Here is a 144,179-nt window from a genome sequence, read left to right on the forward strand (position 1 = left end):
TGATGTGATCAATGGGATCCATTTTGTATCATTTAACCCCTCCCACATGAGCTATAATTACACTTTGTTTAATTCCTTGGCTACTTTGTTAGGCGGATTTATGCATGACATCATATAGAGGGAGATGACTATTATAACAACTTTAAGCATGGTTATTTTTCCTACCAATGTGAGTCATATTTTTTTCCAACAATTTCATATGCTTTGCTAATATTCAATTTCAAGCTCATATGCTATACTATTATTTTTCCCACTCTATCATATGATTTGCTAATATTCAATTTCAAGATCAGTCCTTGGAGGTTAATTTTTTAATCAAATTAATCACCTCATGGGTGATGATGATGCCATCAACAATATTCCTCCTTGGAACAAAGTGACTTTGCTCTTGGGAAATCAATTTAAGTGAAATGTTATTTAGTGTATTCTCCATCACCTTAAAAATTATTTTGTAGATGGTATTGCACAAGGATGTGGGTCTATAATATGTGAATGTAGCACTGTCTTTTTTTTGTATCGAAAAAATATTAGTATTGTTGAGATCTCTAAATATTTTATTGTTTTTCCTTGATTTTTTCATAATTTTCTAGATTTTTTTGCTCATGAATTCCCACAACTTTGGAATACAAGCATCAGGAAACCATTTAGGCTTAGAGCCTTCTCTATGTAGATTTGGAATATGGTTACCTTCACTTCATCAAATTTGACCTAGGCCCCTAGACAAATGTTATCTTTTGCTCTCAATTGTGAAATCATGTACATAAACATATTTCTAAGGTACTATTGGGAAACATTTCCTATTAGAAGGTTGACGAATTATTATATCCCATCTTTTTGTATTTTGTATATATTTGTTAGTAACCATCCACTACTAGTTTGTATCTATGCAATTTTATTTTGACCCCATCTGGTTTTTTACATATTGTGGAATTTTTTTTGTTGAGGTCTCACTTTGCCAATCTTGTCTCACAAGATCTTGCATGTTAATAACATTCTTCTGTGGATAACATACCATTATACTCTTCTAACGATTATTTGTCCTTGTGATACTCATCATGTGTCATTCTAGCTTTGATAATTGTTTTGTTTCTAGTTTCCATTTTGGTTTTGATTCTTTCTTTCTCATGGAATATGTTTTTGAAAGTTTCTTTGTTCTATTTTTTTAGGTTCTCTTTCAAATACTGCTTTCTTTTTGTAGAAATTAAACATTCTAGTTTCACTTAGTAGTAATAGGTCTATCCACCATTTAAAAGTAATTCTTTTAGGTCAAAACACTTGAACCACATTTTTCAAACCAAATTTGACACCTTTTTCAAGTGTTCTCTTCCAATAGATTTAGATCTATTGAAAAATAATTTGAATATGGGATTGTTCTATTTTGGGATATTGGTAGCATTAGCAATTTTAGCAAGATGAGAAAAGTAGGAATTGATCCAATATTTTTGCTACATTTTTTAACCCAATTCTCCTATTATTTCATATGAACTCCCCTTTGTTAATTCCAATGTTAATTAAAACATTGTTGGATACAAAGTCCTTAAAATCTTTCTATGATTGTGTAATTCTTCCCACTCGACCTAAAATTTCCTTTAAATCCAAGATTGTATTGAAAATATCCCTCTAGTATGAATTTTTTATTTATTATTTAGAATTTTGTGCTAAGGTTCCACTATACTTCTTTCTTTTCATCTATATTGTTGGTCCCATACACTAAAAAAATTAAGGCTTGTGTTTAAACTTTGTACCTTTAAAGTCACTCCGCTAAAATTTTACTTGGTTTCAATAATACCTCGATACCTCTTGATGATACATTCACCTTGACAAAGAGTCTAGAGAAGCCTTTATAAAGTTGGATAGAAGCCTCAACTTTCTTTTGGTTTAATTTGGTCTCCTACATAAAAACCATATCAATCAATTAACAATCTAACTAACACTTGATCATGCACCTCTTATTAGGGGTGTTTGAGCCTCTAATGTTCCATGTGAGGATCTTTATTGTCTTGGGGCACCTCCCTTAGATCTCAAGATGTAGGATTTGATTAAAGTATGGTCATGGCTTAAGGATTTTTCTTCCCTGTTCTATTTGTTAGATTTGTACTCTTTTTTGAAGTTGATCAAGCCATTGTTTAATAGCTTTGTCAATAATTGAACCTTTGAAATGAATTTTTAAGCCTTGATTTTCCTTCTAATGCAATAGTAGTCAATTCACTTGTTGGTTTTTTGGTAAATATTTTTCTTGAAAATCTTCTAATATGAGCTACGTTCTCCAATTCTCTAGGATCATTAGCCACGATAGCAAAATCATCAACACGTAGTTCCTCATTGGATTCCGTATCCTTGTTTATATTTCTACAATTTCCCTTTGTTGCTAACTTTACTTTCATTATTTGTGTTGTTATTATTTTTCCACTTTTCTTTACCCTTCATGTGGTGCTACTATTTTTGTCATCTGCTTTGCCCATCATCTCAAGAGAATTAAGAATATTGATTGCTAATTTTAGTTTCATTATTTGGTTTGTTATTATTTTTTCTAATTTTTTTTACCTTTCACATTTTCACTACTATTTTTGTCCTTTGCTCTACGCATCATTTCAAGAGAATTAAGAATATTGATTAATGTGTTGCTATTTAGTAGATATTTTTAGCATACTTTTTCTAATTTATATAGGCTTATCAAGTCATTTCTAATATGTTATTATAGTTTGAGTTGTCCCAACCGTAGTTCCAAGCTCAAATTCTCTTCTTCTTTTGTATTTTATTTGAAGAGATTTGGGTTTTAATTTTATATTTTATGGATGTTTGTCATGTCAATATTTCCTTCTTCTTTGCATGGTTTTCACTATTCATTGTGTGATTTAATGATACACATCCAAGTCATTGAGCCTCGAGAGACTATTTTAAGACAACCTTTATCTCCTATTTGATTCTTGACTATAATCCATAAATTAGTTACAATGCACTCCATTGGTATTTTTCTATTGGTTGTACATGAACCCAACAGTCACCTTGTAAGATATCTAGTGTTCCCATTGAATTGGAAGTAAGCAATTTTTCTATACAATAATTTTAAACCAATAAAAATTATGGATTAGAGAGATCAAAACCCTATATAGGCCTTAGCTTAACAGTTTTCCCATGGGTATTATAGATTGCTAAAATATATATTTACATAAATTCACATTATTCTAGTGTTTTTATTAATTCAAACATATTTTTTAAGAATATGAATTTCATTGGATCAAAGATCTCACCTCTAAAAACTATCCAAATATTTGTGAAATCCCTATTAAATAGCTTCAATAACTAATTATTATGATTAGGCTCTCCAAAATTACTTGCAAAACATGAGATTCATTGTAATTATATTCTTTGTTAGAATTTTCATCTATTTTAAAAGAAGGCGTGATGAAAAGAGAAGCTAGAAGGCCTAAATTTTTGGAGTCATTTAGGCAACAACATAAAAGAAGGTAGACTTATTTCTTATTCTTAGAAGGAAAAATCTGGTGAGTGCTTTGCCTTTGGAGAAAAATTGTGGGAACATGGACACACAAGGACTCAAAGAACTCAGTACATGAATGGTTAGATCTTCATTACTGCTTCAAGGTTGATGCCCATTACATAAATTAAAGACCTTCCTAGGTTTGCTATAATGATCTACATATATGTTGAAACAAATGAAAATGAGACACATCACCTCAACACAAAATCAAATCACATTTACACAAATTTGTCACATCACTTAACTAACTCATATTTAATGAAATGCACCTAAAATATATGGATCAACATTTAGTGTCCACATAAGCATGTGATAAATATTTACACTCCACATATAAAGTAACCATGTGTCATGCCATACCATTATGGAATATCTAAAGATTGACTATCACCACCCAAATTGGTCCACATAAGTTTAAAATTCGTTCAACTAGTCAAAATTCACAACACACTAAATTTTCTCATAAAACTTAACCAACACACCTCATTAAAATGGTAAGAAGGAAACTTATGTACACAAATAAGAAAGTAATCATTTACATTTTGCACAATGAACTGCAAGTATTTAAGAGGAGAAACACAATGAACAAAATATCTTATAAATGACCTCTCTCTCTATATATATACATTATTTATTTTTGTTTGATATATTATTATTAACTAATTCATCATCCTAATCAGTAAGAAATTAATGTTGAATAAAATAAGCATTAACATACAAAAAATTAATGTGTAAAAAGTACCCAAGTTATGTTGCTTTTAATATCAACAACATACAAAAAATTGTAAAGGAATAAATTTTTGTGATAATTTCTAGAAAATAAAGACTTATATAAATAAAGCATATGTAATGTAAAATTTATAAAAACAAGAACAATATATTTTGACATAGATCTTATATATCAACTTTATTTTTTATTTTTTTTGGGTAGTCAAGGGTATCCCCATGACAACCCAGCGACACAAGTTTCCCATTGTGGGGCAAGTTGAGGCAAGACTAGTCTCTATAGATGTACCAAGCCGCTTGTAAGCTAGATCCATCGGTTGATTCTAGGCTTCAGAGTCGAACCTGAGACCAATGGGGAGCAAACCCACGGTCCAAGCCAACTCTGCTACCTGTTCAGGCTAAAGGGTTTGTGGTAATCCTAGTGAAAATTGAACTGGAGTTGATGCGTAGCACCAGAATCATTAGCCTAACACTACGCCTCACAACTCGACTTCACACTAGCTCGACTACACACGCACCCTTAAAAGGGTTTGTGGTAATCCTAGTGAGAACCAAACCAGAGTTGATGCGTAGCACCGGGATCATTAGCTTAACACTACACCTCACAACTCGCCTTCACACCAACTTGGGTACACATGCACCCTTATCAACTTTAAAATTATTGCTCATATAAATTGCTACTTTTTTTGCTTGAAATTTTGTAGTTGATTGTAATATAAATATATTGTATTTTTATGATAATTAAATTATTTCTTTTAAGATGTGATTTATTCTAAATTTTTGATGAATTAAATGTTGTTTTCTATTATTGAAATGTATTAGAGATTTTTTTTAATATTATTTTTTATTATTTATCTTAAATCAAATCAAATGCGATTATTTACAATATTTTTGTAGACACAATATTTGAATACAACAATGTCGATTTCTTACACATATTTTATATTTACTCTAATACTATTAGATTCCAAATTAATAATTATAAAAAATATATTTAAATTAAAAAATATTTATTAAAAAATCTAATTTCCATCTTTAAATTTTAGTTCATGTGACTCGAGAAATATTTGTGAAGCATATGTAATATCCCAACTTTAAATACATGATGAGGAAAAAGGATACACAGACAATTTTGGTGATCATGCAAAATAGAAAATTTAAAGAAACCTCAAACGCGACAAAAAGATTCGTTTGCGCGATTTCAGCCTGCAGTCGTCGCAAGTCTAATTTGCAACTTGACAAAAAAACTAAAAAATGTAAAATGATGTTAGAAAATGGGACTAAGGTCCCACCAAGTGTGCAAAAATATATACAGTAAAAATATAATGTTAAACTATTGTAAAACCAATAAAGATCCAACCACATAAAAACCCTAGTTCTACAATTAAGAATCCACCATACTCCAATGAAGACCCTAAACATGCAAAATATAAAAAATATGAAAGATTATACCATTCACATGCTTAGTAGGGTTTGATCTCCATGATTTCCTATCCCCGTTGATCTTGTTTGATATGATTGCTCTTAGATTTTGTATGGTGCACAAGAGTTCAACAAAGAACAGATTGTGGTTGTGTAGATGTTTGATTGCTTGATCGCTATGAAAGTTGATTGCATAAGATTATTAGGGTCATGAAAGGATGAAAGAATCCTCTTATATAGAAGACACCTTAAAATAGAAGGATATGATTAAGAGGTGAAAGGATAAATGGTCGGCTAGGATTAAAGGGTAGGTAGGGAAATAATAAAATGTTAGAGAGGTAGTTAAAAACAAATTAAGAGATTAATGACAAATGTCATGAAGGGAAAAAGCTAATGAATTAATTAAATAAATAAAGATCTATTTAATTAATAGAAGAAGTGGGACCAATTAAATAAATAAAATATTTATTTAATTTAGGGAAAAGATTTATTTAAATGGGTAAAGGCTAGAAGAGGATAAATGAATCAATTAAATAAATAAAAATCTTTTTAATTTATAAAAGGTTTGGGATAAAATAATTAATTAAATATTTATTTTTATTTAATTAGACTAGGACAATTTTAGATGTTTACAAGGAGAAATACAATTAACAAAATATTATATAGATGGATTCTCTCTCTCTCTCTCTCTACATACATACATACATACATTATTTTTATTTGGTATATTATTATTAATTAATTCATCATCATCATCAATAAGAATTAATGTATTAATGCCGAATAAAACAAGCATTAACATACAAAAAAATTCAAGTTTTCAAAAATCAAACCCATCGTTCATGGTGGACTCTACTAGTGGGGATCTTCCCCCACTGCCTACAGACCCCGTTTTGGACTCTGCGATGCTAACACTGTCTATCACATCCTCTCCTAGTCCCACAATGGATCCTCCCTCTGGTCCAACTGTGATTCAGCTTGACGGTTCTTCTTTGGAGAGCTCTTTGGCCACACCCGTGGTTTCTGATCCTATACCCGACGTGTCGGTTGTTCATGATAAAAAAATATCACAGAACCTCCTATTGTTAACACAAATCTCAAAGGCTGGGAAAACATGTTGGTCAGAAACACTGAGACTGTGGACCCCAACATCATCCCTGTCTACTCGCAAACTGAGGAGGGAACGTCTTTAGAGCTCCCTAACGTTGTTTTGGACCACATTTTGTAGAACATGGCTAGTACTTTGGTGGGGAAATTCCCCCATGGTCGAGATGGTCAGAAAATAGGTCAAGGACAAATGGAAACTGAAAGGGAGTTTTTATGTTAATGTCATGCCTGGAGCCCTCTTCCTCTTCAAATTCACTACGGAGGAGGATGTCGCTCTTGTCCTCTCTGCTGAGGAGGATGTCGTTGGAAGGGTGGCTTTGACCCAGCGACTTACTTACAAAAAACTGCTTCGGTATGGGTTCGGCTCCCAGGGCTCCCCCTTGAATACTGGGATGAGTCCATCTTTAAATGGATTGGGAATTCTTTTGGTCATTTTGTTGGTGCTGATGAAATCACTAGAACCAAATCATGCCTGGTCTATGCTCATTTCTGTGTTCAAGCTACTGCGAGCGTGAATCTCCCCAACTTTATAACCCTCAAATCTAGGCTTGGTAGCTAGACTCAAGCCCTGGTTTATGAAAATGCCACCCTCTTCTGCCAAAAATGTCGCAAATCTGGGCATATTATTTCCCAATGTAAAGCCCCGATTCCCTTTCCTCTTAAGCTTAAGGGTCTGGCCCTGATTGAAGACCTTGTGCCAAATGCTCCTCTTATTCATCAAGACCCAGCTGCGGGGATTGTTGTGACTCCTACTCCTGGCTCGGACCTGCCTCCCCCTACAGTCGAGGACCCGGTTATGGAAGAATACACCTTTTCTGAGAGTATTATCAACCTTCTCATATCTCCTACAAAGCATGTGGGTGAAGCCTCTAAATCGACCCTGAAGGAATAGTGCATCCCCCCAACGTCTAGCTCGGTTTCACTAGTTGATCAACTGGAAGATGGCAAGTTTGCGAGGGGCCCCACTCTCACCCCGGAGACAACTCGCTCCCCGATTGTGTTTCCCACTCCGAACCAAGGTATCCTCTCCCCTGGTGCTCCCGATGAGTCATTGAGTGGTTGCATGACTCTTGTTGATGAGGGCTTGATTACTCAAAGATGCAAGACCAGGATCACCAAGACTATTGAGACAAAAGGAAGCAACAAGGGATATTGCCAATGTCAGGCAGCAGACCTTGGAGACGTCCATAAAAGGTAATAAATGAAGGACCTCTCATGGAACATGAGGGGCCTCAATAACCCCCAAAAGCAATATGCTCTTAAGAAGTGTATTTTTGAAAATAAAATTATGATCCTTCTTCTCCAAGAAGTTAAGATGTCTATGTCTTCCTTTTCCCTTGTTGCTGGGAAAATTTGGCCTAGTGCTAAGTTTGTTATTAGTGATGCTATTGGAGCCTTCGGTGGCTTGTTTACCATGTGGGACCCAACCCATTTTTCTAGCAGTCTTCTCTCCTCCTCGACCAACCTTTTGGTTTTTGAACTCTCTTCCCCGATGAACTCATGCCTTCTCGTTAATGTTTATGCCCCCAATGTCAGATTAGGTAGACTAAATCTCTGGAATGACATATATGCTCTGATACAAAATAATGCCAATGCCCAATAGTTGACTGTGGGTGATTTCAACTCTCCTTTGATCCCCTCTGAGAAGTTGGGAGGCTTTCCAGAGTACTCTGATAACATGACTGATCTTGCCGACTTCATTGGTAGGAATGGGTTGATGGATGTGGAACTAATAGGGCAAAAATTCACTTGGTCCAATCTTAGGAAGGGAAAGGATCTTATTCAGGTCAGACTTGATAGATTTCTCATCTCGGGCAATTGGGGAATTGGTCCCTCCTTGAAGTTCACTGCCCTCCCCAGAACAGTTTCTGACCACAACCCCCTACTCCTCTAGAATACCACAAATGTTGCAAGGAAAAATCATCCTTTTCAGTATGAAATTATGTGGAACTCTCATCCAGAGTTCAAGGATTGCATTAAAAGATGGTGGAGCACCTACATCCCTAGCACACATATGTTCCGGATTGCCCAGAAGCTTGACTTGGTCAAAAGAAACGTCTAGGGTTGGAATAAGTACACCTTCGGGGATATCTTCAGACAAAAATAGGAGCTCAATAGTAAACTGATTGTTATCCAAGAGTGCATTGATCAAGGTGACTCCCTTGAAGCTACCCATATGGAGGAGGCTACTCTCTGTAGAAAATGGAAGAAAAACTCCCACAAAGAAGAACTCTACTGGAGACATAAATCCAGGGTTCAATGGCTCAAAGAGGGTGACAAGAATACAAATTTCTTTCATAGATCTGCTATTATCCACATGAGTAAAAACCACATCTCCTCCCTCTCAGATGATAACAATCAAGAGGTCAAGGATGCAGATAGTTTGAGAAGACTGACTACCAACTATTTTGCCACTTTATTTAGGGAAGATGGTGACTTGGGGGCCCCTGCTGGGGAGGATCTTCTCAACTACGTCTCACCACCCCTCTTGGTGGAAGATAACAACCTCATTTTGGTCCCTATTTTTGAGGAGGAAGTCAAGTCTGTTGTTTTTGCTACGGATTCCTTCAAAGCCCCAGGTCCTGATGGTTTCCCCTTGCCTTTTTTCCAAGATTTTTGGGATGTGGTGGGCCCTGATTTTGTTCTAGCCACTAGTGATTTTTTCACATCTGGAAGGCTCCTCAACAAGCTCAATTACACCTTCATTTCCCTTGTCCCTAAAACTCAGGAGGCGTCTAGTCTCAAGGACTTCCGCCCTATCAGTCTCTGCAACACTATTTATAAAAGCTTCAGCAAAGTTCTTGTTAATAGGCTCAAACCGTTCTTGGATCCTCTAGTTAGCCCTTCCCAGAAGGGTTTTGTCCTAGGTAGACAGATTCTTGATGTGGTCATCTCTACTCATGAGATTATTCACTCCATGGATAAGTGTCATCAATCAAGGATGGTGTTCAAGCTTGACATCTCTAGGGCTTATGATAGAGTCAACTGGAACTTCCTTTTCAAAGTTCTCAAAGCTATTGGTTTTGGAGATAAACTCATAAAACTTATTAGCGAATGCATATCTAGGGTCACCTACGTTGTGCTTCTCAACAGGAGCCCCCTAGAGAAGTTCAGGGCCTCTAGAGGTCTACAACAAGGGGATCCTCTCTCCCCTTACCTTTTCATCATCCTTGCTAAAGTGTTGGCTTCTAACTTGAACTCAATGATTTGCAAGGGAGCTCTGTTGGGCATCAAACCTGCCTCTACGACGCCTCCTTATGTTCTGCAACAGTTTGTCGATGATACTATTCTTTTTGGTATCTCCTCTATGTGGGAAGCTAAGGCTTGGAAATCCTGTCTCAACTGCTATGCTCTGGCCTCTGGCCAACACATTAACTATGAGAAGAGCAACATTTACTTCTTTCACACTCATGTCCAACTCCAAGATAAAGTCTGTAGAATCCTTGGTTGTCAAAGGGCCTCCCTCCCTGACACCTACCTAGGCCTCTCCTTGACTGTTTAAGATGTCTATAATTCCTTCTGGATCTCTATCCTTGAAAGAATGCAGAAGAAGCTGGCTGGTTGGAAAGGTAGATTCCTCAGTAGTGCTGGGAAATTGCAACCGCTCTCCTCCTCCCTCCAGGAGATCCCTGTGTACTTCCTCTCCCTTTTTAAGATTTTCTGGCTATGGATGCTAAGTTGGAGAGTATCCAAAAGACTTTCCTCTAGATGAGAATGTAAGAAAAGAAGAGGTTCACCTTGGTGGGCTGGGACAAAGTTTGTCTTCCGAAGGCCACGGACGGGTTGGGAACCCACAAGATCTCAAGGTTCAATAAGGCCCTTATGACCAAAATTGCCTTGAAGCTTTTGAATAAGGATACGGATTGGAGCAGGATCATCAGGGCCAAGTACCTAGGTAATGGGGACTTTTCCTCTGTTCTAAAAGAGGAGGGCCTTCCCAAGGGTTCCAAAATTTGGAATAACATCTTAAGCTGCAGGGACCCTTTATCTCATGGCTTGAGGTGGCTTATTGGAAATGGTAGGAATATTCTCTTTTGGGAGGATTGTTGGTTGGGAGAGAGACCCCTTGCTTCTTCCCCCTCCCTTAGAAGGCTCCAGGATGCTACCAAAAGCTTATTTGGAGAAAGGATCAGTGATTATTTCAACAACCGCACTTGGAGGGCCTCAGAGGATTGCTACATTGATCATCCCTTCCTCCTCTCTGCTGCTAGAGAGCTCTAGAAGCTTTTGGATGGTATGTTCCTCCCCCTTTTTCCTAGGGAGGATAGATTCATTTGGAAGTGGGACCCCTTTGGTGACTTCTCTGTCAAAACTTCCTACACCAGCTTGCTAAGAGAACCTATTTACACCTCTATCTAGAAAGAGGTCTGGAATCCCCAACTCATCCCCAAGGTTAATTTCTTTTGTTGGACTGCTCTCCTCAACAAAATTTTGACCCAAGACAATTTGGTCTAGCAGGGATTCTGATTCCCTAATAGATGCATCCTCTGCAAAAATGATGAGGAAAGTCCTTCTCATCTCTTCCTCCATTGTGCCTTTACTCGGGAGCTCTAGGGGATGGTCTACAACAAGCTCAATATCTATTGGATTATGAATGATAGTTTGTTAAAATTGTCCCAGGAGTTTTGGGGGCCCTCTTCCAACCCCCTTATCCAACAAATGCAGAAGCAGACCCCCCCTCATGTGAGCTGGAGTATCTGGAAGGAAAGGAATGATAGAATATTCAAAGACAAAGAGACCTCTGTGGAAACTGTGTTTGTTTGATTCCTTAAGTTGATTCTTGAGAATATCTCTATTTCTAAAATCCGGATGGCGTCCAAGGCCCCCTCTACCTGGGTCTAGAAAATTGCTAGATGTTGGAACATTACCCCCTCGTTCTCTTTTGTTGATTGCTCTGAGAGACTCCTAAGGCAAATAACGGTATGGTCCCCTCCAACTACACATTTCAAAATCAATTTTGATGGGGCTGCCAAGGGGGCTTGGCTGGTGGTGGAGGGGTTATCAAATCCCATTTGGGGGCCCTTGTTGTTGCTTATGTGGGTAACCTGAATGGGCATTCCTCTAATCAGGTTGAAGCTATGGCCTTAGCCTAGGGAATTCATCTCGCCCTCACCATGGGAATCAAGATTATGGACATTAAGGGTGACTCCAAGCTCATCATTGATGTTTTCAAAGGGCGGAATAAGCTTAATTGAACCATTGAGGGAACCATTAGGGATACCCTGAGGCTCATCTTTGGGCTTGACTTGTTTAAAATTATGCATGTCTTCAGGGAAGGCAATAGAGTGGTGGATGCCTTGGCGGCCATTGGACTAAATCTCTCAGGCTTGAAATGTTGGAGGAGTCACAATTTCCTCCCTGACCATATTAACTTCCTTCTTGAGGAAGAGAAATCCAAAAATTTTACTAGTGATTGAGTTGTTGCCAAGTGTTTTCCTTACTCTCTTCTCTCCCCTTAGGGTAGTTTGGACGTGTTGGTTTCATAATTCAAATTTTGGGAAATATCCCTTCAATCTTTTATGATGTGGTGGTGACTCGTTCGACCAGGCTGACAGTGATGGACGTGTTGCTATGTTGGCAATTACTTTGGGCTTACAACATCATGATGATGTACGATTGGATTGGTAATGTGTTGGTTGCCGCTAGTATTTGCTGGCTCTTCATGCCTCGTAACCAGGAAAACATTTCTAAAAGTGATTTCAATTTTTCCCACGCGCCCAACTTCATGTCTCATTTATTGACGTCGGGCTTGCATACTTCCCATTATCTTTTCTCGTCTTGCTTCTAGAAGGGTCTCTGCAACTTTCTCTGTGAATTTTTTTTCATGACTAAAGAACCTCTGTTGATGGAGGATATGGGGGGTGACAGAGTTAGATACGAATTAGATAATCTGGTTGATTTCAAAAATGACCCCCTGGTCTAGAATTTCTATGTTGAAGGAGGGGTTGCCAATTTTTGGAATGTCTGGAGGGCCACGATGAGAAGCTCTCGACTGATTTTGCCTCCTCCTGGTTTGGAAGGCATATCTCGGTGGGTGAAATTGCCTTTGATGCCTCTAAGGAGACTATTGCCCAGGCTACGAAGCTGACCCTTGATGATCGACGCTGGAAGCGTACCATCCATGTTGCCAATAGCGAAGGTCTGAAATGATTTTTCTGCAACCGCGAAGAACCTGTCAAGCTCCAGGGTGGGTTTGTTTGGGAGGAGCTCAAACACCCATGGAACATGATCTTCCTTATGATCATGAAGTACTTCACTCTTGAGGGCAGGCACAAGGTATTCTACTACTATTATTTGCTCCTTCTTAATCATTTCCGCAATAATGATTTGCTCTATCTACCCTTTTATTTACTGCACTCTATTGAAAGCTCTGTTAAAGACACCATGGATCCCAAGAATGGGGATAAGCCGCCCTACCTCCTTCACCAGGGACTCATTTATAGGCTGTATAAATTCCATGAGGCCCTTTGCCCCCCTGGAACCTCTCGCTCTCTTAGCCCCCTGCCTACTCCTTAGCAGCTTGCTGCCCTGTCTATGGCCTTCCCCAAATTTTTCTAGTATCCTCATGAAGGCTTTGCTACGACCACCATGTCTCTACCTGCTTATGCCTCTATTGTTTCCTTATTTGTGGTCTCCCCTAGTTTGACTCTGTGAGCCTCTCCCAGTGCTTCCCGCTCCCTGTCCAAGGGCAAAAGAAAAACCCTTGTTAAACGCAAACGTATTGTCTCTGATGATAATTCCTCCTTTGAGGATGCTGAGAATGACAATCCTTCCCCTGATTCTGAGGTTAAAAGGAGATCCTCCAGACTGGCTTCCAAAAGCTGCAAGAAGAAGACCCCAGTGATCGAAAATATTGACTCGAAGAGTTGTAATGCCTGCCAAAATACCCTAGAGAAACTAAACAATAATATACAAATAGAGATAAATTTTTTTTAAAAAAAATTATCATCTAATAACAACTAATGCAACACATAACATCTCCATCTATTTACATACGTTCATCAATTAACCAATATGAACATATATCATTACTCATTTCATGAATTAATGCAAGCAGAAATAACACAACATCATTAATCTTTCCCTAGGGTACTTAGCATCATTACTTAAATTCATTTCCAACATAGCATACTAAGCACGTGATAGGTATATTTTGCCTTCATTAATGCATCATAATCTAATTATCTACTCATGAGATATGCAACCTACAACATTTCTTACTTCCCATGACATGCATAATTTTCTATCTACCAATGCATCTATATGAAACATTCATGTTTACTAAGTCCATTCAACATCCTATAACATATTCATTTATTACTCCATGAGCATTCATCTTTCAAGATTATTAACATTCTAACCAGCCTCTAATCATTCCATAAGATAATACAACTGATCCATAATGCAATTCCATTCTATTCCAACTTCAATTCATCTACGAATATAAGTACATTAAATACATCATGAGCATAGATCTTCCTACTACAAGATTCCATCTATGATATACAAAAGTATTACATTACATACATTTTATCTTATCCATTACATAAATCTGCTACAAGGTACATCCATAGTACACCATGAAGAAGAATCCACATCCACGCAAGAAGAATCCAAAAGAACATCCCAATGGCTAAAAAGCACCAACCTCCCAACCATGTGGAACCAAAGGAACCACCCCCCGTGCTAGGACTAGGAGATGACACAAGGTCCCAACACATACTCTAAACCTAAGTTGGCACCTATAACCAAGGAGACTAACCACATAAGGACTCTCAAGCAAGAACTTACACAATACAATAAGAATGAACTCCCAGAGGCATAAAACTCATCAAAATATAAATGCATCCAATAAGCATAATCATAAATCACAAAGGGGAAACACATGTAGGAGTGGAGTGTCATCACATGCCATCCTCATAACACAATAACATAATATCACAAGGCACTAGCTTGATGGACATGTGGAGCCATCTCAGCCTATGAGAGACTAAGAGAGATTAGCTTACCGTCTTCACGACCTTCTCATGCTTATCTTAAAACATCCTCCCTAGGACTAAGTCATGAGGCACAAATCAATTTATCATCTTATTAATTAATCTAACTACCCAACCCATCAATTATTAGGTTATCACTTATTTACAAATCACGGAAAACTCCAATGTGCCCTGGTGGTCTAAACTTCATGCATCCTTATAAGGAACCTCATGCAAGCCTATCTCTCATGACCTTGGTCATCACAAGGAAGCCCACACCCCCCCTAACATGGTCTCAAACATGACAACACAAGAGGCTCTAGAATCATAATTAGATCTAAGAACATACATAAATCTGAAACCATAAATAATCCATATGCAAACAACAATCTCATCTCATAATCATGAAACATGTGAAAGTTAACATCACGAGAACCAAAATAAATGAGCCTCTTGGCCAAATAAACATATCAAGGCCATAAGAAATGTCATCAGATCTGAAATGAATCATCAAATAATCTCAGCAAGGCCTATCCACTTGCTGGCGCATAATCACAAGAATCTCAATCTCTCTCTTGGCTCATCAACAAGAGAGGAATCACAAACAACTCAAATGGAGTAAAATTCATACAAAACTCAAAAATAAATCATATGAAGACATTACCAATCATAAATCAACATTAGACAACATCATAAATGCCCTCAAAAAGCCTCTGGTATGGCCCCAAATCCAACTGACATCAAATAGACTTCAAATTAGGATAAACCCTAAAAATACACATAATGACGCATACGACTGAAAGCTTAGCACATCTGGGTGATCTCTTAGCGCGTAGGGTGATTATCTTAGCGCATCTAGTCATTCCTTTAGCGCATAGAAAAAAAAAGTGTAAATTTCGGCAGAAAACTACTTAAGTGCGGAATCAAAACTGCTCGAAATATAATCAGCCAAGTATGGCGTATTTATACTTGTTGGAATCGACACAAAATGAACTATAAGAATATGTGAACAAAACAAAATAATAAAATTCACCCAAGGAACTCCAACTGAAAACATAATGCAGACTTTTGGAGGAAGAACATCTCCAGAACTGTCAAACTGAGGCAATACTCAACAACCTTGAATCTAAAACATAGAAAGCATAGTATATAACTCAAATACATTTAAAAGAGACATTCCACATAACAAATAACATCCATACACAAGAGGATGAGTGAAATAGAAATCTATTAAAATAATTCATACAAAACATATACAAAATCTACAAGATATGCCTCATGTCGAACATTCACGACAATGCACAGAAAGCATTATTTATAGAACTATAAACCAAGCAAGAATCTAAAATCCCATGGCTACACATTCCAAATCTAGGAAGACTAAAGAGAATGCATAAACCAATCCTTTTTTTTTTAAAGCAAATCAAACACGAAGCATACAAGTTTTCAAAACTTTGAAAGAAAAACAAGAACCCAATGGAGAGGCCTCCAACCTGCAACCTATGTGATGGTTTGTAGTTGAAGAAGAGTTCCCACAAGCCAAACCTGAAATCCAACCAAACTTCAGCCAAAAACCAAGTATGAAGAAATCCCCCCAAAACCAAGGAAGAAAATGCTAGAGAAATTCTAGAGAATAACCAACCCAACCGAAAAACCTCACGGGAATGAAAAAAATAAAAAGCAATAATAAAGCTTATCAAATATTAAAATAATCACAAAATCAATAAATGTTAATTATCAAATAAATATAAATATCAAATAATTAAATAAATTAACCATTAAATAATTTATTACTTTCAATATTAAATATTAATTAATATTTAGACTATAATCAATAACCAATAATTAATTAAATAATCTTTACAAGATTATTAATTAATTAAATACTATAATTATAAAAATCATAGATCAAATAATCAAAAGCTTAAATAGCTTAAATCAAATAATACTAGTTATCAAATCTCTCAACAAATAGACAAATAATCCAACGCCACATAAATAACCACGAGACAATAAAATCAACCACAACATAAATAATCCTCATACCAAAAGAGTCAATCAATACTAACATACTCCAAAAACTAAAAGAGTCAAGCTAACAACTGACACGACCAATTGTGCCTAGAGACAACTTAAACCTAGAGTATGTGAAGGGAAACTCATGCCATCTCCGAACCACATAAGCCATTGGAACTAAAGACACGCTCAAACCTGTGAAGGTAGGTGGAGTCGATGTCTAGTACTTGCAAAATCCTACAACCACAAAACGACAATACAACGTATACATATACATATATAGAACAAGCAAGTGATAGAGAATCACGACGACACATTCCGCTCGCAATGAGTGATGTGGAATCCTCTCTAGCACGAAGACAATCAAACAATAGTCAGACACATCTCATAAAAATCTCATCATATGTAAACATAAAGTAGGGTTAGCGTAATCGTAATCATCATCAAAACCATGATAAATCTAATTTATAAATAATCCATCACATAGTGAGCATATAAAATCCATCGAGTACATATATCATCAAATCACATGATCAATCATGATAGTACCGACATCCATATAGATAAATCAAAATAACATATGTCCAATATTGTCTAACATCATCCAAATCATCAAAATATAGTCTAGATAAGTCTATCAAGCATAATATAAAAGTCAACTCTAGTCAAAATAAGTCAAATCAAGGGTGGACACTACAGAGGACCCCATTGGGGACAACGAGGGAGAGGACCCTAATACCACTATGGGGGCCCTTAATGGGGATGTTGTGGATGTGTATATGACTAGAGACCCCATGGTTCTGACCACAGTTGGTACTGCTGACACGGGTAATTCTGAGATGCAAACCTATGACCCTATTGATGTTAAGGATACAACCCCTATGAACATGGGCACTGAGGGTGTCATGGGCGAGGAAATTTTTGATAACAAAGCCCTATACTCTGGTAACTTGAACCCAGATTTAAAGATGATAGATCAGGTGATGCAATCTCTCTTTTTGATGGGCCTAGGTAATGACATTGACAACTCTCCTGCTGGAGATGTGCCCACGGAGATGGAAAAGACTACATATGGCATGATTTCTGTGAACCCCCAGGGTGTCCCTACTCTGCAGCAAATGGAAAAGCTGCGCACAGATGTGTTGGACATCACACATAGGATTGAGAACTTGGACCTCGTGCTTGAATTGCAGGCTATCATGGACAATGTCAACTGGCTCAAGAGCAAGATGGAGGCCTGGGATGCTCAAATGGCGGGCCTTAACAAATTTTATTTGCAGGTGTTATACAACTCGACGCTCACCCTCTCTCTACTGAGGGAACGTACCGCAGACACAGAGGAGGATAAGTAGGAGGCTAGGGACCTTTACAAGTTCCTGTCCAATGAATGGAATTGTGCCATGGATGCCACTAAGGTGTGCAAGGCACCCCTGTAGTTTGTTTTTATGTTTTCTATTGTTGTTTTTGATTTCTAAAGACTTGGTCTCTTTTTGCTGTTAGTTGCTGTTAATGATGTTATAGTGCTGTTTCTGCACTATGGTTTTTAATAGTTATGCTATGTAAAGGGTCAGTGCCCTTGTTCTCACTGTTTTATTAATAAAAATCATACAAAAAATTAACATGTAAAAAGCACCCTAGTAATGCTGCTTTTAATATCAACAACATACAAAAAATTGTAAGGGAATAAAATTTTGTGAAAATAAAGATTTGTGTAACTAAAGCATATGTAATATAAAATTTATAGAAACAAGAACAATATATTTTGACATAGATGTTATATATCAACTTTAAAATTATTGTGATTAAGATGATGTTTTACAAAGTTTTCATACTTTTAAGACATGATTAATTCTAACGATGTGTTAAATGTTGTTTTCTATTAGTTAAATGTATTAAATAATTTCTTTATTTTATTTTTTATGATTTAATTTCAATCAAATCAAATGTAATTTTACTATATTTTTGTAGACACAATATTTGAATACAACAATATCTATTTCTTACACAAATTTTATATTTACTCTAATACTATTAGATTTCACATTAATAATTATAAAAAAATATATTTAAATTAAACAAATATTTATTAAAAAATCTAACTTCCATCTTTAAATTTTAGTTTATATTAATTAAAAGCATGTGGCCTGAGATAAAATCTCTATAACAGACTTATTAAAAAAAATTAATTGCATCGTATATGTAGCACTTGAAATTTGTGCGAAGCATAAGTAATTGTCTTAACTTTAAATACACATAAAAACATGTGGCCCTATCAAGGAAGCTGCAACAAATATTTTTTACCTAGAAGCAAGGTAAAAATTTAAGGCCCACTATTCTCCCCCATTCACCCGAGCCATAAACCTCTTAATTTGCACGGTTAATTTAGTTCTACTTCTTTATGTGCTTCAAATAATTAATATATTAGGGTTAATTATGATTGTACTTTTATGTGTTTATGTTCAAATAATTAATAATAAAGAAGAAATTTGATATATTTATTTTTATAAAAAATATTTTTTATGTAATCAATAAGAATTTTTTTTATTTAAAATAAAAATTATACTTTTAACATTAATTAATTAAATGAATTAAAAAATTGAATTAAATAAATACAATAATATCTTACTTGACAGAAACTAATAAATTTTTTTTCACAATTAATTTTTAAATCTTACTACTAAAAACAAAATAAAAAATACTATAAAATTTACTGGTTTTGGTTTGACTTTTAAAAGCCTCTCGGACCACAAAATTTGAAAAAGAAGAAGAAAAAGGATCCATAGACAATTACCTATCAAGAATAGAAGATATAAAACTAAGATAGGATGTCACGAACTTTCCGCGCAAGTGAATATTTCATTTAATTTCTTCATAAACGACGGCATCTCTGGCATCTTCCTGGACCAAACGGAGGCATAAGCTAGTCAGATTCTCCTTCGTAGAGCGGCACCGCAGGAGTTCGGAAGAAAGAAATTCGCCCAGAAATTAAAGTAAAAGGAAAAAATAGTCAGTGGCAGCAGAGAAAAACATTCCAAACTTAGTTAAAAAGTGGTCTTTTGATTATGGAGTCTGAGGTATTTGGTCATTGTGATAATCCTACAGGCATTCTAAATCGTAATACTGGTAAGTATCATTTTGAGCAATTAGAAACGTTTGTTTCAAATTGAATTTATCTATGTTAGTGCTTAGGGGTTTTCGGGCATCTGCGAACCCTAGAAGTCAACAGAAGAAATTCAATTTAAGCCTCCTAACGCAAACTAATAGTTTCTGTTGATACTTTCTAATTTTATTTTTCATGACATGCCAAAAATTCTGAGGAATTGGATCTCTATGCACAGAGTGAGGAATTGGGAATAGCTTCAAACTGTGAATAATGATTCAGAAAGGAATTATGATTGTCTCAGCTGGCCTTGCTGTGGTGTTTCTCATCGCCATTTTGGGAAGGGCGCATTCCACAATTGTTCTCGTCACTCCTTCAAATGAGTCCATTCCTTTTCGTGACGTTGAAGCAAGCTTTGGTAAGCAATTTCAGTCTTGTTTTTTTTTTCGGAAATAATTTTTAGTTTTGTATGTTACCCTTGATTTTTAAGGTTTTGTTGCATATCTGGGGAATGCAGAATGCTCTTTTTATCTCTCAATTTATGGTTTTTATATTTTATTCATTGAATGAATAATGTTAGAAGAAAACGAGCTTATCCACGTTCAGAGATCTAACTATGGTGGTTGATTGAATGATGTAACAGAAAATTTGTACATAATCTATTGCCTGGAAAGTATACTGAAACCGACTGAAATGTATCAGTACTAAATTTTTTTTTGATCGGTAATAGTGTAATTGTATTAATTAAAACTTAAAACAGTACATCTTCAAACAGGATACTAAAACCACTTCCCCAAAACCACCCACCAAGTTCTTCCAAACCACCCCTTAAAAACCAGAAATATTAGAAACAGTAGCCTGCTCAACCACTAAACCCACACCCCAGTACCACAAGTACAGAAATTCACATATTACACCTTGCCATTCAAAATTTTGGCAAAAACTGTTCAAACAGTTCTAACGAAAACAGAAAGATTAAGTTTTTCAAAAATAAATTTAACTAAACAGAAAAATGGGCACCTAACAGTACCCTGGCCCGCTGTTTCAACTTCTTCATCCTTCCTTTGAAGCTCCTGCACCTGCGGCACTCGTTTCACCATCAGCCCTATCTCCACCTTCATTTGGTCTAATTGCCAGCGATAAATTCTGCTTGGCCAATATTGCAGATAAGTCTAGTTATCGGCCTCCTCCCTCGTCCTGCCTCCATCTCCCTTGCTTCCGCACGCACTTGTCTGATGGTCTCCTCCAATTCCATGATTTGTACATACATTTTTAGACCTTCTCACCCCCTCCTTGCATCCTCCCAAAATCTGGCTTTCACTTCCTCTTGGCGTCTCAAAAAGGGAATCCGCATATGTTTGCCTCTTAGTTCTGCATTAAAGCCCCATCCCGGGACTGCCCACTCTAACAGAGACTCCATGTTGATCAGGTACTCTTTCGGCACTATTGCCCTCATCACTCGTCTAATCTCTGCGCAGGAATAACCAAACTCAAGCCCCCACACCATGATTAAAGAGTAGATATCTACCCTTGTTCTGTATCTGTGGCCAATAACCGCCACCTCCTCACCTAAAACCAGTTGAACAACCTTCAGGAAAAGAGGGTCCTTCGCCAAAAACATATTTAGCAGCCGTTTTCTTAGAACTGGACCCCAGAAGTCAGGCATAAGTTTTGTAGTTTTGAGTGTGAAATTGGCTTCCATTTCGAACTACCACCACAAAACCGTCTGTCTCTGTTAAGAAACCGCTTTCTCCAGCACCAAAAATCCCTCATCAAATGCAATGAATGAGCGTACATTCTCATTCTTTCAATTAAAACAACTCTCCCAACTCCCGCCGCCGTTGCATAAGAAATCGACATCAATTGCCAATGTTAATCGAGCCAGCCTAGGCACACGGTTTGAGAATAAGGCATTTCACACATTTCTAAATTAAACTCGGTTGTTTAGTCCTTAATGTAAGGTTGGTAAAACTCACAGATAACACAGTGTTCTCCACACGTACCAATTATTCATGTACCAGTACATTCGTATGTCACAACATAAGTAATAATGATAAACAACTAGACTAGAAGAGTTATATCTTTATTGATTGATCCAGGATATATCCATACATAATCTCCCTTGCTGAGGTTCCATCCAAACAATATATAGACCCGATGGTTGGCCAAGTTGCCAACCGTCACCAACTCCCAACTACCCAACGGGAACCTCTCGACGACGCAACACAACATAAACACAATTATAATTATTATTCTTACTAACATAAGTTATTTACCCCTAACATCGGTTCTGCACTTGCAGGCCATCTTAATTGCTCCATTGAATGGTGACATCGTTACCATCCCACCACCTCACTTCTCCCTTAGCCAGGTCACATGCCACATTTGATAACCTGTCAGCAATGGCATTCCCACTTCTCCTTGCATGGGATATGCAAAAATCCTGAAAGGTGTTTAATTTTGAGCAGATTAAACTGATATACTTATTTAATTTCCAGCACGGAGTTTCTCCTTTTATGATTGCGTTTACCACAACTTGAGAATCCCCTTCCAAATGAACTTTCAAAACTTTCATATTGGCTGCCAATTCGGTTGCTAAAAGAGCAGCTTGCACCTCTGCATCGTTATTAGTTCCATCTTGCAGCCTCTTTGCATCAATCTTCCCTCCTTCATCGCGAGCCACACACCCCACCCCAGAAATATCCAGATTGCCCCTAGAGGCCCCATCAAAGTTAATCTTAACCCAACCCTACTTGGCTTTGACCAAACTTCCTCCTTTTGTTAGTGGCTCTTGCACAAAGGATGAACCCTAGGAAACCCATGAACGGGTCTATCAGTACTCACTTTAACATGACCCTGGAATTTACAATTACAAAACAGTCAGAGAAATTCAACAAGTGTGCATTTCCTATGTGATTATTGTTAGGACCATAGTTGAAAAATTGGACTTGGCAATAACTCAGCTTACCCAAAAATTTACATTCATGACTTGGTAAAAACTTAGGGAAAAACTTGGCAATAACTTGGGAAATTTTCTTGTCATGCCCCTAAACCATAGTTGCTCGACCTATAAATGACCTATCCAAACTATGGGGTGCTTTGCAAAAGAGGGCTCGATCCCTTTCGGTGATTGCATGTAGTGAGCCCCTTTCGGGCGAACGAACTAACTCTCCACTAATAGTAAAAACCAGGGGGCAAGTTGGTCATGAGTCGTTTAGTTAGGTTGCACGACAAAACAGATAACAATGCTCATTCATTATATCATAGATATGGAAGCAAGCTCATGTTTATCACACCTAATGGACTCCATTTTCATCACGAAAATGTATTACGTCAAGATCTGTTGCCAAAATTGAATCACGCCAACATCATGGGACTCTTTACTTTCCACCCACCTGGAACTAGAATTCCCTACCCACCCATATGCAACTATATTAGAGAGGGGGTTCTGGGCATCGATCGGTCAGAGCAGATACAAGTCGAGGTAAGACACGGATGAACTCAAGGAAGTAACAAAAATGATGAAACATGGCTCAATAGTACCCACCATATAGCCCAGGCACTGCCCCACACCCTGATCACTGCACATCGGAGCCCACCTTGGGGTTTACTGGGCCCAACACACTTTTGTACGCTACTGATGGTCGCAAACGATATGTTACCATCGACATGATAGAATAGGGTGGGGCAGTGGGACAAATAGTGCAAAGCAACGGGTAGAGTGGCAAGAGAAGCGAGAATGAAAGCACTCCACCTAGCATCGGGTGTGAGGGAACTATAGGGCCCCGGGTTCCCAAATATAGGCTCGGGTCCCCCCTACTATCAACGGGCAGTTGATTATGTAGCAGCAGCCAATAGATAGTAGGGGCTAGGCTCAACTCGAGATTGATTTCCAAGCCCCGAGTAAAGGAATAATAGGCCTGTTGAAGCACTTGTTGAATAAACGGGTTATCTATTAGTAGAAGCACCACCCGCAGCTGATGACCCTTAACCATTAAGAGAAAGACCAACCGCTGATAGTAGGGGCATGTTACGTATAGAATTGAGTGCTTACTCTAGTAGGCTAATCCCTTAAAATAGTAGGGGGGCGGGTTGGGCCACCTAAATGTTACTCTAGCTTATTCTAGCCCCCTACTATTCTAAAGGCCACCCTACAATTCTATGGGGGTTTATCCATAGAATAGTAAGGTACTGAGTAATAAGTGGGGCTTGCCAATCAATCAATAAAGAAAGGAAGGTTTAGCCCCGGTACGCCAGATTTGATTTGTAACATACCTCCTCCTTCTCTATCCACTCTATCTCCACAACTATAGTTGGGTTAGGTTTCCCTATCCTCTCTCCCAGAGGCAGCAACCTGCCCCCACCCCGCCCTACCAGAACTATTAATTTATGAAGGGTTGCCCTTCCTCTTTTGTAGATGCTTCAACTTAGCTCATATTTTTGCAGATTACTCTATGCAGCAAATCTAAATTAGTTGGTCAAGGCTCATGGTGGAAGGATGTTTAGACCTGCCACTTTTCTATCAATGTTCCCAAAGTTGCCCCAAGCCCTTCATCAAATACATTGAAGGATTTGAAAGTTGAATCATCATGTTACTAGGAGTGTCTCATCATCCAATTGGCTTTTCCAAGTAGAATGAGGATCATGAAAGATTGACACTTTATGTCATTGATTCTTCTCTCAAATCTCCCAAGTAGAACAAGGGTCATGAAAGATTGGCATATGAGTTCTCGGATGCTCCTCAACCATTAACTAGATAATGGAAATTAAAATGATATTTGGACACTTTTGCAAAAGAAAAAGAGAGCTCTAGTTAATTTCGATCCACATCAAATGCTCCTCTTTTCTCATGTCAACATGGGGTGATGAATTAGGCTTGATATAGTTTGTTGACATCTCTTGTCAAAATTTCATTTGTATTAATTGCTTAGTTTTTTTGTTAGTATCTTAGAGAGAGTCATGTTTGAAGTTTGTAACTTGCCCCTTTAGGGCTTGAATCTATTGTAAAGTCTTTATCTTTCAATAAAAGGGAGAGGGCCCTTAACCCTCACATTACCTATCAATTTTTTTTTGTCATAATAGTTTGGACCTCATAGAATGAGTGCCATTCTTGGAGGAATTTATGTGATTCTTTGGATGACACACCATGCCCCTTTTAAGTTATATTATGATGGTTTTAAGAGTGCATAGACAAAATGTCACATAGTGAACTAAGAAGGACATCTTTGAATAACTAAAAATAGTCATACAATAGGTATGCAAATGTAATTAGTGCTTGTAAATGGAGTGCCTGGGAGCTAAATTGGACTCCTTGGTCATAGGGGTTAAAGATCCTTATTAGGAGTTACATTTTTTTGGAAGGTGCATGGGTGCAATGTGAAGTAGTTGAACCAAGACTTGGCTCATAGTTTTGAGTCCATGTCTTTGGGAAAGAATTTGTGGTTTCTAGGTTCTCTTTGGCCTATAAATTGAGGGTTTGTGGTGAAAATTGTGTATGAATTTTATTTTAGGGTTATGCTACCAAATTGACTTCTAATAATGGTCTCCACTAAAGCATTAAGACTTTGAGAATGTTTTGTAATCATCTTGTTGAAGATTAATAAATTTAGTATGCTCTTTTGGTGTTGAGATTTTCCAATTTGAGGGTTCCCTAGTGTATATTTTATGTCACTTGTTAGTTTCCTGAAATTTATTTAGATTTGTTTCAATTGGCATAGCTTCTCTTATAGGTTTTTATGAATCTAGTCTAGGTTCTTTTCATTTGGTATTTGAGCTAGAGAAACTTGTTAGATCTATGAGAGAAAAGGGCTTGTTATTAATCATTGTGTAAATGGGATCTCTCTGTAGGTGATCTTGTTTTTCAAGTACATAGATTGACAAATACATCCAAAATGGAGGTTGAAAAGTTCAATGGCATTGACTTTAAGCTTTGGAAACTTAAGATGGAGGATGTGGTTAGTAACCAGTTGGCACAAGTATCGAAGATTGGGTAGTTGTAGATAGAAAGGCTAGGAGTTTGGTTTGCCACCACCAAGAACCCTAGGGAACTTGTATCAGAAAATGTCCCTTGTCAACAAACATCTACTTTGGAATAAATTATATCATTGAGGATGAGTTATGCTTATTTCCTAATGAAACACCTAAATACCTTTGTTGGAAATGTTGTTATTGATGTCAAAGTGTGTTTTGTTCAAGCAAGGAGATTGCTGGAAATATGGTCATTGATGTTAGAGTGAGATTTTTGGAAATATTGTCATTGATGACAAAGGTTGTTGATGTCAAAGTTTGTGAGATTGTTTATTATATTGGCTTTAATTGGAGACCGACTTATGGAATTTTATTATTTTAAAAGAGGTGTAATTGGAGGCCGACTCATGGAATTTTATTGTTATGATTTGATTTTATAGGGCTGGCCTATGTGTATTATGTAACTTAATTTTGGCACCCAAAGTGGTATAAAAAGGTGAAGCATGTTTGTAAGTATGGTGTGTGAGAAATTTTTTATCATTTGAATACAAAGTAGCGTAGATTTTGTGAAGTGTGAAGGTGCAAAAAAATATGTTCATCATCCATTGAAGAAGCAACATCTAGAATGTGAAATTTTGTAGAAGAGGTTGGTGCCTCCTAAAAGAAGAGATTGGTGTCTCTTGCTGAGTTGGTGCTCAATTGAGGGGATTGGTGTCTCCAGTAGGTTGGTACGTGCAAATTTTGTAAGTGGGGATTGGTGTCTCTAGTGGGTTGGTGCCTGCAAATATTGTAAGATCATTTTTTTTTTGTTGTGGCTGGATTCAGACAATACATCCAACCAGTCCTTGTCGGTCGTTTTTCCCTGAGAGGGTTTTCATGTAAATCTTGTGTGCTTAATTGTGTAGATCTTGTGTGTTTTCTATTATTGTGGTTGTTAAATTTTAAATTAGTATAAGTTTGTCTTATACTGATTCACACCCCCTGCTCGTGGTACAAGTTTGTGGTCATCAATTGGTATTAAAGAGGGTTCCTTCAGAAATAGTCTAACTGCTAGAAGGTAGATCTTGGTAGCACTTATGGCTAGTTAAGAAGCTCTCTCCTCAAATAGAGCTCCATTGTTTGATGGATCAAACTATGCATTTTGGAGTATAAGGATGCAAACTTATTTGATGGCTCTAGGGTTTGATATTTGACAATTTTTTATGAATGGTTATCAAGCTCCAACATCCCCACCAACAGATTAGGCTAGAAAGGAGGCTAGTGAAAACAATGAAAAAGCCATGAATGCTATTTTGTGTGGTCTAGCAAAATCGGAATTTGTCAAAGTGATGCATTGTAGATCAGAAAAAGAGATTTGGGACAAACTTCACCACATCTATGTAGGCGATGACAAAGTCAAGAAGACTAAGCTCCAAACTCATAGAAGACAATTTGAGAACCTGAAAATGAAAGACAAAGAAAATGTTGCAGCCTACCTCCTTTGTGTGGATGAAGTTGTCAACACCATTAGAGGACTTGGCGAAAAGATTGAAGAGCCTGTGATTGTGCAAAAGGTGCTAAGGTCTCTCCCCTTAAGATTTGATGCCAAAGATTCTGCCATTGAAGAAATGAAGGTTTTGAATTCATTAACAATGGATGAATTGCATGGAATCCTGACTGTGTATGAAATGAGGACTAAAAATGAGAAGCCATCAAAGAGAGAAGTAGCCTTCAGAACTTCAAAGAAGGTGAAGAATGGTGAGCCTAAATCAAGCAATGAGTCAGATGTAGAGGAAAATTTATTTTGTGAGAAAGCTGAAGAAAGGATTTGGCAAATACAAAGGTAAGCTAAATGTTTTAACTTTTAAGTATGGAAAAATATGACATTTTTCTGCTAAGTGTCCATAGGCAGAAAAGGATGATACTAATGATGAAGGAGATCATAACAAGAAGAAAGGGAGTAGACATCATTAATACAAAAAGAACTTCCATAAAACACAAGAAAAGCCAATACTCCTAAAGTGACATTATCTCATCTAAAGAGAGTGATGAAAGTGTCTTAGACAATTACAGAAAATAAACTCTGTTTGTAGCAGTAGAAACAAGGGTTAATGTCATGGAAAGTGAAGACAACTGTGAAAGAAAAGATGGATTCAAAAGAGGAAGAAGCTGAAATTGAAGAAGTGGATCTTGAAGAGGAACTCATTTGTGCCCTAAGTGAGATCAAGAAACTTAAGAAAACGAATTTGAAACAAAAATTGTAGCTGCAGAAATATGAAGAAGGCTGTGATTCAAAAGCAAAAATGTCATAAAGCTTTGAGGAATCAAAAGAGATCATCAACCTGAAGACTCAACTAGAAGAGGCAAAGAGGATAGAAGAGGTGGTGAGAACTCAGCTGAAGGCAAAGGAAGAAAACAATTACTCAACTATACAAAAGCTTGAAGACATTATCAATTGCCAAAGGTCACCATTCATTAAGACTAGTTTTGGCTATGAAGAAAATCAGAAGAAGACTAATCGAAATCCAAAGGCTATTGAACCCACCAAAGAAGACAAATGCAAAAAAGCCTAAAAGCTATACAGATGCACTCAAGGGGACTGTCTAGAATGAAAGCAGCAGGAAGGAAGAAGTTGATGGTCCTCAAAAAGACAGCAAGGGTTTCAAAAGAACGTTTCGTCCAAGATAGCCTCACATGGCCATGTTCCAAAATTCTTTCTTTGGTTATTGCTTTTTTTGTAATCATTTTGGTTTATAAAGCAATGGATTGTAGGGCTCATGCAAGAAATAATTTTGTATGGAACACAAACTAAAGTTCTTTTCGGTTCCTAAATAGAAACTACAATTCATTTACTCCCTTATTGGATTACAGTATTATGTTCTATAAGTGCAACAACCATGATCATAAAACATGTTTTTGTAGAAGTGGTTCTATGGAACCTTTGAGATAGAGCAAGAATGTGGGTGCTCTTACCAAACAAAAGGAAGAACCTACAAAAGTTTGGAAGAAGTAGGAACACGAAAAACAGAAGGAGAAATGTATGGTTGTGCAAACAACTTTTCATGCTCAAAATGAAGGAAACCAATGGTACATTGATAGTGGATGCTCAATCTACATCAACTATTCAAGTATAAAGTATTGAACTTCATTCAAACATTAACTTGTCAACCCATCAAGAAATATCAATCAGCATTAATCAAGCAAATTTATCAAACCATCAGTTTGAATTGGAGGAAGTGTCTTGTAGGAGTTAGAAGGACGCGATCCTTTTGTGCTTTGGGGGTAGGATTTGGAAGGACGTAATCCTTTCATGTTCTAGGGCTAGGAGTTGGAAGGTACAGGGACCCTTTCATGCTCTAGGGCTAGGAGTTGGAAGGTATGGGGACCCTTCCATGCTCCAGGCAAGTCAATTCCTAAAGAATTCTCAATTTGATTGATTTTGAGGATTGTGCTTTGATTTGTTGATCTGATTATTATCTTGAATTTCTGATTTTTGATAAAGTCATTATCATTTTGAAGTAAGAATTATTGTTGTAGGGCGAAAATCAGGAATAACCCAAAAAGGGACATTACAGCTTTTTGACTACCCTCACCAAATCCTGAAAACAGGCTTCTAATTTTTGAAAGAAGCCATTGACACCAGCCCAGGGAACTCAACACACCCTATTGCCAGCAGCTTAGTAGGAAAATCTTTAGACACCTCTAACACTTACTCAAGGCTGCCTCTAAACTCTTCACTCACATATTCCCTTATCTTTAACAAAATCCAAAAGATTTGAAACAAAAACAGAGGTATTATTTGAATTTATCTTGTTGCAGATATTAAGTTCAATGAATTCGGAACTAATTACCTCCTTCATTGCACTCTTAGTTTATCCTGTCTACACCATGAAGATGATACCCAATGTTTTGTTCGAGACAAGACTCTTGAAATTCATCTTGTGCTTCTTAGCAAAGAGGTGAACTTTCAGTTCCATTGGTGAAGGTACTAAAAAATGTTGAAACAACAAAAAATGCCTTTTTCTACAAGCAACTCCCTTTTAAAAGGGAGATGACACTCCGACTTTGCTGTCTCCAACATACTTTAGCATGCACTGAGTGTGACAATGACACTCATTAAGTTTGGAGGCATCTCTTTTAAGTACTCTAAATCATGTGTGTGGATAAATCAAATGAAAAAAATCAGTTTTGACATTAAGGGAAATATCATTCCATCTATCAACTAAGCCCTCCAATCTAATCATGGTATTATTGATAGTGAAATCTTTCTTAGGTTTTATGTCAAAACTGGCCAATAAATCTACCACCCCATTTGCCTCTTGAAAATAATGACTCAAAGAAAAAAATTCCAGAATCTAGAAAGGGCCATGCATCATGAAGAACATTTATTAATATCCAATTCATTAAGCCATGATTACGAATAGCATCATAAATAACCATTGAATTCCCTTCAATATGTCAAGAGGAGTTGTCACATTGAGCAACAAAAAGAAGACCCAAAACCAAAGCTTGAGCATTTGCTTCATTGTTCATTCCATCTTTTAGTTTCTTGGAAGTAAACCTAGATAAGATCATAAGAGAGCCATAGGAATCTTTGATCACACAACCAGCTCCTAATGCCCCATGATTACCTCACAAAGCACCATCAAAATTTAGCTTGAAAGAGCCAAAAGGAGTCATCATTACTTTAGCTTTTTTCCTTCTAGAGAGCTTTAGATTGAACTTTGTTAGTCCCATAAATGGGATATTATATATTTAATTTAATATAGTTAATATATAATAGATATATTTATATTTAATATTACTAGCATATTTATCTCAAATACATTTACTTGATAGATGTTGAGTGATATAAGTGTCATGGCACCTATATTGGATCTGTGACATAGATTAGATAACCTTGAGATTGATATCTTTTAGCTATGCGTATTTAAGATATTAAAGCGACCCAAAACCAAACTTTCACCAAACAATGAGAAGCAATTATAGGAAGCTATTTCACTAGACAATGACCAAATGCATTGATGTGTATGAGATATCTTACATTGTGCAACCCTGGTGCTTATAAAACAGAAAGCGGGAGGAAAGAATACAAGTGACGAGGACAAATGCCCCAATTAGGAAGAAGAGTAGGTATAACCACTTAGGCACAAAAAATGATATACCTAACCTGATTAGCTAATATCTAAGTTGCCGGCTTGGGTTTGGAAACGCGAACCCGGTTCGTGGGTTTGGGCAAAAAAGCCTTTTGGGTTTGTGGGTCGGGTTTGTCCGTACATGTATATATATATGTCAAATGAAAATCATTACAATTACAAAATTGGCAATCAAAAATAATAACTGTCTTCTATCTTCATCAATCATCAAAAGGATCTAGATCAAGATCATCATCATTTGCTCCAAGTTCAAATTCAAAATCATTTGAACCCAAACCAGTGTCACTCCCACTCCCACCATGTGCATCAGCTATAGGCATCTCATCATCATCATCCATAGTTACTCTAGCCAGATCATTAATAGTTCCATCCAAGTTGGTACACTTAGGGGTTACATCCCAATGCTTCATTGACCCTTGTATTTTTGTTACTTGTGTTAGATCACGCAAATTGGAATGAATATAAACCAAGTCTTCTGCTCTTTTTGAATCCAATCGGTTATGCTTCTTTGAGTGGATAAAGGAGTATGTACTCCAATTCCATTCAGTAGCGGAAGAACTTGCAACCTATTGAAATTGGAGAGAAAACCAACAAAACTTAAAATAAAAAAAATAAAAAATAAATTCATGAATGTTAAATGCTAAAGTTTACAATACAAATGTTAAAATTTAAAAGTAAAAAAAGTTACTTGTGATCTATCTTGATTGCAGGAGGTTGGAGGAACATATAATCTTGACCATGGAGGTACCACCATGTAGTACCATCCATTTTGGATTGGTCATTAATGGCTTAAGGACTATGATTTCTTCCTGAGATAAACAAACCAAACTCTTTCCTAACACTTTCCACCACTTCAGGATTTGTGAAGAGTCTAGCAAATGCCCGCTTGTACGTAGTACCAACTTCAGAATCTCTATATGGTTTATTTCTCCCTGGCAAAGAAAGTACTTGATTGCTATAGTACATGGGAAATAAAGCATGTGCAAGGATGTAATGTCCCCATTCAGGATTTACCATAATTTAGCCTTGGGACATCAATTTTAAATTGAAATGAGAACTGTAATATATTAATAAACATAACTTTATCCGAACTGAATATATTTCATTATAATGTCAAATTTAAAATTTAAGAATAATTTAGAGAGTAGAACTTATCTTGGTAATTCTCTCTGATTTAACAGCTATATTACATTGACAAATCTTCTCCTTCATTTATATTCATAAGGATGAATAGCTCTCAAACCGAAAGGATGGCATCTTTTGGGAAATCGATGAGACACGAGTCCTCATAATTGGACTTCTCAAAATGAAGCGACTCCTTAGAAGAGTCAGCATAGTTCCATCGCTGTCCTTTAGTTATAATTGTTGTTCATATTAATATTAACTTCTTCTATTAAAGTACAATGCTGTATTTTACGAGATCTCCGCTCTGCTAAAAGGTTCTCCATTGTATTTCTGTTTTTTATACTTGCTCAGATTGGTATGATATTTCTTTTAGGAATCTCCTCCTTTCTTATATTATAGTGATAATGCTATAAGGCTGTGTCTGATTTGATAATGTAACTATGCCAATGAAGATGCTCAATCACTAACAGTGATGAGAGATGATTGCAGTTTCTGAGTTTTACTTGAAATTCGTACAATAATGGTGGTGCTTTCTCTGATCTGAAATGTGTTCTATATGCAACCAGTTTAATGACTCAAGGTTAATTCACTCAGACTGAACAATCCGAATAGGATATAAACCAGATAACTAAACTCTTCTCCCTTTTCCTGAATGATTGATGTTCCTCAAATACTTTATAACAGTGATCAGTTGTGTCCTTTTGATTCGGAATAGTCACGTCTCTTCCTTGAATCACATCTCTACATGATTATTTGTTAATTGCAGTCATGGATTGTTTGTGCTTAATCACACGGTTCCCACAAGTTACTAATCAATGATTATTTGTTAATGATTAATTAATCATTGTTTGATCGGAGTTGCTAACCAAGTTTCCTTAATTGATATCTGTTTGAATATTGGAGACCCAATTTGAATATGAAGGGAGGTTGGTCCAATAACCTATGTAGACTATTATCGATTTGATAGATTCAACAATAGTTATCTCATTGCTACTGTTGCTCTTTAGAATAACTTCTAATCCCTTCTCAAATTAGATTACTAGCTTTGAAGTGCAATCGCTGTCCAAGCATTTCCCTTGTAAATTGATCACTCCCTTTCTTGATCACACTTGGTCAATACTTATCAAGGTGCTTCAATCAATGTCATTATTGTCTTTCATTGCGTATGCCTTAGTCTAATCGATATGCATTGCTATTCACTAATCCAAATAACATATCATAATTGATATAGATTAATAGCGTCTAATCACTGCCAGTAGTATGTATGGTTGGTTTAATATTTTTTTTGGACTTCTCTTAACAGATCATAGTGCGCTTGTCACAGATCTGATTGCCATTTGTTTAATTATAATTAAGCAAATTGTTGTTATTTTAATATTATAAAGTTGATCTTGGTGATTCTTTCTCTAGCTATGGAAATCACTGCTCTTCATTTACCACTGCCTTCTTTGTATTGATCGCTATCTTTGTCTCCTATAATCATAGCCTCTTATTAATATATTCGTTTTTGCCTTCTATTTAACACAGTCGATGTGCTATGTCTCCTCGTCAACTCTTGTTTGCTTTTTCCTATTGAATAATAATTCTAAATCTTTAATTAAAACTTATTCAATCGTATATTGACTCTTATTGCTCAAGTCTTGAATAATGCTTTCATGTTTCTTTAGGTTTAGTCTTTGCATCATCATATCTTTAACCAACCATTAGTGATAAGCCATAGTGACAAACAATTCCAACAATCCTTTAAGATAATACAAGGAGCTTTCTTAATATTAACAATATTGGACGGGGTCTTGTTTGGGGACATCACAAAGAAGGTGCAATGGCATGGTCATCTTGTTCTACCAATGAAGAATGATTTGTTCCACCCTTTCGAAAATCACTTCTTCGGGGTCATTCTCTTTTTTTGCTATCATGACTTTGTTTTTTTCAATCATGGTGTCCATGCCATCATAGACTTCCCCCAAACATGCTGCATCTGTATTAGTATACTTGATCATACTCATGATAGTCTTGGTGAAATTCAGTGCATATTCCACACGATCCCACCAAGGGAGGTCTCACATCAATGGCCTAACCTTTTGGGCCCTCACTAAATTTGATTGCTTCCAAACACCCCATTGGTTACTAATAACCATGGCACTCAATGCCTCTTTCACCTTCAAAAGTCGTCTCATCACTATTGTATGTAATGCAAATCGGGTCTCAACAACCTAGGTTCATGTAAAAATATGTCAATAACACATTTAAAAAAATACAAAATAAAATTAAACATGGCATAATTAAAATTAAATTTACCTTCAGCGATTCCAACCTCAAGAAACTCTTGAAAATGGCTTGTGACATATGGTGGTTTGTCACAAACAGTTGGATCTCCTCACCCTCTTGGTAGATATCCTTCACCCACTCTATTTGAGTGCCAATTGCTTACATCACCAAGTTGAGGGAGTGTACGATGCATGGTGTCCGAAAAATGTGTGAATATCTTTGCTCAACCAAAGCACCTGCAGCCCTACAAACCTTTGCATTGTCTATAATGACTTGGACAACATTTTCATGTCACACCATATCTATGGAATCAAAGAGGATTATGGAAATGAACTCTGCATCTTTGAGCTGACCCTCACAATCAACTACCCTAAAAAACATTGGCCCTTTGGGGGACACTACATTAACATTTATAAATGGACGGTTTTTGCAATCCATCGATCCATCAGAAACAATAGAAACAACCGATTCAACCCAAGAATCTCTAAATGGTTAAAATGATGTCTCTAGAAAATTCTTCTCTTGCCAATAAGGTGGTGCACACCTTTTCATGCCCAGGACTTGTGAAACGAGAAGGTGCATTATTGATTGTCATCACCATCTCCCGCCAATATGGCGATCTTACTAAGTTGAAAGAAAGACCTTTGGCATAGAGGCAACATGCAATTTTTTTCTTTGCAATATCTCTTGCTTCCATTTTAATTGCTTTGTCCAATGGGCCTCTTTTGTGGGAAAGAAAGGGATTTTCTACTTGAACTTCATCTTGCATAGCGAGTATCTCCAATAAAGGATGATGGAGGGCCTTTTCTGGTAGTTAATGATCTCTAGGTAAAGTCATTGGTGTTTTGCTTGCAGATGGATTAACTCTTAGTTATTCTTTTTCTATAGCTTGATCAACATCATCTTGTTCTCTAATGAATCTTGCTATTTGTGTTGCAAACGACCCTTGCTAATCTAGCCCTACACTCATTTTAATCACTTTCCCAACAGGGCCACAAAAGTGACGTCTCACTCAATAATACAAGCACCTATAATTGGTTTTACAAAAATTACAATTCCATTCATATCCCCCACCTCCTGGAAGTTGTTGAAGCATTGTAGTATAATTCCATATAGGAGATACTTTATCAACTTTAAATTTTTGGTTTTGAGCCTTGTAACCCCCACCCATTGAACTTGAACTTGTTGCCATTTTGTTTTTATGCTATAATAAGAAATTAAACTTTTTTTAATTAGAATTTTTTTTTAAAAATGCATGATTACACAATGTAAAAGCTAATGGAAGTATGAAAAAACATTATAAAAAATAGTAGAACTTGTTTATCTTTTTCTAAAAAAAAAAAAAAAAAAAACTTGAAAAAATTCGTTAAAAGATCAAAGAACAGGGATAAATGCTTACCTTAGATGCTTGAATCTCCTTTGTGCAATCTCTCCTCCTTCGTCAAGCACTACACGAACGATCTCCTTCGAAAATAATTACCTACCCTTCAAAATGCAAAAAAGAAAGAATGAGAGAATGGACGAGCAAATGAATTTTTTTTAGGTTTCAAATGTATTAAAGGGGGCCGGATTAGGGTTTTTTAGTTAACAAAGTAAAAAAAGAAGTTTTTATTGTTTTAAAGTCACTTTTAAGTGACTTGGGTTCGCACCTAGGTGCGCCCTAGGGGCCTTGGTTTCACTGTGGGTTTGCGAACACAGACCTACAGAGAACCCGAGACCTCTGGGACACACTCGGGTTGCATGAACTACGAACCCAGACCCAGAGGGACCTAGCCCTAGCTCGAGCACCCAGAGCAACGAACTTGGTATCTCAGGCTAATATACAGCCATATGCATGTAGAAGAACGTTGATTCCTAAGTAAATTTAAGAAAACGTGTACAACATAGCACGTACACCAACACCCCCCCTTAAGTGCAACTTAGGGAGAAAAATGCAATATGAAATGATGATGATGATGGGTCCCAACAACTAGGCCATGTTGGGTACCCATGTACAATGCAAATGCAACTAAATTCTTACAAATAGAGAAAAGGAGAAAGCCTCATGGGACAAAACTCCTCTCCAAAAAAAACATAAGTGATAGGATGAGTGATGTATGGAGGTCTCAACACTAATACCTCCCAAGAACTACATTCATCATGAGAATACAAATGATTTCCCCCCTATAAGAGGGAAAATGAGAGACTATGTAGCCCCCCCCATTATGAATAATCACTTGGAAGAATGATAAGTGGTTGAAGACAAACAAGATCCGATGCATACAAACAACTTGTCTCCCCTTAGGAAGAAACAAAACCATGTAGAGGTGTAGGAATGCTTCCCATTTAGGATATGCTGGATAAGATGGAAGCATGAAGAAAGATGATGATGCCTCTGAAAACTGCTCATATGTCTCCATGTCCATGAAAGATGATGATGCCGCACTCCAATCAAACAAACAAGAAGGTGACAAATTGGAACTATGTGGAAATTGATATGGAGCAAAATCCAAAGACAAAGATGATGTGACAACAAGGATACAATAATTGTCATCAAAGAGGAGAGATAACCCCTCAAATGTGTCCTCCAATTCTAAAATGTGAGACTCCACAAACAATGAACCAATGTCTGGCAGATGGGAATCCCAAGTAGGAAGACAAATAGATACCTTGTGCAGCGAAGCACTGGCAATGTGTCCTTTAGCCAAGTTCAAAAGACAATGATGTTCCTGCTGATCAGGAATGATGGAAGTCTCAAGTGAAGGCAGATCAACTACCTTTGATGAAGAATTAGGAATCTCGGAAGCAACCCAATCCTCATTTGAAGTCTCAAAATGTGCCAAGGTATGAAATTCGATAATAGTATTACAATCATAGGTTATATCTTTGAGGGATGAAGAGGCACACTACAATCTGAAAGAGGATCATCAAGGAATGCCTGGGTATCAGGATCGCCATATAACTCCCAAATGTAGGTCCAAAGAGCATGAGGACACTTAAAATTAACAATAGACTCCAAGAGGCACACTACAATCTAAAAGAGGATCATCAAGTAATGCCTAGGTATCAGGATTGCCATATAACTCCCAAATGTAGGTCCAAAGAGCATTAGGACGCGTAAAATCAACAATAGACTCCAAGATGTCATCATCTACATGCATACCAATAACTCTTAGGACATGATCTTTCTTGCAATTCCAAGCAAATCTCTAACAAGGTGTGCTAGCTAGAGGAACTAATTTATACAAATGTGGTAACAAATGAAGCCAGCAGCGATGGGTGATAATGTCATTTCTCCATCTATTGTAGTTCCCCCTCTTCAAAACAATCAAGGAAGGATGAAAGAAAGCCCCATTTTTGACTATGATGATTCTTCAAAAAATGCTCAGAGATAAAGCCATCACAAAACAATAAAAAAAAAAAGCCTGTAAGGCAAAAATTTGTTTTTCTACAAAAAATGGGCCCTCTAAGGGTGATGAATTGGTGGGTTCCCGCACCAAGTAATCTCAACACTGCAAAGCCAAATTTCCAACCGACCAAGTCACAAGTTGGAGTTCTCTGATACCATGTTGACGCACTTAGAAGCTTGTGCTTATGATAGCATGTAGAGTGAGCAGGCTTTATAAAGCCTATAGAAACTCTTTGTTGGGGCAATGTGGGTCTAAAAAGTCCCGATTCCTCAATAACAATAGTACATGGGCCCACAAACGTGCTCTTTTGAAATCTAATCCAAGGTGTTAAAGAAATATTGCACTCCAAACTTTTTAGAAACCAAAGTCAAATAACAAATATGCATATAACTCAGCAATTAGAGGGCTCGAAAGAATGGAAGCCCACATAAGCAATACAAAAGTGCTTGGTGAAGAGAAACCAGAGAATCCACAGATGCCTTTGCTCCTGCCATATGCGTAGGAAGTCGCAACTTAATCAAATGGATTTGGACCAAATGAAGAAGTCAATGGTACTAAAGAAAAAATGCTGACAATATGGAAGTCGGTCAATGAAATAATATGGAAGATGCTTCGGTCAAACGAGAAACATATGCCTCAATACTTCCAAAATGCCAAATTAGAAAGCCCGATTTGATTTGCAAAAAAATGGAATTGCTAATGATTCTATCTATATGCTCAAGCGCACCAAAAATCATCAACCACAAAACTACCTATGAATAGAGTTCAATGTAGGCAAATAACTCTGCGTGATCCCTTCATCACAATTAAGACGCTAGTCAATGAATTTATGGATCACAAAATGCAAATCCAATGACCAAGCAATTTCGTAGAGAGCTAGTCAAATGATTACACCTCCAATTTGAGCCTCTACGTACAATAATTGGAGCAAGGAATTCAATCACGATGCCAATATAATGTGCCATGAGCTAGCAAAAAATCACTTGCTATAGCAAAAGCAAATCGCACCAAACCACCATAGATCCGACCAAAACAAGGTAAAATAAATTGTGCCAAAAAAAACAAGACTCCCAAAATATCAAGCCACTTGCAATGACAAAAGAGGCCCTGATTTGGAACGCTTTTGCGAAGGACAAAAAGTGCGATGCCTTAGATGCACTCAAGGTACTGATAAAAACTATGAACAATTGATTCAAAAACAATCTCCACGTGATGATGAGCAATTTTATTAAATATTGTAATGTTTCTTTAATGATTATCTTAGTTTAGTTAGTTTCTAATTCTAGCTTCAGTTCACGATTGTTTCGTTTAGACACATTGTCTTTGTAAATCCATTTGAGGAGCCTTTGTCTCCTTTGTTTGGTACATCGATTTACCATAACATGGTATCAGAGCGGGTCGATGGGGTTTTTCAGAATTTGGCGAATTTTTTAAATTAAAATTTGTGGCCTCTTGCTTTTTGGTGAATTTTTTAATAAAAAATCGTGGGTTCTTTTTAAAAACCGTTTTTGTCTACAAAATTGAGGGTTTTTGTGGTTGACGTTCACATTTCTTTGTGCCCACATCTATGTAAGGCACCATATCTTCTCTGGTGAAGATTTTTTTTGCGAGTTGGTTTGGGTCGCGATTTCTCTAGTTGGGGTGCATGTTGTTTGCTTTTTTTTTGCTCTACCCATGCATCGGTTTCTATCCATGCAAGCTGCTTTCAAGCACCTTTTTTTGTTTCAGACTTGCGTTTTGTGTCCTCACGTGATGGCCCTGGTTCCGTGACAGAACTCTCTGGCTTTCCGTGTGCTGTTGCGTCTATCTGAGTCTCTAGGTTTTTTTTTTGCGACGAGGTTTTGCGTTTTTGCACAACCCTTCTACGACTCAAGTCCATGTGTCAAAGATATTTCTGTCTGTGATCTTGACTTTGTTTTGTTCGTGGATTTGTGCATGGGTTATGACAAACGGTTTTTGGCTCACAGATTTGCTCACACCCGTCTAGGGTTTTTCAGTGCATCTGCATGTGTTTTGAGATCTTTAGAAGTGCTGCTATTTGGGTTTTAATAATTTTGTCCTTAAAAATTATGTTCGGGTTTTAATAATTTTGTCCTTAAAAATTATATTTGGGTTTTGATAATTTTGTCCTTCAAAAATTCTAGGATGGTTTTATAAATTGTCCCTTAAAAAAAATGAAAACTATTGTGGGTTTTGCATGATTTTTTCCACAAAAATCATTTTGTATAAGGGTTTTACCATTTTTCCTTAAAAACGAAGTTTTGTATGCTGATCCGTGTCTTGGATTTTGTGCCAGCTACGCGCTGATGTTTCAGTGTTTGGGTTTTCATGATTTTTTCCTAGAAAATTCTTTGTGGGTTTTGATTGATTTTTTTCCTCAAAAATCGTGTCTGGTTTTGATCAAATTTTCTCCTAAAAAATCATGTCTGGTTTCTTGCAGCTGTTCTAGATCGCACCTAGAGTTGCTAGGGCAATGGTCTGCACAAGGGTTTGCTGATTTTTCCTCAAAATCGTGGTTTCAGTTTGAGTAGTTGTTCTTGGTGTCTCTGGCTACAGGAAGGGACAATTTTTTGTTTTCCCAACATCAGGTTGGAAGGTTTGTGGTTCTCTTGATCATTACCATTTTGCAGATCCAGTGAGGGTCTCAGCAGCAGCAGAGTGTTTTGAAGAGGAGGGGCAGCCTTCTTTGTGTTTGTGATCTAAAGACTTGCAGATTGTCTTTTGTAGGGTTGTTAGAACGATGACCATTAAGGGAGGGTATTAAATATTGTAATGTTTCTTTAATGGTCATCTTAGTTTAGTTAGTTTCTAATTCTGGCTTCAATTCACAATTGTTTCGTTTAGAAACACTGTCTTTGTAAATCTATTTAAGGAGCCTTTGTCTCCTTTGTTTAATACATTGATTTACCATAACAAGCTTGAGAGTATGATCAATATGAGTTTGCCTGGCAAATACAAATTGCTTGATATAAATTAAGCACTTCCAGATTTGCCCTAGTGCGAACAACAAATCCTCCAATATGGATTCAGATAAATAAAACTAGAAAACAAAGATCAATTTTGCCAAATGACAATGGCAAACTAATTGATAAACCAATGCTTTTGCTGGAGAAAAAACGATGGACCTCAAACCTGGTGAAAACTCACTAAGCGGGAAGGGGCTGAAGTCATAGTTGCTCTAATACCATGTTGATGCACCTAGGCCCTGTGCTGCAAGCCAAAACCAAACCAGGCAATGACCAAATGCACTGATGTGTATGAGATATCTTACACTGTACAACCCCAGTGCTTATAAAGCAGAAAGAGGGAGAAAATAATACAAGTGACAAGGACAAATGCCCTAATAGGAGAGTAGGTATAACCATTCTGGCACAAAAAATGATATACCTAACCTGATTAGCTAATATACAACTATATGCATCTAGAAGAAGGTTGATTCCTAAGCAAACTTAAGAAACATGTATAACATAAACGCATACAACAACAGTGAAGAAAGTTCTTTTAATTTTAAATTTTTACTTGAGTTGGGTTTAATTTTCTTACATTACAGTGTGCTAAATGCTATAGTTGTGAATGCTTTTTCCTTGGTACTTGTTTCCTGTATTGGATATGTCTCCCCATCTTAGAGACCCATACAAGGACATCTCTAGACATTTGAGACTTCAAATGGAGTTTTTTGTGTCTCTCTATATCTCCTAGAAGCATCCCTTGAAAATTTCAAAACTTCCTATAGAGGTTGATGACAAAAGGACTAAAGAAATATACTAATAGACTTCTAATTTTTTATTTTCTGCATAGAAATTCACAAGTTCTTTGCAGCAGAAAGTTTTCTTATCAAACGAGAAACAATAATAAGGCTTAAGATGGATACATGCATTGAAGTATTTATTCTAAAAATAATTGCATTTCTTATTAATTTGTATCTGTCATCCCCTATCAATTATGGTTTAAAATAATTTTTAGTATCATGATAATGATTATTAAACATCAATGCAATTAATCTTTTTGCTTTCTTCGACATCTATTTCAATACTTTAAAATGTTAATTTTTTTTCTAGACTTAGATAATACAAACACACACATATGTATGTATATGTGTGTGTGTGTGTCGTCTAAGTACCCATCCCCAACTTTTTTTGAAAATGGTGTACTGGCATCTGTCCTCATCTCCTGTACCAGTACTGATCCCCATATGCTAGTAACTACGCTTATAAGTGTTTCAGCTGTGATTGTACCATTTAGCTTGAACACAATGCATGGTCTAATCAATTACATTTAATTTGCTCACATTAGTTTACACTCTTACATTGTTCTGTTGGAACGATTGGATTAACATTTTTATTTCGATTACTTGTTCAAGCCTTGATGGCTTTTAGCTCTCTAGAATTTTGAGAGGTTATATTCTATTTTCTCACCTGTGTATTGTGACTGCAGCTCCACGAATTTCAGGAGCTGGCATTATGGGGGTGCTTTATGTTGCAAAACCTTTGAATGCTTGTGTGGAGATTGGCAATCCAGCTCCACAATATGGACACGATGCTCCAATTATTTTAATTGAACGTGGTGAATGCACTTTTGAAAAAAAGGTTCGTAATGCTCAAGAAGCTGGTTATGCTGCCGCAGTTGTTTACAATGATGATGACGGAGAGGAACTTGTGACAAGTAAGTTGGTAAAACCTGTCATTAAAAATAAATGTTATAGGATCAATCTGGTCCACAAGGCCAACTATCTTATATGATTAATTGAAAGTGTACTCCTTATTTTGTAACCTGACAATATCAGCAAGCAAACAGCAAATTGGAAAGAAAATAGCAGATTATATGTATCTACTACAGGACTTAGTCATGCTGCCATAAATTTCTACTCTCTGAAACCCCATCAAGATTTTGTTAAGTTGTAGGCATGTAAATGGTGCCAAGTTCAAATCTTCTACAATAAAGAAATGTTCTGTTAGATTTTTTTGATTTCTTATTGCACGTTATTCTGTAGATATCATATTTTTGATGAAAACATGTTATCAGCATTGCATTCCTGCTAACTAAAGCCAGTTGTTTAAATTTCTTTTCTTTGTGTGCAAATAGTGTTTACATGCGTCAAATCCTTCATCATAACTTGGTTTTATGGACACTAGTGCTTGAAGATTGATGGTTGCAATTGATACATACATCATACCTATTTGAGATTATGCTAGTCTTGATTGCTTGAGCCTTGGACTATACAAGCAACCAAGCAATACAAATGGAATTAAAATCATTCTGCAATGGTATTTAGATACATCATATTAGGTCTGAATGAGAGAACTGTTGATGAGTTTTTATGCACAATCGAACACAAAATAAAATACCAAGGTACCTTATCCTCTCTTGAACAAAGTCTCTCAAATGCTATGCTTCGCGATCAAATGAGACAACTCCAAGGTTCTGAAATGTCAAGTCTTGATTCGTGGATAAGCTCAATGGTTGATGTGATATTGCTGGAATCACAAGGGGACTTACGTTGAATACTTTGAACATTTCTGGAACGTGGAACCATAGATGAAAAAATCAGCTATTAATCGTTTAGATTGTGATTTATTTATCGGGAGTGAAATGCCCAGCCGATTTAATCGGCAAAAAAATCGCCTACGATTTTCCCTAAAAATTTGTGTTTTTCGAGAGGAAAAAATCGTGCAAAAATCGCGAATAAAATACAGAATATCGCGTGTTTTGATTTGATAGGAATCGGAACCCTCAAATGCGCAAATGCAGGAAGTTTTAATGGACACGAAATGAAAAAATGTGTTTTCGGTTCTTCATTCCACGTGACTGAGCTCCCTGATGCCCGATGCTTGCGACCAATTTCTTCTCGTGGATTCATCTGTTTTTAGTTATTGTGTGTTTTAATGTTAATGTTATAAATTTAATATGTTATTTAGTGTGTCTAGTTATTTAATGTTATAAATTTAATATGTTATTTAGTGTGTTTTTTTATGTTAATAAATTTAATGTTAATGTTATAAATTATCAATTATGTTAAATTGTTAATATTATAATTTAATGTTAATGTTATAAATTATGTTAATATGTTATCATGTTCTATAAATTTAATGTATATGTGTGTTTTTTTAGAATATTTTAAGAAATCATATATCTTCAAATGTTCGTTAAATTTGCTGATTTATTGCCGATTTTTTCCTGATTTTTCGCCGACTCCTGGTTTTTTTAAAAATTTCCGCCAAAAGATTTATTGCCGATTAAGATATTTACATCTTTGCGTGGAACTAACTCATCTAACAAAGAAAGAACAAAAGGAAAGGGTTTAGAGAGTCTAATCTAATCCTAGGAATGTAGGATGTAGTGGATGACTTGGTGAGAATCTACTAGACTTTGCGTTAACATCAATGAACAACTCCACAAAGCTAGTGCAATCTTCTAAGGTAAATATATGATGTTCAAATTACTACCATCAACATTAATACCATCAAGGCAATGCATACCAATGGACGAGCAATAATTGAAGTTCAACTTGAATAAGGATTCCAGTTGACCACACAAGGCAAGTTTTCAATCAGCAAACTGCTAGTGGTATGGATTAAACGAATTTCACCACTAATCATCCACAAAATCTTTCATTCAATTTAACCAACATTAAAGCAAATGAGAATTAGAAACCATGCAACTTGCTTAAACAACACATTTCACCATATCTTCAATGAAAGAGTATGTTCAATTACAAGTCTTAGCAACAATTTCTTCTTCTCCTCCATTACTCCTACTCTAACTTATAATTCCTAATTGCCTTAGAAACTACTCTTCTACTGCTAACTATTAACTTTTACAAATGAGAGAACTAAGCCTTATATAGAGGTCTCATTACAATGAATGGCTCAGATTGATTCTGAGTAAGATCGAAAGATAGAAACCCTAATTAGGGTTTGTTACAACCACCATTACATTGACCAATGAGAGATGAAGGTAAGTAAGATAAATAATATTTGATGTAGTGCCACGTGTCACTTATTCCCTCCTTGAATGAATGTTGACTTGGTACCCTTTGATTGAACGAATGGTGACTAGAATGCCACCTCAGCCTACCTTGCAAACTTAATCAATTTGTCTTGAACATTCTTCATGATATTTGGAATTCCTTGTGATATTTTGCATTTCATCCTCATGTTAGGGAATTCACCTTGAACTAATTCCTCCTTAACGTTCTTTGACTTTGAGATTCCTTTTGATGTAGTTCTTGATTTCTTGATGTGGAATCCCTCTCTAAGTTGTATCTTCATTCCTTTGAATATGTTGATCTTCTCATCTGCATTTGTGATGTTGTCCTTGCAATATGCATGTAGAGTCATCTTGGAGCCGATCATTCATCATTTTGTTGCTTTGAAGTGTTGAGCCCTTGGTACCCTTGCAAGCTACATCCTCCTTCACCTCAAGCCCCGATCATCATGCTTCCCTTCCTTGTAGTAGACCTGCAAAACAAATAAACATTGAATCAAACACCTATGGGATAAACTTTGTTTCAACCTTGGTGGGAAATCGATTATCATAGGGACATATCAGTTCCCAAAACGTCTGCATTATCTTTGTCCATTCCTTCACTTGGTGGAAATTTGATGCCTATAGGAACTACTTTGTTATTGATCTTCATTTGAATTGATTTGTCTCTTCCTTTGTAATTTTGCCCTCAAGTGGAAATCTGGCCCTCATCGGGACTCATTGTCCTTGAATTTTTTGTTGTTGATCCGAACACCATTGGATGGAGTGGAAATTCGAACCTCATCAGGACACTTCACTGTTCCTTACTTTGTCCTCATTCCTGATGGGTAAGTTGATTGTTAATTTTCCAGAATTAACTTTGGTTCTGATTTCAATCAGAAAATTGGAACTATGTAACATAATTCTGGAAAATACAAAGGATTTGATCAAAATATGGAAAATTTGTCCTAAAAAACCTGATTTTCAGACTTAGGACAAGTCTGATTGCAATAAATAAGTCTGAAGACACCCTTGTAAACTCAGAAAATGGCGTGTTTGATGCAATCTCAGGTCTGATTTCTGAGTATAAAGTCTGAGGAGACCCCAGAAAATGGTTGATTTAGGTGTTTTTCTGAGCACCAAGTCTGAATACGTCCTCTAAGGTCTGAAAATGAATAATTTCAGTGTCTTTATGATGTTCCAGGTCTGATGGAAGTCTGAAGATATCCCTGCAACTTAACTTCAATGGCTGGGAACAATGTCAATCATGGCGCCACACCAACATGCACTGCAATTCGTCCTCAACTGACTGAAAATGAACACGTTTTGGCTTAGATAATGGCTGGGCACAATGCCTTTGGTCTCAGAATGCTAGCTGGAGATGATGTTTCAGACTTGGACCAGCAATGTCACTCCCCTATAATGCTCACAATCTCCTCCAATGATAGCACCCCTGGTGTTTTGATGCGACTTTGGTCATGGATGGCTGGGAATAACCACGTCTTGGCCCAAGAATGAGAGCTGGGAACAAAGTTTGCAAATAAATGATGGCTGGAAATGTTGTTTCAACCATGAGGCAAATGATGCCTTAGATAAACTCACCCCTTACTCCATCAATGGTGAACTTCAAATCAGCTCCTTCAGTGCCTTCAGTCACTTTAAAATAAGATATAAGGGGCTGGGCTGTGTCTTTATTTATGTTTTTACCTTGAAAAGTCACCACACAACCAATGTGGGATTAAAATTTGCCTTTTATCAGCCACAAGGGAAAATCAATATGCATTGGGATTCAACACTTGGCACATTTTCATTTGCTTGATCATTAAATATATGTGGTAGGGGAGAATTGATCTTCATTGGGACACATTTGTCTTTAAAATTCCACTTAAATTCAATCTTCCAGCCACTTGGGAGAAACGCACCCCATTGGGACACATATTTTCACCCAAATTTCATTCCAACTCTCAAATTATAGCCTTGAAGGGAAAATCAATCCTCGTCTAGACAAGTTATTGTCGTCATTTAATTCATTTTCACCTCAAACCTAGGGGAAATTCGATGGCCATCTGGACACATAAGTTTGATCATTTCATGTAAAAATAGTCCCCACTGGAAAAACGTCCCTCATCTGGACTCAAAAATCTCATTAAAATTTGTCAACTTCACCAAAATGCCTTCCAGGGGAAATTCAAACTCCATCTGGACAACTAAAATTCATTACTTTATTTTGAGTGGAAAAATGTACCTCATTGGGACAACACAATTTTGTCCACACTTAACTCCGTCACACTCATTTTCTAGCCTGGTGGAAATTCAAACCTTATCTGGACACATTGTAGCACTTAACTTGGTCATCTTCACCCTTGGTGGAAAAGTGTGGGTCATCTGGACTCACCTTCCTTATTCAATTTCTCTCATTAAGGCCTGGTGGACAAACGATCTCCATCAAGACAACTGCAATGGAGAATCCAGATGCATCGAGATTTTCCCAAAAACACATGGAACTCAGTGGAAAAATGCCCTCCATCGGGACAAAGTCCAATTTGCTTTCAAAACTCAGTGGAAAAATGTCTCCCATTTGGACAACTTGATTTTATGCCTTAATTTCATGGGGGAGAAATGTTTCCCATCCAGACTATGACTTTTTTCACACTAAAAAAGCCCAATTTTTTCAAATTTTATCATTTTACATCGGAACTTTTATCATTTTAACTGGATTTGAGTGGGGAAAATAGGGATCCATGGGGACTTTGTGCACTTTAGACTTAATATCACCTCCTAGGAGTGGAAAAATGACTCCTATAGGGACTTTTAGCACCTGCGCACATAAATCACAACAATTTGCAACATTTTTTTTATCATTTTCGCTCACATAAACCCAGCACTCAACAAGATAACCTAATTTGCCAAGGCAACTTGACACCTAGGATCATCTAACAATTTTAAAAACCCTTTCAGCATTCTGACCAACACCCTCTCATAAGCAAAGGTTAACACTAGGAAATGACTGCCAAACTAAGACAACCTAAGCAAAACATCTACCCTAAAAAGCAAAAACGTGGGGGTACCCATTTGCAATGAGGCGATGTGTGATAACGTCACAAGTTGAACCTATATTTTTAGAAATGCAAATAAAATTTTACATTCTGGGTGATTAATTACCATGATAACTTCAAAGCACATATGCATTCCTAGGAAGGGGATGGAGTCATGGACAACTGGGAATGGGTCCAATTAATTTTGTGGTAGGAAGCATTTGAGGACATGATTGGCCACTTGTTGGGCACGATTTATTGGAATGGTATTGTTATGACAGAGTTGGATTGGTGCACACCATTCTGTTTTCATGTATGCCTATATTTATCATATTACATATTAGACATCTATAAAAAAATGCTAATTGGTTGTTCAATTAATGGGTTTCCTTTGTGCCCATGGTATGCCCACAGTTTGCTTATGCACTCGCTGTATCCCATCTGAAACTTAAATTCCATAATACTCTAATCTTCGTAAAGTTGTGATAAAGTGAATTTAATAGTTCAAAGGCATCCACTTTGATATTGCTCATTTTTAAAGATTATTACATTGAAAGGCATTATATAGTAACAACTATAACCCTTAAAATAGGAATACCACATGTCATGCATATGCTATACAGAACTACCATAAACATTTCAAATTTAAAATACAATATACGAATTCCATATCAATTTGTCAAACTTAAATGTTATGATGGATGCTGATTAGTCAGTATTAAAATATTACAATTAGTAATGGGGCCTTCATTAAGACCAACATCATCATCCTTAACATTAAATGATGCAGATAAATTATAAGAATATTTTAACCTTAGTGTGATTCCACAATCCTTTGATCTTTTTAAAGTTGTAAGTAAATTAATAGTTTCATGGTGTTCACTTTGATAGTGCCATTTCTAAAGATTATTACATCGAGAGGCATTCTAACAAGGCATGGAGCCTCATGTCACGACCATGTACATAAAAACCAAAACAAGATGAATATATATTTAAAAAAAAAAATAATAATAAAATAACTCTTAAATAAATAAAAATAAATAGAAAATGTAACTAAAATAAAACAATTTTAAAATAAAATAAAATAATTCTCAAGTAAATAAGTAGTCATGTCGACCCCTCTAAAAGTCAATTTTGACTGTATAATGCTATACCTACTGTACAATAGCGTGACAAATCCTTTGCTGAATCTCTTGTGCAACATTTATTCTGTTGCTTTCCTTATTAATTGTACTCCCTCTCATTTGTTTGTGAGGGGGAAGGGTGATGAGCAAACCAACTCAAGTTAAGTGTCATAGAAATGCTATGCTGCCAGATTTATTGCTTGCACTCACTCATTCAATATTAATTCCATTTCCCCTTTTTTTATAGAAAGGAGTCAACCTTGGGTTGCAGATCCACAACTATATGGCGTGTAGGAAAGATTTCCTGATAGGTTTTATTCATAACGCCGTTACAAATCAAAAATTGATTGTCATTAGGGTTTTGGGCAAACAAAATGTGTTGAGATTTTTCTCTGCCATTGGAATCATTGTAAAAATGCTATGTCTAACATGGAATTGTCATGAAAATGCCACAACAAAGGTGGAATCGCTAAGGTTTGTTAGTTGCTGATGCAAAACAATTTCGACTGGGAAATTGCATACACTGCCCAAATCTGCAGGTGCATCATTTCATAATCTGAGTCCAGTACATTTTGTACCCAGAATTGGCTTGACTTTTTACTGATTCGGTAACATAGTTTTACTGTTACAATTTACAAGTTGTAAATCATACATCCCATCTCTCTAATATCATCCACAAATCATCTCCAATTCAATGAACAAGGCTTGGGATTTTCTTTGTTGAGCAATTTAATAGACTCAGGATCGGATAATTCTTTGCCAATATGGTTTACTGACTTATTCTATTTTTCGGATATGTTTTGGATGCCAAGGTGCTTCATTTGTTCTGCAAGCCACCTTAATGACACATTGACATACCATATTGGCTAATTATGAAGATATAGGGAAAATTAACGAAGTGCTGCAACAATGTACTGTGTTTAGTGGGGAGAATCAGACTTATTGTAATGTGCTACAAATGGGTTGGAAATGATAACTTGACAAGAAGTGGGTTGGGGAATATTTCATAAAAGATGAATATGCCCTTAGTTGTCGATAGAAATACTAACATATATTCCACGTTCATGATTTTGCTCCAGATTTACTGGTCACAATTACAGACCTAAAGAGTGAGACACGATAAATGTCACTAGATGATTCACAATCACATAGAGGTATAAACAGTGGAAATATTGCTGGGAATGACCATAAACAGTTTGAAATGGCTTGGAAACAACAAAATTTTGGAGGACTTTAAGAAAATTTGTTCCTCAAGCAACTAACTTAAAGTTAGATAAGAAATATGCTATCCTGATTGATGCAGCTATGATGGGAGAATGCAATTAAGGAAGATCCTATCAAACAGCACAGAGGCACAGTAGAAACAATAGCACCTACAGGAAGGGACAAACACAGAACAATTGCAGAAATGATTCTTTCTATTAAATGAATGGCAGAAATTACTGATCACTATGAAGACATGCAGACTGCTAGCCTTGCCAATGTAAGACCCCTGTTATGTACGCAGCTTCACTATCTATACATATTTTATTATTGAATTTGGCAGGCAAAATCTTGCCAGCTGTCATAAATGCAGCGCACTCCAATATTTGAATTCATCTACTTTGTTGCTTGTATTAATAACATAAAAATCCTGTGTCACAACCAAAAAATTTAGTAGTTCCTGTAGATTGGACAATCTGCCACTATGCACACTGATTGTTGTAACATGCTGTATAACCAACAGCAACCTCCACTTACTTTCACGATGTGGACGTTGCTCTGACTACCCATTAGTCATCAAATATTGTGATCCAAGCCGCACCTGTTCCTTCTTGTCGCAATGTATGCATGCTGTGCACCTATCAGCTACTGTGTGTCTTCTTGCAACCCACTATTTGCTGTCCTGCTTAGTCTTATGCACATAACTTCCAAAACGTGCAGTGTTCTGCCTCTGCACCCAGATGCTCCGCTTCACTAATGACAAAGTATTCTTTTCTTTAGGAACAGCAATATGAGTCTTAGGTTGTGTTTCTTGTAGCAGAGTTTCCTTCTTTATTACTCTCCACATATTTTCTGAACATGTTGACAGATTGGGGAAGTTGATTAGAAGCTTTTCTGTGCTAAGATGATAATGGCGATGAAATAAGGAATTTAGCAAATTGAAATTTGTGCCTCTCTATTAGTATTGTGGTGTGGGCTAAAAAAATTAGAAGGCTTGAGGTGGACTTGTAGTCTCAAAAATTATAAATGCTCCAATGTTCAATCCTTTCTGCACCTCTGGGATAACATCCTCTTGTTTTTTCATTATGTACTGCAATATATGTGCAAGAGATCAATGAGTTAAAATGGTGCAAACCACATGTAGTAGTCTGTTAGTAGTTACATGTGTGGTTTTCAAGTGAGGCTAGTTGTCCATACGAATACTAAATGCTTATAATTCTTTCAGTTGGTTAGAACATGCTGAAACTAGTATATTCACAAGCTAAATAGTATTGGGTTTAGATAAGATTACAACTAACATTTAGTATCAAATTGAAGTTTGATTACTTTAAAGCTTGCACCAATTTTTCTTTTCTTAATTAGGACCTTTATTATTTATGTATAGATGTCTGCACTCTAAATGCATCCTTGATTTATTTTATTTCAAACTCTGTATGGAGCCAGTGAATCAGGACACATGATGAAACATTTAATCCATGTATTTTTTAGATACGTTTTTTTGGTGGTAGAAATTGATTTAGTGCTTCTGTCATGAATCCTTGACAACTTAATTTAATAGACCTTTATTGTGGATTCAGAGATGTAGTTCCAACTCATATATATCCTTTTCTAAAATTATTGGAGGGGCTAATTTTTCTGAATTGTAAGGCATTCTTTCTTGTGTGCACAAGGCACCTATAATTACCACTGTCACCTTATGACGCTTCTTTAATCATGATTGGATGGACTGTAGTGGAAATCTCTTTGGTATTCACCGCTACTAGAGGTTTTCTGTATCTTTTCAATTTTTTTCATCATTACAACAGAAAATAAAATACTCAGTCTCTTTATTGATTTTTTACCTTTTATGTTTTCTATTGCATCCAATATTGGTTATTTCATACTTGATTCCAGTGTTTTGTGTGATTCTAGATATTTAGATGCTTGCTATGCATATAATTATTCTTTTTATTTCTTGCTATTTCCATTATTTATTGTTGTAGTCAAATTACATATGCCTTCAATTTGCTACTGGTACATCTATTTTTGTTTTCAAAAGTTTGACTAAAGGATGCATATGTAATAACAGTTTTCCCTATATTTTTGAAATCAGTGTCAGGAGAATCTGTGGGCATTCATATCAATGCTATATTTGTAAGCAAAGAAACAGCAAATATTCTTTTGCAATATGCAGATGATGCCGACACAAGATGCTATATTCTGCCAGCATTTGAAAACACTGCTTGGTCAGTACTGGCAGTCTCTTTCTTATCCCTGCTTGCAGTATCGGCTGTCCTGTTGACCTTTTTCTTTGTTCGGAGGTACCGCATTCGCCATATCAGTTCAAGGTTTTTACTGAATCGTGAGCCTCATGGCTTGAGCACTCGTGAGGTAAAGGCTCTTCCTTCAGTTATATACAAGTCACTAGAGTGCAGTGGGACAACTGATACGTGTGCAATCTGTCTAGAAGATTACGAGACTGGTGAAATGCTTCGTATACTTCCCTGTCATCATGGTAAGTTTGTTTGTCTTCTTATAATAGTTAAAAGTTAGACATTTGTTTTCAAACATTTTTAATAAAAATCTACAGAAAAGAGTTATGGGAATACACAATAACAGAATAGTGTCATAAAGTGTCCCTCTATGCAAAAGAAACTGGTAACTGTTTTAGTTTCATAAGACAAATATAGCTCCAAGTTGCTCAAGTGTATACTAAACTAATCCAGGGTGCAGAAACAACTGTCTAGGTTACCAAAACTTAAAAAACTAGCTGCTGCCCGTGCTTATTTGATCAACATAGATAGATGGGAAAAGTTTTGAAAGCTCTTTTTTCAAATAAATTGTCTTTTTGAGCATGGACATGTGTGGATTAATCTTACAATATACTTGATTATTGCAATTTAAAATGTTAAAAATAATCACCTTGCACTGAGCTTACAGATGTTTTTGTCTATTTTCCATGGGGACACGTCCACTGGGAAAATCTGGCTGTTCTCATCCCAGGGATGTGGGGACTGCTTGGAAACATCCCTGGAGCCATCCCCTTCGCTGGAAAAAATAGGTAACATTCCTGGGTGGCTAAAGAACAAAAGGAGATAACCAACGATGGCCAGGGGATACCTAGACATCCCCTGATCATCCTGGGGATAGACAACTGTTCCCAATAGCCTAGTAATGGAAAAGACATAACTTAAAAAAAACAATATTGTGGAATTCTCAACATTCTTTTTATACCAATCAGAAGATGCATTCTTGGTTTCAAAAGATTGCACATTCCAAAAGCATTTAAGTCTCTTAAAGTTTGAAGAAAATATTATAATTACCTTTTGAGATGCAGAAGGGGTCCTCATTTGGACTCATTCTTTCCTCTTGTTAAGCAGTATTGGTCACTGATGCCCCACATATGGGTGTGGCCAACATTGTTTGGTTTGAGTTCCTACAGGACTTTTCTTTCTGTGTGTAAGATGTGCAGGTCACGTTATATTTAAATCTGAGCAAATTCAGAAATTCCATGTCTATGGAGTTCATTATGATTCAATATTTAAGAGGATTGGGTTCTAAAGTGGTAGAAGATTAAGCAGAAGCTAAGAGTAAATCAATGAACGTGGATCTGTGTATTCATTTCTACTGATAAACTACCTTGGTGTTGAAAATCATTCTTAGTGATATTGTCAAAATGTTATGTTTAACAGATAGAATGAAATAACATAGATAGAATCATAAAAATATTATAATGGCAAAATGATTGTTGTCACTTTGTCACATACATTATAAATATTATATACTTCTATGGACCAAAGGCTATAATATATGCCTATGGACATTCACATATAATGACCATGTCATAGGTTAGCCGCCTTCCCTTCCACAACTGACTAACTCACTAGCACAACTTTATTAAACCCCTAATAATGGACTGAATTAATTCATCGTTACAAAGTGATAATTTCTAGCACTTAAGCTGATAGAACCTGGATGTATATGTCTTTGAAAGTAGTTGATGATTGATGAAGACAAACATGTTTGAAAAGGCAACTTACAAGGAAAATTTACACTGCACAAAGTTTGTGCTTATATGAGGCACACAAGCATGGGCATTCCAGATTTTGGCAAAGTAGAGGATCAATTTATACAGGAAATAATAATGTACCTGACAATGCATACCAGACACGACAGTAAAATATATCTTTATTTTCACATGCAATTATTATAGAGAAGAGACCAGAGATGGTTGGCCAAGGATTACAATAGGCCCGACTATACTGTACTACCTTCCTTGGCGGTACACAATATATTTAAAGAACCCGATGGTTGATGAGAGGTACACAACCGTCAACCAACCAACACATAATTACTCGAGAGTGACAACCCACTTAATACAATTAATTAATACACTGTCAGGTAACCAAAATTATCAAACGTAACAATATGCATTTTATGCCAACTACATTAAGCCCCCCAAAAGAAAAAGTTGTCTTCCAGACGACAAGTAAACATCAAGTAATATCTGGAAAGACTAATGATAAGAGTGTAGACAAAGACTTGTACTGAACAATCCCAACTTGTAGTGTACCTGCAAAATCAAATGGGGGTTTGGGGGCAACGCCCCCAATGGGGTCCAGGGGCAGCATGATGATTCCGTATGGATTCATATGGCGATTCTGAGTTGCATATGCCCCGCTTTCCATACGGTAACTCACCTTTGCCAATGTCCTCTTTCCATATAGGTTTGTACGGTGAATTTGTCTTTCCTGCAATCACCTCCCACTGTACGGACCCCTTGCCTTCCAAAATCCGTACGGGTTCCTACGACAGCCTCCTGTCCTGCTGTACGGATTTGTACAATTTCCCTTTGTCTTCCAAAATCCGTACGGGTTCGTATGGCAGCCTCCTATCAATGTTGTTCATGTACGTGTTGATGATGTTCACGTATGCAACCTCGTATGGTATAGTTGCGCCAATGCTCTCCAGTGCTGCTTCTACTTGTATGGTTGTACTCCATATGACTTCCTTGCCCCGTACAGTATTGATGGTTGGCCCTATGTCTTCCTTCACAACCCTCGCATATTCCTTCTTTTGTATGGTGTCTTCTCTCCGTTCGTGTATGATTTTTCATGTTGGGTTGAATCCCCTCTCTTTTGTATGACACTTGTTTCATCTCCTTTGCCATGTACAACTTTTTCGATAGATGCACCTCCTTACCTACGTACGAGCTCCCACCAAACCCATATGGTTGAGTATTTTGTTCCTTGTCTCCTCATCATATAGCTTCACTCCTCCCCTCTCGTACCAGTTTAATACCTCCATTATTAAATATTTTTCTCATTGGCCAACTCCATATTTTGCCGTCTAAATATTTGTATTTTGCTTCCATTTTCCATCGTCATACTGTCAGATGTATTGTCCTTAACTTTACACGCTTTCATCGGTTTCTCTCCACCTTGGGTTATAGCTTCAAGGAAATTACGTGTTGGTGAAAATACCTCAGAGTCCTCTATTTGCTAGTGGAATAATCCATTCAGGGAACTCGTCTCATCTTCAAAGCAATCTTCTAGTTTGAGCACCCCTTCATCGTTGGGTTCCATGCCTTTCCTCTCTTCGTCCATACCTAACTCTCCACCTTCAAACTCTGAGTCGGAGGGTGTCAGTTCTTCACTCACCGCTTGGTTCCTCAAGTCAATCACATATTTAGGCCCTTCACTCTCGATGGAGAGTGTGTTCTTCTTCCAGTTATGATTTGCCTTCGCCATGATCAGCCAACCTCTTTCGAGGAGGGCATCATAGGCCTTTTTCTCTAGTGGAATGACAATGAAGTCGAGGAAGAAATGTTGGGTGCCGATAACAACTTTTTGTGCCATAAGTGTTCCCAAGGGTTTGATACCATGTTGGTCGGCACCTACAAGCTGGAATGTTGGTGGCCAGAGAGTTGGTTTGCCTAGACCCCTCCATGTTTCTTTCGACAATACATTTACTCCAGAGTCGTCGTCCACGATGGTATTGGTTAGCTTCCGTCCCCTGAGCTCCATTTCTACTACAGCTGGCTTCCTACCAATACTCATAGTGAGCAGCATAGGGTTCGCAGCCTATGTGCCAGATGGTTTTGCCGCTGGCTGGTCCATGGCAGATGTGCCAGGTGATTTTGCCGCCGGCTCGTGGCGTTCCTAGCCGATGATATTGTCGCCAACTATATTTGTGAGGGCCATTTTCAATTGTGGCATAGTTTGCAGAAGGTCAGATACTCGTACTGGTACGGTAGCTTGCAACATTTGTTTTATGATAGTTTTCTCGGACTCCGACCGTGGTGGAGCACTGGCAGCATCATGTGAGGCCCTTAGCTCCTTCGCCATCGCCCGTTCAACATCTACCTTTGCCTCTCGGAGTCTTTCCTTCTCCGTACGGGGATCAGGGTACGCTGCTTTTTTGCTTTGTAACCTCGTGATTGTGAGTATCTCCTCGTCTGGCTCTTTGACGTCCAACATATTTACCCCTTTCCGCTTTGGAACGTTGGTGTCTTCATGGTCACCTGGTCCACAACATTTGCACAATAATTGTACGTTGTCTTTCTTGTTCTGGCAATCTCTCACAAAGTGCCCCCATTCACTACATTGTCGGCATTGTACGATAGGATGTCCTTTGGAGTCGTAGTGTATTTGGTTTCGCCCTCGTTGATTTCCATAACTGCTTGGCGATACATTCTGTGATTTCGATGGGCTGGACTCTCCCTATGTGAAGAGTACTTGTGTACTTCTCATCTTCAAATTGTACGGACACTCCTTGATTGAATGCCCCAACACTTGGCAAATTTCACAAAACATATTTCTAGGACAATTACCTTTCATGTGCCCCTCACTTTTGCTCTCAGTACACCATAGTTCATTACCTTCTCTGTTGGTTCCTTTCTCAGCCTTCAATTCTTTCATCATTCTCAACATATCTCATTGAAGGGCTCGTACGGTTTTGGATTCTTCGTCACTGCTATCTTCGGGGCTCTCATCATCATCGGTCTTCCTCTTCTCTCGGGAGGAGGTTTTGTTTTCACTCTCGATGTCCATCACCCGATTGTAAGCATCGGCGTATGACGACGGAGGCACTACTTTCATCTTCTTGCGGAGTGAGGGTATCAATCCCTTCGTGAACCACCTCTTCTTCAACCCGTCAGCTGGCTGGTTCTCCATCTGCTTCAACAGTTCTTTGAGCCTATGGTTGTAAGCGCGTGCACTCTCATTTTTCCCTTGCTTGGTATTATAGATTTCGGCTACGATCTCATTATCATCCCTCAGGAGTTTGAATTCCTCCTTGAAGGCCTTCTTTGGATTATTCGATCTTGTTTTGTATTGGGCATTGTGGTCAGTATACCAATCAATTGCCATCCCTCGAAGGGTGGCTGAAAACGCCTTCAACTAGTAATCCTAGTCGTCTTGGCCATTTGCCTCCCAAATGGTTATACATGTTTGCAATGTCGTACGGGGTCCTCTGTTCCATCCCCCGTGAACTTCGGTAGTTTCTACTTCTCCTAGCTGTTCACCATTGTTTTCACTCGAAGGGTACTGTGTGGATTCGCCTTGTGTGCCTAACCTGGGTGGACTGTTTCGACCATTACGTTTCGATGCTTTCCCTGCACTCTTGGCCACACAGGCGTCCTCTACACGCCCACCTTCAACGTCCCCAACACTTCGATGGACTGTTCTAACGGCTACGTTCCAGTGCTTTCCTTGCACTCTCGGCCACACAGGCGTCCTCTACACGTCCACCTCCAACGTCCCAACACTCTGAGTACTTCCAGGCTCTAACTCGTCTCTGTGCTCCCTCCGGCCAAGGGTCGGCAGATCACCTAATTGCTTGGTCTTGACCACCCTGTGGCCTCTTCTCACCTTTAATGGGGTCTACGGACATGAATCACTCAATGTTGACTCGATTTCTTTTAAGGCAACGATGCCAAAATGTTTGCTGGTACAATTGATAAATGAAATACAAGAAATAATAATGTACATGACAATGCATACCAGACACGATAGTAAAATATATCTTTATTTGCACATGCAGAGATGGTTGGCCAAGGATTACAATAGGCCCGACTATATTGTACTACCTTCCTTGGCGGTACACAATATATTTAAAGGACCCGACGGTTGCCAAGAGGTACACAACCATCAACCAACCAACCAACACATAACTACCCGAGAGTGACAACCCACTTAATATAATTAATTAATACATTGTCAGGTAACCAAAATGATCAAACGCAACAATATGCATTTTATGCCAACTACAATAACGTATAGTGATCCATGAAAATCTGTAGGGTTTCAATATTTTCCATCTCCATGTAGAAGTAGCAACGTTCTCATTGTGGAAAAATAGATTTGTAGAAACAAGGAAAAATAATTACTAGGCAACTGGCAGACATTGATTCCTTGGAGAGCCTTTGACAATTATGTCACATATTTTCTAGTAAGTACGTCTCTAATGACCTTTTGTAGATGTAACTTGTAGCATTTGCATTTTTTTGTAAATTTATAAAATGCATAGGCACATTAATAATGAAAATAATGAAATTTTGTTTGTCAGCTCTCAAGTAATATGGTTTTATAATGTATATGATCCATGCCTTATATTTGAACAATTGAAATTTCTTACGTTGAGTTCTTCAGATCCCCTCTTACTTTTTCAATATTAGTTCAAGGCCAAGATGGCTTAGGGTTTGTTCAAGATCTTCCCTAGGCACCTTGGGTACTGTTGATGTGTCTTTTGTACACGACCAAACACAGAATAAAATACCCAGAGGTATCTTATCCTCTCTTGAATAAAGTTCCCGAATGCTGAAGATATCGTAGAAGGATCAATCGGAGAAACTTCAAGGTTCTGTTATGTAGGTTCTCTACTCGTAGATAAGCACCAATGGTTGTTGTGTTTGCTGTTTTACAAGGGGCCCTACGTACTTTTTGGGAAAGCTTGTTCTTGCTACTACTTTTCAATGACGAAACTGGATTATCGTAACACTAACTGATGTTTCAAAAAAGGCAAAAGATAATGGTTTTAAGGATGTGAGACTAAACTAATCTTAAGAATGACTCAATGAGGATTGGTCTTGATAAAACTCTACCAATTTCAGTATTGCCAAAAGATTACAACTCCGCTGGAATTGGTGCGATCTTCTAAGGGGATTCAATGATTTTCAAATCATCAATTGGATAGTTACTATCACTAAGATACATATCAATATCTCCAATAATGATTGAACTCTTAACAATCTTAATATTTCCAATTGACCACACAGGGCGTACTTACAATCAGTAAGGAGCTAGTGGTTTGGATTACGAGTTTTACCAAAGATCAAGTACAACATTCGTCCTTCAATCTTAAAACTTAAATGCTATCTCTACTAAGAGTGATTCAAGAAGATAAACAACCATGAAAATAGCCACAAGGATTGCAATAAAACACCATAACTTCAATATTTCATTGATCTCATAGCCAAATAAAACAACAATTGTTCAACTTTCTCTCTTCACTACTTATTTCTCTGCTGCTAACAATTTTAATCTTATTTCTCTCTTTTCTGACTCTAACTCTGTAACTCTAACTCTCTAACTCTTTAAAATGAAATGAGTGAGGGCTTATATAGCACTCTCAAATACAATGAACGGCCTGGATCAAAAGAAGATCAATGGCTGAGATTTTGACACCTAAACCCTAATTAGGGTTTGTTATAAAAAAGACCCCATTTAGATAAACATTATTAATTCATAGCCAATAGAAATTGACATAAATAACGAGGAAATATAGTCCAATGGGAATAAAGTTGCCACATCATCTTATAACAACTTTTCATCTAGAATTTTGTTCCCTTTTCTATGTTCTTTTCTAGCATATTCAATGAATCTGGACGTAATCCCCTCAATCTCAGCAATGGGAATCTCATGAAGATTCTTCATTTGTTCTTCCAAGTGGAAGAATTGATCAAAAGCTGTGAGAAGGGTCGTTTCCCATCCAGGGTCTAGCTCTTTTGTTTTCTCGATCAAGAACATGTTGTGACCTTTTCACACATTGCCCCATTGCTAACAGGGACCCCCTCTTTGCCAGCTTCCTGCATTGTTAGGTTAGGGTTTTGACTGCTTAGTGGGCAATTTTGCGTTTTCCGTGCCCGAGTCTCGGAGTTTTGATCATGCCTAGTGCCGTCTAGGGTTTTTGAAGTGTTAGGATCAAGTTGCAAAAGATGATATTTTTAATGATCCTAAGTTTTGCAAAAGATGATATTTTCCTAGCATTTCGCTCATATTTTTGGAAAATTAGCCTAAGTCCAGTGTAAATTTAATGTTTCTAAGTGATTTTGAGTGGTTAAAATGATAAAATCCTAAGGGAAATTCATATTCCAAGGGTTAAAGGGTCAAATTCCATTCTAGAGGTGCTTTTCCCCTCACATTCCAGACTACCCAACCTATTCCCCCACTCAAAATCCATACTACACATGGGTTTCCCCTGAAATCCATACTGGCTACTATTTTCCCCCACTGTTTATCCATACCTGGGTCGAATTTCCCCTGGAAGTGTTAAAATTTGGCTAAGTGTCAGGATTTATCCAGATTGCCATCGATTTTCCACCAGGAGTGCGGACTGAAGTGCAAGGATAATTCCATGCTTGTGTCGATTTTCCACCAGGATTTTTGTGACAGCTAAGTGAGGATTTTTGTCCGGATTTTTATCGAGACAGGGATCGAATTTCCCCTGAGAGCATTTGTAAGGATTTTTGTCCGGATTTTCATCCAGACAGGGATCGATTTTCCACTGGGAATATTTTTGAAGAGTTTTGAGTCCAGATTTTCATCCAGACTGAGGTCGAAATTCCACCAGGGAGGTTTTTTCCAAGTTAAGTGAGTTTTGAGTGTGGATTTTTGTCCAGACTAATATCGAATTTCCCCTGGGGGGTGATTTTTTGCAAATAGAGTGCATTTTTGTCTGGATTTTTGTCCAAGCTCACATCGGTTTTTTGTGTGCATTTTGATGAAATTGAGCATGGATTTTTATCCAAGCATGAGTCGAATTTCCCTTATGGGGAATTTTTGATGATTTTAATGATTTTTGAAGGGATTTTTCAATCCCAACCTATATATCGATTTTCCCCTGGAGGCTTATTTTGGATTTAAATTGCAATATTTTAATAAATAAGCCCCATTTAATTGCTTTTAAATAATGATTAATGATTATTTAAAATTTAAAAGAAAAATTTAATAACTTGCAAATAATCATTTAATATTTGAACCTTCTAGAAGCAAGTTAGGTTTTCACCAAGCAAGTATTTATACAAGTGTTTTATCCCACATTGCTTGTGTGATGAAAGAGAGAGGTGAAAGCAAGTATATGAGAGGGGAGACTTAGCATTATTTTATTATTAAATCTGCTAGATGTCTCCATGAAAGCGATTTTTTTCTCCAAGTTGGGCGAATTTTTAGCAAGGCGTTTTTGTGAAGTGTGGGATTGAGGATTTATTTTCCTCCATTTTTTCCAGCTTGCTGATGTATTCCTCTTGGCTGTGCCATTAAAGACCAGTTTAAGAATTTCGATTTTGCTAAGTTTGGCAATTTTTTTCAAACTTTAGCATTTTTTGGTGAAAATTGGCAATTTCATGTTTTGAGACTTGGGTGATTTTTCCTCCACCATTTTTGCTTGCTGTTCAGACCTTCATTACTGCAGATTGTTGCCATTAACAACATTTTTCAGAATTCTGAATATTTCGATTTTTCCTAAGGAAGGCGATTTTTTGTGTTTGGGGTATCCAACCCCAACTTGGGCGATTTTTCAGATTGCTGCCATCCTTGCTACTGCAGATCAAGGCTGCCATTGACATCAATCTTCAGATTTCAGTTTGGCGCCATAGTTGGGAAAATTCGATTTTGCTAAGGAGGTGATTTGGTGCCACGTTTTGATGGTTTTCGTGCATGCTTGTTGGCTGCCATCATTTCCAGCCTACTGATTCGCTTCAGATCTGAGGTTTGCTTCAGATTTTGACCTCCATTAATGGCTGCCATTAATTTTCAGACTTAAGTTTTTATTGCCTAGCCAATTCCAACTTAAACATTTAGCATTTGGAGGTGTTTTATGGAGTTTTCTATGCATTTTTTAGACCATTTTATCGCTGTTGCAGGTCTGAAACTCCATTGTTAGGCAGTTGTCCTCAGAAATTTTCATTTCCAGCCACTTAACCAATTTTGGTGAATTTGCTTGGGGCTGTTTCCTTAGCAATTTTTCATCATTTTCAGGGATTTAAACCACTTTGCAAGGTGCTGGTAAGTCTGAAGTATTCGATTTTCAGACTTGTCATCAGAAAACTAAATTTTACCAGCCATACTTACATTCCAGAAAATGATTGTTTTGATTATTAGAACTGATTTTTTATCAATTTTATGCACATTTCTGAAGATTACAACATGTTTTAAAATTCTGATTTTCAGATTGTCTTCAGAATTTTGACCTCCATTGTTGACTGCGGAAGGTGTCTTCAGACATTCATTGTGTGAAAACACAATCTTTCACACCTTTCCTTAGTCATCATCAATCCGGTATACTCCTTTGCATTTTAGCTTGTATATTTTCTAAGCATAAGGAGGTATTCAATTAATTTTATGGAAGGCTTACATGTCTTAGTGTTGTCACACTTTGAACTTAATTGCTAAAATTTACCAAGTGTATGGATTATTTTCCTGACTCCATGCTCTAAATTAAGTAAATCTTTAGAAAGTCAGGAATTTTATTACGAATATTTTCCTAAGTCTAACTTCGACCTTCGTACAGGTGCGATGTCAAAGTTAGGATACAAGGAAAGAAAAGAACTGCTGAAGACTGGATTTTATCTAGAGTTTAAGATTTCATCCAGATGGAAGGAGATTTTGATACAAACATGCATTTCTTGGACTTCGACCAGATGCAGCGTCGGATGTTCGGAGTCAAAGATCAGGTTCCTTCCCCAGCATATGCGAATATTATGAAGAGTGGCATTTTCCATGCCGCTGGATTTCCATAGTCCATACAGTGTAGTGAGCTTATCCTGGAATGTGCACGATGTTACGATCCGCTCACAAGAATGATCAAGAGTCCTAAGGGCGTTGTCATCGCCTACCTTGCTGAGGATGCCATTGTTGAGGTGTTCGGAATTCCACGCGGAATAGACATGAAGGATGTGACCAAGGAGGATTATGCAGACAGATACACGAAGAAGATGGGTGTATGCAAAAATTTAATTAACAAAGAGTGGATGATTGAGCCTAGGTCTCATCATTCCAAGGCTCCCAAGACACTCATGTGCATAGATTTTAAGGAGGAATATAGTGATTTGATATTCCTACTCAACAGAGTGATGGGGATGCCGCAGGGAGCAATATTTGATGGATGGATGTTCTACCTCATCTAGGATTGTCTTAGAGGAACACTATTGAATTGGTCCAAGATTATAAGTGATAATTTGGATTTTCAGCTGAAGAATGTAGAGCGGTCCAAGTCATTCGCCATGACTTCCTACCTAGTGTGTACCTGCTTGCATGATTTGTTTCATACAGAGGATTAATATGCAAAGGTGAAGCCGGGAATGGGCAAGGACAATTTAAGAGTTATGAATGCTACCCCCAGCTGAGCATGCATAGAATTGAAGACCATAAGAGAGTGAATGATGCATTCACTATGTACATCACACAGATGCTGCAAGACAGAATCAACAGAAGATTGTCCAAGGAGGCAACAAAGTTAATAGAAAAGTATGGATCATAGTATATACAGTTTCTCACTTTCACATACCTCAGGATTCATGGGTTTCAATCTGAACCCTACAGACTTCCTAGGTATCCTACCGACAAAATGATATTGTTGGAAGTGGTGAGACAACTTCTAGAGTTCAATGTTATCTAGAGAGAGAAGCACAAGACAGGAATGACGTTCCCTATTTCAGTTGGGAAGATGTCGGAAGTTTGCCAATCCGCCATAGCCGCCAGCACTGCAGGTGAGGAGCTTGCATTCTATCGATTTGCTACATACAAGAAGAGAGAAAGATTCGATCTAGACAAGAAGGTCGGAAGGATCAGAGGAGAGAAGTTCACTCATAAGATTGACATAGAAGATTATTGGGCTAACTTGATGGACGAACAAGCAGTGAAGAGAAGAATGTGGTCCAGAATGTCAGTGGATTTCATGAGGAAGTGTGGACTTTTCCTCATTCCTGATCAGGTATTAGATGATAGAGATCATACACATCCACAGTATGAAAGTGAAATGAAGAAGACAATCCTATTGCCTAATTGGTCAGAGTTAGAAGAGGTTGACCTGAATACATTGATGAGAGGGGTCTTGAATTTCTCTCGCCTATGGGTGGATATACAGATGAATAAGTTAGTTGACATGGGTGTTCCCTTCACTTATGAAAAGATGAAGCCGGAAGAGTCTACTTCCGAGGATGATCAGAGGACTGTCAGTGATGTCAGGATTCATGCAGACGAAGAGAGTCAAGCTCCCAAGAGAAGGAAGAACACGCCAGGAGAAGTCAAGGCCAGAGGGAAGAAGATTGAGGATGTGAAGAAAAAACAAAAGACTATCACTCCACTTATCATTCCTTCACCCCCTCCCAGTGTCTCATCAATCGAATTGATTGAAGTAACAAAACAAAATAAGGAGACTCAACAGTGTTTCAACACAGTGATACTACCAGAGAATATTCAGGAATTCCATGCCACGGCAACATCTGCACCTCCTGATGAGAATAATGATCAGCCGAAATCCCCTATTGTCCTTTTGGAAGTTAGTTTGGGAAATGAGGTATATGATTGGACCAAGGATAATCTTAATGACAATGAGGATGTTATCTCAGCATTGAAAGGACTTGATCAAGAAGTATGTCTTGATGATGGTATGGAAATGGCCACTATTCTTGAATGGCTAAGGAGAAGTATGGAGAAAAGTAAACAAATGATAGAGGTACAACCTATTGATGATATTGATGACTACCTAGCTAGGAGTGCTAAGAAGGAGCCCAAGAGAGCGGAGATTTTGTTGCACATAGCTAGAGATGAGACAGGAATGCGGATTGCGCAGATTGCTGTTCTTATTGCAAGCGTGACAGTGGACATTGCTACTCTTATGGATTTCCAGATCACTTCAGTCGCCCTTGGTCGTACATCCACTGAGTAGGAATTCCAAGAGATTGGTGACAACCTCCAGGCAATCAATGCAAGGTTAGACAGAGCGGTTGCGGAGAATGAAAGGTACAGAGAAGAAAATATTAGACTCTGAAAGTATATTACAGGGACAAGGCGTGGAGATCCCACCCTTATTTCCCTTATTGCAGTTGACCATGGAATACATTCACATTGCGAGGTAGCGAGAGGTACGCACTCAGAGGTGGAAAAGTGGATTGAAAGCACAAAAGAGCAGGCAAATGATTTCCTTACTCAATTTGTTCATGCATATGATAGGACAACAGGGTTTATATTCAAAATCCAGTATTTTGAGGGAGTTTGGGAAGAATTCCGGCCTATTCAAGACAAGACTATTCCACGCCTCCAGGCATTGAAGAAGATTCCTAATTCCACCTTGGTCAACGAGAACATTGTGCACAGTGGAGACATATATGATTTCCATGGCTGGTATTATGCATTAGCCTTGAAGAAATCAGCTTATGAGAATGCCCAATCGAGTTGTATGGAGATGGAAGGATTAATTTAGGACATTCAGATGAAGATCCTTGCCTCGATTGAGGAATTATTGGGTATTGATGTTAGCGATGCTAGTGGTTTACACTTCACCGAATTAAGAGACAAGATGAAATTTATGTATTTTTGCTAGTTGGACTCTTTGAAGAAGAGTCAGATAGATGACTTGGTCTCTTTGTTGATTCATGTTCATAATTCGCAGAAGCTCATGCCAGAATGGGAGAACACTTTGAATGCTTGCTCGGATTCATTGGATGTGATTGATTTACAATAGGATACCTTGCCTAGCATTTTCATGGAGGAGTTAGATTCAGTATTGGCTAGATTCTTGGAGTATGCTAGGAGAGAGAGAGATGCAGGGAGGAATCTTCTAGAAGATTCCCTATATGATGACTAGGTATCTTTTCATTGGGCTATATGTTGGTGGCGCCATTTTTGATGTGACCCTAATTAGGGCAATTCTAGGGTTTTGTTGGCATGATCTTGGCCGTTGATCTTAAATCAATCTGGGCCATCCATTTTGTAAGAAACTCTATATATGCCCCCTTGTCTCTCATTTGTAAGAGGAGAGTTTTTGTAGAATTGTTGGTATATGCTACAACTATTTGAATCCTAATCATTGTTCAATTGTTGGTGATTTTTCTCTTCAAATGTTGTATTTGCATTCATGGTTCTCAATTCCTCCAAGTTAGATTAGAATTTAGATTAGAATTTATTTTCATGTATGTTAGATTGAGTGGAAGATTTATTGAATTTATTTGTGTGGAATCCTTAATCCATACCACTAGCCTCTTGCCGTTGGTAAGTGTGCCTTGTGTGGTCAATTGGAATTTGAGTAAGCATAACTTCAACTACTACGCGTCCGTCGACAAGCATCAACTGGGATGGTGTCTACGTTTGATGGTGATAGCCTGAAAATCTTTAAGTATACCTTAGATGATTGCACTAAGCTTGTGTCAATACCTAATTGTGAGACCTTGCCTGGTTTGATTCCATTAAATCCATTCATCATTTCCTACTTTCCTAGTTTTAGAATAGATTTCCTAAACCCTATTCTTTTTCCCCCTTTTTTTAGTAAGAAGTAAATTCAGAGCCATATTGATAAATCTTAAGTTGTCAGCACACCTATTCCGCATCATTCATGATAATGCAAACATTTGCGTGAGTCCCCAAAGTGAAACACAACAATTCACATCAACCACTGAACTTACCCACTCGTCAAGACCTGACATGTAGAAACCTTGGAATCATTTTAGTTGATCTCATTCTTAGCATCTGAGGTGATTTTGTTCAAGAGAGGGTAAATTACTTTGGTAATTTATTCTGTATTGTTATGTGCATAAAAAACACATCAACAGAACATAGTAGCATACATCTGATCTCACTGCTTTTATGTGACCATGCTTTCTTCCTTGCAAAAAATGATCTTGATCCTATCTTCCAACTCTTGGACATCTACATCAGTCTCAATCTCTATCCTTCTGTCAAGGATTGTACACAATACATCAAACACCTTGTCTTGAATAGGGTGGATAGTGCCTTCAACTCGACTGCATCTGGTATTGATGTCTTCAAAAAGAACTTCTTTCATCTGGAGTAAAGTTGACCATTGTAGAAGGCTATGGGTTCCTCCATCCATTATCTTCTCTTGTGCTAAAATCTGTCTTGGTGTCCTTATCACTTGCAAGACCAGGATGACAACGTCTTTAGTGTGAGTGAATGCATCCACAGTTATCGATAGATTATGAATGATCTCAAGGACCTGGATAGCCCATTGGACTGTCTTCATCATTCTTGTTACAAATTCAATGGCTACCTTGTAAGATTCATCAATCCAAGAACTCATGAGTTGGGCTAAGTTCTTCATCCTTTCGGCCTCATTTACTGATTCGAGAGGAAGTGCATGCAAAGGTGATACTGCTGGAGCTTGTCGCCTTAAAGGTTGACTAAAGTGACTAAAATAATTCCTCCAAGCACTAACCTCCCTTTCTAGCTTCTTATTCTTTTCCATTTCTTCATTGAGTTTGTCATTAAGTGCTCTCACTGAATGAGTTGCTTCTTCCATGGCTTGCTCGAAGGTAAGTGGACCAAGATCAAATGTCTCTAAATCATATTCCTCTGCTAGAATCTCATCCTCATACTTGTCCACCACTGGTGTGGCCACCTGTATCTTCCTGGATCCTGTATCATCTCTAACTACCTTTGATATCTTTGTAGCCTTCTTCTTTTCGATCTCTTCATGGGAATTTCCTATGAGACTTTCCAAGTCGAATACTTGTTCTTCCTCTTCAACCACAACTACCCTTGTCAGCCTTTCTTTTAGCCAATCTGGAATGGAAGACTTTCTTTCCCTTACCTGTATTTCCTTAGGCAAAGGTCTATCTTCTCTGAAAGGAGATGTTGCTTCATCATCATTCTTTTCTTCTTGTTGTTCATTAGCACCAACTTGGAGAGATTGACTCGATGAATGCTGTGGTGTTTGTCCTTTACCTTGTTTATCATTCTGCACCATGGATTCCATAGACTCATCAATTTCATACACTATCTATCTTTGATCTTCTCCTTGACTTATTTCCTTTTCATGCCTAGAAGACGTACTCGGTGGACGATCAAAATTCACTTTTTGTTTCTTCTTGGAAGGTTCTCTCTTCTCAGGTCCTTCCTTTCTCTTTGATCCCTTGGAATGAGAAGCATTCTCACTCACACTTGCTTCTCCTTCTTCTATTCTTGTTTCCAGGGTGAATGTCATGGCTATATTCTACTCCTTCAATTTTTGATGTTGTACGTCCACCCATCTGCGAGTGCAATTTAACATAGGAGCCATTAATGCTCTTAGGTCCGAAACTTCCGGTTCATTCCAATCTATCTTCACTTCTTTATCTTCCTTCTCATAGGACGATTGGAGATATCTACCACTGTCCTGGGGCTTCATCGGCTACTCTATAAACCTTACATTTCCTGATGAGATCCAAGGGTAATCTAGAATGCATTCTCACTCACTCACACTTGCTTCTCCTTCTTCTATTCTTGTTTCCAGGGTGAATGTCATGGCTATATTCTACTCCTTCAATTTTTGATGTTGTACGTCCACCCATCTGCGAGTGCAATTTAACATAGGAGCCATTAATGCTCTTAGGTCCGAAACTTCCGGCTCATTCCAATCTATCTTCACTTCTTTATCTTCCTTCTCATAGGACGATTGGAGATATCTACCACTGTCCTGGGGCTTCATCGGCTACTCTATAAACCTTACATTTCCTGATGAGATCCAAGGGTAATCTAGAATGCATCTTTCTTTTCACCTCCATATCATCCTGAACATTCATCCAGAAGTCCTCTACTTGAAACTCATGCTTGTATTTCTTGCCAACCGTCTCTTCCATGTGGCCATGAGGGTCGAAATTCTCCCTTGAGGCAAAGGATGTGAATGAATATAGAGATAACTCCTTCTCTGCATCCTCCGCGGCTTGAGAATTAGGATACACTTCAATTGAATTCCCTAGTAGAATGGGTACGGGGATACCATTTCCGTGCTTATGTCTTGATGCTTTAGCATACGCTGCCAACTGTCTAGTCACCTCAAGTAATATTATCCTATCCGTAGGATACCTTGGCAACATATAGGGAGGTGAAGGACACCCATGGACCCTAATGTAGGTGAATTTTGGAAAGTGAATGAACCATGCACCATGCTTCTTCACAAGCTCTTGTGCCTCCGGAGACAGTCGGTGATGAATCCCCTCTTGCAATGTCCTGGTGATGTACATCGCGAGGGTGTCATTGATTAGCTTGTGGTCATTCCTTGGCAGATGATGCAGTTGAACATAAGAATCACAAGCTCTTATTTCTCCGGGTCCTCTACCAACAATTCCTTTGTGTGGTAGCCCTGCATACTCAAAACTTCTGACTAAGGAATATATAACATATGAACTCATGTGGAAAGTCTTGGTACGGGCTAGCCGCCTCAACTGCATGTCTAGGTTGTTGCTAATGATTCTAGCCCAATTGAGCATTCCTTTTCCTTGGACTATCACTTGAATAAAGAAGAACATCCACTTGTCGAAGAAGAAGGCTTGAGAGGCACCAGTAACCCGATTGAGCATGGTTATCAAGTCCTTGAATTCTTCCTGGAAATCAATTCTGTGTGGCGTATTAGGTATCTAGTTCAAGCGAGGCCTACTCTTTAGTAACCAATTCTTGTTGATGAAGTTCAGACAGGTATCAGGATCATCCTCGTAGATAGACCTAGCCCCTTCCAAGCTCTTGTAGATCATATCTCTTGGCTCTGGGAGATGAAAAGCTTCACTTATAGCTTCTTCTGAGAGAGGCTAGGACAGTTCTATCCTTGGCTACGATTGTCCTCGAATGTGAATCATAGTGCCGGGCGCATTCAATCATCAGCTTGTGATATTTGACTGCGGGAGGGAAGCCTGCGGCCTTGATGATGCCACTCTCAATTATCTTCTTGGCAACAGGTGACGGCTTGCCAATGTAGGGCGCTTCTCGAAACTTCTTCACATTGAAGTTTCTTAGATTGGTGTCTCCGATATTGCTCCACTTGGACATGATCCTGGTCTCCAAATCATCGTTCTTTTGATCTTCTTTGATGAGAGCCTGCCGGGTAGTGGATCCACTAGCCTTGGGGGTCGTCATTTGATACCTACAAAAGAGGTTTAAGTTAGGTTTGAGTATAATACCTCAAGATAGGAGATTTGAGACTTTTCAAAGAAATAAATAGATTACAATCTGAAAATAGTGTGATAAACCCTTTAAAATTATGAATTTTCAAATTGATAAGAATCAAATTGAAGAATTAACCTCACAAAGGATTGATATAGAAAATTAAATCAAATTTTCAATATGCCTTCAAAATCTGATTGTACATACCTTCTCCTTGATTTTTAGCTATCGACCTTGAAAAAATGGATAAAGGAAAATGGAGATCTGCTGGACGGAAGTTCTTTGATTTGAATTTCAGGTCCTCCCTTGGTGATTTTAGCCTTCAATCAGCCTTCAAAATCTGGAAATTCGCCTAAATCTGCTTAAATTCGCACCTCTAATTCTGCTCTTGAAATTCGCATAGGAAAGAATGAATGAATGGTTAAAGATTTCAAAATACACCTCTCCTTTATAGGGCGTTCCCATCATTCGTCAAATCGGCCTACTTGTTAAATGCATGAAAAAATAAAATAAAAACCTTTACAAGCTGGCCGACTTAGCAATAAGAGTAAAAAATATGGTTTTGAGGACCAAAGTGTGCATTTTTTTGATTTTAAGGCTTAAAAATATTTAATTAATCCATTTTATAAGTGCCTAGATCAAGCGAATCTACCTTACTCCCACAAATGAGGTTTGATTAGCAATTTAATGAGAGGATATAGGTGAGCCTAGAAGATGCTAGAGTTTTTTCAAAATTTGATGAAGGCATATTTTCTTCATATACACTAGAATGCTCATGGTATGAGGAAGGCTTAAATCACCCCAAGGAGGTTGGGTTGAACATCTCACCTAGGTTCATTTACTCCATCTATCAATACCTTGACAACCTTGATTTTTCACCACTTCACGCTCTTGTCAATATGTCCTTGCAACTTGTCTTTGCCTAGCTCAAACAAAGTGAAAAATAGGCATTTCAAAAGGATTTCGCCCTGGACCCTTTGGAAGGGTCAGGAGCGATTTCCTTGATTTTGTCTCAATTGACTCATTCTTTCACTCCAAATTTCTCTTAAAGGTGAGCATATGCTAGTTTTAGTTCAACAAAGCCTAGGGATTCAATTTTTTGCTTCCACCATGGGTAAATTAGGTGATCATGAGAATTTCGCTCTGGACCCTTTGGAAGGGTCAGGAGCAAAATTCATCCTTAGGTCAAAATCCACCCTTCTTTTATTCACAATCTCTTCTAAGGCAATCTCTAAGCCCAATCCACCTTGATTACTGACTTGGCTCAACACAATCTTGGAGGAAACATGATATTTTGTGAATTTCGCTCTGGACCCTTTGGAAGGGTTAGGAGCGAAATTCATGTTTTACTTGCCTTCTCTCACTCAACTCCATTCCTTTCACTTTGTTCCCTCTAGACTCCTTCATTTGAATCCATTTCTCACGCTGGCAACATTTGCTTGATCTTCAAAAGGCTTGAAAAGGAAAATTTGCTCAAAATCCTAGCCAAGGACAGGGCCTATCCAGAATTTCGCTCTGGACCCTTTGGAAGGGTCAGGAGCGAATTTCTGTCTTAGCTCAAACTTTACATTTTTGGTGGTCAAAAATCATTCAAAGGCAAATCCTAAGGGCTTCTCTCACCTTGGTCTAGGCCCGACTTAGCACAAAATTTGAAGGATAAGATGGATTTTAGGGTTTTCGCTTTGGACCCTTTGGAAGGGTCAGGAGCGAAAATCTTGTTTTGAGCTTATTTCTCCATCCTCTTAACCTCAATCATCTTTGAAAGGCAAGGACACACTTCTCCACACCCATCCAAGCCACAAAAACCAAAATTTTGACTTGACCTGCAAGGAAAATAGGTAATTTTAGGGATTTCGCTCTGGGCCCTTTTGAAGGGTCAGGAGCGAAAATTTTGGTTTTGCTTAATTCCTTCAAATTCATGGATAACTAGCAACTCAAAGTCATTCCTAGGCGCTCCTCCAATCTCAATCCATGTTGGTCTGCACTAGCTTTGGCATAAAATTGGGAAAAAAGGTGTTTTAGTGAAATTTCGCGCTGGACCCTTTGGAAGGGTTAGGAGCGAATTTCCTTTTCTAGGAAAAAATCTCCATATTTTATTGCTTTCAATCATTCCCTAAGGCAAAAATATGACCATCTTTCCCCCAACATGCCTTGGATACTAAAACTTCGATCAAACAAGGAAGAAAATGAGGTCTAGGTAGATTTTCGCTCTGGACCCTTTGGAAGGGTCAGGAGCGAAAATCATTTTCTAGGCTTGATTCTTCATTCTTCCAACTCCAATCTCATCTTGGAGGCAAACATACATCACTCTCCTTGCCTCTACACCAAGATCCTGACCTTATCTAAGGAGAAAATGAGTGTTTTCATTAATTTCGCTTGACCCTTTGGAAGGGTCAGGAGCGAAATTCATGATTAAGCTAAGATTCTTCATCTCCTCCATCTTTAATCACTCCCTTAAGGCAAAAAAAATGTCTAACACTTCCATGCTTGCCTTAGAAACTAAGAATTTGGTCTTAACAAGGGAGAAATTGAGATTTATGGGGATTTTCGCTTTGGACCCTTTGGAAGAGTCAGGAGTGAAATCCCTATTCTTGGCTAGTTTCTCACTACTTTCATCCCATTCTCCTTCAAACTTGATCAATTCAACTTCCTTCCATCGCAAACCAAGGCAATCCACCATCAAACTAGCTCCAGGCAAGGCTAACCTAGGTCTTAAGGCCAAAAAGAAGGCTAAATTGAGGATTCCGCTCTGGACCCTTTGGAAGGGTCAGGAGCGAAATTCTCATTCTTGGTTGATTTCCACCATTTCAAAGCCTTGAACCTCCTCTCCAAGGCAAACATGCATCAAAATCTTCTCAACTATGCCCCAAAAGTCAACAACCTTGGTCATATCTAAGAGCAAAGTGGAGGAAAAGTGGATTTCGCTCTGGACCCTTTGGAAGGGTCAGGAGCGAAATCTATGTCTTAGATCAAAATCTTCATCCTTCCATGCTTCCAATCACTTCTTAGGAAGAACGTATCAAAACCTTCACCACATCTCTAAGAAACAAGGTTTTCAATGTAAACAAGGAGAAGAAAAGGTGATTTCTAAGAATTTCGCTTTGGACCCTTTGGAAGGGTCAGGAGCGAAATTCATCTTTTAGGTTGATTTCACACCTCTTTCTTACTCAACTCACTTCAAGTTTGATCAAATTCACCTCTCCCTATCATCATCATGCCTACTTGTCGTTTACTTAACTTGAAACTAGGTCTTTCCAGTGTCTTGACAAAAAACAGAGTGTTAGATGAGGATTTCGCCCTGGACCCTTTGGAAGGGTTAGGAGCGAATTTCCTTCTCCAGGCTAATTTCCATCATTTTGTCGCTTCAAACCTTCTTCCTAAGGCAAAAATGCATCCTAGTCCTCCATCCCATGCAGTAGAAGTTTCAAACTTGGTCAAGACAAGGGGCAGAGCAGAGGAATAAGAATTTAGCCTTGGATCCTTTGGAAGGGTCAGGAGCGAAATTCATGGTTTTGGCTCATTCTATACCTCAAACCTCCTTTCCTTGCCTTGGATACAATTTTTCAAGACTTCTTCAATCATCATCAAGTGAATTTGCCCATCAATCCCTGAAATCGCCTCCTAAATCTCCCCTTGGCCACTGACTCTGCTTAATCGACTCTGACTTGGAGGAAAACATGACTCTGACACGAAAACTAACACTCCTGACCTACCCTGACTTGAGACCTTTCATCTCTTTCGCCCAATCTATCCATCTTCAATCTTTTGAAAGGTAAAACCCTTCTAAGACAACCCTAGGGCTCAAGGTAGACAACAAATGACTTCCTAAAGCCAGGCTTCACTCAGCTTTGAAGGAAACCCTAATCTACCCAGCCCAGGCGACCACTCACTCACTCAAAACACCTAGCAAGCAGAGAAAAAACCCTAGCTAAGGGAAAACAAAACCCAAGAAAAAAGAGGGGGTCCCCATCCTAAAGAGGCGATGTGTGAAATGGTCACAACAGGTACCCTGTGGATTCTGCAAGTACCCGAGACAAACCTTGGGTGAACCTGGACTTGACTTCGACAAACCTAGGTAGACCCACATGCTGTCCAAAAAAGAAAAGACAAAAAAATATGCTTTTTTCAAAGAAAAACCAATTTTTTTCCTTGAAGTGAGGGCTGTTCATTTCTTTTGTTTCATTTGACAAAGAGAAGTGAGTAAAATAACGTTTTCCCCTCCAAGCTGTCCTAAATAATGGAATATATGAACGAGAAGACGTTGACATAGTAAGTAATAGATAAAAGGAAAGAGTACATCCTCTTTCCAAGAAAAGATTTCAGAAAATCTTCTACTAGCTTAACACAACCGGCTGGCCCACTTCCTTTCTTGCCACCATCATCTTCTCAAGAAGAGAATATTGCCTTTCTTTCTTGTAAAAGAGGCCTATTGGAAAAGGTCTTCAAGAATGAAGCAAGGGAGGTTGTAAATGAGAGCATTGATCATTACATTTATAGTAGTGGGCTTCCTTTCAACCTTGTTGGATCACCATATTGGCAAGACATGTTGACAACAATTGCTAGTGCACCTATTGATTAATCTTGGGTGTGCCTCACCTTATTGTCCAAGGAAGAATCTTCCATATAGGCAACATTGAGAGAAATCAAGGATACATGGCCCAAATCAAGAGTATCCATCATGGCTAATGAATAGAAAGATTGCAAAAGTAGATCACTAATTAAATTCATTGTATTGTGACCTAAAGGGGCAATGTTTCGAAGGTGGCTGATTGCAAAGGGCATGTGAAGGATGCAACTTTCATTGCTAGTATCCTCATATAGACCATTGAGATGATGGGCCTTGGAAATATTGTTCAAGTCATAATGAACAATGCAAAAAAATGTAGGGCATCTAGTTCAATAGTGGAAGATACATATGGTACAACCTGAGTTGGCCTAGTGGTGGAGAACTTGTGCTCTTGAAAGAGAGGTCACAAGTTCAAATCCCATAAGGGGGTAGGGTATGTACACCTTATCGGCTTCGGCCCATTACCCATCAAAAAATAAATAAATAAAATAGTGGAGGATACATATGGGCATATTCTTTTGACATTGTGCCATACATGCACTCGACTTGATATTGCAAAATATTGGCATAAAGATTGAGTGGGTCAAATAAATCTACATGGAGGTTGTGGAGATTCAAAAGTTTGTGACAAATCATCATATGCCACAAGCCATATTAATAAACTCATCCAACTTGGAGTTGTTGAAGGTAATTTTATTTTTTAGAATATTTTTAAATTTTGAATGTCATTTACTTTTTTATTTTTTTTATTTATTTTTTATCTTTCACAACATATTAGTTTGCCAAGACTTGATTCGCGTCACACAATCATCTTGAGGCAATTTGTGAAGGTGCAAGAGGCGTTGAGTGCCATGGTCATCAACACTCTTAATAGTTGCATGGAGGCAATCACATATAGATAGAGCCCAATAATTCAAAGCATTGATCTTAGATGATGAGTGGTGGGCTCGTGTTGAGGTGATTTGTGAAGGTTTGAGAGGCATTGAGTGCCATTCTCATCAACACTCTTTAAGAGTGTATGGAGGCAATCACATAATGAGAGCCCAAAGAGTTAGAGCGTTGATCTTAGATGATGAATGGTGTGCTTGTGTGGAATATGTTGAGTATCATTGAGCCCATCATGAGTATGATTAGGTATGTTGAAACAGATTGACATGTTTGAGAAAAATTTATGATGACATGGACTCTATGATTAAAAAAATAAGAACCATAATAGAAGCCAAAGATCATGACCACATAAAAGCATTTTTTAAGAGAGTGCAAAAGATAATCATTGATTGTTAGAACAAGATGACCACACCCTTGCATCTCCTAGCATTTGTTTTGTCCCAAAATATTATAGCACAAAGATGCTTTCCTTACCGAGGAGAGTGGCACCATATCGAGATGAAGTGGTTACTATTGGGTACAAGACTACATTAAGAAGAATATTCCCAAATGTAGATATAGAGTGTTATCTTGAATAAGTTTAGCCACTTCATACCTTTAAAAAACCTTGATGTTTTTCTCTTTGAGACAAGTATAGGAAAGACATTTATGAATGGCGGTACATACATTGCCAAGGCTTTATTTACTTGCCACCTCTTGCAATGAAAGTTCTTTCTCAAGTATGCATCTTTTTAGCTTTTGACTTCTTTATTTTTCCTTCTTTGCTATATATTATGAGTATTTATTTTATTTCAAATTATGAAGTATTTACATATTTTTGTTTATTGACAATTATGAGTATTGTTGTTTTTATAATACACATACATATATATGCATATGTATATATATATATATATATATATATATACATACACATACACATACATATAAACATGCATATATGCCAAGTCACAGGGTTCGCTGAATTTCAGCAATGAAGTTCAAAATTCAGCGGATTTAAAAGATCACCTAAAAAATTTGTTGTAATTTTCCAAAAAAATTCATTTGGAATAGGGCTTAGGGTTTTATGTTAAATTATATTTAAAAATCGAGTCTCTGAGTGCAATGTGGTGATTGTGTGAGCTTGCAAGTTTAGACATTTCAGGAGAGCTCGAGGTCGCTTGAAAGTCCACGATCCAATTTTGGCTTTTTATTAGAATTTGATGAGATTATTTTTGCGACTTGATATGCATGGGGTATTCCTCAACCTAGAGCCTATGCCTTTTGTTTGACTCCCTATATACCTAAAGCATGGGAAATTGCCAAGCTAGCTATGCCATCTCGACCATCTAGGAGGAAATAGACCTAGCAAGGGATAAGTGCAATTTTTGTTGATCTTTCAAGAATCATGACTTGCTTAGTATTTCTCCCATCCAATGCCTCAATTTAATATTTTAAAATATTTAATTTAAATTTTATTAATATTATATTTATTATTTAAATTAAAATTAAAATTTTAAACATATTTTATATATTTAAATTGAAATTTTGATATAATTATATTATTATTAATAATATTTTATACATTAATAATATTTAAATTAAATTTTAAACATATTTGATATTGTAATGTTCTTAAATTTATTATAATATATTCAAATTTAAGTTATTTAACATAATAGTGTTTTAATATATGGATTTATTATTTATATTTTAAAAATAAATAAATTTGGTGTTCTTCCCATAGTGTGTTGGTTAAGTGGTGGTGTTGTTGTGGCCACCAAGGTTCAAACCCCCACAGGGCCATTGTGATCATAGGGCTTGTGCCTTTGACTTTTTCTCATCGCTAAACTTCATCTGAATTTTGTGGTTGCCGATCACAAATTCGAATTCAATCCTTGTGACATACACATACACATACACACACACATATGTATGTATGTTTGTGTATATGTATAAGTATATATATCTATATATCATAGTTACGAGACTTAAACTAGGCAAGCATGACTCAAACTTCGACTCAAGACAATGAAAAAAGCTCGATGAAGACTTGGCAAAGTGAAAAACCCAAGAAATTTAGAGATTTTTAAGGATTTAAAACTTGTTTCATGCACACTTTATTAAATAAACCTTGAAGATAATAACATCATCAAATAGAAGCTAAGTTGATCACATACACAAAGTATACATCAATCATATAAGTATAAACGCAAATTGTAGCTGAAGGAAATAACACACTTAGATATTTAAAAATTGTCAAATGTATACAAAACTCATGGAATATGAAATTCATGACATCAAGTGTTCCAAACAAATATCAAAACAATAACTAGAAGTCTATGGCTCAAAGGAGCCTACTTCCTTCCTAGGAAGGCTATAAAGGTAGGTCTTGGATGATGCAGCAGCCATAATCTCTGCATGTGATTCCATGCCATCCACACCAACTTCAGCTGTGCTTGTGTCTGCTGGTGCTCCATCCTCCTCTGCCATGGCTATAGCCTAAGTCACAAGCTTCGAATTTGAGTTCGAGTTCAATAACAATAAAATTCGGATGAAGTTCGACAAGGATAAAGATTTTGAAAAATAAATTGACAATAAATTTGCCTTGTATAAATTTGCATTTAAAAAAATAAATATATAAATAGTAAATCCATTAAATTGTCAAAATAGCTGGACAATGCTAAATAAATTTGAAAGTAAATTATATTATAAAATAAGATAGTCAAATGTATTGTTCATTAAAATAAAAAAATATTATATAAAATTTAAAATTAATATAAATATTTTACACCTATTAAAATTAAATTTTATGAAAAATAAAAAAATATTATTAAATTTAATACATTATAATGAATTTTAAAATATTATAATATAGATATACTCAAAAATTTTAATTTTAGTTTTTCAATCTATAAATAATGTCAAGTTTTATAGTAGAAGTTGACTATTTTAGACAGACTTCATTTCCATCGCAGGGCATGATGGACATTGTTTATGCTTCTTGGTTGAATATATTTTAGCGCTGCTCTCTTGAAAACTGCTTAAACCACTATATTTTAGCGCTGCTCTCTTGAAAACTGCTTAAACCACTACGCTGATCTTTCCTATCTCCATTTCTAGCTCTCAAATAGTCTCAGATACTTCATTACATACTTAATCAGATCTTTTGTGATTCTTGTGTAAATGATGTTCAATTTTCAATTCGATATGCAAGATGTATTCTAATTGCATTCTCTCTATCTATGTATTATCTGTTTATATTATAAAGCTGACTATCTTCTTTTGTATGGCAGGTGAGAGGAGTATTTATTGATTTCAATGTCCTCTTCACAAATATCGATTGATATATATATGCAAGAGGGGAGGATCAGGCAGTGCCTTGACCAGTCATGTCTTATGGACATGGCCGATCAAGACACTACTTGATCGTACCCTTTGATATATAACTATCAATCGGTGTTTATTTTAATCACCAGCCCGATACTAATCGGGGTCTATGTAACTTAGTGTTCAATGCCAATCGGTATTCATGTGGCATGTTAACCGATGCCAATCGGTGTTTGCGTGGCATATTAACTGATGTCAACCGGTGTCTAAGTTGACCGATACCAATCACTAACTAATAGTTAAGCAGTGCATACTTTGCCACCCGATAACAATCCGATAATCATTATTTGTTTACTGCTGAGAAGATATCCGATATAAATCAAGATACATGGATAACCCGATAATTATCGGTGATCACAGTTATAATGCAAACTGATATACCATGCTATAATATGATTATCGATATTGATCGATTAAGTAGATTGGATAAATACAAATGAGGAATGATTTTCAAATGAAATAGCTTGAAGTTTTCCTGATGATTTATCAATAGGATAAATGATTGAATGAGAGACTTCATTTATCTCTCATTCAATCATTTATCTTACCGAAGCTACCATGCATTAACACTCCCTCTTAGCTAGGTAAGATAAATAACAACAGTATATCAAGCATCACAATTCAAATGATGGTTAGTATTCTTTACACATTCAAACTTTCTAGGAAATCATATCACCTAATCACATGGTATGAAGTATCACCTATACACGTGATACAAAATGTCCATCACGTCAATCTTGTGATGATAGGATATCACCTAAGCATGTGATATCAATATTGCCTAAACACGCAATACTTAAGGATAATCATATGAGAAAATATTCAATTCTCATCTTTATCCAAGTTGTGGTAGGTGCACTAACATCTTATACAAATGTTTTACCACAACACAATCATGGCACATCCATGACCCACTAGAGATCCAACATGATAACTGGTTTGGACATTATAAGATTGTCACCTTATAATGTCTACATACAAGTGTTCATTATCTTGAGAGATCGTCACCTCTTAGATATGAACCCAGGGGATAAAATCCAAAATGTCCTATCATGACAAAGAAGTTTACACATTAAACATCTTATTGATATGTAAATACAGATTACAAAGCAAATTACCTTTCTATCATACTTAAACCTTTTCTGATGTGATCAACCTTCACTTTGGAAAGAGGTTTGGTCAGAATATCTACTGTTTGATCTCCTATACAAACATATTCTAATTGAATCACATTTCTGTCTACCATATCTCGCACATAGTGGTATGGAATCTCAATATGCTTGGATCTATCATGAAACACTGTATTTACTGAAAGTTTTATGCAGCTCTGATTGTCACAATGTATAACAGTGGGTTTCATAGGTTCTCCAAACAACCCCACAAGCAACTTCCTAAGCCATACTGCCTCTCGGGCAGCCATAGAAGCTGTAATGTATCCTGCCTCGGTGGAGCTTTGAGCTACAAAAGACTGCTTCCTGCTGATCCAAGATATCATGGCTGAACCTAGACTGAAGCAACACCCTAAAGTGCTTTTTCTATCAGTTACACTTCCAGCCCAATCCCAATCTGAATCTGTGAATCCATGTAGGTCTATATCAACTTTCTCATATTTGAGAGCAAGGTTTAGGGTACCTTGTAGGTATTTCATGATGTGTTTTACTGCAACTAGATGTATCTCCTTAGGTTCACACATAAACTGACTTAAAGCATTAACTGCATAACAGATATCTGGCCTTGTATTCACCAGGTACATCAGGGACCCAATCATCTGTCTGTATCGAGTAGAGTCAGTGGGTTGTGACTTTGTTGCTGCTTCTTTAAGTTTGTGTAAATTGGTTTCCATAGGAGAGGTATAGTTTCCTTGGTTTAGTATAATGTTGTCAGAATTCTGCCATACTTCCAATCCTAGGAAGTAATGAAGGAGTCCCAGGTCCTTCATATCAAATTCTTTGGATAGATCTTTCTTGCATTGATCTATAAGGTGATCATTTCCTTTGATTAACAAGTCATCAACATATAAAATCAACATTAGAATATCACTTTTATTTCTTTTGTAGTAGAGATTAGGATCTGCATTATTCTTAGAGAAGCCTAGTCATGAGAGATAGGTTTCAATTCTTTCATACCAAGCCTTGGGAGCCTATTTAAGCCCATAGAGAGCTTTCTTGAGTCTACACACATGAGACTTTGCATCATGAATTTCAAACCCTTCAGGTTGCTCTAGGTAGACTTCTTATGAGATCTCACCATTTAGAAATGCTGTCTTAACATCCATTTGGTGTACCTTCCACCCCTTTGCTGCTGCAATGGCTAATACAACTCTTCTGATGTATATTTGGCAAGAGGTGCAAAAGTTTCTTGTAATAACCCAGTTATTTTTTTTTGTTTTTAAGCCAATAACAATCATCCACAACAAATAACCCGTTAAGGTTAGAAAGCATAAACTGAAAACTTGCTGAAGATTGCAACCCTTCCACTTTCTAATCACCAAGTGCCCAATGTGGGAAGGTGAGAGCATACGGTGAATAGGGTATTGTTAGATCTCAAACTGCTGAAAGATGAAATGAAATACAATACTGAGCGGCAAGCGGGATGCAAGAAACTTGGCGGTGAACCAGCCAAGAGAAACACACAAGGCACAAATCACTCAACCGCAATATTTCAGCGGGAGGATTGAAATTATAAAACAAACTCAACTCAACCGCTTATGCAGCGGGAGGACCATTACAATCAGACATCACTCGACCACTTATGCAGTGGGAGGACTGGATTACAATTTACTTGAAAATAGGCGGCAAGCCAGCCTCTTCCACTTTTCAGTGGGGTGAGATTTACAAGGCAGAATTGGTTAGTACTACTACTACTTAACCTTACAATAATCAAGATAATGTGAGAAGAGAGTAATGCTGAACATCCAATTAAGAACATGAAATTTCTGCTAAAATCAAAAATCTGCAGGCTGGAATTGCAAAACCAACAGCCTGTGGATTCACTAAAACGCTCATAACTCTCATTACTCACCCAATTCACCCAAAATCTGTTCTAAACAATTGCTATACTTGCCACAATGAGAACAAACCCAAGGAAAGCCATCAAAACACCCATATTTATTTTGCACGCTTCCCAATGCATTAACTAAACCCCACGCCTAACCTGGGAAGTTCGATTTTCAATATAAAAATCCACACTCAAAATAAGATGCTAAAAACTTACAATATGCATCACCAGTGGTAGGAAGGAAGGATGAGCCTGTACCCAGAATGATGGAATCGCCTGGCCAAGAGGTGCGAGCAAAATACACTTTCAGCAGTCCCGCGACCAGCAACCAAAAAACACTCCAATCTCAATCAAAACACTCCACAATCTACAACTCACTCACCAACAACACTGGGAATACATGAACACAGCTAGGTACTATCTTGCAAGTATGAAACTGAGACTTAGCTAGGAAGCCACACTTCGAAGCTCAGATTTTTCAATCGCCAATTCGGTAGCATAACGATGCAAATTCATTTCATACCAAATGAGAAGCACAACACTCTCATTTATAGATTTTGAGGGCTCAAATTCAAATTCACAATCCCTCCAAATGAACGCCAAATCCAAATGCACATTATTTTGAAATTACATTTCATTTCTCCTTTCTCCAAATCGACCTTCTCATAGGAGCAAATATTCTTTATAAAAATGACAATAAAATCATAATGTGGCATCCAAGGCAGATAAGTGAAATATATTATAGAATTAACTTATTTCTCCATAAGGTGTCCATCTTGCCATATTAATATTTCACTTTATAAAGTATTTTTCCTCAACAATAAATCACCCAATATATAATTAAGGAAATGACTTATATATCAATATAACTTAAGCAACTCCTTTTAAATAAATCGTACAACCTTTGCCTTAAGTTATAATTTAATTTAAAACACCATTTTTCATCAAATATTGAACCTGCCAAAACAAGCTCCAAGGATATCTGGAAACAAGCTGAGAGAATTGCCCTGCTAGAAATAGTCACTGAATTGAGTTGAGGAACCCTTGCCAAGAATAGCACCAAAAAATGAGGGAAGACCAATTGCTCAAACTAACTTGTCGGAAATAGCCATTTGAACAAGCCTGCTGACATTCTGCTAAAAATAGAACTGCTAAAAATAGTAAGTGTTTCCAAAGTGATTTTAACCACATTCTGAGCAATCGTCGTACTTACTAAAAATAGTAAGTCTGGAAAAAGTCACCTGATGCAGATGCATGTCGAACCATCCTGAAGCTCTCTGAAAACCCAAAAGGAATCCAAAATCCAAATTGTCAAACTCTCACATATAGCCCCTGAAATCACCAAAGAATCCTCCTAGAAAATAGGAAACCCTAATTTCTACCCCCGACTAGCCTACGAGCCTCCGAACTAGGCTAACGGCCAACAGAACTAATCACTGCAGAGAAGGGGACATTACATTTCTTCATAATCTATTCCTTCCCTTTGTGAGAACCCTCTAGCTACAAATCTAGCCTTGTGTTTTTCAATACTACCGTCTGCAGCATGTTTGATCTTAAAAATCCATTTAGATGAAACAACAGATTTCTTAGTTGGCTTAGGAACAATCTCCCAAACATCATTTTTCATAATGGACTGATACTCTTCAGACATGGCATCCTTCCATACTTGATGTTCAAGTGCCTCTGATACATTGTTTGGTTCGGCTTTAGAGAGATCATTCATAAGGGCAACATAGCTAGTGAATTTATTAGGCCTTTTGCTTTCCCTGAAGGTCCCTGAAGGAGCAACAAATTTTTGAGCTTCTACTACAATCTTGGTGGCCCATAGTGGTCTTTTCTTGAGGTTTTCTCTAGCTGGACATTGAGTTTCACTTATAGTTTCCTCAGGATTCTCCCTTTGAAGCTCAGGAGTAGGATCTTTATCTATGCTAGGGGTAGGGATATAGATTTCAGGGTCTAGAGAGCTTTGGGCTCTTTTGAAGGCTAAGTCTTCTTCAAAGATCACATCCCTACTTAGTTCAATATTCTTTTGAACAAGTATATGGATCCTGTAGGCTTTGGAGGTTTCACTATATCCTACAAGGATTCCCCTTTTTCCAGAAGGCTCTAGTTTTAATCTTTTCTCCCTAGGTACATGAATATAGACAGGGCATCCAAATATCCTAAGGTGGCTAATATCAGGTTTTGATTTAGTAAAGACTTCCTAAGGGGTCTGGACATCTGTTTTGGATATATGCAACAGTGCTAGTTGCTTCTGCCCAAAGATTGACATTTAGATTCTGATCAAGAATCATAGCTTTGACAACTTCAATGATTGTCCTATTTTTCCTCTCAGCTACCCCATTTTGTTGAGGGTTATAAGGTATTGTTAACTCCCTCTTAATCCTTGAATTTTTACAAAACTCTTTAAATAATTCTGATGTGTATTCCCCCCCATTATCAGTCTTAGGGTTTTAATTTTATTTCCTGAGTAGTTCTTTGTTAGTGATTTGAATTCTTTAAACCTATTAAGGATCTCTTTTGATTCTTTACATTTCAGAAAGTAGATCCAAGTTTTTCTAGAGTAGTCATCAACAAATATTACATAATACAAAAAAACCCCCAATGAAGGTACGGACATGGGTCCACATACATTAGAATGAACTAACTCTAAAATTTTACTTGTTTTCCTAGTACTATTCTGAAAAGCACCTTTTGTATTTTTACCTAGGGCACATCCTTTGCATGCCCATGAATGATATTGCTTTAACTTGGGTAGACTTGTGACAAGGTCTCCCATTGATGATAAAGTTCTAAAATTTAGGTGGCCTAGTCTTCTATGCCAGACTTCATTAACATCTGTAGTTTCATGGAGTAGGGCTAAGTTGGGCTCTGTGCATAGCTCATACAAGTAGCCTTGTCTTTGACCAATTGTTTTAGCTTTCTTGATGGATGAATTCTTTGGCCATGCCAATACTCTATTGTCCATGAAGGTCACTCTGTATCCATTGTCCTCCAGTGCTGATAATGAGACTAGATTTCTCTTGATGCCTAGAACATATAGTACTCCTTTAAGTTGTAATGATACACTTGACTTTAGTTTGATGGTGCAAGTTCCAACTCCTTTGACTGGTTGTGTAGAGTCATCTACGATAGTTACTTCCTCATCATTCTCCTCTTTCATGGAGTCTAGCACTTCTCTGAATCCTATAATGTGTCTGGATGAGCCACTGTCGATCACCCAGGAGTTAACTTTGTTTGATGCTTGGTTTGTGAGTGCTGAATAGAGTACATACTTCTCGGGGTCCTCTTCCCTTTTAGATTTTCCTGTTTTGGCAAATGTGGCTTGCTTAGCTCTTTCTAGACATTTGGCAACATTATGCCCAAATTTGTCACATCTGTAACATTGAATCTGAGAAAGGTCCTTCTTGAAGGTGTTCTTGCCGTGACGACTTTTTCTCTTTCTGAATTGTTTCTGCTTGCTTTTCTTGTTTGAGTTCGTATTTAGAACTTGGAGATCTTCATCTATATTCTTCTGCTTGATCCCTTTCTTATTTTGCCTTGATTCCTCTTGGAGACAGTCAACCTTTAGCCTATCGAATTTTGAGAATTCATCCCTTGCACTGATGTCTTGGACGAATGTTTCCAATATGCTAGGCAACCCATCTAGAGCAATGAGTGTTAATTCTTTGCTTTAGATCTCATATCCAAGGGTTGCCAGTTCATCCCTTAGGGCAGATATTCGCATGAAGTAGGCATTGACTGATTCTCCTTTGATCATGGCTATGTGATTTATTTCTCTTTTTAAAGCCAAGGTTCTACTGGCGTTAGATATCTCAAATGCATCTTCAAGTGCTTTGAACATGTTGTAGGTTGTTTTATGTTTCCTTATGATGGGCATAATATTATTTCTTACCCCATCAACTATGATTTTGATGGCCTTTTCATTTCCCTCTCTCCAAGTTGTTTTGTCAGGTTCGGTCTCAGGTTCTGCCATTTCAGTTTTTACAAATGATTCGACTTTATTTTCTTTTAGAATCATTTGAATTCTGAACTTCCATGCTGAGAAGTCATCACCTCCTCCGAGTCTATCTTCAAATCTGATAGCGCTAGCCGTTGAAAGAATTGTGATGTTGAATATATGCTTGATTTGAATTTTCCGCAAAATTGAACAGCCTCAGGTTCGATTTAACTATAGCTCTGATACCATGTAAATGATGTTCAATTTTCAATTCAATATGCAAGATGTATTCTAATTGTATTCTCTTTGTCTATGTATTATCTGTTTATATTATAAATCTGACTATCTTCTTTTGTATGGCAGGTGAGAGGAGTATTTATCGATTTCAATGTCCTCTTCACAAATATCGATTGATATATATATATATATATATATATATATATATATATATATATATATATATATATATATATATGCAAGAGGGGAGGATCAAGCAGTGCCTTGACCGGTCATGTCTTATGGACATGATCGAACAAGACACTACTTGATCGCACCCTTTGATATATAACTATCAATCGGTGTTTATTTTAATCACCAGCCCGATACTAATCGGGGTCTATGTAACTTAGTGTTCAATACCAATCGGTATTCACGTGGCATGTTAACCGATGCCAATCAGTGTTTGTGTGGCATATTAACCGATGTCAACCGGTGTCTAAGTTGACCGATACCAATCACTAACTAATAGTTAGGCGGTGCATACTTTGCCACCCGATAACAATCCAATAATCATTATTTGTTTACTGCTGAGAAGATATCCGATATAAATCGGGATACATGGTTAACTCGATAATCATCGGTGATCACAGTTATAATGCAAATAGATATACCATGCTATAATATGATTATCGATATTGATCAAGTAGATTGGATATATACAAATGAGGAATGATTTTCAAATGAAATAGCTTGAAGTTTTCCTGATAGTTTATTGATAGGATAAATGATTGAATGAGAGACTTCATTTATCTCTCATTCAATCATTTATCTTACCGAAGCTACCATGCATTAACATCTTGAAGATGAAATAACACTTGAAGCTTGTTCCATACGAATTAAAGGGCAAATTTGAGCGAATTTTTTAAATTTTGTAAGAGTTTGCCAAACTTCGAACTTCATACATAAAGTTCGGCGAACCTTGTGACTAAGGCTATAGCCTCAACCTCTGTCTCTGCCTAGTCAACCCAATCAAGGTTGTCATCACTAAAGATAGGATCCTCGGCCTTAGTTATCCACATAGATTGTGAATCAAACTCTGGCATGATGGGGCTAGAGTCAATGCCCCAAATTTGTTTGTGGTTCAGACGAAGGTTTTAATGAACATAATCTAGATCTTTCAACCTCTCCACAGACAACTTCTTGGAGTGTACGTGCTCAAACATACTCCAATTGCACTCACAACCCGAAGCAGTGAATGGTTGGCTCAGCATGTGAAAAAATTTGGTGCATTAGCACCAATCATTTGCCACCATCTATTTGAGATGAGAAAAAGAAAGAAAATCAATCCTATTATCCAACTTTATGTTTCAAACATTTTTGAACATAGATTATACCCTTAAATATATTTTTTCCTGGCTGCAATGTCGTCTGACTTTCTTTGCACATTAGACAAGAAAGAGCCCTCCTTATGCATGAGTAAAGGTCTCTAGCTTGTGGACTATTCACTAGGCGACATCCACCCTATCACTGAGTAGAATCCATTCAAAACCTCCTCATCTGCCTTTAAATCAAGGTGGTATTGAAATGCCAGATTGAGGAAATAAGCAACTGCATGGAGGGGCTTGTGAAGTTGGGGGTGCCATATCCTATCAATCCCAAATGGGACGATACTTACCCTCAACTCCCGCATAGATTGATTTAATGGTCTCCTTGGTCCTATCCATGCCCTCATATATGTAGCCCATTGTGGGCTTCTCCCCGTTAGCAACTTGTATGAGAACTACTAAGGGCTTAGTGAGCTACAATTATTGTGAAACATTGACTTAAGTGTGAACGCAAATAAAAGACAATATGAATAAAAATTAAAACGAAATGTAGAGTTAAATTTGGCTTTCACAATCTCCATAGCAGGTACACAAAAGCCTAGCTCATAAAAATGCAATATGCCACATCAATCCTTCTAGTGATTGTAGCATCGAATGACGAAGACGACTCCTCACTAACAAACATATGCCTCAAAGCTGCCTTTGACTGAATCAAGGATTATAATGTATTGAAATTAGTAGCAAATCTAGTTAATCCAAGATGAGCCAACTCCTTCTGCCCCATGCCTTGCCTTATTAGGTTAGACCATTAAATTACCCACATTCCTCTATTTAATTAAGTAAATTACTCAATTTATTTAAATTAAATTCACTATACCCATTTAATGAATAAATCATTTTATTCAATTAAATCCCCCCTATCCACTTTTAATTAAATTCAAATTTAATTAAATAGTTATCCTAAATTAAATAAATCTAATTTATTTAATTGCAACCAAATTGAATGAAATTCATTAAATTCAATTAAATCCTATTATCCCTCCATCCACTTGCATTCTCCTACATTTCCCACTTGCTTCCTAAACCCCTTCCTAATTTCTTCTAGACTCTTCGAATCGTTTCTAATTAGCCTAACCCATCTTCTAAACTTTGTCACATCCCTAAGCAAGGGGAGGTCACTTCTCAAAACCTTAAAGTCTTTGATAACCATTAAAGGCTTCAAATCTTCAACCACTTAATATCCCCAAAGTCTCCCAAACCATTAATGGTTAATTCAACCCTCTTACATGGTTAGAGACTTTTTGCCTAACTTAACCTTCATCCAACCCAAGGGTCTCATCAAGCCTTTAATGCTTTGACTATAATTATCTCTTAATCATTTGCACAAGGGTTTATCCTTGGATTAACTCTTAATACAATGGGTAAGCCTAACTTAAGCTTAACCCTTATCTCTAGATAACCATAAGGTCTTCTCAGGCATTTAATGCTTCCAACCCCTTCTCTCAACCCAACCCTATGTTGACACTTGTCACCATTTCATTGGTGCAAATTGCAAACATGGATCCCCAACTTTCAAACTCAACCCTTGATCAACTCTTTCAATCTTGACTATCCATTGCCCTGTTTTTGCTATAAATAGAGCTCTCATTCCTCCATTTTGGGAGATCAATCCAAGTTTGTAGTATCATACTTATGCTCAAATACATTCAAACTTTCATACCATTTTATGCTCATCATTTTAGCCTCTCTTTTAGATTGAAATTAATCTAAATATGCATGTTTAGAGTACTTTCTTTATCATTAGCTTAAATCATTAACTAATATAGTATGCTAGGATAGTTTCTTTACTAATCTTGTCATCTTATAATCTAGTTTATTGCATTTTAAGATCATGCATAGCTTAGGATGCATTTCATTCTAAAATCTATCAAAAGCATCCCTCGTTCTTGCATTTGCCATCCCTAAACCATTTTGCTCAGTGATCTGAGAGCAAAAACATTGGTTTGAGGGACCGTGTAAGATAGAGAACCATGGGACCAACCTTGGGAAGCTGAGTGATACTTCATTACTTCATAGCTTGCACCAAGAAGTCCTGTGGGTGTGTGAGCAAGGCTCCATAGAGCTCCGTTTTCCACATTTTGAATTCTATCGACTCGCTTTTCCCGCATACATATACATATATGCAATTGCTGCCTGCCGTCTGCTGTCCCCTACAAAAAGGCTTCTTGTCTCAGCTGTGCTGGAAATGTGTCCTGCCATATACATTTATGTAGTTGCTGTCTACTGTCCCCTGAAAAAAGGCCTCCTGTCTCATCAGCTGTGGTGGAAATGCATCATGCCATCCCCTGTTGTCTCAATCTCAGAAACTCTGTGGAACATAGGTTTTAGCGCTACAAGATATCTCTACCCTTAGGATTGAACTCATGACAGCACATTGTTTTAGGATCAACTTTTATTTGCTGAGCTTTCAGAGATTCAATTCTGATTTATTAAACTTGTTTTCCTGCTACACGGCAATTCCTTATACACTGAATTAGTTTTAGTTTTTACATTTTAATCAACTAAGTAGATCTTTATCTGTTTTGTGTGATTAAGTAGGGAGTTTGCATTGTTTATACTTTTAGCATACATATTTGTTGTTGCTTACTGCATTGGTCAGCCATATTTTTAAAGGACATGTATTTACCATTAAACATTACAAAACATCATTGAAAAATGAAGTTATTAGAAGCAAAATACAATGAAGTATTGCAGAAATTTCAGTTGATATGTAACAGGAAGAATTGTATAGATATCATCTCCTGAACATTAGTATTTAGTTCTTGCAAGATAAGTACTAAAGTTAATAGAAAAATATCACTACCTATCATATGACAGGGTTCGTGCGGTAAGCTAATCAAGCCATCTTTATATATATGTAGTATATGCTTAGAGAAATTCCTGTAGAAGAATGGACATCATCTAAGAATATCATCATACTTAGGCAGAACATGAAAGTAAATGTGCATGATGTCTGCTAAGTATGGACCATGCCTCAGTACAAACTCTTGTCATTCACACACAGGGGACTACTTATCTGTACCACACAATTAAACCGATCACAGTGATTCTTAACAATGATTTTGGTTGCGATCTTAAGCCCAACTTTCATACTTCCCAAATAATCCAAGCATAATATCTCAAAATTATTGCTTCTACTGTTTTCCTCCACCATAAACTGTTGTCTCTCGGTGCTTTGATGCTGATCAAACATCCTTCTATCCAATTCTTTGTTTTCTCTTCCTTGATTTGTTTATTGTGTTATCTTTTATTTTCTCTTTTAAATGTTTTATGTATTATATTTTCTTTAAGAATTCTAATTTCTCAAATCCCTTTATGCTTTGATGCAGCTATGTGGTACACAATTATTTCCTTTACTCTTTCTTTTCAGCAAGTTGTCATTTTTCTTTTGCATAGAAAAAGGAACAGAATTACTAAGGGCTTGTAAGACTTACATATGTTGCATGGTATATGCTGGTTTGTTAGCATATTATTTTGAGCTTGTTATTCTGAACTATTTCATTGGTTATTTTTGGACTGTGCAGATTTCCATGCATTGTGTGTGGATAAGTGGCTCACTACTCGTAGGGCATTCTGCCCAATCTGCAAACAGGATACACATTCAACAAGTTCAGTTTGTCCTCCCTCGGAGCAGACCCCACTTTTATCTTCTGTTTCAAGACCACGAGTGGTGACTGAATCGTCATCTATACCAATACAAACAACTGTTTCTATAGACACACAAACACATACCAGAAGTGCTCCTCCTTACTCAACAGCATATTCGCTGACCCCTAATCAAAGTCAAGCAACCGCATATATGTTTATTCAAGATTCTGATGGCCAGAACAATAATTCTCACATGTCAAATGCAGAAGGCATGGTTTTCAACCCATCTAGAACTATGTCACATCACTGGTCTACAGGTAATAATGGTATGAACTTGAGAAGCAAAAATTACTGCAACGTACCTAATAACACATCATCTTCAGATGATTCGGATGCCTTGAACTCTTTAAGCCAGGGAAGTGATATTTGTCAAGTGTAATAGCTTTCCTTGGGCGATTTACATCTAAAGATGAGGCATAGACATCCATATGGGCATTCCACGATGCTCTATTTCTTTCTAATTGCCCATTTTGGTAACATGTATATACCTTTTTCGATTTAGTGAATAATCAATTTTGCTTGTCTGTATATATTGCTTATTAAGTTTTCTGATGTAGGGAATTCTGAAATGAAATCCCACTTAGAAGAGTAGCGTGACAGCAAGGCCCCATTAGGGGAGTGCACTTATAAATATCAATTGGTTATATAGCTTCCTTGTTATGATAAGATTTGATTCATAATTCAACCATTTTTTCAGTGAAGGAATTTGGTGTCTTACAAAACGGTATCATAGCTTAGTGTAACAGTTTTGCATTGATGAGCCCTATTATGTGCACCATTTGACCAATGTATCTAACACTCTTGACATAAAAACACAAATTTGTTTTCTGTTAGAATGAAGCAGTTGACAATTTTTTTTGAAACACAAATTGAGGTCAATTGCAGCCAAAGGCTTTCAATTGGTCTGGTTTATACAAAAAGGCTAATGTCTGGATTTGTTCTGGAATACGAGGAATACAATAGGCAAGGCAAATAATTGTTGAAACTTTGATGTGTTATTGTGGAAGTGATTATTAGAAAATTGTAAAAAAATTCCTAAATGAACTGAGTGAATGTAGATAAAAATGTACTCAACGGGATGTTTTTGTGCTGCCAAAAAATATTTGCTTCATTATATTGAGAGGCTCTTGCTAGCAGCCTTGAGAAGAGATGTCAACCTCCTGCGCTATGCTTTAGCTCCTTCCTTTGCTTGAACATTCTTTTTTTCTACATTTGGATGACAATTCCTTCAAATTAAGAATATGATGTTTACACAGTTTTATAATTGATTGTATAATTTTCTGGATAAAACTGTGGTGAAAAAATTTTGAATCGATTTTTGGATCACACTACATGATCCTTTATCAGGATGGGAAATGGATGAGTTGGAAGAATTGTAAGATTTATCAAGCCTATATATGGGGAAGGAAAACAAAAAAGCAAGGGGAGGTTTAGGAAGGCCGACGAGAAGAGAGGAGAGAAAGTCGACAAGGAAAGTGAATAAAACAAAATAAACAAGTAAATTAAAAGAAAATAAAAATGTATAAAAAGGCAAAAGTGAGGACTAGGACCAAGCGAAGGAGCAAACAAAACAAATGCGGTAAAAGGGGAGGAAAGAAGCAAATAGAGAAGGAAACGAAAATGGCGAGACAAAGAAAGAGCTAAAAATAAAAGGAGAGAGGAGATCAAAAAGTAGATGAGGGGGAAGAGATTAGAGAGAGGGAGAGGCAGCGAAGTTCTTAAGATGGACATGTCATATCCCCTAGAAACCTTGTTAATTCTTTTGAATGATCTCTACTTCCAATGTAATTTGGTTTAGGGGTGGAGTCTTGAATTTTGTTTCGTGAACCTGTGTGCGTCTTGGATGTGAATCTTGATGCTAATGATATTGAATGTAACTAATAATCCTTATTTTATTATTTGTAATTTAATTTATTGATTTGTTTAGACTAAGTAGAGCTAATAAATGTTTTGGTGGACTTGTGTGAGATTTGTCATTGATTGCAAGTACCCGAGGTGCTAGACAATGGATTTTGTGGTTTTGTTGGTGAGAGATAGGTAGTTGAATGTTGTCTTTTGACTCGAGATCTTTCATTAACCTTTGCCCAAATTAAGATTCTTACAATTAAGTTGGGTTACACATTGCAAAAATTAATATTCTTTGTGTATTTAGCCTAATCTACCTAGATTTTGAATCTTCATGCCTAAACTTTAGGAATCTCAGCAATTCATCATTAGCAATATTTACTTGTTTTCAATTATGTCTACAAGACATCAATAATAATTTAATAACTCTAATAATAATATTCATGGAACGAGAGTGGGAGCAGAGGCGAGTAGGATCAGGGCATGATTTGAATTTGAAAATTTGCAAGATATGTAGGATCAGGGGGTTACAAGTAGAAAATGGAAGTAGAATTGTAGCGGAATGGTCGAACACTAGATGGGAAGATGGAGGATAGAAAGCATATTCCACATCAGGTGTTTGAGAACGGTTGTTGGGTGGACAAATGTGCCCCTAATCACTATGCAAAGGAACCACTATAACTAGAGCAGCAAGAAAGGTTGTTGCAGGTTGTGAAGGAGAAAACCGCGAATAATACTTATAACAAACCTTGGAATCAAGCTTGTTGGAATAATTTTGTTTGGCAAGAACAAGGTAGATTCATGAAGAATACATATAAGAGGAATCCTCTTGGGAAGTTTTGGCAATACAATAATTATACCGTTGATTCCTCCAATAATTGGCGATTGAATAACCTCTGAAGGCACAAAGGGAGCAATTGGAATTGAACAAGCAAACATTGGAGAATTAAGAAGCAAGCAAAACAAGAGATTCATCAACCTAAAGGGCCCGATGAACCAATCTCAAACCCTAATTTGCCAATTAACAAACATTTTGTTTGCATTCAAACCCCTCAAAGTAAACATTCGATTGAGAGACTAAAAGAAGTAAGTATGATCCTTAAATGGGGCAATGAATGGCCAGACGTTTGCGAAGTCAAGGCATGGGGCATAGATAAATGGGGAAAAGAGACAAAGGTAAAGAATTTGGCAAATGGTTTCTTTTTGATTGAATTTCCTACTAGTAAAGACAAATGGAAGTTCATTGCCAAAAGCCCATACTTGGAAAATGGAAGCAAGGTCCACATTAGGGATTGGTGCCCTAATCTTGATCCTTGGAAATACAAGGTTAGTGAAAATCTTGCTTGGATACGCCTATACAATATCCTAGCTAAATATTGGTCAACAGAGACACTGAAAAAAATTGGCAACAATATGGGATCATTTGTAATGACTAAAGGTATTGTGGAAGATAGCTTTTGGGGGACATTAGCTTTAATTTGTATCAGTCTCAAGGAAGAAATCTTGACCCCAAAGGAGATTGAAATCTAGATGGAAGGTAGCAATTGGTTGCAAATTGTGGAACGAGAAGATTTGCTAACTTTGTGTCAGGGCTGTAGATCCAAATGTCATAGGAACTCGGATTGTAAAAAGACAATAGTAGACAACACTATGTTCCAACCTAACAATGGATTGGAGATAGTTTTGGTGGAGACAACCCCAGAGGTGGAAGGGAGAATGGCAAGTGTAGACAATAATAGGGAGAAACACTTGAATGGAGAATTGGAAACTAATGTAGAAATAAATCTTGGACTTGAATCTAATATTCAGGCTTTTCGGGTAGATACGTAGTCTCTCAATTCAAAGGAAAATCACTACGATATGCATATCCAAGACAAAGCAGATGATCTAGTCAATAACATAGAAACATAACAACAAAATCTTCATATGGATAGCACAACGAAAACCGTAGCTGCAGTGGTGGAGATTTCAAATCTGAACCAAGAATTTGATACCTTTACAACCCCCTTAAATAAGTTGTCCCAATAAGCAGTAGATGAGGAGGAAGGGACACTAGACTCAGACTTTGATCAAGAGGTGAGTTTTGAAGAAGCTCAAATAGATATTCTGGAGGAATACGGTATAGAGAAAACACAATCCAAATTGAAGAAACCAAACTTAAAACACAAATAGAGGAGGGGTGCCAAAACAAACAAAGAAAAACTAAAAATGGTTGCCAACGCCAAAGACCAAATGAAGCTTAGAAGAGGGAAGGGGATCTCCCTTCTCGTGGAGAAATGAGGATCCTAACGTGGAATCAAGTGGTGCCTTGTTAGGCGTCAAATTGACCAAAACAAAGCAAATTTAGTACTATTGCAAGAAACAAAATGGAGCAAAGAAGAGTATCAGGCTAGAATGAGAGGTTAGAGGCAATAGGATGATTTTTTTGTGGAATCAATTGTTGTGTCTAGCGGCATAGGTATGGTTTGGAATCCTTTAACCATTGCATGTACACTAGTATCATACAATTAGAATTGGTTAGCTGTTAATTGTAAATATTTGTAAAAGAATTTAAATGTCCTGGTCATCAACATTTATGGACCTACATCCACAATAGCAAAAAGGAATTTATGGGAAGACATCGCACAATGGTTGTCCCAAAGGAATAGTGAGTATGGGGTAATTGGGGGAGATTTCAATGCCACTCTAGAGAATTTAGAGAATCAAGGGGGATTGCACAATATCTCTAGAATTCAACAAGATTTCCAAACCTTTGTTGATACCAATAATCTAAGGGATGTCCCAACCAAGAATGGGAGATACACTTGGACTAACAAGAGAAGGGACTTCATAGGCATAGTAGAGAAATTAGACCACTTCTTCCTTTGGGGAGAATGAGACAATGTCTTTTGAGGTAGAAATTTTGCCATTCACTAGGTCAGATCATTTTCTTGTGCAATTGACAATCAAATCGGAGGAACCCAAAGGTGGATGGCCATTCAAGTTTAAGAATATGTGGCTAAGGGACTCTTCTTTAGGTGAGCTAGTTCAAACATGGTGGAAGGAAGTCAAGGTGGGTAATCATTCAAAATTGTATCTATTCAGTAAGAAACTTCCTCACATAAAAAACAGACTCAAATAGTGGAACAAAGAGCACTTCAAGAATATTTTTGAAGAAAAGGATAAGATTGTTAAGGAGTTGGAAGCCCTAAATGAGAAAATTATAAATAATGGTATGAGGTCAGAAGATTTCAAGGAAGAGAAGAAATTGAAAATAGAACTGGACGAAGTTCTAGCCAGAGAAGAATGGTTTTGGAGGCAAAAGTCTAAAGAAATATGGAATTAAAGAAGGGGACATGAATACTAAGTTCTGTCACAAATCGACAATTGTCAATAGATGCAAAAAAATTATTGTGGAAGCAAAAAAAGAGGATGGATCCATGATTGAGTCAATTGAAGAGGCAAATCAAGAAGTGGTGAATTACTTTCAATCCATTTTGAATCGAAGATCACAAAATCATGACAGGGAAAGAATGGATCCGTTGAGTAACATTCTAGTAGTCATCAGTGCAACAGATAATGCCGAGTTGTATAAAAGTATTACTTTGGAAAAAGTCCAATGTGCCACTTTTTAACTTGGTCCGGATAAGGCACGTGGCCCAGACGAGTTCCTAGCTATTTTATATCAGTCCTTTTGGGAGATAATAGGAGATGATTTACACAAAGTTGTAGAAGAATCCAGGAAGAAAACCACATTGTTGGGTCTTTTGAATCATACCTTTCTAGCTTTAATTCCAAAAAAGAAGGATGCACTTTGTATAGGTGATTATAGACCCATAGATTTATGTAATACTATATACAAAGTGATCACAAGGGTGATTGCTAATAGACTGAAGAAGGTGTTGCAATAAATCATCTTAGAAGAGCAGAGTGGATTCTCTCCTAGGCGTTCTATTGTGGAAGGAATTATTGTGACACGTGTTGGGAAAAATAGTTTCTCAACCTTGCATTTACATGAGATTACTATTTACAGTAAGTTTTCATTTGCGCACGAAATGGTGCAAAATTCTTCCCAAAACTTTTGGTTGACTAGATAAGCATTCCGATAAAGTTTCGTCGCAAGATCATAGCTAGTTTTGAAGATACAAAAGTTTTTGTTTTGGAGGGGTGCGATGAAAGTTTTAAATTTAATTTTGAGGACTTGAAAGGCTTTGAAACGCCCTGAAAAGTGGGTGTAAATGGCTATGTCGTTACAAGGTGATAGAGCACTTTGTGAGCTTTCAAACACTTCAAATAGTTCGTCAATCAGACACATGGCTCACAAGTTATGGCCTCCGGAAGTTTGTACTTATGTATAGGAAATATAAAATGCATCAGACACATAAATGAGCTATAAAAAGGAGGGACACCTGTTCATGTGTTTTTTGACACGTCATAGGGCATCTAGATAGAAGACAAGGTTGGCTCCACTTTATTGGGTGGTTTTAGCACATGGTTTTGTAATACCGTTTGACGGTTTCTTGTATTGTATCTCCTATATATGAGGTGCATGAGATAAAGGTTGTGTGTGAGAGTCTTATGGCTATTGAGTTACCTCTGTATCTCTAATTGGTGGTACTCTTGTGAAGAGCTTGCTCTGCAAGTATATTATAATTTGTTGTTGATTGCTGAATAATATATTGGGTAGCTTTTGGAGTGTGGGATTTTTCTCTCGAAAAGGTTTTCCCCACGTAAATCACTGTGTTGTGATATGCATGTTGTTAGGTCTATTTCTGTTAAGTTTCTGTAATTGTTGTAACGATTTGTAAAAGTTTTTGCATTACCCTCCTCTCAAGGTTAGTGTAGGAAGTTGTTCTGCCACTTAACTTCCTTACAAGTGGTATCAGAGCTTGATCACCTTTGGTTTTAGTTGTGGGTTGTTGGGGTTTTTGAACTAATCCAGATTTGAGTGGGAGCCTATGCAGAAGACACTTTTTGATCTTGTTGCAAGAATTTTCAGATGGCAAATTCATTGGGGAGAATAGAGGTGGAAAAATTTAATGGCAGTAATTTTGAGATGTGGAAGCTAAAGATGGAAGATCTGTTAATAGATCGAGATCTGTGGGATACTGTTGATGCGAATGTCTCAAGACCCTAAGATCCTACTGCAGTTGCTCAGTATGATGTTATGGACCGAAAAACCAAGGGTCTAATCAGATTGTGTTTGACAGACTCTGTTCTAATCAATGCCCACAAAGAGAACATTGTAAAGAAGTTATGGAAGAAGTTTGGTGAAATGTATCAAGTGAAATCTTTATTGAATCAGATTTTCTTGAGAAAGAAACTGTATTCCTTGAAGATGGAAGACGGTGGGCGAATTGCAGACCACTTGGAAGAATTTAATATATTGGTGACTCAATTGGTATCTGTTAGTGTTAAGATGGACGAAGAGGAAAAATGTCAGATCTTGCTTTGTTCTTTGTCTGATTCATGGGATTCTCTTGTTATGGCTATCGATAGTACTTTTGTTGTTTTGAAGTCTAAACATGTGGTGGGTGCCCTACTTGGTGAAGAGATGCAGAGGAAGGTATCCATCAGTTCAGAGGAAGTTCTAACTATTCGAGGAAGATCTAAGGAAAAAGGCAAGAAGAATGAGAAGCACAATAAGTCCAAATCCAATTGGAGATCGAAATCTCCTGGAAAGTCCAAAGTCATATGCTGGAATTGCGGTAAACTAGGTCACATTCGTAAGGACTGTAAAGAAGAAAAAGAAGAAGTTTGATTATGACTCTGAGTCCGAAAAGGAATACGGTGATGCATTCATTGCAGCTTTGGCTACTCATGTAGGTAATGATGCATGGTTAATTGACTCAGGTGCATCCTTTCAGATGACTTCCAATAAAGATTGGTTTTCTGAATATGAAGAATTTAATGGAGGTAAGTTGTACTTGGGTGATGATTTACATTTAGATATTGTTGGTCGAGGTAAAGTTAGAATCAGGTTTCCTGATGGTAGAATAAAAAGGATTAGCGGTGTGTTGCATATCCTTGGATTAAAATGAATTTTTTTATCTGTGAGCAAACTGACAAATGCGAGTGCGCATGTAGCCTTTTCTGATGCAGGATTTAAGATGATTAAGGGTGCTATGGTGATTGCTAGAGGTGTTTGGTTCGACACTTTGTATAAGCTAGAGGCGTACACGGTTGAGTGTAATAGCACTTCTGTAAAAAGTAAATATGTGGATACTTCATCGGAAGATTTGAGGGTTTCGCCTTCAGTGGATGGATATGGCTTTTGGGTACCTAAGGGTGCTCTTTCTTCTTAAGCAAAGTTACCTTTAGAGAAGACTATGTTATGGCACCAAAGACTAGGCCACATTGGAGAAAAGGGTCTAAGGACCTTGAAAAACGAAAACCTTTATGAAGGTTTGTATGATTGTAATCTTGACTTTGATTTCTGTGAGCATTGCATTTATGGAAAACAAAACCGTGTTCAGTTTTACTCGAGTTCTCATAAATCTTGTGGTGTTTTTTTATCTTATTCATTCTGATGTGTTTAGTCTTATAGATGTTCCTTCCCTTGGAAAATCCACATATTATGTTTCATTTATTGATGATTTTAGTAGAAGAACATGGTTATACTTTCTAAAGAGTAAATTTGAAGTTTTTAGTAGAAGAACATGGTTATACTTTCTAAAGAGTAAATTTGAAGTTTTTAGTCGATTTAAAGAATTTAAAGCAATGGTTGAATTGCAGAATGGAAAGAAAATAAAATGTTTGAGCACTGATAATGGCGGTGAATTTTGCTCTAATGATTTTGATAGATTCTGTAAAGATTATGGTATTAACAGACAAAAGACAACTTTGTATTCTCCACAATAGAATGGGGTTGCAGAAAGAATGAACATGACACTGATGGAGAAGGCTAAGTGTATGCTAAGTGGTGCTAGTCTAGAACAAAAATTTTGGGTTGAAGTTATTGCCACTACTTGCTACCTGATTAATAGGTCTACATCATCTCTTGTTGATAAAACACCTATGGAAGCATGGTTAAGTCATAAGACTTCATTGAGACATCTTAGAGTTTTTGGTTTCAAGGCATATGCACATTTGTTAAAAGAGAAGCGAACAAAGTTGGAGAACAAGGCTGTGAAATGTATCTTCATCGATATTTACCTGATGATTGAAGATGTATTTTTTCCTTGAATACTAATGTGGATGAACCTAGATTTGTAGAAGAGGCATTAGGTATGAATGATGTAGAATCCTAGATGATTGCTATGGAAGAAGAAATGACAGCTATGAAAAACAATGATACATGGGATCTTGTACCATTACCTGAAGGACAAAAACTTGTTGGTTGTAAGTGGGTGTTCAAGCAAAAGATTGGTTCAGATGGAGGCATTGAGAAGTATAAAGTAAGGTTGGTTGCAAAAGGCTACTCTCAAGTTGAGGGTGTTGATTATAGAGACACTAGTACATTTGGGGCTGATTTCTGACGACCTATCATGGGAATTTCAATTATTTTTCATCAGACTGCTGACAAAAGAAGTCGTCGAAAACTCATTGTTGGAATTTCGATGACATCCTAAACTCTTCCGATGGTGGCCATGACCGCTCATTCGGCCAAAGAATGTCATCGAGCGTAAATCATCCTCGTTGGATGGACGTCGAAATTCTGACGCCTACCAGAAACTTGCAGCGACAAGGATTACGATGAGCGTCCGACAATAAAGTATCGTCGGACATACAACATCCTCGTCGGATGTTTCATCAATTTGCATTGAAATTCCGATGCCTACCAGGAACTATGCACCAATGAGGATGTTGTTTGTCCGACGGTTTGGTTGTCGATGCAAAGTTGGGACAATGTCAGAATTCCGACGGTGATTTATTTAAAAAAATAAAAAAATAATACGCATGCCAATTACAATGGTGCTTGTTGGTTTCCTTTTAGCATGTCCTACTAGATGGACCCAAGTAGTTCAATTTCAAGTATACTGGGATGAATTTCAATGCCATTTGGAATCCACATGAAGCCACATTGATATTTTATCGATAAGACTTCCTATGCACTACTTCATACAATACAAAATTGACTTGATTCTCAAATCTCTAATTCCAAATATATCTTTAACACATCATTTTAGGAGAACAAAATCAACACAAAGTCCAAAAATTAGTAAATTGAAGAAGTATCAAGTGAAGTTCATCCTTGTGGTAGTTTGATTATGCTTGCACCCAAGAAAGATGACATATGGTGACTCTACATTGACTCTTATGTCTCAACAAGATCTCAATGAAGAACATGTATCTCTTTCTACACATCAACAATCACTTGGGTCATCTCCAGGCACACTAAACCAAATCAACATATCATCAAGTTTTGATCCAATAAATTTTTTTTTGGAAAACTATATTCAAAATGTGAGGACTTTATGAATGGATGGCTATGCCTTTTGACATTTTCTAATGCTCTCGTGACACTCGTGCTTGATAAAAAATGTTATCATTGTCTGCATGGATGACATCCTAATCTTTAACAAGATCTTATAAGAATACATGCTACATGTTTCACAAGTACTAAATACACTACATCAACACAAGTTGCAAGCTAACCTTGATAAATGCATTTTGGCATCACACAAAATTAACACCTTGGTTACATAATCAACCACACTTGCATTCATGTTGATCTAGAGAAAATCAAGGTGATTAAATACTAGCATATCCCATACAATATTGGAAGAACATATGTTACACATTGCACATGTACCCCATATCCTATGCCAACACAAGTTGCAAACCAACCTCAACAAATGAAAATTTGGCACCATGCAAATTTAGTTACATTATCAACCACTCTCCCATTCAAGTTGATCTTGAAAAAATCAAGGTGACATGATACTAGCATACCCATGCAAACTCAAATAATTGCACAACTTTCTCAAACTTGAGAACTTTTATAAAAGGTTAGTTCTTGGATTTTCACATGTTCCTTGATCACTCAACAAGGTTATATGCAACAAGGCAAAATTGCTATGGACTCCACAAAAAACATGCCTTTTATGGCCTCAAACAACACCTCTACTTTGTGCTAGCATTTACTCTAGTGAATATTGCAAAATCATTTGATATTGAGATTGATGCATTTGATTATGTACTAGGCATCATGCTAATTTATCATGGCCAACCTATTGCCCATCACTCAAACTCTATTAATGATACCTTGTGGCACTATTCAACTTATTAAAAGGAGCCTTGCACCCTCATACAAGTCATCAAACAATGGTGCCACTATATTCTTAACAAAGAGACTACCATTCAATTGATCACGCCCACTTCAATTACTACACACAAAGTAAATTGGAAAATGTGTGGCATGTGAAGTGGATGATCTATCTACAAAAATTCTCTTTGGCCATTAAGCATTTGAAGGGGCACAACAAGGCTACAAATTAATGTAGTCATTAATGGTATTCATAATGCCCAGGGTGGTGGGTTGAGAGGGGTAATAAAAAAATGACAGGAATGTGGTTTGAAGGTAGGGGTTGGCAAAAGGGTCGATGATGGCATGTACAACTCTAAAGTACCAATGAAGAGATGAGTGAAAAAGAAAGTAGTGTTGCAACCCTTTGGCTGAATGAGAGAGAAGAACAATATCATCAACAAGTAGATTAACAATAACCCCTCGTGTAAAATTGCAACTATCATCCATATGAGTATGTAGTCAAAGAAGCTCCACCAACTTGTCAATGTAGATGTTACAGAGGGTTGGAGATAGGACACCCTTGTTTGACCCTAATTGTCCTCCTCATCAAGTTGAAGATATTGTAAGCATGAAGCTGCCCAATAAATTTCATAAAGCCTACAAGAATTGCTAATGAGAGAATCCAAAATGACAACATCATCTTTTTGTTGGAAAAGCAAGTGTCTCCCAATTAGTCAAAGTCCTTCGAAAAGTCTACAAACAACAAAAGACTATGGAAGAGTGGTGGTGAGCCTTCTCAACAAAAGCCTAGAGTGTAAATATGTGGTCAATGGTTTGATAATCTCCCTTGAAGCTAGCTTTCCCACAAGCTTGAACATTACCTTTCTCTAGGTACTCATAAAAAATTTGCATGTCTAACATTGTGGCAAAAAGTTTGACAAATGCATGACCAATCATTATAGTCCTATAGTTGCTAGGATTGGAGAGATTCCTAGAGCCATGAATAGAATGAATTTATGTTGAGACCAAGATCAGGGAAACCTTGAACAAACAACTCTGTTGAAAATCTTTGTCGAAGGGGAGGCCAAGGAATCTAGATCATATTTGATAAATTCAGCTTGGAGGCCTTAACAATTAGCAGCTCTATTGGTACCTCACTTTAGAATGACTGTCTAAACATTACTTGTGGAGGAAATGGTAGAAGTTGGTAGTGAAGTAGGGACCATGACAATAGGTCAGTTAGGCACATCGTAAAGAGAGAAAGAATAGGGAATCCACTCATTAGGGCTTATGTTAAAAGTTATATTGGAAGGTTTTATTGGGAGAATAGTTTTCATAAAGTTTGGGTGAATGCTAAAGACCAACAAGAAGGGCAAGGTGTTGAGATGTTAGAAACTCTTGATATTGCACAAAGTCTTAGCATTTTTTATTTTGTGAGAAGCATCAATTGAATTCAAGAACACAAAATAGCCATTAGAAGCCACTAGAAAGTTGACTAATATGTGGCTCCTTATATCTTTTCAAAGTCAAACAAAATATTTCAGCCCTTTTTGTGTCAAATTCTTTTTTGATCTTCTGCCATCACCACTCTATGTTTCATGACTTCCTTCAACTAGATTCTATTTAATACATTGGGATTAGATGCCATGAACTTTTTTGACAACCAATGCATTCGACAACAATTTTTAATATGGGTTCCTCACAACATTGAATTGTATGTTATAAAACCAAAAAATTGTAGGTGACATCCTTGTCTCATGATGTTTCTCCTAGTTATAAGTAGTACTTGCAAGAAAAAGTTGCACACTAGGAACATTACAAAGAACAAAGAATACTTGTAAATGCAATTAGTTAGAAGTCTCTATAGTGGATGGGCCCTACCTCTATGGGTTGGCAAAGGGATTACTAAGTTAGTCTCTAATCCGGGAGTAGGATTCATCACAACCGTAGTTGTCTTAGTTATCATCTTATTTTTTATTTTGTCCTTTACATAGTTAGCAAGGAGAGCCTTTATCTCTTGTATAACCTTAAGTTCTATTGAATTATACATCTGCACATCATGGCTAGAAATTTGTGCAAGGTAATATTTGAGGTGATCAATGCTTCCTCTTATTTGAAAGCCACAATAATTGCACACCACCAGTCTTGCCTCTGAACTCAGTGTGCCATACTTCCTAATAATAGGATTCTTGGACTCGCTTCCACTATGGCTATCTAAGGGTGCCATCTCTATCTTGAAAAATAGGAAACCTTAGCAAACCTTAGCAAACATAAAAAAGCAAGTATGTTTCAAATTTCAAATTTGTAAACCCTAGCTTTAAAAGAAAGAAGAAATGAAGAAAACAAGATACATAAAATAAAAGATAGAAACCCTAGAAATGCTTGACTACAACAATAATGAAAGAAAACAAATAGTTATGTTCCACAATCTATTTGGGATGGAGACAACATGGGATAACAGGATGCATTTCAAAGATGGTAGGACAGAATATGTTCCACAATCTATTTGGGATGGAGACAACATGGGAGAGAGGGATGCAAAATCGGAAAATTAAAAAATAGAGAAAATTTCAATTACTCATGTGTTGACTTGAATTTCACCCTCAAAATGCTACCTGCAACAAGTTAGTTTCACAAAATACAAATGGAAATGCTATAGGAAATCCAAACTCAACCAATGAAACTACATGAAATACATATGAAATAAAAATACTAATATTACCTTCATGGTTTTATGTCTCATTGTGTCCTAACTCTATTGTTCCTGGTTGTAGATGGTGTGCTCTCAGACAATGCACTGATAGCTTCCAGGATGGCATATGAAGAATGGACTGATAACTGATAGTTAACCGATACTATGCTATGCAATACTACATGATTATGCTAAAATGATTATGCTAAAATGATTATGCTATATGATAATTGCTATTTTGCTTCAAGATTAAAACTCACAGATGCATAAGTTTCACAAATGATTTGCTTGAAAATGCACTTGAAGTCTGTTGAAGTATAACTTGAAGATTCTTGAAGATTAACTCTCTCTCAACTGAAGCTCTTGATTTTATAGACTTTGAGAGCATAAGATGATGTGGCTCATATCAACGGTCATGATCAGGTTTGTAGATTTGGATGGTTGTGAGCAAAGGTGAAGTTTGAGAGAAAGGGGGAAGGAGAAGCCAAGTGTCACTCATCTCACCTTGACTGGGTTGCTGACTGAGGGAATCTAGGGATGGTTGGAGAAGATTTAGGTGTGATAGGACAAGTGGACTCAAGTCCTTCCTAAGATGTAGGGGTATTGGAGAGAATATAGGAGATGGTTATGAAATATGTGTACGTACACAATATTCATTAAGTTTGGAGGTTGAAGATAAATGATGAATTAATATTTAAGAAATATTAATTTCCTTAGCCACATGTTTGATGAGTTGGAAAAGGGAAGATGAAGTGGAGATGGAGGGTGAGTTGGAAAATAGATTAAATAATTTAAGAAATCATTTAATATTTGAGACTATAGGATAGGAGAATAACTATTAAATATTGGATATTTAATTGATTGGAGGAGATAATTAAATATTTAGATATTCAATTAACTTGGTTAGAGGAATAATTAAATATTAGATATTTAATTAATTAGAAGAATATGATAGATGAATTAATTAATAAATTATTTCAATTAAATTAATTAATAGAAAGACACGAAATGAATTAAATAAATTAATCTTTTCAAATTAACTATTTGATAGAAGAATAAACATTAAATAAATATATAATATTTATTTAATCACTCATAGCCAATTTTATGTGTATACAACTCATAGATAAGGCAGTTATTATATACATTATAAAATCAACCAACCAACTAAAGTACCAAGGAAGTCTTACTATTACACCGCTGTCCTTTTGTTCCAATCATGTAGGCTTGGGACGATAATGAACATGGCCTTCCTCCCCTCTCCTCAGTTCCTACAAAAGGATTCTAGGACTTTATAGGGTCCACATACTAACCTTACCAAAACTCCAACCACTGAACTTCCCATCACACCCTATTTGGCAAATAATAAATTGTTGCCTCACTGGTTTTGCTAAGACAGTCACAGTCACTGTTAACTTAGGACAGCCAAAGGTTTGCTTAGTTATTGGTTCTTCAACTTGGTGACCCTTTCCCTTGTCAATGGAGCCCTCACACATTCCTCTTTCCCTTTACTAGACTCCCCAAGAACCATTGATGCATTCACACCACTTCAAACTCCATGAAATCATTGTGTTTCAGACTGTGATTCAGAAATTAGTCCCTTGCATTCAATTAGCACGTGCCAAAATTACTCATGAGCCACTGCAAACACCAAAATATGAAAAGGTATGATATTTTACAAGTTCCCACCAGTTTTGGTGGTTTTTCTATGGATACAAATGATGCATTACATTGTTTATGGTCACTGTTAACCCTAGGAATGGTTTTGACAGTGCTTTACAAAAAATGGAATATCTTTTTCAAAAAAAAATCAAATTGGATGAAACCAAAGCCAAAATAGAGGGGATGTCTTTGAGTACCCTTGGGTTGATGTATGCCTACTTGGCATTAAGAGTTGTGTCCAAAAGCCATTAGGAGTCCTAATTGGAGAAGGGCTTGAGGGAGTAAGATTTTGTGAGTTGGTGTGATTCAAGGGTTGGAAGACCTCAAGAGAGATTTGGCCAAGGTGAGAATGCCCTATGTGATGTATGTCAATGGTTGTATGTGTAAAGCGGAAAATCGAACCCTAGGTGTTCCCCCACTCCAAGGAGAGAGAAAGGAGGTCACTAGGATTGACAGTTTTCACTTAGGAGAGACTTTACATTCAAAAGAGGGGTTGAAACTCACAAGATCCAATCCCACACAATGTAAGATTGAATTCTAAATGAGTTTCAAGGGTTGAGACAACAAGGATACCCTCTTTTGTAAATAATGTAGATAGAAGGATTGAACTAGGAGTGTATGTAAAGTAAGAAAGATTCACTTGTACACGGAGATAGGGACACGGGATGAAGCTACGGACCTGAAATTAGCAGTAAAATGTCGAGATGATGCTGTCCTGCAAGTTTGAGTGAAAGTTGACGGGACGATGGCGCCCGGAGTGCACATGGTCCTTCGAAAAATCTGCGAAACGAAGGGGGATTTGTTCGTCTCTGCACAAGGATTCTAGATCTTCAATTACATCCGCGTACTTGCAACCTACACACAGAAAAGAGAGGACGATTGGGGGGTTAGGGATTAGGGGTTTGCCTTCAGGTCAAACCCCGGTTTTGGAATTAACCAAGAAATGAGAATGCTGTAAATGTAAATGTTTGTAATGTAATCAAGTATTGATACCTTGTTGTAAGAATGTTTGTATTCTTACATGTGAAGGTGTAATGATGTTGCTTGTTCCATTTGACTCACAGTCAGTTGATAATTGTGAAGAGTTGCACACAACTATTGGAAAGAAGTAAACTCAGAAAATAGGAGTTTTTCTCTAATATCTTTTTGTAAATTAGAAATAAAGATTCTTTGAATATCATTGTCAGGTACTGGAAAAGAAATTTGAGCACATAAATGCTTATATCTACTAATGAAATCAGTCACTTTTTCTTTAACACCTTGTTTACAATGCATTAAATCAATCAAAGTAACTTTAGGACTTATATTGTTTTGAAATTGTTGAATAAAAGCATTTGCAAGTTGTTGGAAAGAAGTAATAGAATAGGAAGGCAATGAGCAATACCATTGTAGAGCCTTATCTCTTAATGTTCTAGTAAACAGTTTTGCCAGCAACCTTTGGTCATGAGCAAAATCGGTACATATTGTTTGAAAGGTCTTAACATGTGTTAGAGGATCACCTTTACCATTATAAAGCTCCAATTGCGGGATTTCAACATGCTTAGGGGGGATAGCTCGAACAATGTCAAGAGAAAGTGGGCTCGCAACATCAAATGTGGGCACACTAAACTTAGATTGATTCATAGAGGCAATTTGTTGCTGTAAAGAAGAGACAGTTTGTGCAAGATTGTTAATGGTTGCTTCAGTCGAAGAGTTCATATTAGACATGTTAGATTGTGATGGAGGTATTATGTTATTGAAAGAAGGTATTGATTGAGAGTAAGGTGGCGGGACACTATGATAGTTAGTCATAGGATATGATTGGAAAGAAGGAACACTACAAGGAGGAATGGAATGGTTAAATGAATTGCCCCCTTGCGTCATGTTCATTTGTGGAGATGTAATAGGGACACTCACTGAAGGAATGAATGAAGAAGTCGGATTGAATGAAGGAAGAGGGTTGATTGAAGAAGAAGGATTGCCCCCATGACTGGTGATCATAGGTGGAATGTTTTGTATTGAATTAGTCATTATGTTTGATGTAAAAGTAGGTATACTAGCAATAGAAGTTGTCAAAGGAATAGAATGATTGACTTGAGTAGGAGGTTGTGTATAACCTAAAGTTTGGGCACAACTCTTCATAGGCATCACATTCGAATCCACAATGTGTGCAATACTACGCAAAATATCAATTCCATTCTTATCACTTTGAACCATACGTTTTAGACCCTCAATTAATGAAAGAGCTTGACTATCAGGGTATTCTTGAGACATCCATTGCTGAAAATCATCAAATTGGTTATCCAATTTCGAAAGTTGTTCTACAGAAACCTCATGGAGAGCTTCTTCATCATTAAGAGGATTAGAGGAATTACCCATGTCCTCGTTAAAAAGGCCATTCAAATTAGGTTCCATCTCCTCGGCAATTAAACCTTGGAAAGACTTAATTCTAAGGCTTCGTCTAACGGGAATAGTGTAAGTGGGGCTTATTGTTGTAAAACTCATGCACTAGAGAGAGAGAGAAGATTTTTAATTTTGAAAATAAAGTTGGCGAAATTGAACAATGAGATAATGATTATCCAATTTGAATTTTGTGAAAGAAGAGGGAAACACAACTTCCAAGAAAGGTAGGCACAATTGAAAATTAGGGCCAAGGGGGTAGCACTTAATTTTAATTGTTATCTAGAAAATTGAAATCTTGAATTTTGAATTTATTTTCGAATTTAGAGGTAGCAAATTTCAATAAAATCAGCCAATCTCCTAGATTTAAGTTGTTAAATGCAATCATGACAATCTCCCAAAATTTCGAAAAAAATGTCGAGGACCGTGGCGAATGGAGTGCACACGGTCCTCGCAACTTTTTTCGAAATTTTCAAGAATGAAAGTTATGATGATTTTAAAGCTAATCTGAAAAAATTGAGTGATTTTACAATCTGTAGATAGGCCAAATTAAAGTTGCAATCTCAAAATTGAACCCTACCAAGATTGTTGAAAGATACAAAATTTGAATTTTGAAAAAGAGAGGGAAACTGAAATTTTGAATTTTATGATTTTAGAGTGAATACTAAAAGCAATGCAAGCTTTGAAATTTAAAAGTTGACTCAATTTCATGCAAAATTCAATTTTGAAAGCGGAAATCAAATTTGTTGCAATTAAACATTTAATTTCAAAAGTCACAAATTGCAAAAAAAATTGAATAAAGCACTGAAACTTCGAATGAATGCCAACACACTTTTCAGATTTAGGACTGTAAGAAACACAATTTTAACACAAAATTTCAATTTCAACAATTTTTGAATGATTATAAGCCTTAATCCAAGCAATCACTAGACCAACTTTGACTTTAATTTTGAAAGTGTTAGAATTGATGAAATCAGCCAAGATTTTGGATTCTAGCAGAAAAATACAGTAAGATCTAGCTCCCAAAATTTCGGAAAATATGTCGAGGACAATGGCGCTCGGGGTGCACACGGTCCTCGCAACTTTTTTCAAAATTTTCAGGGATGAGAGATATTATGATTTTGTTGCGGAATCCAAAGTTACAACCGATTTGGAGGTGTTTTGATCAGTGAAATCATCGGTCAAAGGTTGAATCAAGAGGGTTTTAAAAATTAGGGTTTTGACACTTAACCACTTAATTTTCAGAATTAAAGCACAAATATGAATTGACAATTTGCAATAGAAGGGTAGATCTGAAACAAGCATTAACAATTAAACATTTCACAAGCTCAATTACTAAAAGAAAATTTAAGGTTTTTATGCAATTAACCTCTAAAATTTGCAAAAGATCAAGCATGGAAATGTAATTAAGGAAGCCAATTTTTTCAGATCTAACCATGAATAATCAGAATTAGGATGTTCACGTCGGGTTCACCAAAATGTAAAGCGGAAAATCGAACCCTAGGTGTTCCCCCACTCCAAGGAGAGAGAAAGGAGGTCACTAGGATTGACGGTTTTCACTTAGGAGAGACTTTACATTCAAAAGAGGGGTTGAAACTCACAAGATCCAATCCCACACAATGCAAGATTGAATTCTAAATGAGTTTCAAGGGTTGAGACAGCAAGGATACCCTCTTTTGTAAAGAATGTAGATAGAAGGATTGAACTAGGAGTGTATGTAAAGTAAGAAAGATTCGCTTGTAGACGGAGATAGGGACACGGGATGAAGCTACGGACCTGAAATTAGCAGTAAAATGTCGAGACGATGTTGTCCTGCAAGTTTGAGTGAAATTTGACGGGACGATGGCACCCGGAGTGCACACGGTCCTTCGAAAAATCCGCGAAACGAAGGGGGATTTGTTCGTCTCTGCACAAGGATTCCAAATCTTCAATTACAGTCGCGTACCTGCAACCTACACACAGAAAAGAGAGGACGATTGGGGGTTTAGGGATTAGGGGTTTGCCTTCAGGTCAAACCCCAGTTTTGGAATTAACCAAGAAATGAGAATGCTGTAAATGTAAATGTTTGTAATGTAATCAAGTATTGATACCTTGTTGTAAGAATGTTTGTATTCTTACATGCGAAGGTGTAATGATGTTGTATGTTGTAGGTGATCTCCTCTTCAATGGTTGAATCCTTGTCTTGAATGCAACACCTAGCCTTGAATGGAGACCTAGAATGCTCAATTGCTTGAAGGAATGCTTGAATGCTTGAATGTTTGAATGTTTGCCTATCGCTTCCGCCTCTTGCACACATATGTTTTTTCCACCTTCTTTCCGGGAGGGGAAATGTAGTTTATATACTTGTCAATTAGGGTTAGGAGACTGATTTTTCCGACCTTAGGCCGACCTAGGAGCATTATTTTCCAAATTGCAAACTTGAAGACCCGATGCCCAACAAGAGACCGGGCCCAAAATAGGGCCAGGGACCAGGGCGCTGGGCGCCATGGTCCCACCTCCCGGGACAGAAGGGTGCAAGGAGGATCAGGCCAAGGTGCAGAAAGATGCAGTTTTTGATGTCGTAAACAGGTTTCGGGGTCTCCATTTAGGTTCAACGTTGCACTGCCATCGTGAAGACCCAAATGCAGTCGAAATTGCAAGTGTCGCAATTTTACGACGCTACAGTATGGGACTAGGGAGTAGGAGTGAGTCTTTGAGGTGTTGAAGCAACTTGAGGGGTTAGTAGGCTAGTGAGGGCTTGGGGTTTGTTCCCTATTGAATAGGTGAGTTGGGAGAAAGATCTCCCTAATTGATTGAGACTGGTGGATGCTCTGCATCACAATGCTCCAATATTGACCTTACCTAATTCTTTGTTTCTCATTGAATCTTACACAAATGCTACTGAGGATGTCATCGGAGCCATCTTGTTATAAGATGGTAAAATAGTATGCTACTATTCAAAGATTTTCTTTTCAACAATGAGGGACTATCTAGCTTATGATAGAACTTTATGCATTAGTCTAGGCGATGAGAAAGCGTATAAAAAAATAGTATGAGAAAGACTCAAATTATGGGGAATACAAATAGAAAGAAAATACATGATCATCGAGGGAAAATATAAAATTGGTTGACAAATATAAGATAGCAACCATGCAGATCATACAACATTGATAAGGAGAATGCCTAAATAATAGTCCATATGAATCATCAAGTAATAGTAGCATATAGTCATAATAATCCTCACAAAGAGCAACCATGGAGTCAAAGAACACTGTCCAATGTACAGTTATAGCAAGATAAGAAATTTATATCCATCTATTCTATTGATACATTATTACAGGAGATAAATAGCTATAACAATCCCAATGATGCTATAGGGTATTCATACTGGATTAAGAGCATGCAACAGTGAATGTACCAGTATCAACACAGTGCCAATGAAAAGATCATGCATGAGGAGCATTCATAGCAATCAATGGCACAAAGGATAGTATAAGCCCAAACATAAAGGAAGATCATTTCACAGTGTATATTTGTCACAAGCATTAGAAGTCACAAGCAAAATACAGTGTTATGAGTCACAATAAGTGCCTTGGAGAGTGAGAAAACACCAAAAAGAAGGTCATCCAGATTGTAGAGCAGCACAAAAGCCATAGATTGGAGGTAGAATACAATCATGAAGGCATTTTTTTTTAAAAGACAGGGTTAGAGCCCAGTCATAGCAGTATCACAAGCACAATGTTGTCTAGATCATTTGACAGTCAACGGTGAAAACAAAGTCCCACACTTCATAGTTAAAGGACAGTCCCAAAGTTAGGTACATCAAAAGCATAAAAGCAGCAGTTACAGTGGCTAAGGGTCCCAAATCCAGGAGATTAGTAATGTATAGAGGATCAGGCGCAAACACCATTATCATGATCACTATACAAAAGGTCACAATCCATTCACTGGAAAACAACCAAGAGAGAAACAATGACTTAAGATGCAAAGCACGGTCTTCCATTCATCAAGACAGTGGCATCAAAGTAAATATAATGAAAACTACAGACTTAGAAAGGAATCTTGATATTAATGAGGACATTGGAATTTATAGCATTATAACTGATCAAAAGTCACCATCATGGAGGTATCCTTCACAGTCATATGATATAACAAGAATGAATAATGTATTGATAGCCATCAAAGATTTTGTCACAATATTTTATTGTAGTAGAACAATGATCATGATTATAATTTCAATCCAAATGCCTTCAAAGGAGCGGCTTCAACATAGGATTAGCAGTCTAAGGACAGTTTGCAACCATGGAATTTATAAATAGTTCGTCCAACACAGTGAATAATGAAATACTGCAACAACAATTCTTCATGGACAATCCATAGCCTTATAACAAATACACTGATATGGGCAAAAAATATCACTATTATCATGGGTCTGAGACAATATAAAATGATCATTATATACATTTATTAGCAATCATAAACTGTCTTAAAGGATTGGCAAATAAAAACATAGGTGTTCTCCTCATAGAACATAGAGATATGAAGCAATAACGAGATGTGAGGTAACAATTATAAAATTTGGATGAAATCAAAGAGACATTTACAAATACAACCTACCCTTTGTAATACCTAATTGAAAAAATGGATGTAATGCAAGTCCTTGTATCAATAATGTCTCGCATATAGTAAAAAACTAGAACAATAAGTTCCATATAAAAGTGGTTAGACTTAAAATGATAAGGAAAATTTAAAAATGCTAAAGAAAATGTCAACTAATAAAAAAACTTACAAGGATGAGGCATATTCATAACTTTTGCAGTCCCGCCATGGATATCAACACTAGAAGCAACTCATACTGTTAGTGTACATACAAGACAATAGGAGAGTTCATTATACCCAACAACTTATGGTGTTATTGTTCGTGTTGACTCTGTTGGACCCTGCAATTAAGATTCAATATACATTATTCAATAAGATTAACTGTGCAACATAATGAAATATTGAAAAGTGTGTTATCTTATTGAGCTTCACTTGGTTTAGAGAACAATTTAATATTCTCTACTTAACAGGGCCAACCACGTGAAGGTGGAAGCTCATTTGGCCCCTCCCCCCCCAACATCACTCTAAATTCCCCGTTAACATCTAACATTCATTCATTCTTTCTACCAATAATAAAATATGACATTCATTCATTAATATTACATAACGTTCATTAACGCATAACATTAATTAACATTAATTAACACACAACATTCATCAATATTAATTATCACATATCATTCATAACCATTCATTAGCACATAATTACATTCATTAACACATAAAAATTAGTCATTATCAAATAAGGTAGATTACAATCATTTCTTTTTTTGTTTTTTCTTTGAAGATATGTAAAGAATAAGTGGAGCGTCATTTTCTTCATCATTTCCCCCCTCTTCAGTTGTTCTGGCCTCTGCTCATGATCTCGATGTATGCCTAGTCCTCTACTGAGGATGAGGGCACTGAAGTGAAGGGGGGTCCTCTGCAATAACAAAGAAATGGGTTAAATTCAAAACATTTTTTTATTATTTTTACAAGTATTTCATTAATTTAAAGAACATAACCATGGCACTCTTTACCTGATGGGGCCACATCTTTTTGTCTAGCCTCAACCTCAACATGTTGAACACCCTCTAGATCCCCTGGAGTTGAAATACTAAAGGTTACATTAATGTTGAACACCAATTGCAATTAAATTTGTTTAAAGGAATAACAATGGTCCTCTTTAACTAATTGGGGAACATCACGTTCTTGATGTTGTGTACCCGGATCATGCTCCACTTAGTCACCACCGACTACATGCTCTAAAACATTACATAAATAAATTTTAATAGCAAATGAATACCTCCACTACTAGGATGCACATCCGGACCTTCGTGTGCAGGCCGTGTTTCACAATCAGCTAGCTGCATTCCAATGTCATGCGCATTCTTATCATTGCTCTTATTTAAAATAGATATAGTCACTTTATGTTGGAACTCAACATCAATTGGATTATTGGTAAAGTATTCAATTTGAAAGAATTTTCATTTAGGTTATTTACCTGTGTGACGAATTCACCAGAATCTTGTGTTTGCCCACTCAATTCTCATAGCCGTTTAGCCACGGCTGTATAGCCTTACTGGTAGAAAATTCTCTTGTCATCTTCAGTGGGCGCTCTATTGAATTCAAAGCCCTATATTTTTTCTTGGTATCGTGGATCTTTCTTGCATTGTTGATAAAAAAAAAAAAATCGTTTGCAATTTATAAATATTTTGATGTGATATTTCATTTACTGATACTTACGATTCATGCGGCAAGTTTCATATAACCACCAAAGATGAGTTTGTGTTGTCTGTGCTTTTCTTGTCTTTCCTTGGTTGCCTTTGATGTGTCACTCAGTCTATGAAAAGTTTGAAATATGTTAGATTATATAAATATAAAGAGTAATTAATTAGTACATAATTACATTCTTAATAGTATCCCATACCTTCTTTTTGTGTCTGCTGGTGTATTTCCTTTTTTCCTTTCAATTCTATCCTTGGCATCCAAAATCAGGTCCTTCCTGTCCCTCTCTGGAATCATGGGGGGACACTCATATTTTATGTTCTTCTCTAAATGGGTCTTGTATTGGTCCCTCACATGCTTTAGATATGTGCCAGCTTTTTCAAGGAGCTTGGTTTTGTCGAATGTGTCATTTCCAAACAACTCAACCATATAATTTGTCAATTCATCTTTTAACCTTTTTTCTTGGTCATTCCACCTTTTAAAGCAAAAAAAAACCTGTTAGATTCAGAAACGAACTGAAGCTACATTTATTATAGTTCAAGAAATGGATCAAAGGAAAACTATTCTAGCAATGACATGAAATCAAAATAGTGGATTAGGGTTAGTTCACATATGATGTTGCACCTTTTATGTATGGTGGGCCCAAATATTTGCAATGCAATGTCATTAATATTTTTATAAAAAATATCATTTCTTGCAAAAAATTCATGAGATCATTAGTCCAAAACGAGTGATTAGAAAGTAAATTATAATTAGACTATATATAATAATAATTTTAAAGTACCTGGAACCTTCTGTATCTTTAAGGGAATCATTTTTTTGTTGCTCACCACCAATGTGGCCTGCAACATTCTCGTACTAGCAATATGAGAAGATCCAGGAAATGATGGTATGTTATCAGTAGTAGTCGCCTCTGGCGCATCCTCATGTGCATCTCCTTCTGCAGAAAATGAATCCACTATGAAATGCCCCCAAGAAAGAACGCTTGAAGGGAAATAAACACATAATAGAAGATAGAGCAAAAGAGGGATCTACCAATAGTGGGCGGGCCAATATGACATGCAGTAGAGGATGTTTGCATGTTGCATGTTGTCGGCATTGTAGTCGATAATATAGGTGGGGGTAACCTCTGATGAGGCGTCGATGACATTTGCACAGGAACATTGACAACCCCTGAAGAATAATACATTAAATATATGAAAAGTGAAAGAATTGTAAACAAGGATGAACCTTTATTATGAACATTGATAGTATCAAGTATGATGTATTTTGGGTACTCAAAGTGATAAGCCAAGAAAATCATCATCACCTGAACTACCTGCAATACCCTGATCATGGCCACCAGGTTGATGAGGATGGATAATTTTTTGTAAAAACAACATGTACGTATTTTAGTTAATGACAAAAGAGTATAAAATATAAACCATTATTGAACTTTTGTTGTAATTAAAGCTTTCATTACTACTTGCTTGCAAGTTTTTTGATGTGCGCATGAATTTTTGCACCCTCTCTTGTATCTCATTAGTCCAAGGCTCCACAGATACCAAAGAAACAATCTCTTTACTAATTTTTCTAATAGACTTTTTTATCAATTCTATAGGGTTTGTGGAATTTGTGATGTTATCATCGCTTAATCCTATTGAGTCCACATCCCTAGAGAGGTGCTCAGGTATTGAAGCTCCCTTTCCCTTTCCCCGAACATCCTTTTGTGACAAGAATATCATTAACAATTACAAAATTACTCTAAAACACTCAAGAAGAACATAATAATGTAACAGTTTGCTTCTATCTAATTTGTACAATTACAATGAGGTTTACCTGCTCGGTAGAAGTGTCACGACCTACATCCCTGTCTGTGCTATGTGATGGATCCATGTCGCCCTGTGACAAAGAAAAAATATAAAAACGTTAGCGAAATGAAACCAATAGACTTAGCAAAAATACTTCATAATAAAATGGTATATTGGAGTCATTAATTGGAGGAGGGTTAATTTAAATGGTATATAGTACATACCACCCCCATGATAGTAACTTTGTTTTTATCTATACGATTCAAATTGTAATCGATTAGCAACTCTTCCCCTGTACTTATTGATTTTATTGCACATACGAATACATGATTTCCCTCATGCACCTCAAATATGCAATTGAGTTGTTTATTATTTGACCCAGGTCGCGTACTATTTATAAAACCTGCAATATTCCCTGTTGCTTTTGGCCTTCCATCAATGTATACAGTCACTCGTTTACTTTGATCATTATCTTTCTATTGTATATAATTTGTTGATAGTGCATACCTACACACTTTTTTTATATCGAACAATTTGCATCCAATTATTGTAATTGTAACAAGGTCCGACAAACTCCATCAATTCAACAACTTTGTTGTAACGGACCTTTATGTCGTCCATGGAAAATAGGCGCAAACCATGTAACGACGAAGGTGTTATGCGATATATCCTATCGTTAACACAGAAATCATTTTTTATTGGAGGAAGTTCCTTGGGTACCCATTGTTTCTATAGATGTTTGTACCTCAAGGGAACCTCAATGTCGCCTTTGGTCTCATCATCATAGGAACATGACCCCCCTTGAGCAAGGAAAAATTCCATGTGTGTCTTGAATTTTCTTCTAATATTTTGACCTCTAGTTGATCTCCCTATTGTAGACCTACTACATGTCTCACTTTCATTTCTATTCCTGCATTTCCCTCACTCAAGGAAGACACATCTGACAAATACCTATTTGGTGGTACCCGCACCATCAAATGAGAGAGTTACTTGGTAATGAGAGAGATATTTTGCAAATGAGAGTAATGTTGATGAAGAAGTCGAGCCTAAAGTTGATGTTGAGATTAAAATTTGAATAAGTCCAACTCGGGCCTCAAGTGTTGATAACTATATTAGATTTGTTGCTAATGTCGAGGTTTGAAAAACTAAGGAAGGTTGTTTTCCAAGTAATTTTAAAAAAATAATCTGTTTCTATAGGGTGTATTGACTTATACTTGTCGATCCATGAGACTGTGCAGGATCCTCGTCAAAGTGGTTTAGGTTCCTGCACATGTAATTCAATTCTCTTATGTTAGCTCAAAATTACATAGTACACAACATGAACTTTGTAGACAAAAAGAGTATTAAATAAAAAAAATATGTTGTCATCATAATCATTGTAAATTTTTTAATTCCTTACCTTTACTTTATGTAGACTATGTAGGATCCTCAACTAAAGGGTTGACGATGTCTGTAGTCAATGACCTATTCCCACCAAGGGTGACAACATCACACAAAATATATACATGAAATCAACACCATCAATTGAGCATCATAAGCATTACATTTGTAAGTTGATAAACAATAAATACATATGTATCATAAGCATCATAAGCATCACATATGTATCATCATATGTGTAATTGAACATCATAAGCATCACATATGTGTCATCATAAACATGCAATCCATCACATCTATATCATAAATCACCATCCATCACATAGGTAATAAACAATCCACATTCTATAAATAAACACAAAGTTCAAAAAATGTCACATGTATCATCATAAACATGTAACCCATCACATATGTATTTTAAATCAACATCCATCACATAGCTAATAAACAATCCAAATTGCATAAATAAACACAAAGTTTAAAAAATGTTACATAAATAGTCACTCTCCCTATCTCCATCTCCTCGGGATGGCATAGTTCTACTATTAGGACTTGCTAGAGGTGGAACATGAATTAAAAACATGAAAAGGTGCATCATGAATTAATTATGTAATGGCATTAGAATTCAAAACATAATGAATTAATTATGTTACCATATAAGTCAAATAAATTTTTATCAAGAAATCAATATTAAATAGATAATATACTAATCGCATACCTCCTACATTTCATTCATGTCATTGATCTTCTTCTTCTTCCAACTCATCATCATCATCATCATCATCATCACCACCACCACCTCCATCATCGTCTTCGTCACTGTCACCATCACCATCACCATCACCATCACCATCATCATTATCGATTAACTGTTAATCATGATCATGATCTACATCATCTTCTACTTCTTCGATATCTTCTTCTTACATCACATTATACTTTATTGGCCTTCCTCTTGGATCATGTCTAACAACAAATGAACAACCTGGTTTATGTGGAACCTCTGAGTAAAATACCTGCTCACATTGGCTTGGAAGAACATAGGGCTCATCCCCAACTGGTTCGAACGACCTTGTATTAACCATTGTAAAACCATTATCATGTTCAATAACAGTTCTATCAAGATCATTTTTATTCAATCGTAGCCTGTACCATTTGACAACGAACAAAACTAATTTGAAGGAATTAAAGTCACAGTCAAGTATATCATCCAAAATGCCATAATATCGATTTTGAGACTCTTGAGGATGTATGCCTTTTCTCGATGAAATATTTGTCACCTCAAAGACTACAGTTATCCCAGAATCACAAGTTTTCTTCGTGTCATCCAACTTTTGGATGCAAAATTTATGACCATTGCAGCACATAGCGTTGTGGTGTTTAACCTGCAATATGTCAAACATGTAAAAACTATTGCATCGTGAGTTGATAAACATATGGGTGATTAATAAATTTATACGTACCTGTTTATCTCTTAAACTATATTCTGAATCAATTTCCCTTTGCGTAACATTGGAATCTCCATTACAATGAGCTTATTTAACCAATGAAGCCACACCTTTCCATGTTAATGTGCAACCAGAATGTTGACAAAATTCAATCCATACTGTCATCCAATCAAGATTGTTTGCAATATACAAATGTAGTGCATCCCAATCTCAACCAACTGTACAAAAAATAAATAGACATCTTACAACTGATTTATTTTGAAGATTAAGAATTAATTAACTACAATAGCATCTTATAATTACCTCTCACTTTCCTCAATCTACCTTTCCCAATCAAGTACTACCCTTCGAATTTGTTAATGGGGTTAGGATCCCAAATGCCATCCACGTGGATCTTTGTTGCAACCTTAAGAAGATATTCAAAAATATACACCATAGTCTGGTATACTATATATCTCTCCACCATAGAACCCTCAGGATGTGCTCTTTTTTGAACCAAAGCCTTCAAAAATTTCAAGTGTCTCTCAACCATCCACATTGACCTAGTGTGTACAGGTCCACACAATTCAATCTCCTCAACTTGGTGTATGAGGTAGTGTTCTTGTGCATTGAAAAAAGTTGAATGTAGACACTTTTGCATTTCACACATTAGATGAAGAATTTTTCTCTTCCAATAATTTATATCTTCTTTTTGGATTTCTTTACATGAAAACCACCTAAAAGATATTCAAGACGCAAAAATATATATTACATAACAAGTAAAACAAATCACAAATATAATATCTATACAACGAACTGGACAAATATCACTACTTCCCTCATGTATTTTCCAAGATCATATATGACTTGCTTGACATTATTGTCGAAGTGGTCTAGGAGAGATAGAGGTAGAATGTATTGCAACAATTATAAAATTATCTTTTCAATTTTTTCTAACATAATACAATGAAAAGTACATGCACATTATACAAATATATAGTAAATACACAAGAACATGAATTACCTTAATGAAGGTATGCCAATCATGCGTTTTCATCCTTGGCCTGAATTCACTTTTCTTTGATATGAGATTGTTTATGTTCGTAGCAAATCCTGTGGGAAATCGAATTTTTTGTATGACTTCTTTTATAGCATTGCTTTGCTGGTCTGTTAATAACCAAGGAAGGTCACTTATATTAATCTGGTCTCCATGGCTATTTGATTGAATGTCATTTTTCATTGCATGATTGGATTCCTGAATGTCACTACAAATTTTGACATTTTTTTCTTTGTCACACCTTCCATCCAATATTTTCCATTATATCTCTGTTATATTCTTTCCAATATGCATAGTATCAAATAAATGTACAATTTGTAACTGCTCATAGTAGAACAGCCTACTAAATTGTCGGGGATAAATTTTTAGTCCCTTAGGAAGGTGGTCATGAATTCCTTGACGACCTTCACGATCATCAATCACATCATCAGTAAACAAAACACAATAGAAAATATGTTTTATGACATAAACCATTAGATGGAATGGCATTACCTTGATGATTAATTCTATTATATTCCAACTTCCACAGGTGAGGTGTCATTCTTTGTGGCTTTGATGTATTCTCTTCTTTCCCATTGAAAATATGTTTTTCAGTATTTCGATACTTATGATTTTTGTGGAGAAAGTGCCTATACTCATCAAACACCTGCTTTCCTAAAAAAATTGAATGACGAGATTTCATCTTTGGACCACAAACTAGACATGCAAATTTTCCCTTTTTTTGAAGACCTACAACATAATGTATAATTGGATTAAATATGTTAATTTTTTTAATTATAATTATCATGCGCAACTTGAACACTATAACATACCACAAAAATGTGTTAGCTCTGGGGCATCATATACTGTCCATACAAGCATCGCATGGAATTGAAATTGTCTTTGTCCTATTGGTCTAGAGATGTCATACATAGTGACACCATTCCATAACTCCAGCAACTCGTCAATAATAGGCTCAATATATACATTCATATCGTTAACTTGTTACTTACCTAATCGAATGAACAAAAACATTACATAATTATTATGACCATTTTACTGCAATATTTATAATTAAATGTAGACGACTATTAAATGATAAAATACCTGGAACAATCATTTCCAACATTATGTGCTCCCTCTTTATTGACATCCATGGAGGAATGTTATTGTTGATAACAAAAATATGCCACACTGAGTAAACAGATCTTAGCTCTCCAAATGGATTGACATCGTCCGCTGCCAATGAAAGCCTAAGATTACAAGGTTCTTCTTTAAAGTGTGACCACTTTTTCTCTATGTCCATAAATGTTGAATCATCCATAGGCATTCGAATAATGTCATCTCGACTTCTATTGCATGCATGATAATCCATAAATTGTGCCAAGCTAGCGCACTTGAATAATCATTGTATACATGGAATAATGGGAATATAACGAAGAACCTTGCGAGGCACCTTTTTTGTTATTTGATTTGTTCGCAATCTATTGATATGACATTCAGGGCATTCAGTTCAAAATTCATGTTGTTTGTGATATATAATATGATCATTGGGACAAGCATCTATTGCTTGATACTCCATTCCAATATCTTTCATAATGGCAGATAATTCCCGGTATGAGCGAGGTAGAATATTTGATGGTGGTAACAAAAACTCACTTATCAATCTACAACAAAAAAATATAATTTGTTAATATAAAGTATTAATGGTACATGATTCACCATTTTTTAAACTATTATGACATATATGACATACCTTAACATACGTGAGATTGTTATCATGTTGGATAAACCATTCATAACCTTCAAGTTCACCAACAACAATACAACTGAGAGAAGAGTTGCTTGGGAGCCTTTGTAAAGGGCCTCATATGCCTTCTCAAGTAGAGGTAAATCATGAACAACATCAAGGTCATCTTCATCATCATGGTCAGCTGCACCAATACTAAATGTGTCATGGATCAATGTATTTGTACCATCATCTTCAATTGTGTTTTGTAGCTCATTATCCTCATCTTCCATGGGATCATTATCTTCAGCTTCGATATTCACACCTCCATGTTCCTCCACTTTGAAAACCATATTCTTCGGGTTGTGTTGATCCATATCATGTGCTCTGGGGTGCTCGACCTATATAAAAATGATAAACATAAATAAGCCATGATCATGATCTCCTCATCAAGTGATTTCTTATGTATATAAATTGTTAAAACGATATAATGAAAAAATTACCAATGGATGATAATCATGTCCCCCTTCAATGTGACCATGCAGCCTACAATGTTTCTTATCTGTTTTGATTAGAAGTCTTCTAGTCTTTACCCTTACAAATTTGGCAGGGACAGTAACATTTTCCATCACCTTTTCTTTTCAAGTTAGACCACAGTCTAGCAATTGTCTCCTTATTTTGTTATTCGTTGATATTGTCTAACATGGTCTTTCTTCACAGGCGAAAAATCAGGCTATAGAACTAGCTATATAGAAGTTGAAATTTTAGTTATGAAATCACATTTCAGTATAAAATACCAAATTAAATTACTTGAACATAGAAATAATGCAAATTGAACCAAAACCATTTAACTCTTTTTTTTCATCTCAAAACATATCTAATGGCTTTGTGGTGATTTAGAGAAGGTGATATGCTAATGGTTTTGTGGTATGCAATCCTTGTATCATATCTTAAGTTGACTAATGTCTAATTGGGGTAATCCATGAGTGTCTAATGCGAATTCATTATCAATGTTATGAAGTAATCAAGAGTATGGTGATAGTCATCCTTATAGGATCCTCTCAATACTGTCCAAATCAGTCTAAAAGGAATGTAACTATCCATTCCCATGCTCATGCATTATTACATGATGAATGTTGCACTTGTGTATCCTAAACATTGGAGAGACCTTATTTGACTTTCCTAATCAATGTGGTTGTTGTCCTAATATGAAATACTGAGTTCTACCCTTGCCTCTGCATCAAACTTCTCACATCATGTTTCTTCAATAAAACACACTAATATGAATTGAGCCAACACCATGAGGATAGGGTCAAGTATAATGGCAACTAATCATAATATGTGAAGACGGGATTCACACCTAAGTTTTGGCTCTCAACAATGCCACACTTCCAAAATTGTTAGTCTCAAGACTTCTCCTATTGGGTCAACACTCATTGATGGCCACAAGGCCAAATCAATGTATCTAGACTTCGAACTCCTTACTCTAGGCTTGGAGGACCCTACAAGGTCTATGAATACTCACTTGGTATTACAATAGAAAGATACTTCCTCTAGAACTTTGTTTGCAACGCACACATCATTGGTAATCATTATTATGATGGATGGTCTATTAGGATAGTAAATAAAATACTTATTCTTTTTCCACCCTTTGAAACTACAACAAGGTATTTGACTTGGCAAGGTCCCCAGACATCACTTCAACACCAAACATTAGTCAATTAAACCTTTTGCCTTCTCAATGCATTTTTTTTGTCTTTCACTAGTTTTCTCAATCGAATACATAGGGACATCAGACCTTTCATGGCATCATCACATGCGCAAACTTCCCCATATGTCCCCGTAAGTCTAATATATTCAATACATTTCACCTAGCACTATCTGGTACAAATTCTTGTGTCTTATCCATATAGAATGTTTGCACACCACACTATCATCCTTGACTCATGTGTATGATGCAGAGGTAGGGGCATGTATAATGGTTTCAACATACAAAGTCAATGATCATACACTCCATTCTTCTAGACACCCATGGATATATTAATTAGCTTCTAGGCTTGGGAAAAATAATATGAATTGAGCCAACACCATGAGGATAGGGTCAAGTATCATGGAAACTGATCATAATTTGTGAAGACAGACTTCACACTCATTGATGGTCATTTTGCAACTCACCTTGAGTCTACATGAGCTACAGAAGCTTGTGATAAGTATGGATGATTATCTGCTTCCAATATGTAGTCCTTTCATTGTATGCAGACCTTAACAATAGCATAAATCTCTTTCATATTTTAGGTGCCTACACACTATGTTAGAAAATGTCTCACTATGGTAGGCAACTATATGCTACTTGAACAAGCCCTTCTTGGACTCAAAGAAAGTCTTCCAAATGTTAATTAGCTCAACAAGGAATTGATAGTTCCCTAATTTCAAATCAATCTTGTTGAAAAATTCATCTCCTCAGAGTTGGTTCAAGAGGTCAAAAATTTGAGGGATTAAAATACTTGTTCTTGATAGTGGTCTTGATTAGGACCCAATTAGTCTATTTGAATCACCATGTCCCATCTTCTTCTTGGAAAGTACAAAATGGGCTTTCACAAAGCAAAAGTAGTCGGTTAATATGACCCTTTTGAATCAAATTATCAAGTTGTTGTTAAGTATTGATGTAGTCTTAATACATCTCATGACTCCATTACATGTCCACACTTGGGTTTACAAACACAACTCTGTCAAAACAAAAACAATATCACTAGTAAAACTATGAATGTGACAATTAATACCCTTAGGACAGTCATAGAAATTTAATCTATTTCATTTGATTTTTATTCACAAACCCTTCCAAAGGTTTCATAGGGTCCCCTCACCCCTCTCTTTGTCATCAACCACTTCAAAATACCAATTGCTTGGTATTCCCACCAAATTCTTCACTCTTACTGCCTTTTACTGTCTGATACATAAGATATCAAACTGTCCTCATGCCCAAACACGTCCCAAATCTAATTTGGAGCCCTTAACACAACATAATATGATACATAGCATACAAAAAAGTCTTCCCACACATTTGGGTGAATTTATATGCATGGGAGACCAAACTATACATTATTTACTCCTCTCAGTAAACACTAGGCAGGGTTTTGACATTTTTTGGAAAAACTATGATATCTTTTTTAAAACACAATGAAATTCAATGCCACAAAAAGACAAAATGAATTTAATGCCAAAAAAAGACAAAATGAATTTAACTCACTTCTCTACCACATCCAATTGACTTCCCATCAAATTATGATGATTTTTACAATGAAAAATGAAGAGAATTAGACCGAAACATCCAAAAATGCATAGAAAACCCCAATTGCATTAAGAAAAACTCTTGGATGACATGTAAAAGGCCTATTTAGTCCCATCCAAGTGGGTTAAAACCTCAAACTACCATAAACTAACTTTCCAACCATACTTTTAAGAAGTTTCTACAAGAAATGCAAAAGTTGTCATGGCAAAATGACAACTTTTTTCCCAATGGACCTCAAACTTTCACAATTAGGTCCCAATACATGAATATTTGAATGGTATGGCATCTTCCAAAGAGGGTAAAGCTTTCACAAAAATTGAATTGACATAAAGTACAATAAAACATTTATTGAAATATGCAATTAACAATCTCCATGCACATCAATCCTCTTCACATTTAATGTCTCTCCCTAGCGTTTCTATTTTTTAGATAGTTATTGATTTGATCAAACACATGGCAATTATATTTATGGTAGAGTTTCAAAAGCCTTTATGCTTTGATGGATATCATACCCTACTCTATCGCTTAACCTTGCATATTTTCTATTCCTGTTTCTTGCATAGCCTGTCTCTATATTGTGCCACACACCATCTCTGCAGCCTTCCAAAGTAGTGTTATGTTTGCTCATTGCCCCTTTTACTAAACTCTATAAACTACAATCTTGTATTTATTTTTAATCGATGCTATCCTACATTGTTTGATATGCCATCTTGTTAGAAATCTCCTCTCTATGATGCTTTGATGGATGTCACATCCTGTTACAAACCTCACATTTTGGCACTGGCAGAAAGGATATTAGCAAAGGTTGTGGAATATGGCTTTTACATCTACCAATTGTCATTCCATCTTGTGCATATGGATTTTACATGTAGAAGAAATAAATTTGATAAATAGGCCATATGGTGGATGATAAGTGGAGGATGTAAGTACTAAAGGTGTGGCACTAGTGGCTTTGGTACATGAAGGTGACTAGAGGTTGTGGAAGGAGAAATGGTGGAAGTTGGATCTATGGTAGATGTGGGAGTAGATGTTATTTACACATGAAAATGTTAAGATAATACTCATTAAATAGCTAGGAATCCAACTTAAGGCCTTCTAATTGTTAATAAATTTCTCTACCATTGAACTACTACCCCCTTTCTTACCATTCCATTGTTGGCTTGAGTGTATATTATTTTAAACACCCATTATAAGACACATTATAGGTTCTTGGGGCTCTTAACCTAACATAGCTTTGATAACATTTTGAGCTACTACTCATGGACTAGTTAGGTTACCAAGCTATGACCTTATATTTGTTGTTAGAATGTGATCTATGACTAAGTATTTGAGGATCTTACTAACTTGGTTATCATGCTATTATGTGTCTCTAACATGACTCCTAGTAACTATATAAGGAGCTTACTAGTCCTAGATCTATGCCTTGTCTTTTTTATATGGTTTGTAGTGAGAATATATGAATCTTACTAGTTCAAAATGTCATAACTTTGTGTTTTGCATGCTCCATGTGTGTTACCAATGTTACTCATATTACTCACTTTGTACTCCCCTTTTATCTCAATATTGTAGATTAACAATATCATAAGTCTTGGAAGCTACCACCTTTCCAAACTTGTAGTCATCTTGACTCTTCAATATCTTGGTGAAAGAATATTTGGTTTCTCCATATTTTCCCAAGAGTACATGAGCATAATTTCATACTCTTGCTAAGAGGGGGCTAAATATTGCATCATAAGTTGTATCTCTTTATAGATATACACTAGGTTTGGACTCACTTTAGTGGTTGTACCTTATTTATGCCTAATTGTACTTAGATTTGAGAATGTTTTCATAAATTTGGTTCATTCCCTTATTCATGATGTTCCTCATGGCTCAATTTTCTAAGACTAGGGTCTTGGGAACCCTTATTCATGAAAATTGGACCTAAAATTTGAAACATGAATGTTGAATTCGCAAATAGTAGGAATTTCCTCTCCAAGTTTTGACTTTTCCAAAAGTTCAATTTGAAAAGGTGCAAGTTGAATATAGATACAAGTCTATTTCTCATTTCAAACCCCTATCAACTCCAACCCACATCTACCAATTTTTCAATCAAGCAATTCAAATCAATTGAGCATAGATCTATAATCGAGGAACAAGGCATTCAAAGATACAACTTTATTACATCAGTTATGAGCAACTACATTATGTTTTTCCATGATGAAAGCATACACTAACATGTTCTAGAAACATTAAGGCTTGTGTGGAACTTCATGCCAAGAATTTCAAAATTGAGGTATATTTGTCAATTTTTTATTTACATTTATGTTTAGCCTCTTTCCTACTAAGGTCATGCTCTCTTTTTACTCATCATAGCCCCATTCTTGCTAGTCCACACTATCAATCTATCAAATGGGATAAACACTAGTTTGGAAGAAGGGGGAGTCCTTCAAGGTAAGGCACAATAGGGAACAAAGAAGGTAGACCTAAATGTTAACATGACAAGGTCTAAAGAAGGAAACATTAGGAAACAAAAACAAAAGAACAAGTTAATACAAAAGTGACTCCTGAAGTATGGATCATGCCTCAAAAGACAAAAATAAAGTTGCATCTCACACTATTGTGGAGATAATCCCTAAGGCTCACACTAGAGATAAAAAAGTTTGGAACATATTAACACAAACTCTAATGTTATGAAGCTTCCTCTGCTAGCTACCTCCCTAGAACTGGTTCAAGATGACTCTCACACACATTTGTATATGTGCAAGGAAACACAATAGACAAAAAAAATAGTAGAAAAGGAAGATGGTTTTCCAGCTAAAGACCTTAATATAAAACATGAAAAATTTAAGTCCCCTAATGAAGAAAAAGGTAATGTTTAAGTCTTGCTTGAATTTAACAACCCTCCTAAATCTCCCCATACCTTTAGCTAAGAGTTCAACCGGACAATGGTCAGAAGTAAAAATAGAAAGAAGATCAAAGGAAAGAAAGCTAACATAAGAAGAAATTTGAAATGAAGACCTAATCATATTATAGATACTCAACAAAGGGAAGTGGAAAAGGATATAGAAATGGGGAAACAAGGGACCCTAGATAACTTTTTAGGTGACAAGAGAACTATTAAATGAAGATCCTATCATAGAACAACAAAGGGATAAATAGCACTAATAAACAACATACACTGAGGTGTACTATTATTGATAGTAAAATCTATATACTTTTGTTGTAGGAATGCAAGATGATTAAATATGTTTTTGCTAAAGTTCCTAATAAAATTTGTCCTAATGCAAGTTACTATGTTAGGTAAAAAATTGGAGCCTTAAGAGGGAAAGTAACTATCTAGAACTACCTCACTGTTAGAGGGGGTGTAGTTGATAACTACAAAAATAGTTTGACAATGGCCTCTCCTACTCTATCTTCTAATGAGAACTGGAAACTCATCAATGCTACCCACGAAAGGTTGATCCTTTAGCCGGTTAGCTCATTCTTCACTGTGTATACGTCCTAGTACCATGGTAGGGGAAGGGTGGGAGAGAGAGAAAAGATAAAGAGAGGTCGATTTCCCTCTGGGTCGTATAGAATTCATGGTGGCGAAAGGGGAAGATTGAACATCAACAACCAAGGCATGGGGGCAAAATTAAAAGGCTTTCGATGATATTGAGCTAGGAATGGCAAAGCACATGTAGTTGTGAAATGTAGTGGATAGCTCAAGCCATTCCAACTCCTCAGTAATGGGTGGGACGCACTCGACCACCTATATGAGAGAGAAACTTTAAGTTAATCGACCCAAGAAATTCCTCATATATACAAATCCGAGCAACGACATGCTACTACCATCAATAGGTAGGGGTCGGACAGTGCAGTCAATGAAAATTTGGCAATGACATCAGTTCATTAAAAGGCAATTTCATCAGCCTGTTATTTTATTCAGGAGTGGAGGTATTGAAACTCGACCATAAGCCATTATAGTATTTGTAGGTTCAAAGCAAGTTTTAGTAGGCAATATGCCATTACAAGTGGGTTGCAAAAGAAGGTGAAGGTTCTACCTCGAATGGTGAGTGTGTGAAACTATCTCAATGGTGAGTGTCATTTGTTCTTGCCAGAGGTTGCTAGAGGTCAATGCGGAAGCCTGCATGGGATTGATTGCGCAGATGACTTGCCCTCTTTTTCTTTTTTTTTAAGTAATGCCTGTTGTCGTCGAAATTTTGACGAACGCAGGCACTTTGAAAAAAAAAAAAATTCATTGCTAATGCTTTCTCTGTTGAAACCAAATGTGAAATTATCGTCGGAATTCTGACGAATTCGAGTATTTTTTCAAAAAAAAAAAAAATTTTGGTCACAATATACCTTCTCCATCGGAAACCTTTGTCAAAATTCTAGACCAAATGTATTAGTCAGAGATATTTTCTCTTGTTGCAAAAATGGCATCCATTAGATTTTTTCTTTCTATTGTTGTTGCTTATGATTTAGAGGTTGAGCAAATGTATGTGAAAACTGCTTTCTTCATGGTGATTTGGAGGAGGATATTTATATGACACGGCTAGAGCACTATGTGGTAAAAGGTAAAAGTAATTTGGTCTGTAAATTAAAGAAATCTGTGTATGGCCTCAAACAGAGTCGTGGGATGTGGTACTAGAAATTTGATACATATGTGGTGAGTTTGGGATTTTAACATTCTAAATCAAATCACTGTGATTATTATAAATTTGATGGTGATCATTTCCTGTACATTACATTATATGTTGATGATATGTTATTCATTGGTAAAGGGAAAGGTATGATTTTAGAACTAAAGTTTTAGTTTGTTGCTAAATTTGAAATGAAAGATCTTGGTCCAACAAAACACATTCTTGGGATGGAAATTAAAAGAGAGAGTGAACAGAAAGTTGTGGGTAGGCTAGAGTAAGTATGTGAATTTAGTTTTACAGAGTTTAAAAATGCAATATTGTAGACCATTGTGTGTTCCTTTTACAGTTGGAACATAATTATTTGTTTCAGATTGTCCTGCATCCCCATCGGAGATGGAAGACATGAGAAGAGTGCCTTAACAGAGTGCAGTTGGAAGTTTGATGTATGTTATGGTTTGTACTAGACCAGACATTGCCCAAGAAGTGAGAGTTATTTCTAGATATATGTCTAATCCTAGTAGAGTTCATTGGGATGCAGTCAAAAGAGTCTTTAGATATTTGAAGTGTACCTCAGAGCATTCTTTGTGTTATCATGGTAATATGGTTGGAGATGTGATTTCCCTTGATATTCATGGTTATGTGGATTCATACTGGGTAGGTGATATTGATAGAAGAAGACCGACCAGTGCTTATGTGTTTACTTTATTTGGTGGTGCAATTAGTTTGATGAGTAAGAAACAAGCTGTGGTTGCTTTGTCCACTACAAAACCAGAGTATATGACAACTACTCATGCTTATAAAGAAGCCACTTGGCTTAAGAGATTGTGTTCAGATATTGAAATAAAACAAGGTGTAGTGACAATTTATTGTGATAGTCAGAGTGTGATATGCCTAGCTAAGAACCGGACATTTCATGCGCGAACCAAGCACATTGATGTTCAATATCATTTTGTCATAGATATGGTCAAAGATGACAGGGTGAAGCTTGTTAAGGTAGAAACTTTGATGAATGTTGCAGGTTCTATCTTTAACTAAGGTTGTGAGCAAATTCTCTCTCTCTCTCTACTACCAACCTTGCCCAACATAAGCTCATTGTGGTACTAGAAAGGTTCCAATGAAGTTTTTCATTCACTTTGGTGGTGAATTATAGTAGAAAGTCATCCTTTTGGAGACTAAGGAAGTTAGATTTACAAATTCTTGCTATGGATCTCATCAAATATCTATTTGACACAATTTCACCATTGGCATCTCTTTCGTGTTTGTGTGTAATATTGACAATAAACTTATTAAGGCCATAGAACAATATTACATTTGAAATAAAAGCATGGAAGTAATTTTTGACAACATCACTCTTGTAAATGTGAGTACTATTTCTCTCAAAGAATTTGAATGTCATGGGTTTGTTTCAATTGATATTATTGATGATATTGAGAGTACATTTATAGTGATGAATAAAGAAATTATAAATATTTAATATTTTCAAAGGTTTGTTGTCTTCTAAAAAACCATTATTAGATATTTTGGCAATCCATGAAGATATCCTCAATCCATTTTTTTAATATCCTACAATCAAGGGCATTCTATGAGAACAATTATCTTTGAGGGATTATGTCAAACAGTTTAAGTGCCTTGTCTAAGCTTAAACATTTCCATACATGTTTAACATGGCAGTTGCACTACATCTCCTCTGCGATGGATATCCATACCCTATTCCAAAGCTCTCATTTTCACACAGGCTAGAAGAACACTGACAAATGTTCCAGAATCCAGCTTTATACCTGCCAATTACATTTGGATGGAATTTTTAGATCCATTTCAACAAACAAACACATTTTTCGCATATCCTACAATCATAGCATTCCATCAGACCATGTTTCTTTGAGGCATCCGACCAAACAGTTCATGTCCCTTGTCTATACTTACACATTTTGCAAACATGTCAAAAAGAGCATTTCCAACTATAGCACCTGATATTAATCTCCCTTACGTTGTTCTTTAATGGAAGTCCATATCCTGTTCCAAAGCTCCCATTTTTGCATAGGCAAATAGTACGTTAGCATGACACCAATTTGTTGTATTGTCTGGATTGTGAAGATGCCCATGTGAGGATGCTCATTTGTTTCATTGTTTGGATTGTCTACATTGTGAGAACGCCCAATTCTTTCATCCGCTCCATAAAGCAGGAAAGGTAGTTAGAATATCTTAGTAGGGGGGTATTCTATGATAGTTGTGAGGTTTCCTATGCAATCAAACGTCGGAACACTGCTTGAATTTGAATATTAACAACAATTATGTTTTAAACGGAAATGGATGGGAAAGGATGTTAAGGGGAGGAATGGGCCCACAACTCACCTAAGCAGTCAAAGCTTAGTGTGTGTTGTTTAAGCAAGTCCTTTGTGGCTATTGTGTACTTCTTTGGCTCGCGTTGAGTTTGGCAACTTTATTTCATTGATCAATGCATGTTGTTGTATTTGGTGCATTATTGACCTCTCACCGCTACAAGTCCCTATTGTTGATGATGTGTGTAATGCCCCTCCCTGACTCATTCATTGTGAGAGGATGTGATAAACACTTTTAGATTTGTGCTCTAATAATCTCTTTGACATTAGTCCCTCCTAGACTTGCATTTTGATTTATGTATCAATAGACAGATAGAATATTATGTGATGTCTAGATTTCTATCTCAGATGATATTGATGATGGTAGATACTTTATATGGACATATATTATTTGATGACTTGTGTGGATGATTGATACATCTTAGACTATATTGACGATGAACATATATTTGATTGTTTATATGTGCTCATTATTTATGATGGATCATATTGCTTAGGGGATTTTGATAACATTATGATTACACTAACCCTACTCTGTGATTATGATAACTGAGTTGACGCTTCGATGATTGTGATTGTCTTCCAGTGTCTTCACGATTAGAGACAATGTCATACAACTCATTGCGAGCATGATATGACGTTGTGATTCTCTATCACTTGCCTAATCATTTATGATGTATATATGTTATTGTAGACGTATAAAAATGACCATATTCCTAAATGAATATTTTATGTTCATTTCTCTATTTAATTAAATCCAATTTAATTAAGTTATCCACATTCTTCTATTTAATTAAATAAATTACTCAATTTATTTAAATTAAATTCACTATACCATTTAATGAATAAATCATTTTATTCAATTAAATCCCCCCTATCCACTTTTAATTAAATTCAAAATATAATTAAATAGTTATCCTAAATTGAATAAATCAAATTTATTTAATTGCAACCAAATTGAATAAAATACTTTATTTCAATTAAATCCTATTATCCCCCCATCCACTTGCAAAATCCCAAACCCCTTCCTAATCCCTTCTAGAATCTTCTAATCACTTCTAATTAACCTAACCCCTCTTCTAACTTTTGTCACATCCCTAAGCAAAAGGGAAGTCACTCCTCAAACCTTCAAAGTCTTTGATAACCATTAAAGGCTTTCAACCTTCAACCACTAAATGGCTCAAAGTCTTTGATAACCATTGAAGGCTTTCAACCTTCAACCACTTAATCCCCAAAGTCTCCAATAACCATTAATGGTTAACTCAAACCCTCCCACATGGTTAAAACATTTGTTTTGACTCAACCTTCATCCAACCCAAGGGTTTCATCAGGCCATTAATGCTTTGACCATGATTATCTCTTAATCATTTGCACAAAGGTTTATCCTTGGATTAACTCTTAATCCAGTGGGTAATCCTAATTTAGACTTGACCCTTAGCCTTTAGATAACCATGAGGTCTTCTCAGGCCTTTAAATGCCTCCAACCTCTTCTCTTAACCCAATCCTATGTTGACACTTGTCACCATTTCATTGGTGCCAATTGTGCACATGGATCCCCAACTTTCAAACTTGACCCTTGATTAAACCTTTCAATCTTGACCATCCATTGCCCTATTTATGCTATAAATAGACCTCTCATTCCTCCATTCTCAACAATCATCTTTCAAATTTGAAGCGTTACACTTATGCTCAAATTCTTTCAAGCTTTCATATCATTTTTATGCTCATCATTTAGCCTCTTTTAGATCAGAAATTAGACTAAATATGCATGCTTAGAATAATTTCTTTATCATTTAGCTCAATCATAGATTAAATATAGTATGCTAGGATAGTATTCATACTAATCTTGTCATCTTATCATTTAGTTTATTGCATTTCTAAGATCATACATAGTGTAACATCCATTTCATACTAAAATATATCAAAGCATCCCTCATTCTTACATTTGCCATCCCTAAGCCATTTTGCTCAGTAATCTGAGAGCAAAACATTGGTTTGAGGGACATTGTGAGATAGAGAACCATGGGACCCCCCTTGGGAAGCTAAGTAATATGTTATTACTCCATAGCTTGCACCAAGAAGTCCTGTGTGTGTGTGGACTAGTATTTTGAAATATTTTCACATATTTAGTTTTATCAGCCCACTTTTCCCGCATACAGTTATATTGCAGGAATGAGACATCGACTCCACCTGGCTTCACAAGTCTGAGCGTGTCTTATCCCAATGGCATGTGTTTCCCTCTTATACTCTAGGATTAAGTTGTCTACCTTGTCAGTTGTGTGGTGGTGCAAGTTGGTGGTTAGAGTATTGTGTTGATATTCAACCCTAGGCCGAGTTGTTTGAGGTGTTGAGAGCATGGGGCTATTATTTATTTAATAATTGGATTTATATAATTTATTAATATTAAATTAATTATTATATAGTATGGTTATTTAATTATTTGAATAATTTATTATTGAGATTTTATATTTATTTTATTGGCTTGATTAATGTTTATTTTATTTTATATTTTTAATTTAATTGGTTTTATGATTTATTGCTTAATTGAATCTTTATTATCTATTTATTATTTAGTTTTGATTTATTATTTATTTGAGTTTTATTTAATCATTCTTATTTAATTAATTGAATGTTGTGGAGTTTATTTATATAGTTTTATTTGATTTATTATTTATCCCTTAGTTATTATATTTATTACCTACTCTAGTATCCTATTGGGTTGATTTATTATTAATCTATTATTTCTAATGTAATGGATGAAATTTGCCACCTTAGGAAAGATAAATCCCCAAGGACAAATTATCTATTTGATTACCTCTTCGAACAGGCGCAACACTGAGCCAGGAGAAAAAGGAATGCTCTGGATCTGTCAGAGAACTGAGACAAACCTCTGGCAAACTTTGCAAGGTTCTGTAACCAAGATGATAGCGTGGGCCCAAGACTATAGTACAGATTGTGGACTACAGCGCGGTGCGCTAGTGTCCTAGATGGACAGTACACAAAGATGGACAAAGATGTCTAGTTCTTATAGACATAACATAGAATAGAAGAAGAATTAACTAAACTACTAACTATCTAATGAGCTAACCAATTACGAATGAATAAATATAGAATTTATAGAATATTGGTGAAATAATTTGTGAATCGCTTAAATGGAAATATGAAGCAGAAAGGATAGAGAAAATAGGGAACCTGGGAAGCTCTCGAGTTTAGGATGCCAATGCATTGTGCTATCGTCCGTACATCCAGAAAACAATAAATCCTAGAGTCCAAGTGTTGAGTCAAACCTAAACCTGCGCACACAGAAAAGGGGGGAAAATTTTGGGGTTGTATAGGGGCCTGCCTTAGCCAGACCCTCGCTTAGGTGTTTCCACTGCCATGGACAACCAGATTGGTATAGATTGAAAAATAGATAACTTGGAACAAATTGGTAAATTGATAAATAGATGCAAAAAGAAAACTAATTCCTATTGTATGCAAATAAATATTGGAATATTGGTAAATACACTTATTAATGCAAAGGACATTGCATGAAATTGAAATAGAGAGAGTAAGTTTGGAAATCAAACCCTCCTTGATATTTGGCACCGCGAGCATGATGAAGTCCACTTGATAGATTAATTGGTAAGAAGCCACCATAAGGTCGGGAAGCTTGGTGTTGGTATTTGATAGCTTTCTTTTGGTGTTGATGTTGCATGAGTCAAGAGCTTGCCAAAGAGAGATTTTTGAGAGAGCTTGAGAGAGCGCAAAGATGAAGAGCCAAGAACCCAAAGTGGGAACCCCCCAAATGAGTTGGAAAGGGTTTTTAATTTGAAACAAGTGTGGAGAGCCATTATGGTACAATGCGGGCCAAAGGACACGCGTCAACGCGCATCTGAGTCACCAACACTTTTAAAATTAGACTGTCCATCGGTCGGGAATAAGTCCCAAAGGGCAGACATGGATAAACAATGATCCTTGGAATGAAGGTCCTATGATGACAAAAAGTTACAATTTTGATCATAGGGTCATCATAAGTGCCTTGGGCGTCATGCACAAGTGTCATAAATGCACAGAGTACAATTTAGGACACTACATTTTGCCCCCACTTTAGTGGACTAATTAGCCTCAAGGATCAATTCCACTAAATTAGTTTAGAAGACATATTTTTCAAGCTCACGTCATGCAATAAATGCGGCTAGGGCAATAAATGCACTTCAGAGACACTGGGGAGTTGCTGAATTCAGGTCCACGATCACGAACGATGCGCCTAAGTTTCTACAAAGAAAATGTAGCATCTAAAAAGACAAAGAACGTGTTGCAAAACAACCAAATGTGTCAGCATGAAAAATGGAGGAAGCTACTTAGGCGAGAAGAATGATTAAGAAGCATTAGTCTAGAAAGAAATGAAAAATCAGATGTAGGTGAGTATATGCCCCCTCATGTTTGGCCCCTAGTGAAGTGGGGAAAACAGGAAGGAAAGTGAGCCAGAATTGTCCCAAAGAAGGCAGAAGCCATTTTAGACAAAAAAATTTACTATTCACTATAGGCATTTGAGCTCAAAATTGTATAGGGCCAGAGTGAAAATGCCTCGCAGACGAGATCTTAGGGCGAGTATGATCGATGAGCTTCACACTATAGTCGAGCTGGGCGAGGAGCCCAACCAGGTACGCTTCGGGTCATACTCATTTTTGTCGTTATATGCATGTTTTTTAGGATTTTTCGGAGGACCGTAGCGTAGGTGTCCAGAGGATGCATTGTCGTCCTACCAGCGCTCATTTGTCCCATATGAATGTTGGCGTCTGGAGGAAATGGTATCATCCCTTCTGGATGTTGTCATCTAGAAGATACGATGTCGTCTTCTAGGCGTGCTGGTATCCATCAAAAATGATGAGGAAGGAAACTGATGAAATATTTTTTTTTTGTTTGCATGTGCTGAGATTGCCCGAGATACGGGAGCACACTGCGAAGCATCTATTGCAGATGTTAAGAGAGATTAGAGGATCTTACACGGTTCAAGTGGCGACTACTGCGCAGGGTCGACTTATGGTGGACGTATATGCTCCCTGACTTCCAGTTCCATGCCCAAATGCTGCAGGCACTGATGGAGCGTTGGGATGCTAATACCATGTCATTTTACCTACCCACGAGGGAGATGACTATGACGCTAGTAGATGTCTACCGGATCATGGGTCTTCCCATCAGAGGGGAGTGAGTCACCGCGATAATCCTCTCGTAGTGAGAGCTCATCGCCCAACAGGAGTGGGCCTTAAGATGGCGGGTAGACAACACAGGGCATGTGTACCTGCAAGCATTAAGCCAGGGTCGAGTCATGATTCCCCTTGTCCAGCGCATCATGATAGCGACCGTAGCACTGCGGGTCCTAACAGATGGTTGAGGATCGAAGCTAGCAGCAAGGTTTGTGCTACTTATTAGAGAGATGGAGAAGAGCTAGACTGTATACTCTTGGGGCCGCAACATGTTGGCTCATTTATACTATGAGCTTTCATGGTACGTGCACCATGAGTATCACAATATGGCTATGTGAACTCTACTACAGGTATGGGTCTTCGAGCACATCACGTGCACCTAACCTGTAGGATTTTTGACACTGATGCCCTTGGACATGCTATGGGAACATGCCTATCCTCTATGGTGTAGAGCATGGCACACGAGAGACCTGACCTTCTGGTGCATCTCATTCGATCAGCTTGGGATCGGCGACGTCGTCTGGCAGCTATACCAGGAGATGAGGGTCTCGGGCCCATAGCAACTACAACTACCATAGATGTAGAGAGACCGACTATGTGGTCATGCCATACTACTCACACCGATGCATGAGGTAGTTTGGGTAGGTGCAGACAATGCCACCCATCGCTCCTACCTGTGCACGATCAGCCATGAGCGCTTTGAGACCCTAGGACCGACCTTGTCCCACCATCGGGGACGTACATAACAACTTCAAGGGTAGTGATGATGATGACATCGATCCATAACTAGATATAGATAATGTCGGAGTCACTGTCGACTTCGTGGAGTGGTGGGAGAGAGTTGCCCCGACACTAATCTTCCCACCAAACACAACAGGAGGATATGCGGGGGTGTTGGGAGAGGATGAGTTTGAGGGCTCATCAAAGGCAGAGGATGATAGACCAGGCCAACGGCAGCAGACGAGGATCTCAAGTCTAAATAGACCGGTCGGGCCGACATTCCCAACAAGACAAGTTATACCACCATTAGCCGCCGCAGTTGGCACGGAGGGGTCTAGCAGTAGGGCTCCTCCGCGGGATCCAGACTAGCAGGTGGGTGATCTTGGTATGCACATGCCATTTTATGTTTATGTACTCTCACTTCTTTTGATACTCATATGCATAGATAGAGTTTTTTTATATGATGAGGTACTGATGCAAAATCTCTTTGTGTTTGCAGAGGGCATGGCAGAGTGGCTGAATTTTCTTTATCAGTCACTCGCAGAGATCATCCCGAGTGTACAGCCTCAGGGTCCTATACTGGATGCTTATCATCCCATCCAGTTGGTAGGATGACACACACATTTATTTGAGCCTATAGCATGGATGTGGACAGTATATGAGAAGGGTCAAGTAGAGCTAGTGTAGGGAGCAGCATAGTTAGCCACTGTGAGGGGGCAATGAGATCAGGCCTTGCAGGAGGTACAAACTATCCTAAGACAGAGAGACCAGGTAGTGACGCGAGCTAAGAGTGTCGAGAGGGCATGTGACGCTTTGTAGAGCCAGGTCGATGACCTTTAGCGACAGTTGGATGTCACTCAATAGGGTGTCACGGGTCATCTAGACCACCCTCGAGTGCGTTAGCTGATGATGGACCTGGACGTCGCGCATCAGCGAGAGATCGACTTGGCAGGAGGAGATAATGACACAGAGGGAGACCGTTGCAGAGCTACGAGGGGAGCCGAGGGGTCTGCGCTCGTGGAGCACTACAACCCTGAGATTGCAGTCCACCTTAGTCTAGCAACCTTTGAGGACAGACGAGGATCCACCGGTGCCAGCTAGCTCAAAGACACGTCCCAAAGTCTGAGATCCACCAGCACCAGGCCAGGACCCATTAGCACCAGCGAGATGATATATTTTTGATATAGATGGATGATATATAACATTCTTTTTGATATGTACACATATGTAAATTACACATATAAGACAACATCACGTATTTTTGTAGTGATTTGATACATGTACACGATACATTATACATATATATATGATGTGATTCGACATTTTGAACTTTTCTCTTGTGTCATCATGAATGGAAGTTTTCATTTGTATTATATGTTTATATGATGTATGATGTAGATTAGATGGTTATCATGATTTTTTTTACAGGTCGTTATGTTCATACATGCATGGTGAAATACTATGATGATCTATGAATTTTAGAATAGAGCATATGTACAGATGCACACACACACATGAATATGGCTATGCATAGTCACTTTATAACACAATAATGGAGGTTTATGTTGACAAAGGATACGCGTCAGGATGTGACCGTCGTAGGGAGCTAGTCATCATGTGCAAGACACCTATTACATATTTTTTTACGCATAGTATCAACGCAGGTGTGTAGCGTTGATAGGCTCTTTGAGAGGAGTGTCATCCATCAAAGATAAACCATAGGCACCATAACCATACACATAATTCACAATGTAAGGACCTAACCAATTTGGACTAAACTTTTCGCGTTGGTCAGGTGGTGCATTGACATTTCTCTGGTTCTCATAGAGGACTAGGTCACCTATTTGGAATGTTCTAGGAAGCACACTTTGGTTATACTGATGAGATTGAGATTTTTGATAAGCGTGGAGATGTTGAAGGGCCTTAAAATGATGCTCATCTAACAGTTCCAGCTGATTCAAACGAAGAGTGCAATAAGAATGATCATCGATAACCCGTTTTAAGGAGATACGTAAAGAGGGGATCTCCAATTTGATAGGCATGATGGTGACAATGCCATACATGAGGTTATAGGGCGTTATTCTTGTAACCGTACAGACACTCGTTTGATAGGCCCATAACGCATAAATCAGTTGCAAATGCCATATTACTTCATGAAGTGGGTTGAAGCAGTACCACTGCGTTCGACTACCGCTAACATGATTTGTGGTTTTATCATGGATAACATCATTTCTCGATTTGGTAGACTTGCTACCCTCATTTTTTTATAACAGTACGCCATTTAAGAACAAGGAGGTCAAGAAGTTCCTCAAGAAGTTCCACATTCAACATTGCTTTTCCACTCCTTACTATCCAGAGTCCAACGGTCAAGTGGAAGCATCTAACAAAACCATCGAGCAGATCTATCTTGCGTAAGATCTACTCGATGGTTTTGTTAGATGCTTCCACTTGACCGTTGGACTCTGGATAGTAAGGAGTGCAAAAGCGATGTTAAATGTGGAACTTCTCGAGGAACTTCTTGACCTCCTTGTTCTTAAATGGCGTACTATTATAAAAAATGAGGGTAGCAGGTATACCGAATCGAGAAATGATGTTATCCATGATAAAACCACAAATCATGTTAGCGGTAGTCGAACGCAGTGGTACTGCTTCAACCCACTTTGTGAAGTAATATGTGGCGGTAATAATGAAGATATGACCTTTAGACAATGGAGGAGATATTTTACCAATAATATCTAGTCCCCAGGTCTGAAAAGGCCACAAAGAGACTTGACTACTGAGCTCCTGTGTGGGGCCTCGAATCAAGTTGTTGTGTTATTGACATTGAGGGCATTTCTTTACAAAAGCGAAGGTGTCTTTCTCCATCGTTTTCCAATAGTACCCCATATGAATAATTTTGTGCACCAAAGATTTACCACCAAAATGACCACCTCCAAAACCCAAGTGAGCTTCCTGAAGGGCCACAAAGATCTCGGCTTTTGTTAAACACCGCAAAAGGACCATTAAATGATCTCATGTATAGTATGTCTGATAAGAGAATATAACATGTAGCTAATTTCTGAATTCACACACGCAAACTTTTACTAGCATCTTCGGGAAAGCTTCTAGTCTTTAGATAACCAAATATATGTGCAAACCATTCTCCTAAATAGAGATGAGCATGTATGAGATTGTCTTGATATGCGCTATCCAAAATAGCTGGGGAGCAAAGGACTTGCATCACAAAGCGGTACTCATCCTGGCCAAAATCAGGGCCTATAAGGGAATCTATGCTTGTCATTGCATCTGCGTGACAATTTTATCTTCGGGGGATGCTATCAATTGTGTAAGTAGCGAATTATTTCAGTATAGTCAGAACTAAATCCTTATACTGAGACAACTTTAGTTGTTTCACGCGATAAGCACCTGACACTTGATTTACAATGAGTTTAGAATCTCCATGGATGCGGATATGTTTCACACTCATGGCAATCACGACACAGAGTCCTGCAATTAGGGCCCCATACTTAGCGATGTTATTGGTGCAATGAAATTCCAAGCGGAACAAAAAGGGAATCGGTTTTCCTTCAGGTGAAACAAAGACTACACGTACTCCAGAACTAGTTTGACATCTTGAACCATCAAAATACATGTCCCATACAGGGTCTTGATCAATGATCAAGACCTCCTTGTTGGGGAAGAGGTCTAGGGTGGGAAAAGATTTGCTTGAGGGAGTGTCGGCCAACTGATCAGCGATAACCTATCCCTTAGTTGACTTCTGAGAGATGAAGTTCAGGTCAAACTTAGAGAGTAGCATTACCCATTTAGTCAACTGCCCTAAAAGATCAAATTTAGCAAAAAGGTGCTTAAGGATGTCATTTTTGGCAATGACTTGTGTTTCTGCATGGATAATGTAATGTCTTAGCTTCTGGGTCACGAACATGAGAGATAAGCACTGTTTCTCTATGGTAAAATATCTAGTCTCATAATATATCAATGTATGACTAATGTAATAGACAACTCTCTCTCGGCCTTCATCATCACATTGAGCTAGCAATGTTGCTAGAGCATGAGATGTAGCAGAGATCTATAGGAAGAAAGGTTTATCAGACATAGTCGACATCAAGATAGGAGGATTAGCCAAGTAATCCTTGATGGAATAGAAATCCTTTTGGCAGTCTTCATTCCATTTAAAGTGAACATCCTTCTTCAGCAATCATGTGAAAGGGAGAGTCCAATTAGCCAGTTGCGCCACAAATCGACGGATGGCTTGGATTTTCCCTTGCAGACTATGAAGATGAGAGATATTTTTTGTTGGAGGCATGTTGACAATCGCATCAATCTTATCTGTATCTATTTCAATTCCTCGGCGAGAGACGATAAACCCCAAAAGTTTCCCTGCGTCAACACTGAAGACACACTTAAGAGGGTTTAGCATCATTTTATATAACCGAAGTCTTTCAAAGGCCAGGCGTAGATTTTCAACATGCGTTCCTTGTACTAGGGATTTTACCAAAATTTCATCGACATAATCTTCTAAGATCTTATGGATGAAATTATGGAAGATCAAAGTCATGGCTTGTTGATAGGTTGCTCTCACGTTCTTCAACCCAAATGGCATGACAACATAGAAAAAGGTCCCCAATGGGGTCATGAAGGAAGTCTTATACTGATCTTCTAGGTTAATGCGGATTTGATTATAACCCGAGAAGCCATCCATAAATGAAAGCAAAACATACCCTGTAGTTGAATCGACAATCATATCAATATTCGGGAGGGGAAAGTCATCTTTGAGAGATGCCTTATTCATATCTCAAAAGTCGATGCAAATATGGATTCTCCCATCGGGTTTGGTCACCGGTACAATGTTTGAGATCCAAGGAGAGTAATCAATAGGCCGGATAAATCCCTTTTAAGAGCTTCTCTATCTCAGTCTTGACCAACAAGGCTACCTTAAGATTCATCTTTTGAATCTTTTGTTTCAGCGGTTTAGCATTAGGACTAAGCACAATGTTGTATACCACAATTTACTCATCAATGCCAAGCATCTCTTCATAAGACCAAGCAAAGATATCAAGGAATTGGTGTAACAACTCAGAATATTCTTTCGGTTCTTCAGGGGACAAACATGTCCCAATCTTTATAACTTTATCGAGAGTCTTATCACTCACGACAACATCAGTAGTCTCCCCGCATAGGATCGCACTATTGATTTTCAGATGAAAAACATATATTTTCTCTTCGTT

The 144,179-nt window shown here is 37.0% G+C and overlaps 1 protein-coding gene across 1 annotated transcript; it reads left to right on the forward strand.

The window, feature by feature from the left end:
- The first annotated feature begins 19,529 nt into the window (after positions 1–19,529).
- LOC131029662 (receptor homology region, transmembrane domain- and RING domain-containing protein 2) lies at positions 19,530–92,101 on the forward strand. Its single transcript, XM_057960250.2, has 5 exons — positions 19,530–19,869; positions 20,085–20,264; positions 42,165–42,392; positions 52,148–52,549; positions 91,293–92,101. Exons 2-5 carry the CDS (start codon positions 20,120–20,122, stop codon positions 91,793–91,795), a joined length of 1,278 nt encoding a protein of 425 aa, XP_057816233.2. The 5' UTR covers positions 19,530–19,869; positions 20,085–20,119; the 3' UTR covers positions 91,796–92,101.
- Positions 92,102–144,179: the final 52,078 nt, after the last annotated feature.

Source organism: Cryptomeria japonica, chromosome 7, assembly GCF_030272615.1.
Source record: "Cryptomeria japonica chromosome 7, Sugi_1.0, whole genome shotgun sequence".
NCBI classification, from domain to species: Eukaryota; Viridiplantae; Streptophyta; class Pinopsida; order Cupressales; family Cupressaceae; genus Cryptomeria; species Cryptomeria japonica.

What these genes read in the sequence shown, in the direction of transcription:
- LOC131029662 (XM_057960250.2), top strand. Translation starts at nt 20,120, where the DNA reads ATGATTCAGAAAGGAATTATGATTGTCTCAGCTGGCCTTGCTGTGGTG. An exon ending in TGACGTTGAAGCAAGCTTTG is followed by an intron (nt 20,265 to 42,164) that starts GTAAGCAATTTC and finishes TTGTGACTGCAG; the next exon opens with CTCCACGAATTTCAGGAGCT. An exon ending in TATACTTCCCTGTCATCATG is followed by an intron (nt 52,550 to 91,292) that starts GTAAGTTTGTTT and finishes TGGACTGTGCAG; the next exon opens with ATTTCCATGCATTGTGTGTG.